General features: G+C 39.1%; 1 protein-coding gene across 2 annotated transcripts; it reads right to left on the reverse strand.

The window, feature by feature from the left end:
* Window positions 1–353: 353 nt before the first annotated feature.
* vav3a (vav guanine nucleotide exchange factor 3a) lies at window positions 354–119,765 on the reverse strand. Of its 2 annotated transcripts, XM_084747056.1 has the most exons (28): window positions 119,318–119,765; window positions 99,971–100,087; window positions 67,488–67,546; window positions 67,244–67,309; window positions 63,670–63,778; window positions 62,002–62,103; window positions 59,891–59,959; window positions 59,535–59,638; window positions 59,320–59,419; window positions 59,023–59,118; window positions 53,315–53,383; window positions 51,303–51,389; window positions 51,124–51,209; window positions 50,324–50,456; window positions 43,396–43,505; window positions 37,852–37,953; window positions 34,015–34,106; window positions 29,977–29,999; window positions 28,507–28,525; window positions 23,090–23,220; window positions 19,186–19,251; window positions 18,474–18,508; window positions 17,313–17,429; window positions 14,565–14,652; window positions 13,722–13,851; window positions 5,744–5,824; window positions 3,130–3,281; window positions 354–884 (listed from the first exon to the last, which is right to left on the reverse strand). In XM_084747056.1, exons 1-28 carry the CDS (start codon window positions 119,522–119,524, stop codon window positions 840–842), a joined length of 2,595 nt encoding a protein of 864 aa, XP_084603182.1. In that variant the 5' UTR covers window positions 119,525–119,765; the 3' UTR covers window positions 354–839. The 2 variants fall into 2 exon arrangements, with proteins under 2 accessions (XP_084603182.1, XP_084603183.1); XM_084747057.1 differs by lacking the exon at window positions 5,744–5,824.
* Between the last annotated feature and the right edge of the window lie 2,981 nt (window positions 119,766–122,746).

Here is a 122,746-nt window from a genome sequence, read left to right on the forward strand (position 1 = left end):
GACGCCATCCCTCTCTTTACATCTCCCTGTAAGAGCGTGTGTGCGATCATAATCTGAAGGGGGAGGAGAGGTGGGTGGTGTGTGTACAAGTGTGTGTGTGCGTGTGTGTGTGTGAATCTGGGTCATCAAGTCATCAATAACAACCTGCATTAGTGGAAGAAACACAGAGGCAAGGTCAAGACTGGTTGAAATCCCTTCAGAGTGAGGAGGGGATGAAAGGGAAGAAAAAAGTTTACAGTGTGGGTCTTTTCCAGCTCAGATGACTCTATTCCCAAAGGAGTTGGGAGGGAGGATGGATACTTGGATGGCTGGTTGGATGGATGGATGGATGGATGAGCGCATGAATGGAAGAGTGGCATTTGAGTATCTACTTTTGACAGATTGGCGACGGCCGACTTGGCAAGCAGAAACAGGTGGGAGTTGGGGGCTGCGGCTGGCTTGGGCAGAGAGAGGAAGGGAGCGAAGGGTGAATTATGGATGGACCAAGTTGGGGAGGAAGGGGGGGGGGGGTGTCTGGCGAGGGCTCGCGCCCCGCTGACAGGCAAGCTGCTAGTTGGTGGAGTCACTTAGCCGCACAGAGTCAACCAGAAATGATGGGGCTGGCCTCGCGTCTGCAATCTACTGTAGCCCTTTTCTCTCCCAAAGGCCTCTGGGATGGTTGCAGGCAACAGGGCTCCCGTCGAGGAGAGCGAAGCCGTCTGCCCTGCTTGGAAAAGTTACACTGGAGCAAGCAGCGCCGCAGAAGCTCACTGTCTTAACTGGTACTGCTGTGTGCTCAGTTTGCTCACTCCACTGCTGCCCTTCTTCAGTTATCTTACTCTTCGTCCCAGGCTGGACCTTCACTCCTCACCCTCCTCTACGTATGTGGATGGGAACCAGCCGACCTGAGGTGGAGAGAAAGGGAAATAAGTAACCACACAGGAGTTGACTGACAGAAATACTTGTTATTTACAGCAATTTATGGTGTATTCACCTTTGACTTGGCTATTTATTAGCTACATTTACCAGAATGTCTTTCAGTAACCCACACAGAAGAGCTGTATAATGTCTGAGAAAAAGTAGAAATGCATATATTATGTGCTATCATGCTACTGTTGGCAATACTAAAGGCATCAGAATGTAATTTTCTTTACACTTAAGTCCATTTATAAATATTTTACATTACTGACATTAAAAATATTATGATATTGTAAATGGCTTTACAAATAAAATGTTCATCAGCAATAGCTACATGTTAAAACATTAAGACTGGGTTATTAATTACATTAATTAGGTTAATTAGATGAGTCCTAATCAGAGTTTAGCAAAACTAACTAGCTAAAAAGAAAACAAAATTTTACGCTGATTGATAGCTAGCTAAAAAGTAATGTTACATTGTTTGCTTGTTAGCTAGCAGAAAAGTTAACAAAAGGGTACATTTTTTCCTAACTAGCTAAAAAGTTAGTTGAAGTTCTAATTAAAAGTTAGTGAAGCTCTAATTTCTCCTCCTTAAAGAGAAAAACTGCTGGCCGAATTAATGGAGCAATATGGCGAACAACAGAAGATTAAAAACAAACAAAAGGAAATAAGAGAGACAGCCTGGCAACAACTGGCAGACTGTTTTAATGGATCAACTGGAATTAAAGAAAGATGAGGCACATCATAAAAATGGGATGAGTCTGTCCATTAACTTTTTCTGAGGAGCTTCATTATTTTGCTCAATTCATCTCAAAAATTCAGTCATTTTAAAAGTTAAAACTCCTCAAGTGTGAGTTAAAACTTAAGACGAAAGTTTTGGTGCAACAATATTAAATTGAAGGTTTAGAGTAAAAACTAAACTGAGGATTAAAAAAAAAAGAAAAAAGTTTCAATTTAATCTTTCTGAATTTCAAGCTAGTTTAAAAGTTTGGTACAGCATAGTTTATAGTTAAACCATGATTTAACTGGATTAAAAAGATTAGACACTGTTGGTGAAACCCAGCCTAAACGTAAGCACAGAGATTCATTTTTGGGAACACGTTCATGTTTTAAAATTGATGTTAACAGTATCAGTTTTTTGAGCATTTCTTTTTCTATATGATTTCCTGAGTTGGAAAAAATGGTATTTAAGCCAAAAACTTAAATAAGAAAAATATAAGGCATACTGGCAGTCATTTTGTACTATTGGAATAAATAGTTTTAAATGATGGATAGCTCAAAAAAAAAAAGAAAACTATTAAAAAATAATGTTAAAAAAAATCCAAAGCATCTATTTTCAACAGCCAAAATCAGCATCAACATGTTACACTGAACTTATATTTAAAGGTTCTTAAGGTGGTATAATCCTAAGTGTTTCTCTCGGTTGCCAGATTGAGGCAGCCAGCAGCACCGCTTGTTGTTACTGGCTGAAGACTCTACAGAGAGTCTAACAGCTCTCTACAGACTCCACACACACAGTGTTTAGTTTTCGGCAGAGCAGCATCAACACACACATCAGGCTTAGTGAAAGAGAAACGCTTCTTCATTTACCACAGCTGTTCACAAAACACACTCACAGCACACATGCACACACACACACTACTGATGGCTGCAGAGCACACACACACACAGGCTCAGTCTAACACTCTCCGGGAAGCTCAAACACAGTGCATGTGAGTGGGAGTCAGTACATATATCTCCCTGCATTTAGAAGCAGGATTCTCTCAGCACTGCATGGCTGATTATAAAGTGCTCCTGGTATTGGATGGGAACATTTATGCATTTAAGACATGAAAGAGCAACAAATGGACTCTTCCAAGTGACGATATGGGGAAAAGGAAATGTTGGAGAGGTGCACACGACGAATAAATGTGAATAGTTCCTTCCAGGTAGACAAGAATATTTGCCAAATCCTTCTTCCTCAAAAAGCTTATTTTAACACTACCTACAACTGGATTGAAAAATTTAACAGCCAGAGTAAAGAAACAAAACTGGTTTCTGAGTAAACACAGTTAATGAAAGTTCTGAAACTTTTCTGCCTTCATTAAATATCAGTGAATGTAAACAAGCAGAATATATCACAGGTTTATCACTGTGTCAAATGAAAACTAATGAAAAAGAAGGGCGCAGCAGAAAGATTATTTTCCCCACTGGGATTAGGTGATGGCAGGCTGTGGTGTGCTGGCGTCTTACCCTGCCGTTGACCTCGCCCCTCCACCAGCCGTTGGCTCCTGACTTTGTGTAGATCTTCACCACGTCGCCCTCCTGCAGCGAGAGCTCCCGGGTGTCGCGGGAGCTGAAGTCGTACCGCGCGATCGCCACGCCGATCACTTTTGGAGTTAACACTGGAAAGAGAGAGACAGAGGGGTGGGTGTTAAAATAAAAAAAATTAACATCTAAGGAGATGTGTTTGAAAAACAGTGTAAACATCAGTGTCACTGTCAACACACACACACACGTGCACACACACATGGAGATGAATGATATTTTTTCATTTTCCCAGAAAATCTGGAGCCTCGCCATCTCTGCCTTTTCTTTCTGTCTTTTCTTATGTAAGAACATCTGCAAAAGTATTATTATTGGTAGTGGTGATAGTAGTACTAATAGTAATAGAAGAATCTAGTGAATAGATTTTTAAAAAGTAGTTAAAGTTACTGCCATTAGCTCTACATTGTCAAATAAATGTAAGTATTCAAATTAATTGAGCCGGTGGCACCAGCTCTGTAAGTTTAAACTAGATTTAACTTAAATGTTCACCATGGAGAAGATTTACACTTTTAAGTTTAAACAGGCAGCAGGACACAAACTAGTTCACGTATAGAGATGCGCTAGTTGTTACTAAATGTTTACATCCAGTAATTTAACTTCTTGGTGTTATTTCTGCGTAGCTAATTGAAATAAATGACAAACCTTAGCTTAGTTAGCTTGCTAACGTATGAAGTATAAAAGTAAAGAGTAAAAGAGATGATACGGAATATGGTCAACACATTTTACTCTGTATTGATGACATTTTAAATTGCATTTCACAAAAATAATGTAGCTAACAAGGTTAGCATCTGGCCCCCTATCACAGACATGTCTGTCTACATATGTCTGCAGAGTTCAGTCCTCTCTACCCTGCTGTGATTGCAGACTTGCGATGATGTAACTACCTGTAGTTTTTTTTTATCGTTGTTTAACTGGTAAAATCATGAAAGTTTCAGTTTCTAATATTAACTGCTCCAGCAGGTGGCAGTTTGTCTTCTAATATGGAGAATAGACAACAGGAACACGCCAAAGAAAAGTTGTATGAGAGATTACACTGAATAACAGACGCTAGTGGAACAGAAGTTAGCCTGGACGTGACCTCATGACTTCAGCTCTCTATTTTGTTTGACTTATTTATAAAACTCTTATTTTTGGAAGTTATGCAGATTGTGATGCATCAAATGCTTGTTTACACACCATTAGTTGACTAATTTTAATTGTATGGCTTTCTCAGAACCCAGTTTACTAATTAATCTTCACTTGCTAGGCCTTTTTGTAAGTTTTAATGGTGTACCCTGATTTAGTGAGACAGTAAAGTTTTAAACCATAGTTACTAAAGGGACAGAGACCAGTTCCCTCTGGTCTATAATGAAATTTATCCATCTAGATAGTTTTTTCTACTAGATTCTATGATAGAAAGAAAACAGTTCCTACATTAAACTCCTCACAACAAGGTTTGTGGATTATCTTGAGTAACCGGGCCATGATTTCTGGAAAGGGACATTTTCAATTTATTTTTTTGGGCGCTTTGAGCCCCGCAAGCCAAGCACTATCTAGTTCTATTATATTTGAGAGAAGACAGACATCCCTACAGCTGATATCACCAGAACTCACACCAAAACTATCCGGATAGATAAACAGCACAACAGATAGAGGGAAATTTGGTCTAACTAACATATACACTGTCCCCTTATGTCACTAACTAAATAAAATAAGTAACAGATTTAAAAATACATGGTGCAACCCAATTTATCTGGTCTCAAATAAAGGGGGCGACAAAAAATGATGCACAGCAATTAATTTTCTGTCTCATAATTTTGAAGGTGATCTGACAACAGTCTATCTAAAAAAGAGAAGTAAGGCCCTACAGGTGCCTATAGTTATATAATGCATTGCTTTACTTGAGAAAGTCCAGCTGGAGTGTTCTGGAGTCTGACAGCTTGTGTGTGTGCGTGTGTGTGTGTGTGTGTGCGACTAGATGTCCTGTCGAGGAGACAGTCGGATGAGAGACAGCTGTGGAGAAGGTTAGCTAGTTACCTCGGCTCCATCCCACCTGCCGACTCTCTACCTTCTCCAGACACTGACTGGTGGGTCGGACTGGGCTAAGCTGACAGGTGGAAATGGAATGTCAGACCTCTACAACCTGGCCGTGGGGATAGAATATCTAATATAGAGGAGCTCTGTGTATTTGGACACCTCCACCTTTACTTTGACGGACAGACACACACAAGCAAACACACACCAAACTCACCAGTTTTTGCCTCATACACTTTTGATTCCATGCAAAAATGCACACACTCAACCTCACATACAGCACATACATGCATCACTAAAACAAACAGTCCACACAGGATGACATGTACGTGCACACAACTATGGAGGAGGTGAAATGGTGCAACGGGAAGCGAGATGGCAGGTGTTGAGCCAGAGATTCAGGCGATGATGAGAATGCATTGAGCTACAGCCAGCATTCTAAGCAGCCTTCAACATGAAAGCAAAGAGAGAGAAAAATAGATGTGTTAGAGAGACGGACAGTCAGAGAGAGAAGCGATACCTGTACCTGACCAGAAGGGAGCAGAGGAAGGAGGTACAAAGCTGTAGCCGGCAGGAGAGACAAAAGAGAGGCCGCAGAGCAATGGGGCTATGGCAGGGCAGGCCAGGCAGGGAGCGCAGAGATGCGAGTGGGGAGAGGGCAGGGATGGGGGTAGGATGGTAGAAGGAGAGAGAAGCAAAGGAGAAAAAAATAAAACATGTTTTTAAAAATCCTCACTCTGAGCTTATTTTTTTTTTCAGAGGTATAAAAAAACAACCCTGTTTTGATAAAAAATAAATGACGGTAGGCACAGGAGGAGCTCTAGCCAGTGGTACTTCATCTACACAGCCACTGGTAGCAGCTCCGTCACTGATGGTTAATTTATTTACACTGTTTGGCCTCATTTCTGTAATTAGAAAACTAAAATTTTAACTCAAGGATGAGGGATCGAACTTTTGGTCTGGTCTGAAATTTACTTACTTATCTGAAATTATTGCTTGTGTCCAAAAAAAAAAAAAAAAAAAAAACAAATTAGGGGAGACTGGGGAGTGTTGTAACATCAGGATAATTCAGGTGACCTGTCAGTTTGACCAATCAGAAAAGTGATGTCATCAATATCGTACACCTGAAGACAGAATACTCAAAAAAGGCTCAGAATGACAAAAATTCTAACAAAATTTGCTCTGCATCTGAGCGTTCTATAGAAAATTTTAATCTTTTTGGAGCTCAAAATAAGTCAAAACAGCAAGCAGAAAATGATTAAATAGAAAAGTACACACAGCATTGATAGATGTTATTGACACACAAGGTTTTTCAATAACGCAACAAACTTTGTCCTTTTCTCAAGTTGTTTGCAAGCTAAAGTCTTGAGTTTTTGAGACAAAATTTAAAAAAAAAAAGTTGGACTGCTATGATTGGTGGAAGCAACGATGATTGGTCAAATTTGCAGTGAAATTTAAATTTTTCATGGATACAATGGTTAATGATGCTTTGCACTCATGCTACCTTTAAGCCCACATGCTAAAACAGTTAGCTACTTTAAACACTTTAAATTGTCCACTTCATTCAAAACTGTTTATTCTTTATTCCTCAATTAAGTTCTTCCATAAATTGAATAGTGTACATCTTAATTCAGCAAATTACATCTGATTGTTACATCTCTCCCCAGGGAATGTTACAACTTGTCCCAGGATTGGGGTTGGTTGTAACAAAGGGACTTCTTGTATTTGTCAGTAACTCACATAATCTGTGATGCCCAACTAAGTTTTATTTGTAGTAGATAAATAAAATATATGGGTACCATGCACCAAAGTTCGATCCTACCTGATTAAACAGTCACTGAGTTACTGACACTCAAAAAATGTTACTGCTATCCCTGGTCTCCCCTACACATTTTGTGCTCCGGTGTCTGAAAATTTAATTGAAAGATCACCCTGACTGCAATAAAGGTCACACACTGAAGGTCCACAACAAAAACACAACATCGCAAACATTTTGTTGAAGTATGAAGCGATGACGGTTCTTGTTCCCAATTTGCTGAAAGGATGTCTGCATCATTAATGGGGGACGACGTCTTCACTTGTTCATTTAATTGGGAGGAACATGCAGTGTACTCACAATTACAGCATAGGGAATAGACTTCTATTTGCATATTTATAAAGACAATCATCCAGCTGTAGCACAGACACAACTGCAGATACACATCTCCGTCTCAAATTTCCTCTGACAGACACGCTTGACTTGATAACTTATCAGACAACGATATGCTTTATTTCATATTCTATTATTATAGTACTTTGTTGTGTATCCTAATTGTTTTTTTATGTTGTTGCTCTGGAGCTCACAATGCCACAGTGCACATTTACTTTTGCAAGACTAACTGTGCCTTTATCTTGCAAACAACTTGAGAAATAACCCACCGGAGGCCCACTGCATTTGTATTTCTATCTGTCTTCCACTATTTCTACTGCCAGAGAGAGACGCTACAGGCATTGATCAGATTCCAACAAGGTCTTAGAGTTGGCAGTGTTAGTGCATTTCTTTGGGGAACAGAACCTCTAACCCAGGAAGTATTAGTACCTTAGACTTTAGGGATAAATTCAAGTCTACTTTTTTTTTTTTTTTTGGAATGTCAACATAGCAAGAATGGCACAAGTACAGTCAGGAGCAAAAGCTGATGCCACAAAGGTTTTGCTCAGGAGAAGTTCAACAGAAACAGACTATAAAGTGTAAATTCAATAAAAGTAGTTGCCTAAATGGACGGCAATGAATGATTTTAGTCCAGAGAAGTTTAACTGGGGTGAACAAAACAGCCCAGTCCTGGCACAGGAATTAACAGCACTATCTGGCAATGTAAAACTCTCAAACTCTCATCTTCAAAATACATTGAAAAAGACGTACGCAAGAAATCAGTGTGTTTAATTCTGGACACACAGCTACATAGGGTTGCTCCTGCATCATTTGTATAAAGTGATTGTTAACAATTGTTGTGGGCAAGTCAATCAAACACCCGCATAAAGATGCAAAGCGGCCAAATATATATGTAAACAACCACAAAGAAACTACAAAACAGCTGCAAAGAGATGTAAAATGATCAAAAAAAGATACAAAAGAACCAAAAGGAGATGTAAAACAACTACGAAGAGATAAAAAACATTGACAAAAAGACACAAAACAACCACAAGGGGAAACAAAATAGCCAAAAGGGAACACAGAACAACCAAAATGTGACCCAAAGGGGCTACAAAGAGAAAAAATGCAACTACAAAGAGACACAAAACAACCACAAAGAGGAGCAAAATAACTACAAAGAGATGCAGAATAACTACAAACAACATAGGCATGTCTTTCAGTCTTGCTCCACTGTGGGAGGGGGTTGTACATGTCTGTGTCCATGTTCCCACTGTCACATTATCTGTCCACAATCTGTCCATGGCTGCAAACTATTTATAACACTGAATAAACCACTTTTTTTTTTTTAAGTGTAGATTTTATTACTGCCAAGAACCAGCGCTTTAAACGCGAGTGATTACAACTTTTACTTATTTTACAAATGTGGAGCACGTTTGTAAAATGAGTAAAAATGTCTTGCCTCCTTTAAAACTGTGCCTCAGTCCAGTCCCATTCAAAAGTTTCTAAACCCGCCTCTGCACATTTGTACAACTGGGAATAGACAATTTAATCCCCACAATGGCAGATAAATGTCCAAACTTTATGACAAATGCGCTGCTCCCAACAATACTGCCGGCAAGTTAACTGGCCTGGGTTATTGATATGCTGTAAGGAGAGCAGAGCTCCGGTGGTTTTTAAAATGAATACTAATCAGTGCACTGAGAGACAGCTCAGCAACCCCTAATGGTGTCTAGGTATGAGCAATATGAAGAGGGATCGCCCTCCACTTCAAACAGCCACCAAAACACCAGCTGCATTTTACATGCTTCATTTTTGCAAAATCTGATTTGTGGACCACACCGGAATACACAATGTGAGCCGGTTGACTAATAGCGGAGGCTAACGGCGCGAGCACACACGTATACACGCACGCATTGTATCATTTCACGAGAGAGTGAAGATGTGTTAAAATCCAATCAGCAGCCCAGAGTCCCACACACGCTGTCAGCTGAGCTTGTTCCAGGGACACAAATTAATTCATATTTTGGGTTAACACGCGTACTGTTGCTATTGTTGTTAGTGTATTGGTGAAAAAAAGGTCAGTTTTGCCTTCTGCAAAGCTGTCCAAAAAACACACAACAAAGCATGAACATTAATTAGCAGTCTTCCAGCAGTGCTCGAGGAAGATGGAAATCAAAACAAGAGTCATTTAAAAAGTGAAAGAGGGAAAATGAAGTCTGCACACCAGGAGGAGCGGGCTGCCTACGAGGCGGAGGACCACACCGGAGCAAAACAAATTTGGACTGAAGCTGCCTCGACTTGTGATTTGAAGCGGCGTTTGAACAACAGGCCTCGTCTAGAACAACCAAACAGCTCTGTACAATCTGTTCACATCTCTCCCACTTGGAACGCGATCGTCAGCAAGCCAGGACTTTTTTTTTTCCTTTCCTCGGATTGTACGCAGTGGCATACAGGGTTCAAATGAAATCTCATTTTCCCACTGAAGTCATACATTTTCCATTTACCAACCGATGGGCAATGGTGCTTTGCCTGGCTCACACACTGTTTAATACCTTTTTTCTTCCGGCATGGCTGGAAACAGTCAGCTTGTGTGGGGTGAACATGGATGTTTTACAGGAAGAACAGCACTCCAGTGTTGGGGGCTGCAGCCAGTTAGCTGAGAGCCTTTAAACCTCGCAGATGTTTTTCAAACTTATTTTCCACCTGATATTATCAGCCAAGCTTTTCATTATAAAATCCCATGTACAAAAAAATAGATTTTGCCAGACAAATGTCTATGTTCACTCTGTGGCCTTTCTGTGCTTAAAAAAACACTTTTCATTACCAAATGACACAACAAAAACTAGTTTTTATCATCATAATGTCTATATTCATTCACTGACATTTTTCCTTTTTCTTTTCATTACCAAATTACACTAGAAAAATGGAATTGTGTGTCTATATTCACTCGGTGGCCTTTCTGCTCTTTAAAATACTGTTCTTTATGGCCTTTCTGTACTTTAAAGACACTTAAATTACACAAATAAACCTTTGTTTTTTTGTCATAGACATTTCTATATTCACCGATTAGTCTTTCTTCTCTTTAAAAATATGTTTCATTACTAAATTACACTAAAAGAGACTATATTTTTGCCACATACATCTCTGTATTCACCCATTAGCCTTTCTACTCTTTAAAACACTTTTTATTTCCAAACTATACTAAAAACACCTACAGGCTTTATCACAGAATTCTCTATAATCACTGCTGAGATGGCAGTTTGACAGTGCTCTGTGCACACCTCACACCTGCTAAATTCACAAGTCAGAAGGGAAGAATATTTCTCTGGAACACCTGAAGGTTGAGAGGGAATCACGTTAGTTGGATAATGACTGACAAAGTCGCACAGTTAAGAAGGAGTGGCAGCTGCATGCATAAGTAATCGTCGGCACGTTGCACTCTAGTGCGATCCTGCTCCTCAGAAAGGGCTGGTGACGACAGCTGCTTTTGTCTTGAGGTGTCGACGGGTTTGTTCATAACAGAACAAACGGCTCATTCTTAAATGGGTAAAAAAAATATCACACAGCTCAAGTCTTCACCCCAACAACTGCCAGACGACACACCTCGACATCCAACAGAACAAAGTCTGACGGCAACTTCTGGCAGCACTGTTTCGTTTGCTGAATTTTTCACCTAGTTAAGGGTATGACTCCTCTTCAAGTGATGAAGTAATATTGCAATATTAAATAACAAATGAATGTAGAAATTGCACAAGTTACAAACTTATATCTTAAATCGTTCTTTCTTTTTCACTTTCCAAAAATCATGACCCAGTTGCTCAAGATAATCCACAGACCCTGTTGTGAGCAGTTTCATGTATGAACTACATGTTTGGAAAGAGACACTGGTTTTTTCAAATGTATTTTTTTGGTGCTTTGAGCTCCACAAGCCGAGTCCCATTTAGTTCCATTGTTTTGGAGGGAGGGCAGACATCTCTATGTCTTATAACTCCAAAACTCTAGACTCACACCAAACAAATCTGGATGGATAAATAGCACTACAGGCCAGGGGGGAAATATGTATTTTTGATTTTGGGGTGGACTGTCCCTTTAAATTCTCTATTTTCCACTGAGACTCTTGTGTTTTTGGATTTGGCATCCATAGCTAGCCTAGAAAGACTCAAGACTCAGGAGAACTGTGGATTTGTAAAACTTAAACGATGATTTGTACACTTTGTTTCTTCACTGATGTACACGCTAATTATGTTTTATGTTGTGACAACACTGAAAGCTGTTTAATCATAATCTCTATAACACCTGGACATGTTTGTTTTTTTTTCAATTCTGACAAAATTTGCAAGTAATAAGCTTTCTGTGTGCGTAGAAGTCTTCAGTTTTTTATTTCAACTCATGAAAAATGGCAGCAAAAACAAAAGTGTTGCATTTATACTTTTGTTGAGTGTATTATGATGTAATAATAATATAAATATGTGCTCTATACTTTCGCATTACCCACACTAAAAACTGTTGTTGTGCAAAAAATAAAAGTAATTGATAATGCATTTGAATTTCCTGCAACATCCATGAAGTAGATAAGCCTATAACTCAGACTATAAGAGCGCCTGTCTTTGGTTAACTCGTTGAAAGTTCGACCAGATTATCTCTCTCCCCTGAAACTCATTGATTTGATCTTCAGCAAACGTCCAGAGTGCGTTATCAAATCTAATAACATGCTTAGTGGATTCTCCAACCACCGTTCGGCAGGGCAGTCAGAAACAATTAACGTCAGTGGAGACCGGACCGTTTTTAACAACAAATAGCTACCTAACTCTTTTAAAGGCTGCGAAGACGCTCCCACGTGAATTAAAGCGGCGTGCGAGAGAGAGCTGAGGAGGGTGAGAGATAAGAAAACAGAACAGGCAGCTGGGAGCAGTGGTGGGAGAAATCAGCAGAGCCGGTAACAGCAGCATGTTGTAGGAAACAAGAACTATTAACAATGAGAGGAGGATGAATGATCAGCAGAGTGTCAGATCACACAGACTGCTTTACTCTGAGTCTGCTGATGTGGAGCAGCTGACAGCGTGTAAGACTGTCTAATGTCTAAGCTTTAGAAAGTCATGGCTGAAGCTGAAACGACTTCACAATCAGCAAAAGCTTAATTAGAAACTGTTTTGATCATTGATTGTAGTTTTTTTTGTTAAGTAAAATGGTCCAGCTACTTAAATGTAATGATTAGCTGCTTTCTCTGTTTTATATGATAGTAAATTAAGTGTCTTTGGGTCTTCAAATGTTGGTCACATAAATGAACGATATGAAGATGTCATTTTGGCGTGCTGCGAGACTTCTGCAGCTGCAACGTGCTGCATTCCCATCTGGTGTAAATACATGCAATCCGCTACCATTCTACTCAACATATTTTGGCTGCTGCACAGCAGACAGCAAAACCTCACACATTGTTTTTCTTCCTCTGTGTCGTTTAAGCAAGGAGGGTGCACTGCTGAGGGTTCAACTGTGTCTACACTTGCCAGTCAAAGTCATTAATTTGTTGGGGTCAGCCATGTTTTTGTCTTCTGGTCAGAAATCGTAAAGTTGAAATTTCAACTGGGAAATTCCAACCTCCTACGTTGCCTGAAAAGCAATATTTTTTTCCCAGGATGGTGAAGGCAAAGCCCACCCTATTCTGCCTCTGACTGGCTTACCCTGATTCTTACCTTAAAACCTACCCATCACACTCATACCCATACCCAAATGATCCAAGTCATTGAAGGCAATTAATACTACTTCATCAGTCAGAGTAGCATCATGACTTCACCCTCCTGGGGAAAAAAATACACCTGGAGCACAGTATTAGCCTTGATACAAGAAACTTAAAGGTACCCTTTGAGTGTAATATTATTATTTATATCTTGTGCATACTCAAACAACATAAGGCGATCCACTCATGAAAATGTTACTCCATAGCACTGGTGGTGGTCAAAAAATCCACCGGGTGCCTTTAATGGCTGCAAGTCTAAATAAGAGAATTAAACTTAATCTGAGAGGTGATAAGAGGAACCAACAGAGAAAACAGAATAAGTTCATTAGCAGCTGCCCTATTTGTAATTTAGCTCCTGCCCAGCTGTGATATTTCTTTCAGTGCTACACGTCATCAGCTCAAACTATTCAAATACAGTATGGAACAGATTCCACTATTATTCAATATCTGCACCACAGTTGTAGCAATATATTTAATATAATTATTTTAGTTTGACATGTCTTTAATGCTTTGTTGTTTAGTCATGCAGTTTTAACCTTGTCAAGTTTAATTCTAAGATGCTAGCATTACTGTATAAAAGTGTTTCGTGCCTTAGAAGTGGTTTGTTTCTATTCTTAGTAACTCTTCAGGTCTACTTACTGTTGCTACCCGACCGGTTGAGGCGGTGCATAGCAGCGTTCTCTGGTTCCCGGTAAGGAAACTGCAGCGTGGTGTCCAGACTCCTGAAACCTTCTCTCAGGGAGTGATGTTTGTAGTACTCAATCAGCTCCTGTAAACACACACACACACACACACACACACATATATACACCTGAATAAGTAAGCAAGCTAATACATATGCAGTCATTTGCATATGTGTTCACTGCATGTCACATTTTTCTTGAAAACCAGTTTGTAAAACCAAATGACACATTTTAATGTTTTTTCCCCTCTCATGACAGGTATATTCATGAAACATCTGTATCATTTACATATCTGTCAAATCATGAAGGGGCCTCTTGAAAACTGAATCTAATTATTACAACAGTACCTATTGCTTTTGACCTGCTGTCGATGTAAAATAGCCACTTATACAATATTATAATAAAGACAGTGGACTGAATTTACCACCACACTGGACAGGACTTTTGATCAGGTTCTCTGACTCAGTAAAAAATGTGTTGAAATTACATGTTATTAAAATAGTGTTTTGGCTCACACTGGTATTCCAATATCATAAACAAACCCGTTTTAGCCAATTTGAGATACATAAAATACAGTCCTGGCATAAATAAAACGGGTGAACCTTTCCAATATGCTCTGCACTATCTATAATGCTGAAGCCCTCGGGCCAGTATAAACACGTCTCTAATCATGGCTATTTTTGTGCACACTGCTAAAATAAAATTCAGGTTCTGACACTTCATTAAGCGAACGCGATGATTTATTTATGAATTGCAGTGGTGGAATTTTAAAAAAATAAAACAGGCTGAAAAGACTCACTAATATGCTCCTGAACTTCTTGTTCTCGGCGATGTGGAAGCAGCCCTCCTTGGTCAGGATCTTTATGTGCTTCACGTCGTTGTTGTACCTGTGGGCCATTGAATAAGTTATGAGTGTAATTTCCCTCTCTGATCACCGCCATCGATCGGTGGCCGGCCCCTGGCCCCTGTGGAGAGCATGGCCGTCGCCGTAATGCATAGGGTCCCAAAGGTTTGTGACACGTGAATGATGGGGTGGTCGGGAGAAAATGTGCCCCCACTACCCACCCACCCACCCACATTATTCAGTTTGCATTAACAGGGTGGCTGATGGGGCTCTGAGGCTGGAGGAGTGAAAGAAAGTCTAGGATGTCTGTCATTCACGGTGTGCCACAGAGTGCCAGCTGCATCACTCTGCTTTGACAATCTTTATAGCACCAACAAAGTTTAATTTAATCTAACATCAGTCAATCTGAGTTTAGCAAACCTAGGTTTAAAATGAGTAAATCCAGTTTTAAAATTAAACAATTAACAATCAATCTCAGTTTAGCAAACCCAAGTCCAAAGTTTTAAAGATTGCTGCAACATAATTTAAACTGTAAGTCATAGTCGTAAAATCAATCCTTGTTGGTGCAACCCAGCCAATGTGTAGTTTTTTTTAAAAAAATGTGATTATTGCATCAAATTATTCTCAAAGGTCTTTTTTTTTTTTTTTTTTTTTTTTTTTTTTTTTTTTTTAGTAAAATGTGATAACCCCGTTGAAGTGTCACAGGTTTGGGGTAGGGTCTTTTTTTTATCGCTATCACTAGGGGGCACCCAAGTTGGAAATGTTTTAATTCTAAATATAGTGGCTTTAAACAATAAACTATAAACTCTGTCATGGTGTCAAATGATTTGAGTACATTTTCTACAGATTTGTCTGTGAAGACCTTGACTGAAACCAACATGGATAAATTACTTTATTTAAAAAAAAAAACAAAAAAAACCCCTGATCCAGAAAGGGATCCAAGAATAATTGGACTCAGTTCCAAACTGCGATCGACCCAAACAAAGACAGAATTAACACAGCATGGCAGCACTATGCACCGCCAATTACCAAGCAGCAACAGCCAAAAAGAGCAGCAAAACACTTCATTTTTTCCCTCCACTTCAAAGTTACCACTTTCCCTCTCGAGGCTCTACCCGACCCAGCTGGAACGGACATAATTTGGACACCTGGCCTGACTCTGGTCCTGGGTCAGGTCTCGGTCACTAAAAACAAAGCTGTACCTGTCAAGACTACTAGTATTCGAAAACTTTTAAAACCTTAATGCTAATGCTAGGAGTTGCTGATTTTAATGTTAAAGGAATAGTTTGATTTTTTTGTTCAGTTAAATGGGAGAATTAATCCCACTTTCATGTCTGTCTGCTTAATATGAAGCTGGACTGGAAATGGGGGAACTAACATTGATCAGTCCAATGCTCAGTATTTAACAAGTTGTATCTTTTTTGTTTAATCAGTTGTATCTTTGAACCATTCACAATTTTACATGTCAATCTATCTAATGACAGTTGTGAATCTCAAATTAGTTTTCAGTGTTAAAAATGAACTTGTAAAGTTGTGAAAGTATTGAGAGTTCCAGAATATTATTTCAAGAAATGTAGAAAAGCTTTTTTAAAAGAGATTTTAAGTGTCAGATACTTTTCAGGAGCCTGCCTTTACTTTTGAGAAACACAAGGCTTAATTTGTACAGAGCTGGGGTCTCTCGGCTATTTGGACACAATCATCTACAATCCTCTGGCAGCTCTACTTTGAGACACAGGGAATGAAGGAGAGGGCATTTTCATTTGCGAGTAATACTTTTTAAATGTCTTCTCACAACGTAGGCGTCTCTTTTCTGCTCTGCTTCTCCCTTTTTCATGGGGAGGTTTTAATAACCTTGAACAGTCTTACAGTCGTTCTCCGCTCTGCTCAGAGCACCGCGTCTGTGTGCACACAAGCAATTAAGCGCAGAAGGAACTTGAAGGCACTGAGAGCGGTCCGTTCTGCGAGAGGGGAAAAACAGGAGGTCTAAAAAAAAAAGTTAAATGAAGTTTAAAGGAATGTTTCCGCTGCTCACAGAGAAGCGTGCCGGCTCCTCGTGGTGGAAAATGTTCCGGCTCAGAGGCTCAACAGCGAGAGACGACAGGTCTCTTTTCACTGCCTGCGTCTACACTGACGTCATTTATCTTCTGCATAGAAAGAAGTTCGCCATTACCACGATTAAAATGGCCATGTGTATTACTCTAATTATGGTATAAACTAATTGTTCTTGTGGGTTTTGAGGTCAAACCATGATGAGCACTGCTACATGTGCCTTGACTAAAGCCCTGCTCGATGATTAGCATCTGGTTTGGTCAGTCTCACACACACCACTGTGGTTAACCACAGTCTGAGCCTCAGAGGAGCAGCACATCACCCTGCAAAGGAACTATAAACTGCTCCGTCAAACTGTGTAGTAGAACTGGGAGTTACGTCTGGTCAATACTGTGGTTTGGCTGAAGGCATCTGTTGAATCTGACAGATGTTTTTTTCTGTCTGTCTGTGGCTACTCTGTCATATTAAAGAAGAACAATAAAATTAGATCATTCTTGAATTCTTCAATTGCTGCCACATTCTGTCAGTAAAATTCCCATAAATCTTACACTACAAACTGGACCTTTAAGTCCAAGAATCTAGTTGTAATCAGAGTTGCTCACACTGGCACTGTCTGATCTTACGTTCTTGACTCGATAGAAATGTCAGACTCACTTTATACTGATGGCGTACTCTGTGAACTCTTTGCTGCGATGGCGGACCAGGTAGGTGCTGTTGACCCTGTTGATGAGTTCTGCCTCCGCCTGCAGTCGCTCCATGGGCCCTGCAAACCTACAACAGCCAGAAAGTCATGAACTTCACCCACCTAAAGTTTACTGTGGAATCATACATTACGTTACTGACTCTCTGCATACTATTGATTGCTGCGTTTTGTCCTTTACAATGACTATGTTTGACTATGCCAATATTATTCAGGTTTTGGGAGCATTCTCTGACCATGCATATAGCACATTCATAATGTGTGTCTAAATTAACCCTTCCTAAGTCCCACCCTGCCCCGTCTGTGCTCCAATAATAGTTGAGCAAGCTTGGTATCTTGGTCAACTTTTTCCTTTCCTGTTTCCTGTACTTGGATATGCTATGTGCTAGACTTGTTTCTGTTGAAAAGAAAACCAAAATTTGAAGATGTTTCTGGTGAACCTGTAAATGCGACACATATTCGCATCTTTTAGTTAGCTAATGCTAGCAAAACTGTAGCTAACTAGCTAGCGAGACTACTATAATTATTAGCTAGCTAGTTAGCTAGTGCAAACATAAGCTAACTCAAGATGCTGACATGTTTGTCACTTTTACAGGAAAAGAAGAAAGCTGACACAGGTGTTTTGCGCAACTGTTATTGGAGCACAGAGCAAAAAGGGGCGGGACTTAGGACAGGTTGGGGTAAATCTTTTTTTCTGCAGTTTGGCTGTTTATGGTCAGCTCTGCTCATTGTTAACAAATCAACAAGACAACAGTTTGCAATGCTCGTGTAGAGATGCATGCTCAAAACAAAAAGGTCAAAAGGACTTTTAAACTTAATAAAAGACTTTTTGGGTGTGCCATAGAATATATGTCATGGCACAACTGCATGTATATGGGGATATTGGTGTAATATTCATTTTCATTAGCCATGTGGACAGCTTAATGGGAATATTATCTTTTTTGGAATAAGGGCAAAACAAGAATATTTTGTGCAGCTGTTTAATGTATTTACACTTTGCTGTGGTTTGTTCTGTCCAATAAAACTCTGATGCTTTTTTTCTTTAGCATGAGTTAAGACTTTGGCCTTCTTTGCTTTAACACATTCAGACTGAAATAGATGTTCGGTGAGCATACCAAGGTTGAGTGGAGTAATCGACAGGCTTCGGGACCTGGAGCAAAGAGCAAAAGCAGACATGTGTTTTTGTTATTTTCATCAAGCCTGCCCTCATCCAGCCTCAATATAACACTACAGTAAAATCTCGTACTTGGCGACAGTTCTGCAGCACTGTTTTCTATAAAGCAGGTGCTTCTACACTGTACAACCCCAATAAAACAGCTTAATGCTCTTCTTATCTTTACAACAGTGTAGACATGGTGATAACAGCTTGTTATCTATGGGGAGGCTCATATTCCTGAAGCAGCTGGACATGGTGTGAATTTCATTTTATCAAATGGAACATGACAATCCAGTGGTGGAGAGATTTAAACACGCGCAGAACAAAAACAAGCAATTGAAATACACAGAGAAGTCAATAAAAACCATTCCTCCTCCCTCTCAGCTTGCCAGTGCAGTTTGCACAATATACAACATTGCTTGTTCCTTATAAGATATCATTTTGTTCTTTGCTTCTTATTGATAAAGTGAATTAGACAGTAAACCACCTTTATCTCATAAGACAAGTTCCTTGTGCCCGGAGCATAAAAACCCATTGGCTGTTTCTTATCTAATGCCAGGTAAAAGAGCTTCTCAGCCATCCTCATATCACTGAACTGCTGGTGAATACATGTAACCAAACGCTACAACAGGCCCTAATGTAGTGAAGTAGTAAAAGGAAATGCTGCTTACACATGGGCAAGGCTTCACAGCATCGCTTGGAAAGAAGCCAACCTCTTTCGTCGACAGGATTTTGCCCTGAAACCACAGAGAGATAATTGCATTATGTACATCTGGCTGGCTCTGTCTCCATAATTCAGGAACAATTAGCTTGCAACACAGAGCGGTGTAAATTTACAGGCCTAGTTAACTATTGTTGAAATAATGGCTGGCAGGAAGAGGGAAGGAGGATGAGTTCCTTATTCCTCCCGTGGTGATGACTCTTTAAGCTAAGCGCCTGGATATATCAACACAGGGGAAACATGGTCCATATGAATAGGGGTTTTCCGGAGGCCGTAGCGTGGTTATCTTCTTCTGACTCACTCATTCGCTGTGGGTTGATGACGCTGTTTTTGTTCTGAGCACTGTCAAAATATATGAGTTATATGGGACATTTATTTAAATGGGAAACTGAGGCTAAAAAATAATTGAGATTAAGAGTTTTGTCCATTTTTACAGCTACATTCATATGAAATTATTGTTGTACCACAACCACACTAATGTATTCACTAATATCTTGAGGGGTAAACAAAAGAATCAGAGTTTCTTAAATGGACACAGTACGACACTGTGTGGAAAATTAATGCTATTATACTGCATTTAAAAGTTCTTAATAGAGTGTTTGTCTTTACATATTTGCTTTTGTTATTTTATTAGGGTCCTATCTTCATTTTACATGGTCTAAATCCATACTTACATTTCCTGTGCAGTATTTAATGTCTGCCATTTTACAGTACTGTATGTCCAAATTCCAATGCAATGCACAGATACCATCTTTAAACAAACATTAAGTACATGTTATGCTTTTTGTTTTGACCTCCTGTCTTGCAAGAGTTCAGTTTTGCAAATAATCAACCTCCTCATCTGAAAAAGCTGTTACCTGTGTTTTTCTCTAAATCAACTCTGGTGTTTTTATTTGTATTTGTATAACTTTTCAAGAGTGAAAAAAAGAGTTATTCTCATTTGCATGACATCATCCTAATCCAAAGTGTATAAGCAGAGTGGGGATGCACCAATGGGGCCAGAAGGAGAAACACTCCTGCAGATGTGCAGTGGGCCACACAACAGGGCAGCAAACACTACTGGAAAACTTTTAATCATAGTAATAACATAGTTTGAACAACACTATTGCTTGGCACCAACAGGGTTTGGCATCGGGGTGAGAATATTGTAAGAATATTAAGAAAAAAGGCTATAATTTAGTCTATAATCCAGACATGTTTTTTCTGAAAAAAATCTTATTCTACATTCATGACACTGTGCAAACAACATTTACTTTATAATGATAACTTCAAGCAAAACAGTCTCACAATCTGACCTAGGCTATTCGACTGTGCTCTGAGCTACAGGGGAGCTCAACGGTCTAAGGAATTATAAATAAGTGATCAAAATAAGTGCACATATATAAAACTGGGTTAGGTAAATAAGATTCATGCAGAGGCAAAAAGTAACCTCGGATTATGTTGACTTGTAGCAGCTGAGGAGAGCCTGCTCTGCCAACAAGTTCGTCTGGAAACACCACATGGCTCCTTCATTAATAAATCATCCAAATCTTCTGACATGACACCAGGATTTAACAGCCACTGACCTTTTTATCACACCGGAGAGCTGCTCCAAAGACTCACAGTTTATACTGAGAGGTCATGAGAAATCGTTTTTTATCAGCTTTGAGATTAAACAATTCTGTTTGTTAGATAAATGAGCACTAACATTTTGCATGTGGACTTGTTTACGTGCAGCCAAATTGTTTTTAAAGTCATAAAAGCACCAATCCACTGTCTGTAAACTGATTTAATTGATTCCTCCCCCCCCTAGGATTGTAAGGGTTAATTAAGGGGTCCAAGACCACCCATGTTTTGCACTCTGGGGTTTGATGGCCGTGTTTTCAGATGCAGCCATAATCTCAGAGGAACAGGTAAGCACACTAGCAGCTAAGCCCATTTGGATGGTTTCATGGCCATCAGCTGCCGGGTCCCTGCCACCTCAGGACATTTTATCAGTCCTTGTAGAGAGCCTTGCTTTCTGCTGCATCCTTGCTACGAGTGTGATAATGATTATAGCTGGTAACATTGACAGAGTAAACAGATGGTTGCTGTTGAATGAAATGAAATTACAGTGATCGATTCTATTTGTCACGCACCCCCTGAACAGAACTGATTATGGTCTGCTGGCTACAAAGGTGATGGATATTGAATGTTTGCTAACTTTGGGGCTGTAGCTGCCTCTGGTTAAGCTCCTGTGAGGTTAATTGAATTTTTTTTTTATCTATTTCATCTGTTTTGTATTAAGTATGGTGAGATTTGTTGGTTTCCTCATTACATGTCTGTTCATACAACCATGTGTCGATACAATGCCCTTTGTGAGGCCTTGGGCAAAATCTCATTATAATTATCATGATGACTTTAATTCAGCCTCAGTGAGCGACTGCTTCACCACAATGCATCAGATTTACAGAAAACTGCTCAGATGTTTTCCTCCTTCCGTGAGGTTTAAATCACGTGTTGTCACATTACTGTAATTGCTTGCATAAAGCAAACAAACATTTCCAGAGTGTGGGAGTTTAATTTCCTTATAAGACGTCCTGTTCTGTGTGTATAAACGTCCGTGGGTGTGTACATGTTACTAAGATTTCTATTTTAACATGCAGCTTGTTCGCAAGAACTTCAGAAATACAACCGGAAGGCTATTTTTATACAGTCAGAGGTGTGAAATCTCCAACTTACAGTACGATGTCTACATCCTGTATATCTTTAACTGGACATAAGCACCACTGACCAAACTTTTGCTTAGTCATCTTGAAAAATGGGCTGGTCTCTCTAATACAGCACTGAGCTGGTTTCAATCATATATTTGTGGAAAGAAAAACCATGTCAGAAGCAGCAAACAATGGTGTGCCCCGAGGCAGTGTCCTAGGACCTTTGCTGCTCTCAATATTTAGGCTGCCACCTGGATCAATAATCTGTCAATTTCAACAGCTATGCTGACAACACACAGATGTATATGTCTGTGAGCCCACATGCAAAAACAAAAATATCTGGATGAGCAAGAGCTTAAAGCTAAACAAAGATAAGACTGAGATCCTCCTAGTTGGCCTCCTAGTTGTTCTCGCTAAACTGGAATATCTGTCCTCGCATACAAGACCACAAGTGAGAGACCTTTGTATGATTTTAGTTTCTGACCGTAATTTTATTGTCTTTTATCATTTGCACAACATTGTAAGATGCTTGTTCACGCTTTTGTTTCTCGCCGTCTTGGAGAGATAATGTAATTTCGTTCTAGGCAACCAACCCTAGGCTCCCTCTATCTTTTAGAACTGAATTTAAAGTCCTTCTTTTAGTTTGTCAGGCAATAAACAGCCTTGCAGCTTGAACCTCAGCATCACCTTATGATCCTCCACAAACCATAAGATCCTCCACTGCTGCTCTTCTACCTATTCCCAAGGTCATCACTAAAACTTTTGGGGATCAAAGAAACTGTTCATTCAATTTTATAAATAGTGATGTAATTTTTCTCCCTTCAATCTTGTGTATGATTTTAAAAACTTGTTTATTTTGGTGTTTTTGTGTTTTTATTTGCTGCTGAACTGTAAAGCTCTTTGAACAGTATCCTGTGCATGAAAGGTGCTACATAGATAAAGTTCATTCATTCATTCAAAATCCACATAATAAAAAGTGGACATTGCTGACTATACCACATCTGACTTATAATGAAAAAGCAGAGCTGTCTAACTGATACGTCATTCTAACCCTGTTACAGAAATGAGGTCAGGATGAGGGTTAGATGGACTGACGGTGGAGGAAATGAGAGATTTAAATACAGTAGGTCCATTTTTTCAGGGTTGTGATATATGTGATTAAGAGATAGTGTGACCTCTGACCTGCCACCAGGGGCTGTGAAGGTCGGCGCAGATTAATTCGATGATGTCACCCGTCTGGATGCTGAGTGCGGGACCAGACGTGGGGCTCGGCGCACCGAAGTAGTTCCTGATTACCAGCATCTTGGGCAGACCTGCAAGAGGGATGCAGTCAGTTCTACATGCTGTTTGCAACAGGACTTCATGGAGTATGAACACAGCTGAAACAGCACTATAGTCAGAGTCAGAATAAAATAAATAGGAGCCTCAAAGCAGGCTGAACTCATTATTCTGCAATAAAACAGTCAACCAAAGCAGATGTGTTTCAATTAAATGAATCTGCCTCATTAATATTCACTGTACAATAAACATTTAAGAAAGCTACACTGCGCCAAAAATAGTATTTTACCTTTTTTATATACTGTTTTGTTCTTTGCTTTTACATATTATGAAATACATTATTATAATATAAATTAGAATTGAATATTGATGCTGACAATTTTCTGTGATATGAATTATGTTTGATTCATATTTGTAATGATCTACTTTATATTTCATGTTTTTTTGTTATGCATTGTGACTAAATTGTGGTGATAAAGTAAATTTAAAAAATACTGACAACCAAAATTACGCCGAAATCTCATGTTCATTATTCCCTGACAAAGACGAGACAAACTAATTGGTTCTGTTCGGGTGGACAGTCAAAGTTAGATCACAACAATCAGCCGTCTCAAATCCTAACTGCAGTCACTACACAAGGGGTAAAACTGAGAGCAAAGCTGAGCTCCTTGGCACAGCAGAGTAGCTAGCTTAAAAAGCACGTGCCTCATCTTCACCTGCAGTCTGTCAAGTAGGAAGAAAAGAGAAGAAAGAGGAGAGACGACCCGTGGACAGTTTTTCTCTTAAAACGAAAGAACGACTGAATTCCTAATGAGGAAGGAGCGCCTTAAGGATTAAAAATCCGCAGGGAAAAAAGACACCTGAAGACACACCATCCCGCTGAGTCTGCCATGGTAAATATCAGTAGGCTGATTGTTTCGATAACATGTATGTTAATTCCCTTTTAGGACTACATTTAATGTTAGTATAGTTCAAAGTAGAGCCCACAGTGCCGTGCCGTTGCTCTACCAACTGAGCTACGAGGCAAACCATTCAGTAAACATTTAACATAATTCTGTATTAGTTTCAGCTCCATGTAAAGTGAACAAATGTGATGTTTCACAGATAATGCCCGTCTGCCTTAACAACGCAGTTTACACATTTTTACTGAGTTTGACTGAGTGAAACATGATGCTGGAGGTATGCTTACTTCTCACTGGAGTTTTTTATAGTCAGGAAAATATCCTTTAGCAAAATCCATTTTAGTATCCTGAAACTGTCTGAGAAAATGAAGATGAAAAAACACTGACTACATCTTGACTAAAACAAAACAAGAAAGAGAAAAAAAATCTTGTCAAATCTCTCAAAATCAACACCGGTATGAGGAGACAACAAATATAAAAAACAGAAGTCTAAATCCGTCTCTTAGACTTTGGCTTGATTCTTCAGTCCCTGCCTCTGTGTGTGCCTGTGTATACATGTACTGTGTGACCTCAGGTCAGAAAGGAGCATGTTTGTCATTCTAAAGGTGTGTCTTTGGTCTACTAAACTATTCATGGCCCCATTACAGGTGGTAATGAGAGGGAGTATACATGTGTACACACACACACAAATACACCCCTTGTCACCAGTGTTCTGCCCCTCCAAATAATTCTGACCTATTATACTTTATCATATCACAGATAAGCAGCAGTGCACTCTGCTGCATGACTGCTTACCTGCCAGGCATAAAGATAAAAGATAAAGTGTGTTTTTAGTGTGGACACTGATTTCTGCTGCAGCATGTATTCTTACCTGCTGGGGGAACTTTATGAAGATTTAATCACATTATATTCTATATAAAACATATATATATTATAAAACCAGAATGAGTTAGTTTTGACTTTAGGAAACCAATTGACTTAAACCATGCAAGTGTATTAACTATAATTTTTACTGCATTTAGGTAAACATTACTGAAATATTTAATGGTAAGGTAATGTAAAGTTAATCATACCAAATGCAGCATTTCGCTTGAACTTATTTACAACAAGAATTTATCTGAATCAAATAACTTAAAATCATCTTGTTTATGCCACTCTCTTGAATTTACTCAGTTTTCTGCCACTAAAGCATTTTTCTTACATTCCAGTTATGACATTTCCAATCTGGCCGCTCAATTTATTTGCGAAAACAGATTGACTTAAACCATTTCCATTGTTCCACAATATAAACACCCACATCTGACACAACCTAATACTATGACTAGGAGATTTTAACTGTTTATCTCTGTTTCAGTTTATTACTGATGGCTGTATGTGAACTATGTAGACCTGCTCTTTCTGTATAATTGCTGTTAATGCGTGCCACTGGGTCGGATTCTCCTTGAAATCTGATGAAACAAGTCTGTGTTTACATTCTCAGGCTAAGTTATGAGTCATGCCATAGCAAGGTAGAAAGAAGCAGGAGGAGATTTTAATTTAGGTAATTTTATTTTTGAGGTTGTATTTTGTCCACAGGGGGCTCCAAAACTATCAACAAAATATGAAAGCACCTGGTCGTGACTGAACAATTTATTTGAGATTTGATGAAAACCAGTCCTAATCACATTTATAATAAAGAACTATAGGAATCATGTTTTTGTTCTTTCAGTTTACTCACAATTTCCCTCCTTTTTCTTAGTTAACTCATAGCATGCATACTTTTTCCACACTTACTACAATCACCAGTGCAATAACCAGTTAAATCACTAATATAACAAATTACATAGTAGTAAGGGTTTGCACTGGTACTAAAAGTACATTTTAATCCAGCTGGATTTGTTTGCTGGAATGACCTCACTCTGTGTTATTTGATTTTACATAATAGCCAGCTTCGATCCCATTACTGACCAAGAAATCAGCTAAATTGAATTATAATACGTCTGTTATAAAGCACCCACCCATGCCAAACAAATCCCAACTTCATATCTTGTATGCCCAACACAATAAAATGAAATGTGCATATCTTTCTCTGCATTGTGTGGCGATAGCGTTGTTCAGGAACACAATGTGAGAGAAAGAAATTCAAGTGTGAGCATGAAGAAAGGGTGAAGCTTAAGGCAAATAATGGAGAAGTCAACAACATTGTATTGAAAGCTAATACATCTATATCTGCCTTGCTCTCTCTTTCAGGGTCTGTTCCAGTCAGCGCTGTAGCGCCGAGGCTGGCAGCCCGGCAGACATGTGCTAGCTCGCCTGAATAGGACTTCTAAAGACACAGGGCCATGGAGAATTGAGTCTTGGGGGCACGAATCGCATTCCTATCCACACAAGGACAAGCCAAGTGTTAGTGCACCTTTGAAAACAGACAAAGAGAGCAGCATCGAAATATTATGAAACGCCAGGGGCTGGGGCAATCAAATGCCTATTGATTTTAATGCGTCTTCAGTCAGAAATGATTTTCTGCAGCATAATGGATGGAGGGTGGAAAAATGAGTGTTGAAGCCAGGTTTATGAGAGATTAAAGGCCCTCGGTGTAGTGTAGGCACACACACACACACGCACACACACACAAGCTGAGGGATGCTCTATCTTATTCATATTCTGTTTGAGGAAGACTGAGAGGCAGGAAGCCGCAGAAGGCAGGGGGCAGAAATGCAACGGCTGCATTTACTGTATTTACTACACAGACATATATAAGGTGATATTTCATGCACTCTGGTTTAGGTTTTATTCAACTTAAACATGAGCCTTTCATAGTCATAGACTGAGTCTCAGCTGTTGCAATAACTACCAGGTGCACTTTCCTCTCTTAGCCAGGTAACCTCGGATACCAGGAAAAAAAAAAACATCACGATGCGTGCCAGCAGCAATTCATGCAAACCTACTGCCAATCCAGACAAACAAGCTGATGGAGGAAGTACAGCATCTGTCTTAGGTGATCTGGTCCATATAATGGGTTTGCGTGTATCGAAAGCACCACAATAACAAGAGAAGGATTTCACAGTAATCCTACTGTAACATATAAAACAGCTGGGCTGTGCCATATATCAATATTATATTGACACTGTGATATGAGACTAGATACCATCTTAGATTTTGGATACTGTTTTATCTTGTCATGGTTTAAGTGTTGCCATTTCCTGGTTTTAAAGGATGTTGTAAAGCTGTTCAAGATGTTGTATTATTTGTCTTTACTCACTTAGTCATTATATCCACATTACTGATGATTATTATTATTATCCTACAATATTATCACAATGACAGTATTATCAATATCCAGGTATCTGGTCAACACTATGGTAATATTTGACTTTGTCCATGTTACCCAGCCTTAAACAAAATATTTGCTAATAAAGTAGACAATTAGCAGAAAACTAAGGGCTAGTAGTGATGTGCAGAGGACTCTGAGCTTATTAAAATGCATGCACACATAAATCATCCATATTATTTTCTTCAATTTAGAGACCAGCAACTGTTCTATTGTCTTTTAAATTATGTTGAACAGTGCAAATTTTTGAAGTGATTTCTTTATTGTGTGTTTTCCTTGTTGTTTTCTTTAATCATTTATAAGAGAGGCTGCTTTCCACATGTGCAGTAACATCCCTGCAGCCAGTATCATTAATATTTTAGGCGCAAAACATATGACAGAGGAAATGGATTTAAATAATCAGTGAAGTTGTGCTGCTGTATCTCGTGTGTGAATGCGCACACAGCATCTCTCTTGCTAGAAGACACACCCGCAATTTCCCACCCGCAACCAATCCGCTATTAATCAGAATTTTTATATCTATAATCTGTCCTCCCGTGATTATAAATGTGGCTAACCATTTTGAGAATTTATTATTTGTGTAGCTCGCTGTCACTATTTCCTGGTTCTCAAAATGAGAGCATTTACTACTTATCTCTGTTTTAAACTGTTATAAATAAAATATCTTTGTTTTTCAGACAGTTTTTTTTTTGTTTTTTGTGTTTTTTTACTTAAAGATGAACTGATCCAGTGAACAATTAATCATTAATGAAAATAAGTCTTACAACGCCAAAACGGTATTTGTTAAGGTTCAAGTATTGTTAAGATCATTGTAATTCTAACAAAGAGCTAATTAGATTGTTTTGTTAAGCGAGAATCCTCTAGAAAAATATAACAAACAATTCTTGGCCAGGCATTTTTTGTTAGGCAATGTTTTTTAAAGCTGATAGTTGCAGCATACTAGTATACAGTATTTGTGCATTTCAGCAGTTGCCTGGATTACCTAAATCTGGTCATTTGTCTTAGGAGCAGCAGCCTCTATGCACATAAACATTTCCAGTGAGGAAAGAAAAACAGACTACAGTGGAGGAAGAGGTAAGAGGGTGTCTGGTGTTGTGTTCTGAATTTCTCACCTGGATCTCGATCTTTGCCCTGGAAAAAAAGACACAGAGAAAGTTACACACTGAAGCAGGCACAGGCAGGTACACAAACAAACACACACACATGTAGACAGGAATTTAGATTTTTTTTTGTTTTACTCATCAATTTCTCCACACACAAATCACTGCTGTGTAACCTTCATCCTTTTCTACTACCTTATAACCTACATAATCAACTATTACTTAAACTTATATATATTTAGACACACAGCCTAATGTCGCCCTCTACTTCTGCATACACAGAATCAATATTGCAGCCTTGTCTGCTATCTCCTATACACAGACCACATGCAGCGGGCCGGGCATGGATGACACTATATAACATATTAAAACCCAGATCGTATGCACTGATGCCACAAGCAAACTACTGTGTCCCACTGCAGCAGAAATATTTCAAAGGTGCAGAAAACAGTTAAATGGAACTGATTCATAAGGGCAAATACAGATATTTTTGCAGATTATGACATTTATTTTGGTTGGGAAGAAAACTGCATGAAGTCCATGGGACATTTTAATGTGTTTCCACCCAAAATAACAGTACCATTATCATTACTCTGGCTTTTACCACTGTGTTCAGCCATTCTTTGCATATTCCGTCAGAGCAGATGGTCAACAAGTTTCTGACGTTTGGATTTTGCATTTGTATTCGAGCACTTCTTGTGCTCAAATATCACTTCTCATTAGTTATTGTACAGTACCCAAGTACAAAATAAACTCAGGGCAATAGACACACTTATATTACACTAATCTGTGCAGCTTTCGCCACAGTTATAAGCATCACTTATTTATTTAAGTAAATTAAGTTTATTAAGTCAAATAAATGCATGCATGCATGAATTCTTTGAGTTAACATCATAACAACTTCAAATTTTGTTGTGGCAATTCATTTGAGAAAACTGACACTTATTAAGTTGTATTAACACAATATTAGCACTCACATGTAACACAACTTGCACAATTTATTTGAGATTTGATGAAACTATTACATTTGCTATTAAGAATTATAGGAAAATCATTGTGTCTTTATAGGGACACATCTGTCAGCCCAGATCTGTGTTTCTGCAGATGGGACGAGATAATTTGTGCAGTTTCAGCCACAGTTATTGGCATTCTACTTAAGTAAAGTTGTTGTAAACTCAGTCTAATTTCCTGCTTGGGGATACTTGTGAGCATTGTAGCAGTAAAGCACACAGCAGTTTGAGAAACAGCACAGACAACTCAGGGTAAATCTGCAAAAAACATCCTCGTTCCCCACGTCAGGTAGGCTGCAGCAGCACGTTAAGTCAATTGGAGTCTCCTTGGCAAATAGCTGCAGGAGAGAGCAGTCTTCAAAGTGCAGCAAAGCTTTTGGAGAGGAGGCGAACAGCAAACACAGACAGACAGTATACACATCAACACGGACGCACACAAACACACGCACGCACAGGCACAGCAGCAGCTCACCTGAGTTCTGACGGAGCCGGGATCTGAAAGAAGTTTGAGAACAGGCATGGTGAATGACGGGTTAGCGGGTGCACGCAAACACTTGCACACAGTTGTCGGTACAAGGCAACACTCCCTCATTAGTGGAGAAGGCGGACGCTCGTGTCTGACCGTGGTTCGCTTTGTTTTGCTGTGCTGCCACTACCTGACAGCCGGGATAGAGGAGGTAACGAGGCTGTGGGGGGGCGGTGGTGGAGAGGTGGGGGGTAGGCAGACCTGAGGTTTTTGCTCCACCAGTTTCTTTCATTGGCTCCCTGAGGGACGGGTTACACCCCCTAGACACACACAAGCGCACACCTTGGCACACACACACACACATACGCTCACACTGTACCTGTACAAACAGAGGAGTTGCATAAACACATGCATACCTCAACACTCACACACACACGCTAGCTGTCAGAAAATATATGTCCTGTACCTACAGTACCTGTACACACACACACACACACACACACACACACACATCTCTCAGCAGGCCTGTTGTTCCTCAAGTGAACTTTGACCTGTTACGCAAACATCTGTCGAGGGAGCTGATAACAGAGACAAATGCAGGTAAACAAAGGCTTATCTCTAACACACACATACTCACTCACACATACACACACAACCCTACACTGTGGTTGTCTGTTTGTGTAGCTCTGCTGCTGTCTTGACAAAATCTGCTCATGCAAGCAGTGTGATGGCTTTCTGAGTGAATAAAGTTTGGTGTTGATGATCAAAAAGTGGTGCAACCAAGAAGGAAGCAACCAGAGTTGGCAAAAGTACACGCAGCACAGATGCTTCTGTAAAAAATAGACTTTGGTAAAAACCAGAAGTATTGATTCAACTTCATCACTCAAGTTAAAGTCAAAACGTAATGGCTCTGAAATGTAGGGGAGACCAGAGGCAACTGTAACGGGGGTAACTGTGACACACTCAATTCATCCATTATAAACAAGCTAGAGTGATGATTTTGCACATGCTCAGTAGGATTCGCTCTCTGTGCAAAAAAGAAGTTTTCAACAACAAAAAAAATATTTTTAGTTCTAAAAGTTACTTTTTGGATGTAAAATGTTTCTCTTTTGCTGTATGAAATTTAGAAGACTTTGAATTTAAGCTGGCATCAATTTTGTATGCAGGGGATTGTTTAAAAATTAACATGAACAACCTGTGCTAATATACGTGTTGCTAGCTAGAATGCATGAGTTTAACATGATAGCAAGATCAGGGTAGTTGTAACACTATATTAACATTAACCCCACGCCACATGGCCCAGTGTAAACACCTTGTTTGTCTGTGCTGAAAAAATAAACATAATTCTCTATCATTAAATGTCATTAAAGTCTTCAACAAAAATATAAATAAACTTTCGCTTTGAATATGGATGATCTCTGACATCTAAAACAATTTGAACCACACAGGGCCTACAAAAAATCTTTTGCTACAGCTGTAATGTGATTACTTTGAGGTGTGCTTTTATTTGAGATGCAGTGGGTTATTATGAATCATTCTTTCATTGTTATAATTGCCCCCAACTCCAATTACACCTGCACTGGCTCTGATTTCCTGTATTAAATTTGATGTTATAGTGCATTAAGTTAGCTGTGAAAATATACCAGTTGTATTATTAATTATTGCATTTCAAAATTAGTAGCCTGTGAGTTATGAATATAAATGTCAAAAATATTAAAATTGCCCCCATTCTCTCATAATCAAAGTATAAAAGGAAAGAGTAGCCTTTTTCTACAGACTGCTTCTGTGCAAAGCTAACTGAACCTCACTTTTTCTCCAGGGTTACCTCTCTCACTGACTGATCATTTTTGTCTTGTTAAATCTGTCGTGCGTGATAGTCACTGATGGATACCTCAAGGAATTTTCTTTTCTATGTGCTATTGTCCCATCAATCATTGGCGGTGCACAATGATGCTAAAAAACAAGAGAGAGATCAATAATTCCCCTCAAATGCAATAAAAGTAAAGTAGGGGAGACCAGGGACAATTGTAACTTTCTTAAAGTCTTCCTTAATTACTCACAGACAAGACTATAATATTAAATTTAATGTAGGAATTCAGAGTGTTACAATTCCCCCCTTGGTGGGGGCAGCTGTAACAGTAGTTGGGGCAATTGTCATTGTATCTCAAATACAGTAGGCCCCATGGTTCAAACTTGTCTCTAATTATTGGGTTCAAAGTAATTTTACATTTAAAGTAGTTAAGTAGGTTCATTTTCTGAAAGAAAAGTCTGTCGGCACCGACAAACAATGTAAAACAGCATTACAATTGCCCCTGATCTTGCTCCCATTATAAAATCTTGTATGCTAGCAGGCAAAACCTACATTAGCATAATTTGTCTATGCAAATTTTTAACTATTGATCCAGGGACAGAACTGATTAAAGATTTATCCCTGGATTATAAAGTTTTAAGTAAAGTCATCGAAACTTTAGACAGAAGACAAATTCAGCACATCCAAAAAGTAACTTCTTAACTCAAAATCAGTTATTTTGTTAAGAAAAAAAAAAAAAAACATCTGCCAAGATAAAAATTTTCCTGCTCCTTTTCCACAGGCAGAGAGAGAGAATCCTACTGAGCACTGAGTTTCCAATTAGAGCAATTGAGTGGGTCACAACTGTCCCCAGTTATGATTGCCCCTGGTCTCCCCTAACAAGCCTATTTTGAAAATTAGTAAAAATGTTTGTGTTAAAATGTAGGGAGTGAAAGTAAAAAGTTGTCAGAAGAAATAACTACTCAAATAAACAGATACCTGAAAACACTACTTGAGTACAGTACAAAGTATTTGTACTTCCCACCTCTGAAAGTAACTAAGCAACACTTTTTTAGGAGTTTTTGAAGTTTAAGATTTCTAAAACCTACTGGTACATGGTACATTTTCCTGTACCAGCAGAGGGTGAACACTGTGCGGAGTAATGAGAGTGGGAATTCAAACCGACATCCCAGTCTTCACCAGCTCTCACGCCGCTGGTGTCGCCCAAATCTACTCAGGTACACAGCGAGCCCAGGTGGGCCTGGCAGTGGCGTTATTGCCTCTGCGACCTGATAGCACCATGACAGATGCCAGGTCCAACAGGAGCTGGCAGCTTGCCACGGGGAATACAAACACACACATACACACACGCGCGATTGCGACACGCAGGGACACGGGTGCAGAGTGTGCTGGTTGTGCTTGCTTGGTTTTTAAAAACACTGCAGAGTTTTTTTTTGTGTGCTGTGAGAACACAAGCCTGCACTTTCAAGACCTAAAAGAACTTCCACAAACAAAAAGTGTGGATCTGGTTTTTTCACCTCTTCCCGCGCTCTTTCTCTCTCACACACACACTCACACTGACACACATGCAGAGGACATGCTAAGCTGGTTTCTGAAGGCCTTCTTTTCATTCCACGTGTCTGAAGTTTTCCCTCCATTTCTTTCAGAGCTGTCAGTGCTCCTGCACAGGGAGCTGAGTGACAGATACACAACAGGGGCGTAATAAAAAAGTCAGTCGGAGTTTCTTAAAACTCTTCAGTAAAACTACTATTAAGCTTTGGGGATCGGTGCAATGATACACACTGACATTGCCTTTAAGGTGCTCAGAAGTGTCAAAACCACCCAGGGAAGCAGGGGAGCGTTTGAACAAATATCTGCAATACTGATCCAATACTTGGATGACCTTGGTTGGGAGAAATAAGGGCATGTGTAAAGTTTTTATTTATTTGGAGCATACCCACCTCCTAATTCCCACAATTCCACTTTTCAGAATGTCACTGTGTAGGCTTTTTTAATCACAGTGCAATAAGTCTCCCTCATACCTATAATTAGCCACACGAGACACTCATATGTCAGGTTGTTCTGTTGTTATGCTCATACTGCTATAAAAGTGCAGTTGTGTTCATACAGTTAGATTTAATGTGTCTCTTGGAAACATTATGTACAGACTGCTGACTTGTTGCAGACTGACTGATATGAGGTTGTGCAATAAAGTGAAAGACTTTGGTCATGCATGTAAAGCAGCGGTGCCTTACCTGTTTTTCCACAGCAGCCAAAGCGGCCCAGGCATTCTTTATGGGCACCTAAACCACACTTGGAGCACAGGTAGCCCTGGTTAAAGATGCCCCTGCACACAGATAGGATAGGATACAAACAGTAGTAAGAGTACATCAATGCAAAGAAAGGCAACACAATATTTTGAAATCAAAAGATTCCCTTTTTTCTGACATGTTAGGACACATGCGTCAAACTCAAGGCCCAAATGGGGCCGAATGTGGCCCGCCACGTCATTTTATGTGGCCCGCGAGAGCTTAAAAGGTCTGATTGTCTTATAATAAATAAGTCAAAAGGGTGCATTGACCATAAACCACATTTCCCATAATGCATGCCGATTATGTTACTCGCGAAGTGACGGCATCCCACCAATAGATTGCAGTGTTTCCACATCGATGCCATTTTCCAAACAAGTGGAACAATGATCCCAAAATGTCTAGGAAGAGAAGAATTGATGCAGATGTAAGGCTGTTTCAAGAAAGATGGGAATGCAAATAACATGTCATAACTTGTTATTTTTCCTTATTCACTTGGATAGTTTGATCGTTGATTGATGGAGTAACGTGGGTTTCATAACCTGACAAATTAAAAGGATTTACGTTATAACAGAGCAACAAGCAAACATATTTGTTTTTTCATCTATGCAAATATATGTAATATTTGTAAGTTGAGTAAGTAAAAAATTCAGAGTTATTTAACATTAAGGAGTAGTTGCATTTATTTTACATTGCATTTAGTTACATTCAGCTACCTTTATACTGTCTTACAGTTACATCTGGCCCTTTGAGGGCAACCATTATGCTGATGTGGCCCTCAGTGAAAATGAGTTTGACACCCCTGTTTTAGGAGAACAGTCTGGAAACAGTACATTTCTCTTCCTTGAAGGTTTGATAATAAGCTATAATAATGTTGCTCTTGAGGAAGAGGCAAAATCGAAGGAAGCATTGTAGATGGCACCCAGTAAATACATCACTAAGTCTCAACTTCTTCATTGTGTCCTGTGGTCATGTGTCGCTCGAGCTACTGGCTACGTTGCTAAACTGCCCCCACAACTACTGGTGGATCTGCTCCTTTTCATTTGTGTCTGTACACTTTCATAAACTGTGCACGGATGCAGACAAAATGAGGGCACAAGGTCTGTCTGTATACAAATCTAACATTGAGCATAAAAGAGCCTTTAGTGTGCTGATGCAGAAACTGCCACCGTGCTTTCTTAGTTTAGGTACTGGTCAGTCCTTGGGGTCTCCAAGGTTGAAGGCTGAATATAAAACCAGACTGTTCCACCTCACAGACTCAGCCGCTCTAGGACACCAGCCAGAATTTCATACTTTACACCAAAGCGAAAAACAGGTGTGGTGGGTGGAGAACCAAAAAAAAACTAAATCAGCTCATATCTAAAAAACTACTGAGAGGAAGACACTGACATTCTGGTGTCAGTGATGTGCACACACACACACAAGCACACATGCAAGCAGAGATGGAAGCAGCAGTGTGTCGCCCTGTTTTCATTTACATAACCATCTCTGAGGCCCTAATTAAAATGACATGAAAGTAAAGACTGCTTTGCTCTGCTCTCCAGCTAATTGTCTGTTTAACCTCTTTGAGAAAACTAGCATGAAGTTAAAGTGCAGGTACACTATTATTTTTTGCTCAGTTCAGAGCCACAGGGTGTGTGTTGTACTAGGGGAAGTGTGTCTGAACATGTGAGCTTAAACCAGTAGGACACCACTCTTATGAAACCTTCACAATTCTTCTGAAATCACATGAAAGGAAATATTTTTAGGTTTAAAACTTAAAAAGAAATCTTCCACGAGACACTTTGCTGAATGTTTGTATGCAATGTCTTTCCTGATTAATGACACAACGCTTCAGCGAGGCCTGTGTTCTTATAAATGCTATCATTATAATTTGATTGTGTTTAATTTTAGTACCAGCACAATACACTAGATATTACATTAGATTAGACACAACAGATCTGGTGTTTTCATAACGTTCTACCAAGTAGTACACTAAGGCTGGGTTGCAACAATATGGATTCATTTTTAAATCCAATTTAATCATGGCTTAACTTAAAATTATGTTACACCAAACTTTAAAACATGCTTAAAATAAATCAATTTAAAACCTCAGTTTAATTTTAACTGTAAGCGAAGAATAAATTTAACACTAGTGTGATCCAGTACTAACTTTAATGGCTGCCTTTCTGGGATGGACTGAGCAAAATTATCAACTTCTTTGAAAAACAAACAAACAAACAAACAAACAAACAAACAAACAAAAAAAAACGCACAGCTGGTTGCTGCCAGTTGCGTTCTTACTGTGTTGTTGTTTGTCATTTAATCATCTATTATTTGACTATATTGCTCCATTAAGCCGTCACGGACAGGTTAACTATGCTGACTAAAGTTTTAGCTGGCTGGAAAACAATGTAACACTTGTATAACTTTTCAGCTAGCTATTAAAGATAATTTTTAGCTAGCTAGTACAGAATGTAAAAATACATTACTGTTACTTTGAACTCAAATTTAACGTCTTGAAAAAAAAATAGAGCTTAAAATAGAGCTTCACTGCCAAGCCATCATTACTGATTTTTAACAAATTATGTACAGTATGCTATTAACTTTTTAGCTAGCTAACAAACTATGTAAGGTTTTGTTAACTTTTTAGCTAGCTAGTACAGAATAATGTACTTATGTGAATAATGTAATGTTTTAACTTTTTTTTTAGCTTACTAGTGAACAATGTAACATTTTGTTGCAAGTTTTTAGCTAGCCAACAAATTATGTATTATTTTATACATTTTTAATTCAGTTCAATAAACTTGGATTTACTAAGCAGAGATTAGTTTTTAATTATGCAACTGCTTAGATTTAAATCTGGATTTACTCATTTTAATTTTCCTGATTTTGCTCAACTCTTACATGTATTTATCTTAATACATTATTAAATGAGTCTGTGTCAGTGCAAGCCAGTCTGGTATTTGCAAATTTATTTTTGGTGTAGGTGTCATAAAATAATGTCATATACATCTCAAAATCACATAATAACCCTTAACTCATTAGCCTGGTGATTCACAAAGTCATTTGATATTCTGTTGTGTCTTTTCAAGTTAATCAAATGCTTTTCTTCAGGTACTGCAAACAAAGAGCTCCAGGACAATGGTCATAATGAAACTGTCTAAAGGACCAATCATTGTATTGTATTTATAGAAAAACTTGAGAAATAATCAAGAAAACAGCAACATCCAAAAGAAAATGAAGAACCACCGCACTTCAGATGCTTCCTGAGACCCTCCCTGTATTATTCTTGTTTTTCTCACACCTTATCCTGAGAAAAATGTTGGTGAATTCAGCGTCTAACTCTGTATATTCACAGTGCAGTAACCTTGTCCCCTTTCCCCATCCATCGCCTTGAAGAAGTGCTGAAGTGTGACAGACATTTTTCTTTGCCGTCCTCGGTAGGTGAAACCACTCAGTCGTTCCCGATGTGAGAAAGACCATGAGGCGCGGTCCTCTGGGTGTCGATACCATTCAGCAAATTCAAAAGAAACTTTGTGTTAGGGAGGCACATGTGCAGAGGAAGAGGGGAGTAAAAGGAAAGTGACGAATAGATTGTTAGGGTACACTGGAGAGGAACAGGAGGAGCGGAGGGCTTTCAAAGAAGTCCTGACAGTTGTTTGAAGGGAGAGGGTCCACGTCTCGTCCTCAGTCTTTATGTCTGACGATAGCCTTGAAGAGATTTTAGTGCTGCTTTCACTCTGTGTTTGTGTGTGTGCGTGCGTGCGTGCGTGTGTGTGTGTGTGTGAATAATAATCTCACCTCAGCAGCATGTGGCAGGAATTGCAGGAGGTGATCCTTTCAAAGGTGTGCATATGGAACTCATGGAAGTTGCTGGTGGCGTTCTCAGGACGAATGTTGGATCTAAACATGAGGCGCGACAAACATGAGATGCAAGAAAAACTTCAGTTTATAGGATGTGAACAGGTGATTCTGCTGTAAGCACTGACATATCTCTGAAATGTTACTAAATATCAGCACCAAAACAACAAGACTGTTGCTTTTGCTTTTTTAAAGCTTATTGATCTTTAAGCTTTATTTCTGTTGAGTCAACTTGTTAAATTATTCTCTTTCTTTATATGCAGTCCATTGATAAGTTCTGTGACCTGCAGATCACCATAGATACTAAATATACATATGAACATCGTCCTCACCTTTTCAAAGTGACCATGAATACAAAATATGTAACATTACAAACATCTTTTCAGAATATTCTTTTACTCACCGACGGGTTAAGATGAACAGTTGTTGTGTATGGTTGTAATATCATATGTTTTGTATTTAAGATCAATTACACTTCTTGTAAACAACATATGTATTCTTTAAGAGTATATCTGTGAGTGTGGTATACTCAGTATGAAAAGAGTAAACTGATGATCCCTGAATAAGTGATATATATGATGGATATTTAAATATTCATTATATAGAGTTGTTTTAGTTGTTTTAACTGTGCCCTTGTCTAATGCAGGATGAGGCTGTTTTCTTCAATGAAAAATAAACAATTTTTTTTTTTCCTTTATGTTTTTTGAAAAGTTTTCTTCAGCCCCTTAAAATCAAGCAGGCCTTGCGAAGCTTTGAGCACACCTACTGGGGGTCGGGACCCTCAGGTTGGCTTGCTCAGTGAGGTGAATAAATCACGGTGTACGGGAGAAGAGGTGTGTGACCTGTTTTAATTTTGATGCACCTCGCTGTGTTAAAAAAGAATCATTACAACCTATACAATCAAACAGGTGAAAAAAGTCTTGAAATCCTAAAAATCCTAACTTGCAGGAAGTTGGAGTTTGGTTGAGTCTATCACACTATAGCATCTGTAAATTAATACCATCACATACTATGAAGCTCAAGCAGAAACATTTAAAAAAAAAAAAAGAAACTCTTGTTTATGCATTAAAGGTGCTCAAAGCTGCCAAAAATTGCATTCATGAATTATTATGGCAGAAAATGGAATTGAGAAGACAAAAAACAAAGAGTTCAAAAAGAATAATGCAAACCTGCTTGTCTCTTTTTCAAAATGCCGAATCAGCTAAATCTGGAGTGTTGGAGAGTCCATGACTACACATCTGAGTTTTCACTATAGTCTCTGCTCATATACTTGCTTTACATGACGATAACATGACTTGTGTTACTAAATAAAAACTCTTACATGATGTTCTCAATGTCAAGGTTCAGGTTAAATATTAAACATCAATATTTAAAGCTTCCTTTATCAGATATAGATAAACACTGCCGATATTGCTTTGTATAGACTTTTGGTGCCCCAGAACACATCTATCAAAAACAATGGAAGAGTTCAGACTCAAAAGAACAAGCAAACTGTGTAATAAACACTGACCACTATTGTAGGTTGTAATAAAAGTTACACATGATCCCAAAATCAGTCAATGAAAATGACTTTGTGCTTGTCGCCTATTTTGTTGCAGTTTTCCTACAGTTAGTCTTTGATAAAAATGTCGATTTCAAAGCGAAATTAACATTTTTCACTTATAATTGCAGCCAACAAAGTCTCTTCCACTGCAACAGTAACATTTCACTGATATCGTTCTTTGAAGTGGGAAGGAGAGAATTGCAAGTAGACAGGCAAGGTCTGCTTGAAGTGAACACAGAAGTGTTCTTGGCCCCTTGGGACATGGATGCATGTGTGTGTGTGTCCGTGTGTGTGTGTGTGTAAGAAAGAAGAATACAGTATTTGCCCAAGTTTGCCTTTAGCAGAAAGGCCTGTTTACTTCAAATTTAAGAGGTCTTCCTTTGTTTTTCACGATGACATTGTTGCATAAGCACTTTGCTTAATATGCGCAGGTGCTACTTTTGACACTCCAGTAATTAGTCAAACTGAAGCACGACATGTTCTCTGGAATATAGGACAAACGGCGCTAAGACGGTAGAACGTGTCAGAGAAGAAACAGAGAACTGGTGGTGTCCTCTCCTCTGTACTGGGGTTATCCAGTATATCCACTTTAACTGAAGAAACTCCACAGCACTGACAAGAAAGACTGTCTTAGCATAAAATAATCACATTGAAAGATAATGAATATGTTGCTATGGCATGTTTATTACAAAAACCTGCATAAACCCTTGAGCTTCCTTTTAATTTTGACTTGACTTTGAGAGCACAACCGATCTTTTCCAGTTCCACTACTTCTCTGTGGACTGAAGCTTTTAAAGCAACTTTGTACAGACCAAACTTGTACAGAGAGGCACCCACTTCAATTTTAATGAGCTTTAAAGGGGAACTATTATGCTTTACCTTATTTTACATCATATATAATGTCACAATGTTGGCCGTTCAAATGAAAGGTGGCTTGAGTGTAAAATAATGATGTAAATGTATGTAAAAGTAATCTCTGTGAGCAAAATGGTCAGGTTTCAGACTGCCCTGAATGCAACATTCTCAGGATTTTTTCCTACTTTTGCACATTGCGGATTTCTTTATATTGTCATCCGCTCCAGGCCCACCCACGGTCTTTATTCAGTGCTCTGCTCAGGATATGTTCATGTTCAGTTTGTTTCACAGGAAGTCCTTTTTCGACTGGAAAAGAAAGTTACACATTTTCTGTTTTTCCCTCTAATGCTCTGCTCTGCTGCTACTCTGGAGTTTCTGATGGAAAAGTATCTTTACTTATTGCTAATATAGCTAACCCTCAGCTATGCATTCCCCCAGTGTTTGAGCTCCCAGTCTGGGCTGCATGGCTAACTAAGCTAATTAGCAGCAGCAAAAGTAAAGTACAGCTTTATCCATCACGAAATTCCGTAAATCACTGATGACAAACATCAGAGTGAAAACCAGAAAATATTTTCTCCATAAAGTCTGAGTCAGTTTCACCAGAATCAGTGGATACAGTTATAAAGGTTACGTGCTTGTGTACAGTAATCAGTTCCCAGAAACTTGACTGCCTCTGTTGTTTTTCCAACCTAATTCTTGCTCATCCGTGGTCTGATGAACTGTATGTTAATCACATTCACTGGTCCATATTGTTATTTTCCATCCTAAGACAGTGCTCAGAAACTCTGGGTGCTGTAGTCTTAGGTTATTAGCCAACTAGTGGTTAAAGTTGGGTGAATAAAGGGGCTTCCTAAAGGGCCAGTATAAGATAAATAAGGATGTTTTTGAACTGTGAATCATGCAAAATGAATGAAAGAGCTGGAAATGATAATAGGTCCCTTTTAAATACAGTCATATTGTGTTTCTGAGTCTTCTCCTGACTTTTGAGGATGGAGCAATCGCTCGCTGCTGTTCAGGCAACAGTTTGTCTTTCGTTTTTCGTCTGGGTGGAACAGTGTGTCTGCTTGCCCCTCACGACTGCTGAATCTTAGTCAAGCAGGAAACAGCGGGTGGTTTGGAAATAAAGGCGGCACGTGAGAAAACAACCGTTCACAGATCAACTATCAAGCGTCGCTGTGGGAGCATGTGATTATCTGGCGACGCCTCTCTATTCTCGTAGCTCGTTAATTCAGCCTCAAATGCCCCTGTTTTCTCACATCACACAGCGCTTCATCTTCCTAATCCTCTTCTTCACTTCCTGTTAAGGAAGGAGCTCGAAAATATTATTTCACAGATTTTTCTTTTCATGATTCTCTTTTTTTTCTCAGTTTTTATTTCTATATTTTCATTGTAATTACACCTGCTTGGGAGTCCCACTGCTCTAAAATAACTGCCACTGCTGTCGCTGGTGGTTAGGTGTCTTAACAATGATGTAATCTGATTACTGTTATCTCAGCTCAAACTCAAGGAGGTACAGAAGGAACGGGGCGAACGCTCTACCAACTGAGTTACCAGCCTGCTTAAAAATGAATTGTCAAAACCAGAGCAGCAGAAGCCGAGATATCCTGATGTTTAGAATAAAATACCTGGTCCTACATTTCCCATAATGCAAGTCGACAGTATCTTTTGTTAGATGCTTTCTGCATGGTAAATGCACACATCTTTCAAAGTAACAAAGGCCGTCTGTTAAAAACACAGTCCCTAGGACCCCACTGTTACCCTGACAACATCGCCATTACATCATCAGGGTTCCTTTTTTTTACATTACAAATGTCCATAGCCACAGAGGACACTGCACAGCTGTCTCCTACTGTACCTGCTGGACTATTTCTAAGTATGTACTATTCTGTTTTACTGTGCAATCTGCTGATATGTTTCTGGTGCCAATTTCATAACAAATTCCTGCACACTTTGTGATGAATAATGTGATTCTAATTTCATTGAATTTCATGGTTTGGAATGAGGGCATTGAGTCCTGGCCCCCTGCTGTGGATCACACATCAGCTTCACACAACAATTTAGCTAACGAGGCACATCTTCACAAATCTTCATGTGGTATGAGATACGACTTTCCTGTTTTTTAAACTAATGAAAAACCATATAAAGTTTACACACCTGTGTTCAGTGTTGCATGAACTGTGCTTTGGACTGCAGTTGCCAGAGGTGGGACGCCATTGTTTTGCAAGTAACAAGTCTCAAGTCTTTGCACTCAAGTCCAGAGTCAAGTCCAAAGTAAAGACTGACGAGTCTCAAGTCCTAAACTCTGAGTTTCAAATCCTAAACAAGTCATAATTGGCTCTTCACTAAATATAATGGCATTTTAACAACAGAGCCTCGACTTCAGTGCAGCTTCAAAAGTTGAACAAAGTTGAAAGTAGTTGCGTCTCCATCTGTAATTTTCAACCTCAAATAGTTGGTGATTAAGTCAGTAAGTCATGTGACTGAAGTCCACACCTCTGGCAGTAAAGTTTTTAATCTACTGTACGACTACAGTTATTGTCTACTCAATAAACGATGTCTGGCCTGGAAGACAGACAGACACTTAGTCAGTCATTCATCTTTCTTGGCTCTATGAGTGAAATACTATAGTTCCATCTTGGCACCAGTTTGTCAGTCAGTTTAGATGCATTTGGATCTAGTTCAGGATGAGGACTGGTTGATGCAGTTTAACCACATACACCTGATACTGGCTTTAAATTTAACCGTTTTGTCTGAGTAAAAAGTGCAAAATGCTTATAAAACATTTACAATACTGGATTCAAAATGTTGACTATTTTGACAGTGCGTTTGGGACCATGATGCCATTTTTAGTGCATTTTCAGTCAGGTTCTGGTTTTAAAAGTTAAGTGTGCGTTTTATAATCTGCTCATCTTTTTTGTCACAGTCGTGTCTCCCTCATAAATCATCGAGTGGCCTAACCTGAATAACAGGACAGGAAATGTGTGCGCTTTGATGCTGTGACAAAATGCGGCTGAGGCAAAGAGACACACTCTTATCACGTCGTCACGCATGAACTCACACACACTCGCAGACAAAACCACACTCACATGGCCATGCCAAACTGCTCCAGCCACTTCTTTTTCAGCTCTTTGGTCTTGAAGAAGAATTCAAAGCCACTCTGGCCCTGGTTGTGAGTGAGGTAGAATCCGTAGGACCACTGCAACGGGAAGAAAAAAAAAAAGAAAAGATGCACACATTTGAGACAGGAAATAAAAACAACGGTGAATAAATAAATTGAGGGTTTGGAGCGAGACACAAATGGAGCAGGAGGGGGCAGGAGCTGAAGGAGACAGGATGCAGGGAGACAGATGGAGACAAAGAGATGCAAAATGAAAGAGGGATGCCTCGGGGAGAGCAAACACAAAGGCTGAAGGGTTGGAGGGCGGCAGAGCTGACAGACAGAGACAAAACAGAGAGGAAGAGCATGAAGGAGAAGAGGAAACGAGTGCGAGCTGGCTGTGCCATATAACTGCTGGGCATCCGACAGCATGCATAGACCCAAGTAGTGAGTGGGCCTGTAATCATCCACCATTATCCACTTCAAAGGCTAAATATTTGTCTATTAGCCTCTGTGTCAACACATGCCTCTGTTTTTTTCACATAGCTTCACTAAACAGATGCTTGCGAGATGCACTTTTTATGGCTCCTAGTTGAGGTTTTGAACTCCTAGCACTCAGCTCTGAAGGCTAAAAACATGCCAAGCTCACAGTGCTGTCAGGCGAGCTCATCTTTTCTACTGAAAGAAAAGAGGAGAGGAAGGCAGCACTCTACAGAGGCATTCCCAATGGACACCGAGACTTACGCTCAGCAAAGAGATCTCTAGCTACCAATTTGTAAAGAGAAGGAGGAGGTGTTTGTCTATCTGTCTGTCAGTTTAGCTCTTTTTGTCTTGGTTTGTCCTCAGCATTACAAAGAATCAAATGTTCAGGCTGATGACGTAAAGTATTTCTTCTTTTTGTCTTCCTAAAATATACGTAATTAGGCTAAAGCTTGTTTTTGTCGTACAGTGATGGTGGCAGCATGACGGCGGTTTTAAAAGGAGGGAACAAAGAGAAAAGATTCTCAAGCGACGAGACAGATCTCCTGGTTTGAGAAGTGAAAGCGCAACGACGCACGATATATGGAGACGGCAGGACATCTCCAAAGCAGCTCCATGTTTATTTTACATATCATCAACATTATGGAGAGTGGGAGAGAGAGACAATGTGGTCGAGGGAAGGGAACCGACCCAGTCTGGACCACTGGAGCTAGACTGAGGTGCAGCTTTGTGGTCACCCAGTCATCATCTCCCCTTTCTGGTTCTTGATCATAATTGTTTAATCCTTGTTTTTCTGGATCCCAATGAACACACAGACACAAACACTACAGCTGCTCCAGCTGTCACCCTGACTGATCTGTTGAAGATGATCTGACAGCTGTCATCCCGTCCTGTGCGTACTTCACAGGTCTATTGAGATTATTTAATAATCTAATAAATTTATAATTATAATGATAATTGTTATTAGTTAGATAATTTTAATTAACTTCAATATTTACACTTTATTTCTGATGGAAAATATGTTACAAGGACACTTTACTAATCAACACTCCTGTGTGGGGAGAAGATTTATCATAAATGAAGGTGTTTTGTGATTGTGGAGTGTGTGTGTGTGTCTGTGTGTGTGTGTGCGCTTCGGCCAAACGTGCTCAGTGCTATCTTGTGCTTACAGACCAATTGCGCCACAGACTTTACACTTTGACCAGGTTTTAGCTGGTCTAAGGTGCAAGTGGCCACACCTTTGTTCTGCCTTCATTTTTAGACCCCCAGGTCATGGCAACACAGACCAGGTGCAAATTCATTTGCTATGTTGCAGACATGGCAAAAATGGCAAATCTCATACACCACCGACGCAGTGGCTTTGCACTGGGTGTAAGATAGGGCCCTTTAAGTTGAGACAGCAGACAGTAAACAGCATTAGCATTCAATTGACAGATGCAAACTCTCCCTTTAGGGGAAATATATGTCTCTTTTCGCAGCTAAAAGCCTTGTTTTTACTAGCTAGTTGCTAACTTTGTCTGTGTGCAAGCTGGAAAACTAAAATAATTAAAAGCTCCAGATGATACCACCAGCACAAGATGGCAGCGCTCACATTCGGGATATTTTGGCTCAACAAAAAGGCTTGCCCACTTGCCCAAACCAAGCGCAATGCCATGTCAGGCAAGTAAATCTGGTAACTCACTTGCTCAACTGGACAAGTTGTAATAAAGAACTAAACTGTTAAAATATTTTGATAATTGATTAATTGTTAAAGCAATTAACTTCATGCAAAATGGTAGAAAATGTCTTTCTTCATTTATTAGCATGTATAACAAAACACATTTGGAATTTAGACTGACAAAATTACACATTTAATGACGTCTGAAAAACTGGGATTGACATTTTTCTCAATTATCTGACATTTTATAGATTAAATATGACAATTAATTTTAGTCTTTGTTGTTATTTGATAACCGCTAATAAATGAAACTATTTGCACGGGAACAAGTACAAATTTACTTTAGCCATGTAGATTTCTGACCCACTTGCCTGACCGGGTGAAAAAAAAACATTAACATGGGACCCTGAGTGGGAGAAAGCCCACATCTTTATATACAGTCAATGATTATCATTATTTAAGTTGACATGATAAACAGCTGGCTTTTTACACATCCAGCAAACGCCATCATCATTAGCATTACTTAGAGTTGGGTTTCTGCAATCTGACAACTGTACCTCTAATAATAAAACAATAACTTACTCTCCTTTTAGCCCAGTTTTGGTCTTAACCAACTTCTAAGGAAAAAAAGGGCCTTTTTGCTGCTAAATGCTTTGCATGTTTAATAGCTGTTAACTTTGTCTGTCTGCTGTTTGCGGATAGTCAGTGGGTTTTTAGAGCATTTTTTTCTGCAAACAGCTGCTGCTTAAACTAAAGCGAAAGTTGCGGACCGGAAAACCAAAACAATACACTGAAAGACCCCAAAAGTCACAACTCAGCTGAGGGGAACTACAGAGTTGGATGAAGTTTGTTGTTTCATCACTACGAGTGACACATTACATATGGTGATCTGATCTTTTGTGATTATACAAATATTCATAATAGAATCTTTAAAAGCTGAATTAAAAGCTTTCCTTTGATCACTTCCGGCTGCCGTAAAGCCTCAAAGCATCAGCTTTAGTATGAGGAATGGCTTCACTCCAATGGCTGCACAAAAGTTTCCTGCTGCTGCGTGCATCACTTCGGAAACGATTAGACTTTAAGGTGATTTGGTTTTACCTCCATCTGACTTGCATGTAAATGTGATGATGAAGGTTCTTATCGCTGCTTCCCTCAGACAGTCACTGTCATCTTCGGCATTTCCATAATAAATATGTAATCAAACAAACTGCATCATATCCATCATGTCAGAGGTGAACGACACTGAGGTAGCTGAAAGTTTCATAATAAAAATAACTATAGAAGCCCATATGGGTCTAAGCCTACTAATGTCTGCTATTTACAACACCATTACTGCCCAAATCATTGTTTCCTGGCACGCCGTAGATATCATTCCTCATTATGATTGGCAATATTTTTCACCATTTGGCACTTAGTATTCTATGTGTGAACGTGTATGTGTGTGTGTGTGTGTTTGTGTGTGTGTGTGTGTGTGTGTGTGTGTGTGTGTGTGTGTGTGTGTGTGTGTGTGTTGTCAGGCCCAAAGCAAGGTTTAATGATAGCACCATCTGGGAGGAGGCAGACTGTTCTAGTCTGACACTGTTTCAGTATTATGCTGGTAAATGAACAAGACAATGTAAAACATGTGCTGCAACAAGCATGTACCAAATTATTTAAGACTCTTTTCTGCTGATTATATTGTTGTCTGTGTTATGAGCTGTAAAGATTTTCCCGCGTGGCTCATTTTAGCAGCACATTAGGGGGATCAGGGGGACACAGAGCGCAGGAGGCGGCGGTGGGATGTAAAGGTCGGTACAGGTGCTTATAAAATACTGTCAAGGAGCGAGTTAACTCGATTTTTACTCGATTTTATGAACCTGCGTTTATCTGACAAATTGTTATGGCTGCTCATTATGCTGAAGTAGTGCTGTTAATTGGTTTGTCAGGAGTCCAACATGGTTTCTGAGCTTTGCTGACTCAGTCATAAAGAGGCAATAATGGACTCAACAGTGCAAGACTTCCCTCCATTATAGCTGATTGGTTGTTATATGAGATGCTTGTTTTGTTCTTTTTTTTTATTTTACATTCTGCTATTATTTTCTAACTGAATATTACAGCAAGAGGGAAACAGTGAAGGTAGAAAGCAGAATCTGCTTGCTACATTGTTCTGGTATTAAGATGGACATAGCATGCAGCCCTGGCTGAAATTAAATATCATCAAAAGCTGTTTTACAGTAGCTGTTATAAAATCATTGTAAATCACAGACAAAAGTGGGTTATTGCTTCTTGAAAATGGTGATAACACACCATAAAATTAAAATCTAAATGCTTAACATATATTTTCTCTTTCAGTCAGTGAATTAAATTAGCGCAGATTCGAAATGATGCCACCAATCCGACCTGTGAACGTTAGGCTTCCTGACTAAGGTACAAACAATAAAATTAGACGTGTTATTCACACTTCCCTCTCAGATGTGAAGTGTTGACTGTAGAAATAAACTATTTGCCTGTCACAATAACACCAACACACTCATTCAATTAAAATTCAGAGCACAGATTGTCATCGTTGAATGGACTCATTTTTTATGAGCAGCATAATAACGACCTATTAATGAATGCTGACGCGGGCATGTGCTCAATTTTTCAATTCTTGCGCTGCTGGATTTAACTGTCACTTTCGACACAATTGATCATGGCATTCGATTAAATAGGCTGAAGCAATGGTGGTGCATTAAACTGGTTCTCATCATATTTGTCAAATAAGAAGTTCTGTGTCTCTACTTCATGTTGTCTCTGTCCCATAATAAGTATGGTGTGCCTCAAGGGTCAATTCTTGGCCCTAATTTGTTGTCCCTATAACATGCTTCACAGACGTGGTATTTCTTTCCATTCTTATGTGGATGATACGCAGTTGTACCTCCCTGTCAACCCCACTGACCTCAGTATGCTGAGTTCCCTACAGGGCTGCCTGACGACATAAGAAATTGGATGTCAAATCATTTTCTTCAACCAAACAGAAATCCTTGTTATTCAGCCCCAGAATATCACTAAAAATGACTGTCACAACATGTCAAACCTGTTGCAAGAAATCTTGTGGTCCTGTCTGACAGAAATTTATGTCTTTTTTGTCTTGATCACAAAGCTTGTCCAATCATGTTTTTATTGCCTCAGTAATATTGCTAAAATAAGATCCAGCTTTTGCTATCATGACCCAGAGGCTCTGGAATGACCTGCCCATGGAAATAAGGCTGTCTGAGTCTCAGACTCTCTAAAAATGTACCTTTATCAGAAAGCATTTCCTGTTTTTAACTAAGCTGTTTATTTTATTGTTTTTTAATTTCTTGCTTATTATTTTAATTTGTTTCATGGATTTTATCTCCCTCTTGTTCTTTTATTTTATCTTCTCTTTGTGAAGCACTTTGTAACTCTATAAATAGTTTATAAAAAGTTGATCATTATTGTTATGATAAGACATAGGAAAATGATTTTCAAATTTTTGCGCAAATATGAGCAATAACTGTGGTCTGTGAGCCTGGCAGAAAAAAAGCTACATGTTTTGTTTCTTTATGACTTCAGCCTGATATAATTGTGGCTAATTTTTCTGTCCGTCTGAGGTAAAACATCATCACTGTCGCCTCGCCAAAAGTAGAATTGAGTTACTCTCTTGGAACAGGAAGCGAAATGTTCACAAAGATGTGTTGCTGCTGCCAAAAAAAAAAAAAAATCAGATAAGGAAAAAAAAAAACAAAAAAAAACAGAAAACCTGAAATGACTGAAAGATGTGAATGTGCATGTGCCAGTATCTTTTCCAAGGTGACGGCCAGATCTGAAACTTGAAAAACATGTACATGCCAAGGAGGAAGAGCTCAACTTGGAGACACATGCACATGCAATACATTTTCTTTAACAAAATAGTAAAATAAAAACAGTGCACAAAACAAACAGTATGTTTTTTTCCTTTGCATACTGTTGTGTAAGTTATATCTGTGATACCAAAAACCTGTAAAATTCAACGACACAGATATAAAAGTATCCCCTGCCATTCTTAGACTTTTCCTGTCTGGAATATGCCTCTCTATACACCATAATATGCTGACACTAGAACACTGCATTACAAACACTAGGCCTTTCTTACAGTGGACATTTTGGACATAATGACTGCAGTCAATGGCTAAAAAAATGCAAAATATAATATAATATAAAGATAACATAAATATGGACATGCCACTCTGCTTCACTTCATGCCATTGTCCTTTTTCCAGCTTTGCCACCACTAAAAACTTTTACTTTTATGTTTGCTGCCAACTATTTCCTTTGTCTGTGTCACCTCAGTCCTAAATGTGTCGAAAAATAGGAGCGACTAGTTCTCGAGGTCAGAAATATCCTGGCCTATGTACAGGCTATGGGCGGCACTTGACGTGCGCGATATGACGTGACGCGTCGCTGAGGCGGCTGTGTGTTTTCCACTTTGCAGACACAGCTGAATGTAATAAAGCCATGTCTATGAAAATCCTTGGTCACCCAGGAGACAGAGCCATCACTAATGTTGTCAATTGCACCTGTGATTTAAAGTGAAAATGTCTGGAGTGTAAACAAGAAAGTCTATCGACAGCCTCTCGGTGATTGATGTCGCCATTTAAATCATTTTCCTCCCGATATGTAGTCTTTTCAAGGTGGAATAAAATTAAAATGATGCACCACACCCTGTCACTGCGTTTCAGCGGGGAGAGAAAGAGTCAGGAAAGCCACAGTAAAACAATTAAGCAGGGCTGAACAGATGACCGTGTCTGTGTGTGCAGACCTTTCGGTTCTCCTTGTCCGACGTGGGGTTGTTGGTGATCTTGAAGAGGTGCAGGTCGATCACTTCTTTCATCTCATAGTTATCCCCTCGACGCTTGCATACGATCACCGCCGAATCGAACAGGAAGATGTGCCTGCGGATCAAAGAGCATCAAGCGGTCATTATTTCTGATTCTTTTGTTTTTTTTAATTCATTATACATATTTATCACCCTGTTTGTCTGTACAATCATCCCTTTACAGCCTTAATACCTGAAAATTGAATTTTAACAAGGTTTTTGACAAACTGTGTGTCGGAAAAGTCTGCCTCTCCAATTCCTGTGACGGATTTACAGATATCGACTGCCTCAAGCTCAAACTCAAGCTACCTGTTGTTTTAAGATACAGTAGAAAAGTTCATCAAGGTAGGAACATGGTCCTAACCCTTTAGAAGAAGGACAGGACTAAAAATGTCAAAGCTGCATATTGTTGTTTCAAAAGAGGTAACATTGCACCTGACACACAACAGAGTTTACAGATATAGTTTAATTTAGTGGTAAGATTAAAAAAAATACAGACAGAACTTATTATCTTGAGGACAGAATGCCAAAAAAATGCGACACGCAGCAGGTATTTATTGATCGTTCTGTAATTCACCAGCAATTGCTTCACTTTTGGTCTTCAGTTACACAACACACAGGTGTAGTTTTTTTGGCTTAGAGTAATATATACCCTGGCAGTTTTCCGACCGCTGCACCTGACTCCAGTTAAACTGCAATCAGTCAGTGTTTCAGCCAACCACCGTGTCAGCCTGACATCTCACCTGTCCTGTTTAGCTCGTTTGTCCACCGAGGCCACCCGTACCTCCCCGTCACCTTTGGGTCTCCCGTAGTTACTCAGAGGCTGATTCTACAGAAAAAAAGAGAGGTGGGTTGTGATCTGACAGGAGCCAAGCATTTCCACAGCGTTTTGAGGCCGAGATCAAATTCTCTGGCAGCTTACCAGGTTTTCGATGGATTTCTGATACTGATCTATTTCTCGCAACGTCTCATTGTCCCTCTTGACTTCGTTAACGTACTGAGCCAAGTCCTGTAATCAAATCAGAAAAAAATACAGCATCTCTCTTGAACTCAGTCTCATTTAGACAAACATTTAAAAATAATAATAAATACAGACAAATAATACACTTAACACACACAACAATATGAAGATATTGTGATATTCAACCTTAAAAACGAGATTTAGAACAATAATAAAAGAGAAGACGAAGAAAAGAAAAGAAAAACAAAACTGAGAACATCCGTTCAGCAATTCAAATAATTAGATTTACAGTACACATTTCGAAACTGAAATATATGAACAGTAGAGCATTTAGAGTTTTATATAGTCCCACTTTGTAGCAATTATTTTTTTCAAAAATAATTTGGACACTTAGGTTCAGATTAGTTCTTAATTTAAATTTAAATACATTACAAAATTTTACTAAACTGAACTTCAGCTACTTCAAATTTCTTTTTGTGTGCTAAAATTGTCTTTTTTTAATGCTGTTTTTTTTTCTTCCTCAAAATTAATCATTGAAGATGTAGGCCTGTAAACTCCCAAGGGAATTAGGGCTGCAATTAATGATGATTTCCATTAACAATTGATCTGAAGATTGTTTCTGCAATGAATTGTGAAAATGATCTTCAGAATTTCCTGCTGCCTAAAATGATGCCTTCAGATGGCTTCTCTGCTCCAACCAATGGTCCAAAACAAAATGACAAAGAATCTTCACATTCAAGAAGCTGAAAACACCAAATGTTTGAATTCTTGCTTGAAAAATGACTGAATTCATCAATTCATTGCAGGTCTAAGACAGTGTATTTAATATTGACCTACCCAAATAAACTTAACTTAAAAACTTAAAGACAGAACTCTCAGCTTTCAATTAAAATGCCAATTAAATAGGAGGTTACAAAATGAGCAAGACTTATAAATTCTGCATTTGGTGGAAGACTCATTTATTTATTATGTGCAGTCAAAAGTTGAAGACATGCACTGACTTGCAATGAAGTAAAACATCTTGTAGTCTCTTTCCAGACATGATGATACAAACAAGCTTTCAGTGTCACTTGGTGGAGGAAAACTAGACAAATCCACACCCACACAGTCTCAATGAAGCCAGTGTTAAGTCTTAATAAATAATAGTGAAGGTTTTTTGTTGTTTTTTTTTACTTTAACTTTGATTGTTGTTAATTTAGTGATAAAATACTTGGAACATGAAACCCTGTGTTCATGACCTTTAAGGGAAAACAAATGTAATTGTGCAAGAACAAGGATTCATTTTGAAACCCAGTTAAAGCTGGTTTAAATTTATATTATGCTGCTTATATTTATGTTGTTAGTAAATTTAATCAATATTAAATTCAAATCTCTCTTTATTAGTATTTTTGCTCTAAACCTATATTAAATTTAATTCTTTCTTTATTATTTAGATAAAATTTAATTCTACTACATCAGACTCAACCAAATTGAGCTTTATAATGCATCTCACTCATAAATAATCAGCCAACTTGTTTTTCTCAGACGAGGAGAAATTGGCTTAATAAGCTTCTCTGCCAAATCATAAAGGCTTCACTACAGTAGGCTAATGTTTTTGGCTTGTTAGCAGAGCAAACCATTTTTAGCTCACTAGCTAGTTAGCAAACAATATACTGTCTTTTACATTTTTTAGATATCTTGTAAATAATGCAATGTTTTATAAAGGAATATAAATCAACCAAAGGTTTTTTTTGGTTATCCTCCCTTTTTCCTGACAGCACTCAAATTTAGACCTTCAAAAAAATATTTAGATATGCGAACATCTCCATATTGATTAAATTACATTTAATGTAGGTTTACTCCACTAAATTTGAAATTACTAAACAGAGGTTAGTTTTTCATTGTGCTAAATTTTAAATCTGGATGCTCTCATGTGAATATGTTTGGTGCATGCTGGGATACCAGTGTCTAAGTAAAATAAACTAATGCTGTACCTTCATGGCATCCAGTGCCATCCGCAGGTTACTCTTGTCTGTGGCATCATGAGTGTGTTTCACCAGCTCCTGTTGGACAGAAACAAAGCACAAACACAATATATAATGTAACTAAAAATGTCTCCACTGATAACAGCTTTTTCAGAACGTCTGTCAATCATAAACCAAAAGAAAAAAAAAAAACATGTTATATGTTGTATTCATGAACACTGTTATCCTGCTGCTAACGGCCACATCCCACACATGAGAAAGTAATGCTTCGGCTCTTGATATGAAATGAAAAAGGTTACTGCGAAAAGAATTCTGTCCTGAAATAAATCAGATACTGTGTGTGTGTGTGTGTGTGTGTGTGTGTGTGTGTGCGTGCGTGTGTGCATTCATCTGTTGCAGGCATGTGTGTGCAAGTGTGTATCTGAAATTGCTTGCCAGCGCCTGGCTGCAGCGTAAACAAGACATCTAGACCTCAGCAGCGAAGGATAAGGAAGGATGCCATGCATGTCCTTCATACGGGCCCATACAAACCGCATCCACACACACATAGATACACACACACACCCACACTGAGCCGCTAAGGGAGATATATATGTCTGCATGGCACTGCTCAAATCCCCGGTGTCAGTCAAGCTCAACCTGGGCATTATTATCAGTAGCAAGACGGCAGAGTCCCATTTATCAAGGCCTGCTCCCACCTCCACACCTCCATAGAGATACAGAGGAAGGGAGTGGTCGTGTCGATAGCCGGGACCATACATGATGGACTCATTGAGGGAATCGTGTCGCGACTGTGTTCGGGGGGGGGAAGAGAAATGATGAGCGCAGGCAGTGAGGAAGAAAGAGAGAAAGATTGATGACAAAAAAAGAGAGAAAGAAAGAAACGGCGAGAGAGAGAGGAACTCAGCGAGAGAGAAGAAGTGACAAGACATTAGTTGTACAGAATGTGGCTGTCACCATGTGGGAGAGTAACCCAGCGGACGCTTTATTCGCTGCAGCTGGCTATTACACGGCTGTTCCACGGGGATCTCAGCCCATGTTGACACAACGCAATCACTTTGTTCCTACAGGTTTTTTTTTTTTTTGTCCCCGTTTGGTGGGACATTGGTGTTGCATGAAAACATGACCGGGTGAGATCATAAGGTTTCAGAAAGCCTACGCCAGGGCTTCTTATTGAAAACCCTGCTGGAATCAGCTGGAATTTCTGACTGAACACAGCAAGCGAGAGCTCAGAACCCATGAATGAATATCTTAATGTGAAAGAATACAACACGCGTGGTCTCTGCTTAAAGGTGCAGTAAGCGATTCTGGTAAAAGACAGCTGGTTGTTGATTCCCATTCCTGTTGAATACTTGCGTTTTGGGGATCAGACTCGACAATAAACTGTCTTACCAACCTGTGACTGACCAAAGTCTCCCATCAAGGCCTAGATTTTCTAAAACCTGAAGATTATTATGGAACTTTTGCTCACTGACGGTAAAAATAAACTGCCTGTCACAGATGAATGCATCTGAAAACCTCTATGATTCACAAATAAAATATACAAGACATATTGGTATGCAAACCAAAGAGGTATATAGTTATAAAAGCAAAGATGGGCATAATAATTACATTTTTTAGGGGCATAAGCCATATGAATTGTACTATTGTCTTATTTATTTTGAATTCCTGAAATTTAACTACCACTGAATACTCATCATTGTTATTTAGACATAATTTTATCAAGAGAATTAAAATTAACTTTGAATTCCACCTGCATATTTCCAGAGAGTGAACTCTTTTTTTTTCATTTTTACTAATTTGGATTGAAAAGCCAAGTGTGGAGGGTTTCCGGGCTCTGGTTTGAAGGTTTGATTGCTCGTCCTTTGCGGCTCAAATGTCCGAGCTAGAATCTGAATCTTGACCAGGCATGAGGAGGAAAACGTGAGGAGGAAGTTGCATTTTGAAAATGAAGTTGAATAAAGTTGAACTTTCAGTACTAGTGCGAGACATGAGAAGAAAATAAATCACAGGAGAAAGCTTGTATTTCTTTTCTATTTTTTTTGTATTGTGAGAATAAAGTAAAAAATATTGGTAATAAAAATGGTACTTAAATTTTACTCTCAGTATTTCAACTTGATTCTCAAACTGTATAATGCAAAAAAGAAAGGAATAAAAATTGTCTTCTGATATTATACTTGGCATGATGATCAACTTTAGTCTCAAAATGCTTGTCTGGCCCTAATCCTCTTCTGTACTGTTAATATTTATATCCCTCTCTTTTTTTTTGCCTTTTTTGCTTCCATATAGATCCTCCTAAATCAAAGCACGGTGCACTCATTGCTCCTCAGAGGTTTAACATTAGCATACAATTAACAAAAAAAATCAATGAAATAAAACACAATGAGGCCATAAGACGTCCCCATGGATGACCAGTCCAGTGGAGCGAGGAGGAAGAGGTTGGTGCTCCTGTCACCTCCTGTACTGCACATTATACAGAGAACACCTTCAACCTCTTTGACTTATCCTGTGTGTATTTTGTGTATTAGACTGAAATATTTCAAAATTTTAATCATGAAACTTCATAGAAATTATAGAAAAAAGTCCTCTGAGGCTTCTAAGATGATTAAAATGTGTAAATGTTTCAATTTTCAGTGACATGTTAGTAACTTCTCGCTGACTTTGTCCTGAGTTTTTACAGCATCACTTCAGCTTCACATTCACATCCTCACACTTCAAAAATACTTCACCTCTCTGTCTGTCTGTCTGCAAGTTGTTTGTCTTGCTCTGCCTGCTGCTCTCTCTTTCAGTCCTTTATCTATTTTCTCTCTCCTCACTCTTCATTGTCGCGATCAGATGACAATTATGTGCGGGTCATTTCAGAGTGAGCGTCATAAAGAAGCTACAGAAATAGACGAGAGGAGTCTCACAGCCTGAAGGACGAACGGCAGGGAGAGGAGAGGGGTGGGAAAAAAAAACAAAAAACAAACATGATCAACAGCACCACCTAGCGACGGCGAGCACTCCTGCTAATGCAGTCTGATTGGCAATGATGGAGGCTTTGATGAATAAAAACTCCCCGATGGGGCTCTGTCACTTACTGACAGTCATCTATAAAGTCAGAGAGACTTTCAACTCAAAGTTTCTGTCCTGCTTTGATCAATTACAATGACATTATATACAGCTGGGAGGAATGTGGATGGAAATACGTGGTGATAGAAAAGTATAGACAGCTTTTTCAGACGCTCGTGCACAGAGGTCCTGAGCTCCTTTACTTATGTGACAGGAAAAATACTGCATTTCAAATAAAAGTCCTGCTTTCAGTAGGACAGAATCCTTATCAGCAAAATAAACTCATAGCATCAAAAGTTAAAGTTTTCGTTATGCTGATTTAAAGTATTATATTAATATCTTTGCAGCTGGTCAAAGTGCAGCTAATTTGAACTAATAATACTGTAAGCTATGACAACCAGACACAAAAACAGTTTCTACACACAGGCTTTAATCATGATGGACAGTTAAATTAGTCACACTGTGCCAATAACTCTACCACTTACTACTGACTTCCACTAAAGACCATATTTTTACAGTTTAAAAGTTTTAACATGTAATATAATCACCATGCTCTGTCATTTTCACTATACATTCTGCACGCTGTACATAATGTATAAAGACATGTATACATGCATATACTGCACATAGTCAGCCACTCCATGTATGTATACTCGTTCAATATTTATTTCTCTGCAGTATTTGTATTGTTGACAATTCACTTCCGAAACACTCGACTTTTATTATGCTGTCCATTATTTATTCTTTACCATAATTTTCCTTTATTTGTTCAGTTTTGTTGTTTTTGTTTTTGGCTCCATGTCTATGACTGTAAGTACTTTGAGAGCAAGTCAAATCTTGTACTTGTACTAGGGTTGCAAATTGTAAGTACTTATAAATCACTGATAACAAATAACGATCAATTAACCAATTAATCATTATTTTAAAAAAAAAAAATGGTACCAGACAATACCAAATATGTTTTTTTCTACCTTCAGTCAAAGTTTTATTTCCATAGCAACAGATGGCCTTTGAAACATACGTAATACTTAAATATCAGATAACATGCAATAATGCAAAAAAATTTAACATGCATAAAAATAATCTGCTATATTTCAGAATGTTTTTGATAGATCAACTAAATTTTACTTAACCGACTAAACTCTTAACGATCAATTAATCAATCATCAGTTAATTCTTGTCATCCTTGACTTGTACACATACTAATATATATTCTGTAAAACTATTAAATGCATCATATTTTTTTCTGTTGATCAAATGTTTTGTACATAAAAACTGCAAAGTAACTCCTCACTATAGCTGTCAGATAAATGTATGGAACAGAAAAGTACAATATTTCTCTATGTAGTGGAGTAAAAGTGAAGCTCAGGTTATGCCTGTCTTGCAGCAATGCTTGATTTAATACTAATTCTGTATATAAGTGTCTCTTTGACAAAGTTAAGGGGGAACAGAAGTCATTTTTCTATTTTCAGACTTTACTGAGAAGGTTATAGGACATAGTAGCAGTGACACTGTCACATGCTCATACAGACAAAACCAGGAAATGATGACATCAGCACATCTGTATTAATCTGGAGTTTAGATTAATTTAGGTTAATTTTCACAGACTTTCTATTCATTTATTTTTGTGCACGCTTATGACATTTTAAAGATCCACTCAATACATGTATTCAGAAATATACAAATAGTCTGCTTTGAACAATAATGTGTGTTGTGTTTTTTTTTTCTGCAAAAAATGCTGAATTTCCACATTAGAATCCTTAATAAATAACCCTCTCCTACTCTATTAAAAATGTCAGAATCTATGAATATTCAAATTTTGTTCATTTGTAAAGTTTTCTTTCTCTGTGAATTTGCACTTGTGGCCTCAAGTTTCAACAGCATACTTATATTAGTTGCAGTTTGGACAAGAATTGATTTTCAAACTAGTTGTGATGTCACAAATCATGCTCACAGACCCACCCCTTAAAAACACTTCAAATGGCAGAGAGAAATGTTCCACTTTCAGCAGATGAATATGAAAACATCCTTCTCATGTCAAACTTTGCAAGTGCTTCATTCTGCACAGTGAAAATCAAACATCCAACTGAATGGAAAAAAAAAGAAATACATATTTTTGAGTGGAAGGGAACTTTAAAGTGTTATTATTCCATATGTATGGATTTTTTCTGCACAAATTAACATGCAGCTGCAAGTCTGACCTACCGCTTTATCAAGTTAATAACTATAATTAAGAATAAGGATGAGAAATACAATAAAATGGCACAAGTGCCTATACACATCTTAAGTAGAAATCCCTCAAACTATTACTATAGATCAGTTCAAGGTTGAAAAATATATAGTTTCACTTCAAATACAACAGAAAAATGTTAAAGTCGTGTCTACAGATATAATGAAATATGTGAAAGCCTCACATAAGCAGTTGATTTTGTCAATTTGTCTCTAATTGATACACACATGAAGTTAGAATAGATAAAACAAGATCAGTGTGTTCAAAGATAAAAAGACAGACTCGAGAGGGATTTAAATAAAAGCATACTTCTCTGAGTTACCTGGTTTTCCCACATTCACAGCGCTAATTTGAAGGCTATGGCTTTACACCACGATGACATGTCATCTTTACGACTACGGCAGAACAGAAATAATAAAGTTAGGTTGTACTGTACCTGCAGGAGGAGGTGATACTTCAAGACTCGCTGCATAGGAACCACGAGTAGATCTCTCAGTGTGAACTTGCCGTAGTTTGCTCTTTTTGAACATTCCTGACAAGACAGAAAATCACATAATCTTAGAAAGTGCATATATACAGCAGCTTTAATAACAGAAAACCTAACAATAATCTATGTTGAGAGCTGAGGTGTCATCACCTGCAGTGCCTCAGGTACACACTTGAGGGCATTCTTTGACCATTCTGAGACGTTGAGAAATGAAAACACATAAAACAATCACTGTTAACGCTTCACCTCTAGCTTCATGCGTACGTCCTCTCTGTCTTTGCAGATGTAATCCAGAGTGGCGATGGCTGTTTCCACATGGCTGCAGTATTTCCCATAGATCAACAACCTGAGACATTAAGACACAGAGGATTGGAGAGGAGGTTATATAGTTTTTGATGTCTTGTACATGCAGAGCTTATTATTTTAAGAGAAGAATGAAGGGTTAAAAGTTCACAGCATACCTCTCTTTGAAAGTGATGAAGATCTGGTAAAGGTTCTGGGAACTTCTATGGAGGACTGAGTCCTGGATTTCCAGCAGTAAACATTTGTGAACTTTAACCAGGTCCTGAAACACAACAGCAAAGATCAGTGTGTTTAATTCACATTTAAGAACAGCTGTGTTTCATATAAAGATATACATAATGAGAGAATTTAATTAATTTGTGGAATTCAATAATGATTAATCTGGTTATTTATCTCTATCGTGACATGTCAAACTGTCGTCAGAGGAAAAAGTCCTTTAATAAAGTGTGACCCTTTGTTGACCACCCTGCTGGGTTATTACAGTGTGAGACTTAAAGTAAGGACAGTGACTCACCGGGATATTCACAAACATCTTTTCCATCTCGGCCGTGGTTAAAAACATGGTGAGGGGCGTCATAAAGTGCTGCAGAGAGAGAGAGAATACAAGAGAATGAGGCTCGTCCCCTCTAGAGTAAGAGTGGGAAAGTCATTTTGCGAGGAGCTATTATATTAAGGGGCCAAGTTGCAAAGAGCTGCAGTCAGCAAAAACAAGGAGGACTGTCTGGGTCACGACAATAATCTCATTTTCAGAGTTTGCAATTTAATGATTTCCTCTCAGAAAACTCCCGCCGCATAGTCACCTCTACATCTCAAAGGAGCGGGCGAGCACAAACTAAACTCCAGCATCCACTTCATATCGAAAGTCATCTACTGAGATACTCCGCTGGGAAATCTGGCAAGGTCTTTTTCCAGACGTGAACGTACACGAGAGGGAGAAGACAAGTAGCTGCGGCTGCGGGGGTGAGAGACGGCGGGGCCTCCCACGGTCCAGCAAAAGTGCAGGGTAAGGTGGAAAACATCCACGACAAAAAGGCTTTTCTCAGAGTTTTCCACTTTTGCTGCGGTTTATTGTAAACAGTATTGGGATTACTCATTACCCACCACTAATTTCAAAAATAAAAATATATTCTTTCACTCATTTCTCTCCGGCAGCATGCATTTGTTTCAAAACTCATTATTTTTTCCATTATACCCCGAACAGGCCATTACAGTCAGTCAGTTTCTCTTATTGCAAGTGATAACGAGGCCAAATTGATTTCTAGTGCTCTTGTCATCCTTTTACTGCACAAAATCAATGGAGTGGAACTATTTCCACCCCAAGAAAGTTAACTTTACTTTCACTTTTGACCCGCTGTGATTCAGCGTGGACTCTTAACAACTCGAGGCATGAAGAACAAATCAGTTTTTGTCAGATGTCACACAGGTCACACGTGTACTCGTGGTTGTGATAAGTAACATCAATGATTGTCATTCAAACCTTCTCTGTCCTCAGTTTGGATATAATCATGTCACATAATTTACATTATTTTTTTATGTCTTTGTTTTCTCTACTTATTTGCCTTTTTTCATGTGATATACTGAACATTTTTTCCTCTTGATGCATCTAACAGTTATTAAAATTTAACAGTTTTAACAGGATTCTTTAGCTGAACTTGCGTCACAGTTTTATTTTTTATGAGACCCACACCCAAAAACTTTGGGAACCACCGATCTTAGTAACATCATTTGTACAACCCTGATTTCAAAAAAGTTGGGACACTGCACAAAACATAACTAAAGACAGAATGCAATGAGTTGCAAGGCCTTTCCAACCTACAGTCATGTAATGTAATGTAGTTCTGCCTGAGAGATCAAAGATCACAGGCATCTGTTGTTGGTTTTTCAGTGTTGTGCCTTATATGTAGAGCTTTCTCCAGATTCTCTGAATCTTTTATGAAACTGTGGGTTATAGATGGTGAAATCCCTGAAATTGTGTGTTGACAAATCTATTAAACTTAAACTGTTGGATGACTCATTTTTGCATGAGGAGGTGAAACTGTCCCCATCTTTTCTTGTGAATGGCCCATCCCTTCAAGGACGTCTCTTTAACACCCATTCATGATACTATCACCTGTTATCAGTTAACCTGTTTATCTGTGACTTGTTCCAAACAGGTGTTTTTTGAGCATTCTGCAACTTTCAGTCTTTTGTTGCCCCTGTCCTAAACTTTTTGAAAGGTGTTGCAGGTATAAACAAGATTTTGAACATTAAATGTACTGCGTTTATACTGTATTGAATTGAATATAGGTTGAAAATAATTTGCAACTCAGTGCACTTTGTTTTTATTTACATTTTACAGTGTCCAAACCTTTCTCGAATCAGAGTTATAAGATTTAACAACAATTCTTTTATGTTACATTTAAGAATGTAAATTTTTATCATGTTTCCATGTAACATCAGTAGATAACGTGGGTTTGCATTCTCTACATTTTTTGTGTATAATATAGAAGAATAAATCATTTGTATCATTCACAGCAAAAATGTCCAACACAAAACATCATACTTTGAGCCACAGTTTCATTAAAAAGTGATGCAATGATGTTCTTGACAAAAACAAGTCCTGTTAGTCAATCAGTCAGTCAGTACCTTCTCTATAGACTCCAGGGTCTCAGTGTATTTCTCCTCTGTCTGCTTGATCTCTGTTAAACAGCAGCTCCTGATGTCAGTCTCTGCCTGCTTCTGGAACGCCTACACACACACACACACACACACACACACACACACACACACACACACACACGCACAAACAGGACTGTTACTATGTGTCAGCGCTGTGGGCTGACAAACTGTTGAGTCTTCGACCAGATGTAGTCTGTACAACCCTTTGAGCGAGGTCAGATATTCATACATGCAGGCTAGATTGGATTATGATAGAGCATGAGATAGGGATGAACGATATTGGATTTTTGCTGATATCTGACACGTCAATATTTTCCAACTCATTATTGTTGTTGCTGATATAAGCACACATGTTTTCCACTTCATTGCAGTGAACATCAAGCATTTCCTGTAGTGGAATTAGCATATATTATTATGCTGACTGTTATCATGACGGATCCCTGGCAGATTCATATGGCAATGCTTTTCAAAATGTACACAATCACTGGGTGAAAGATGAAAACGAACTTTTCTGCTGGTGCCTGTTTCTCTTCTCTGTTCTTCACAGATTAATTAAAATGATCAGGACGATGGCTCTCAAGATCAATTAAATTTATATTGTTGAAGAAATGCAATGTAGCTCCTCTTCACACGACACTGAACAATTACTGCAAATAGCAACTTTGTTATCTGTTTCAGACACTTAAAAAAACTCCACACAGCAGATATACTTGCATTACATGCTTAGAATTAAAGCCTCATCTTATCGGCCTGTCATATCGGCAGATATGTTCATTCTGGGACAATAGCCTTTAACGGCCAATACTGATGACATGCTGATATTATCTTATGTCCCTAATAGGAAGTACTATCAGTTTTTATTGAACAATGCATTTATAAGGTGTGTAAAAATATACTAACTTCATAAATAAAAAAAAAATAATAATAAAGTTATAAAATTCATATTTCAATAGTACACTGACTGGAGAACAAAATATCATTTTGGATGAAAAACTGCACATCAGAAACTCTCAAATGTGGAACTACATAGTGAATAATATAAATAAAATAAAAAATAAAACTGAAATGAACAAGTTTAAGCTCTAATCTTAAGTTAAAGGCTTGATTAGCATTTTTAGGCATACAGAAAAGTAGAAACGTAATATAACATAGCAAATGTAATTTCATTCAGGTCCACAACGCAATTTCACACATTAGCAGCCCAATGAGGCAAAAGGAGATCATTCTGGGAACTTCAATTTCCAGACTGAGGGTACAGGAAGTCACTGTGCCCGGTCAACAAATAGTCTATAAAATACAAAACTGAGGCGTGAAAGTTCAGTTTCTTTTCTTCAGTTTTGATGACAAATAAATAAATGAGACATACTTTTCTGTATTTAGTGAACTTTAGAGCTGCTGATAGGCAGATTTGATGCTAATCAGCTGCTGACTATAGCTTCATAATTAACATACAGATTTGAGAGTGGTATCAATCTTTATATCTACCTTACTGCAAGAAAGCAAATACATTTATTTCACAAAATTTTAAAGTATTCCTTAAATAAAGATGGTAACTCTGGCTGGCATGTGCCAGACTGAGTCGATCTGTATCAATGAGGCGGAGTAAAGATGTGAAATTAAGACGGCAGGACTGACCGGAGGAGGGACGGCTTCTGTCTTCATCAGGTCCTCGTAGATCTCTCCTCCATCTTCATCGTCATACACACAGTCATACAGGTCCTCCTCATCCTCCACTCCCTTCTCACTGCAGCACACATGACAGAATATGGTACTGACATTACATTACATCACGTCGCTGTTTGATCCGGACGTCTGCTGCGAGGGGCTAATGGTTTTTACCCCTCATGACAACCACATGAAAGGTTCACACAAAAACATGCACAGTTCTGGTTTTACAGAAGTGGATTTAAATACTATACTACAAATCTTGTTAGTCAGGGACAACACTTAATCCATGGCTGTGAAAGTGGCTCAGAAACACACACACACACACACACTCACGCACACAGACACACACAAAGACTTTTATGTGAGGCGCCACAGGCCTGTTCTGACTGCTCACATCTGAGCCAATTACTGTACCTTAGCAACTGGGCTAACATGACACGTCTCAGTGCGTGTGTGTGAGTTCTTGTCCTTTTTATATATGTACCTTAGAACCAAATGTCCTCAAGAGGAAAGAAACATGAGGGGAGAACTGTCAGAGACAGACGTCTACACAGAGCATGTAAAGGACTAAGACTTGGAAGTGTGGAGGTTTATTAGGGTGAAGAACAACGGGTGAGGTGAGGGGTGAAGATTAAGCATTGACTGAAAAAATTGCTTTTCTAGATGCCGGCACACAAGCTGACAGAATGCCACCGCATCATGTCCAGTAACATTAAAGGGACAGTTCACCCCAGCATCAAAAAGACATATTTTCCTCTGGCCTGCAGTGCTATTCATCCCTCTGAAAATAATTGATGATAACAATAACAATAATAATAATGATAAAATGTGATCCTGTTTGAATTGTGTCGTGAATTACAGTCAAGAAAGTCAATGTCTTTCGTAAAGCTGTTGAAGACTATGAAGATTCGTAAACACCCAATCGTCGTGTAAGTTACATCGTGACTTTGTCCCTCCATAACGTGAGCCGCTGAGGCTGCGATGCCTGTGTGTTTTCATACTGAAATGTACTCAGACAAGCAACAGGTCTGCTTGTTCTGTCTCTTCCCATCTGATAAAAGTACCAGGAGTTGCTGGACGCAACACATCAGTTCACTGAGCGGTTTCACACAAAACTAAACTAAAATGCGACAAACACGCCACAGAGAGCAACTTTCATGACCTGTAACATTATCTTTTAAATTGACAAACACCACGGGCCCATGTGTGACTGGTGGCACAATTCAAATAAGAAAAAGGGAGACTACAGGTCACGTTTTTTCCAAAGTAAGTTCCCATGAGGCACAATGGAAGGGGCATGACTTCGCCCTTTGCATTAGCATGTTGCGTGGCTAATGTTGGTGGGGCAATGTTGTAATATTGAGGGACAGTTGAGAGAAACTGTGTGAATATTAAGCTTCATTTGAAGTCAACTAAATAACAACAGTAGTAGGTTTTGATGTTACTACTAGCACACAACTGCTAGCTTACTTGGACCATAAAGCTGTGAGATAAAATTACAGTTAGCATTACTAATGTACTAACTGCCAATTAGTTTTGATGAAATTTGCATTAATATCTGGTGCAAAAAGAGAGGGACTATTTTTATTTACATAGAAGAAACACGTAGAGAGTAATAACTGCACTCATTGTACAAGTGGAGAAAAAACCCTGAAATAAATCCAAAAACAAACTTGGCTACAACACCGACACTGAGCCAGAGATATTTCAGTTGTTACTGTCCCTGTGTTGATTGCTCAGTCATATCTTGTTATATGCCATATATAATTACAGTATTTTTATACATTTAATAATTCAGTCAAATGAGATTTAGTACAGCGTGTCATCATATGAAACTGCACTTGATCCTTGGTTCATGGGTTTAAAATAGCTAGAATTTGTTCCCAAAAGAGCACGGCTGTTGTCTAATTTATTAATTTCTCTCTCATCTTCCACTGAGGGAGGTGAGGCCAACACTTCTCATACTGTGGTTCACAGGACAGGAAATAAAGACGCTCTACGGGGTCCTACTGAACACGCTGCATGCTAAGTTTATGTCAAAATTAGAACGGCTGTGGTTATTTCACATGACATGCTTCTGCTTTTCTCGCTGCTCATCTCACGGGTCTGAAGTGGGCGGGGATTCGGTCGGAAAAAGGTGACACCACGGACTGACGTGCTCCACCAGAATGTGATGAAAGTTGGTGGGTTTTTTGGTCTGTCATATTTCTCCAAATCGCTTGCTTGATTACACGCACTAATGTTTCTAATTTCTGAATTTCAATGGGGGACTTACATGCTTTTGTGATTTTTAATTTTTGTTCTGTAAATCTTTTAATCTGGAAAGCACTTTGTGCTTAATCTTAGTACGGCACATAACCACACAACACAAAACACGATTAACTAGGCTCAGTTTCCCACTGGTATGTAAATGCAAAGGGAGCAAATGATGAAAAGTGATAAATGAAACTGTGAAGTGGTGGTGCAGCTTTCCTATTAGTACGTGGGTGTGTATGTGTGTCTCTGTGTGTGTGTGTACACTGAGCAGATGGGAGCTGAGAGCAGAACGCGGCTCTGTTCAGTGTGATCCAGGCTGCCACTTTCACCTCCCATCCACTGCTGGCTGCTGTCAGACTGCTGTTTTCCTCTGTCACTACTGACTAGTGGGCTGCTTCCAACTAGCTGTCAGCGCTAAACATAGACCAGAGCAGCATGTCAGCAGACGACTTCCTAACAGAGACAATTATCTGTCTGTCGCCAACTTACATTACCACAGAAGTTACAGTATCTCTGCCCTTAAAATGCAAATCAAAACCAATCTCATATTTGTTAATGGTTTACGCTCTGATCCAGGAAGCTACATTTGACTCTACAATCGACATGTTGTCTTGTTAATGAAAAGGAAACCGCACTGGGTGTCTACAGGAACCGATTCACTTAAATTTGAATGCAATGTTTTGATAAGCACATGCCGTGAATAAGAAAAATCCTGAAAGGGAAAAATATGTGCATAAATTGGCAACTGACGGCTTCACTCCAAAAATATTCCAAACTACATTGCCTTCAATAATCCATATTAAGCCAGTCACAGTCAAGTCTCTTCACATCTTTCAGATTTGTATTGCTGCATTGCATTTAGATAAAGGGCTCTGTAAGGCATCGTGCCAGAAGTCCTGTTTGCAGTGTAGGTGGGTTATGTAATGTTATGATTTCGTCCCTTGTTCGCTCTCAAAAGTGAAAAATGCATTATTTTGTTGTTACTTTACGAAAAACATCAATCACAAGAAGGGTATCAGCCGTCATATGTTGAGTGCAAGGCATGAAAAAAAAAAAACGATCAAGCCACAAGCCCACACGACTTCTACAAAAAGAGCCTGGCGAGCTCATGCTGAAAGCCTTCCAGTCAACACCCAGGGAACAAATGTTGTGCCCGCCCACAACAGCCAGTTATTTTTAAGTGATGGGGAAACTAGAGACTTATTTACTGAATTACTTTTAAAATTAAGGACTGAAAATGTTTAAGTGTATGTGTACATGTGTTTCTATAGGAGCATAAACATACTCTATAAGATCCTCCAGGTGGTTGTAGATATCTTCATCTTCAACACTGTCCTCTGATGGAAAGGGCCTTCAAAGAGAAAACAGAAAGAATTCTGTTAGGCAGAATATCTCATCGTTATATACCCTGACATAGATTACATATTGGATTTTATCATACCATACTATATCCTATTATATCTTTTTTTTTCAACAATAACACAAAACATTTGCATTGCACAGAATTGTGTCATTTAATGTCAACATACCTGATTCCAGTTTGTTGTGTGATTGGTGTGTGGGAAAGTTTAGATAGTGTGTCCATAACCTGCAATAGAAACAAAGATTTGTTATTTCATCAATATTATTTGCATTATACAGGAAAGTCATACAGGACTTTTGGTGGAATCAACCAATCTTTTCTCAAAACTTAATGTAAATATAAAAGTGTTATTTATTCAAGTTGATTCAATTTAAAGTGCTTAGTATTTATTGCTGTTACACCTGGGAATTTATATTTATGAGTTCTTCTAAGATGAAGTCTTTTAACTTGAAATGATGAGTTGAATGAAAGTGCTGCACAGAGTTCAAACAACTCATTAACTTTAAGTTTCTAAAGAACGCTCCTGAGACAGAACTTTACAAACTTTATTGATCCCTGGAGAGAGAACTGAGTTACATTACAGTTGCTCCAATCAAGAATAGAAATATAATATCATAGAGAAATTTAAGAAAAAAAGAGGTACAAAAGAGGTATATAAAAATATGTACATTATACTACAACTAACAATATACAGTCCATATGAGAAAACAGAATAAGTAAAAAAAACAAAAAAAAACAACTGAAAATAGAAAAAAGCTAAAAGCCAAAAATTAGTCTAAATTAGTGTTGAAATGCAGGAATATCATAAATAAGAGTATTGATTGAATCATACAGTATAAATGCAGTATTGATGCAGTACTAAAGCTGTTGTTGGTGTTGCTGCATTTCTACGAGGAGACACATGAGGGCAGCATTCTCAAACACTCCAACACCGCCGCTGACACATTACTGAGCTGATTAAGTCACACAAGCCAACTTGTATTCTGAAAAACAAGTGATTAGACTAATTATAAGACGTTCGTTTGGTGTGTTTAAACATCCCCACGTGGCAAATTTGTGTTGAGTTACTCCTTAAATCATAATCTCATCCACATATATTTAGAAATAATGAGAGAAGAACAAGGAGCACTGGGAGAGGAAGAATGGTGTTACAGCCCAGAACATATGACTCATTGGGCACACAGTCATCAGTACAGTCGCAGCAGAGCAGAGTCACATGAACTGATCACTAATTGATCGTGCTGTGAAGTTAACCGTGTGTTCTCGTGGGCTGACATGATTGCTATTAGTATGACATGTAATTTCACGCTGCTGTGCTCGGTCCAGCCACTGCCCTTGACCCTCCGTGTGTGTGACCTGCTTGACTAATAATCACTGCTCAGCTCACCTGCTGAATGAACAACACAGCTTTATTATCCGAGTCAACACTCAGCGGGGACCTCCGCTCATTCACGCTCTGCGACCTGGCGAACGGCCCGCAAACCTCTTTTTTGTGGGTCATCTGTCCACTGACGCTAACACGCCTTCACACACGCTCTTCACAGATGTAACGTAGATGCATTCGGCCTGGAGCACAAACTCTCAGAGATCAATACTGATCACACCACTGGCCGTTCCCTTCCCCCACCAGTAAACACAGAAAACAGCGGAACACAAAGGACAGAGACAGGAACATGTGTCTACTGGCATCACTAGAAACTGTACTGTACTTAACCGTAACCCTAACTACATGGGGTTCTTCCACTTCTCCCCATAGGAGAACCCTTTTTGCTTCCTGGTAGAACCTTTAACAAGCATTCCACCTGGAAGCTTTTAAGAGGGTTCTACCTAGAACCACCTGTGAGGGGTTCTACCCAGAACACCTATGAGAGATTCTGCTGAGAACCCTTCTCTGGTTGAATGGTTCCACCCAGAACTAACTCTGGGGGTTCTATAACCGTTTCCACCTTCTAAGGGTGGTCCAGGGAGTTCTACCAAGAACCCATTTATATTCCAAAGGTTTCATCTACAACCAAGCCAGGGGGCTCTACAAGAACCTTTTTATACTATGCTAAAAAGAACTCTTGACAAACCCTTGACGAAAGTTCTTGAAATCTTTGAAGAAAACATATTTTTTCTTCCGATGAGTTCCTAAGGGTTCTTTAGAAGAAAGGGGCTTGAGGTTCTTAAAGTAACTTACAAAAAAAACCTTTGGCAGCCATTCAAGGAGAACCCGTTTGGAACCTCTTTTTCTAAGAGTGTGGGACTAATTATGAGATGTGTTGTGTGTCACTGATGTGAAGTTAATATAGGATGCTGAAGATCGATGGTCTGTTATATCTATCAGTATTAATTGGTTTTAACTGTAGGACCCTCAAATTTAAGATCTCTAATAAATAAGCAGACACATGATGATCAGTTGCACAATATCTAATCAATCAACCTGCTTCCCATCTATCAAACAGAAAGTCAATTCTATATTGCATAAATCTGCCACAGTCTGACTTTGACAAAGGGTTTTTTTTTTCATCACAGAGACATCAGAGGCAGCAGAGGAAGCCGTGCGTTAATAAAACCATGAAACACAAATTCAAGCTGAGTTCATTAATTGTAGCTCTGATCAAAGGGAAACATTAGTGGTGAGCAGCTGAACAGTGGGAGGGTGCAGGGCTTCGCTGGTGACAGAACATGGAGCTGGTTGATAACACATCTTGAAAAGAGCAAGCAGAGGTGCACTTGTGTCTCACACCTGCATTTATATACATTTTAGCAAGTGTATCAAATAATGTTAATATTCTTGCCATGTTAATTTACTAAGCCTACTTAAGATCTTTTTGGAGGATTCCTGACTGTAATGTTGCTTTCACATGCTCCTCAGATGCTCATGTTTCCCAGGTTATCTTCAATATGTGGATGCAGTAGACAAGATACAGTGTTTTCCTATGCGTCCTCGAAAGTACGAGAGGCTGCGACAGTCAGCCTGACTCGGATCACCTGGGCCAAACGCTGCAAGGAAACAAAAGCCAAGCCCAGCTCCGTCTCAGTAACACTTGACTCATCCAGTGTGTGCATGTTTTGCCTTTGTTTGGTTTTTGTTTTTGCCTTACAACACCTTATACTTACAGACTAACACACTCCAAATTTGCAGTTATTTCTTCAGTTCTTTACTTAATTGCAATAAATGTGTGAATTTACCGTCATCTACTGTGTCTGTTTCCATATTTGTTAAGACACATTTTGCAAGTTTTTCTTGTACTGTTCTTTTGATCAAATAATCTTCCAAATCCCAAGCAAAACTAACACACATACAGCCTATTTAAACCTATTAAATAAGCATAGATTGAAGTCCTAAAGCAGCAACCCAGAGGTTTGACAACCTCTGCTATCAATTTGCCCCTAAGGAAGCAAAGAAGAATGAGAATAACAGAATTAGGCTACACTTTTAGTATAACTGTAAATATTTTGGGACTATCATGTCTTTGTATGACAATAATCCAGCATTTAGACAATGAGCAACATGTCAGCACTGCATTATTAATTAACTCAACTCAACATACAGTATGTGCTCACAAACACATTGTGTTAAAAGTGTAATTGCATGTCAGTGTCAATCCAAGCACAGCCAAGAATGAATGCAAACACACATCTGAGTCTAAAATTCAGACAGAATCTTCCTCCTCATGCCCACACAGCTATCAGACAGAGTTGACAGAGTTCTCGCTCCAATAATGAGTGAAGGGCATGACATACGGAGGCCAGTTGGCAGGTACAACATGTCCAAAAAGCTGAAGATCCACTGCATGCTGCTGAACAGAGCTTTGGAGGCTTTCCAGTTGTAGCTGGCAAGCGGTTTTTCGGGGACGAGTCTTGTATAGTTGTGCTTTTTTGGCTCCACTGAATAGATGAGTCACACGCGTTTGCAACAAGACTGACCATCTGCACACAGCCAAGGAGAGTTTCTGAACACTCTCAAGTATTACAACCATCAGCAGTTGAACCACTAATAATAGAAATGACAAGAAAATGTCTAAAAAGGAAATGAGAGGTTTGAATTCCAAGAGGCAACATGTTTCATTTCAGCTAAATTCTTAAGTCAGCAAAACAAAAATACAGATGATTATTACTGTTCTTATGCAAGACAAAAAACTACGTCATGATTAAGTTGTCACAAGGGCTGTGTGCATGACTTGCACAGTAAATGTTCTTTAAAGCTGTATTCAGCTTATTGGCTATATGGTGGCTATTTTCCTCTGATGTCACACTCAGGGTGGAAAACTCAAATGTACAGCTGTGACGAAGGAATTCTCACAAATCAACAACATTTCACTGCTTTCTAACTGATTAGCAACTGAAGAAACAATGGATAGTAAAATATGGAGGGACAGTGGGTGGGTTCTAGATGAAATCTTTGGAATATAAAGGGGTCTCTACATTTACATGAGTTGCAACCTGGAACACAGCAGTGCGACAGCTGAGCTTCCCACCCAGTGATGTCACGGGGAGGAAAATGGCCACCGCGTGAATACGATGAGTTGAGCTACAATGAATTCAAGCTTAAAAGGCTCAAAGGTCGTGAATTAGATCTGGTGTCCAGTGTGTGCACATAAAGCAGAGGTTACATGTAGCAGACGAGTGTTGATGCCGGGGGGGGGGGGCTGTCCCTTTGATGGAGGACATTAAACCTGTCCCGTCTGACCACGGATGCACCGCTGGATCTAATGATTCACACCACAGCAATTAAAGCAGGATGAGGGATGTGTCTGACCAGATGAAAGGGAGAAGACTACACAGTGACGGTGTGTGTGTGTGTGGGTGGGAGGGTGGATGGATGCATGTGTGTGTGTGTGTGTGTTTGCTTGGATGCAGGTGCATGTCAGCAGCAATCTGTCTGCTTTCAGTGATTTTCATTCACACTGTATTCATGTCTACATTGACAGACAGTGTACATCAAGGCAAAAATTACAGCAATTATGTGTTATATCATCATAATTATGTACTTTGGCAAGTGGAAACAGCTTTCACTCAGTAATTATAGTATAGAAGACATAAACTCCCCACTGAAATCCCAGATAATACAAGTATATAAAATGTTCATTCACACTTCTAATTTTGCGATCAATATGCTCAGTATTCTCACATCACAAAGCCACTGATCGGATTTTAAATGGGGCGACATCAAACATGGATGACAGGTTTACTTGTTTTCCCAGAAAGATCAATACTGGCCCCATATATCAGTCGACACAGAGCAGTTGGACAATTTTATCCCCAGGAAGCAAACAAAGACAGTTTCTAATATCTGCTATTGACATGCAAAGCCACTGATAACTTCCTCTTTATTTATTCTGAGACGCCCTTCGTCGTCTCTCATGGTAGAGGACTCTTCAAGGAAATGGAGGATGCCTTTTAGATGTATAATGTGCCAACAGCTTTATTGGTTTCACACACGAGCCAGCATGCTGTCCCAGTTTTCTGCACTCTGCTTTTACACCTCCTTTCTCTCTTTTCTTTCTTTTTGTCTCTAAATTACAGATTAGTGGCTAAAAATAGAAATCAGTTAGGTAATCCGGTGAAACAACTACAGCTGGTAACATACATGATTTGGTTTTTTTCAAGACTTTGTCTTACAAACCAAGAAAAAAACACTTTATTCCTGTTTATAGTAATTGAGGTCATCTACCCACTTACAGATTCTGATTCATAACTGAAAATGGTGCTTAACTGCAGCGTTTCACAGAAACAAACAAACAGCAGTGTCAAAATGACACTATAAGTTCTGCCACTAGGGGTCTCTCACATTAAAACAATAATAAAAGACATAATTTGATGACACTGTGAAGTGACTCGAGATCATGGGAGTTGTTACCAGTGTTATGTTTAGTAACGTTCACCCACTTCCTTCCTCACTCATAGGACATATCCTGTGTTTTCACAGAAGGAACAGCAACTAGCTAGCAATGGCTAGCTAGTTGGAAACACATCGTTACCTTATAAACTACGGATTTCTCTGGGTTTGAATATTGCTGGAAACATTTGGAATAATGTAGGTACACAACTCAATGAAATACATGGCACGTCTCATGTTTTATAGATAATGCAACATATTATAGCTTTAATATCTTGTAAGGTTGTGAATCCTAGAATACAAGAAACACTGTCATTTAGAACTACACTTGTCGCTAGTTTGTCAAAAAAAATTACTCTAAATTTTGAGTAAAGGTCCAGTGTGTAAGATTTAAGGGGATTTATTGGCAGATTATGGCAGAAATGGAATATAATAATTATAAGTATGTTTTCATTTGTGCATAATCACCTCAAAATATGAGCTGTTGTTGTGACCTTCCATTGCGGCCGCCATGTTGTGCCGCCATCTTTCTACAGTAGCCCCGAAAGGACAAACCAAACACTGCCTCTAGATACAGCCTTCAAAGGTTCTCCTATACACTTGGAAGGGGAGAGTGAGGTGAGGTGATGCCACTAAATCCTCCACACTGGTCCTTTAAAACTGCAGGCAATAGAGCGCTGTAGGGACGATGTACCTTTTATATGCCAATCTGGAAGTAAGAATTGCTCTGGTTCCGACCACAAAAAGTCATTTTTCCATTGGATTTTGGATTTGTGCAGAATCTAAGTTTTGCAGCAAAGGAAAGTTTATGACAGTTACATGTTTTGTTCAGCGAGATAATCTTCACAAATATTTTGAAGCACATAGGCAACTGCCAGAATTAAAAACCTGACGTTAGGCTATAAACAAACTACAACACGGTCGGATGCAACATCAGTGACTGGTGTTAGCATGATGACGTTTAATGTCCTTGACAACCTCTGTAGTCTTATTTAGCCACTTGTTAGCAACTGCCTTTTTTATGACATGTAAAAGTAAAATCACAAGTGAGGTATTTACTGACGTGTTTTAAATCGTAGAACAAAACCTGAAAATGTCTTCTAACCAAATGACTTTGTGGTGAGGGAAGCAGAGGTGCTAACATGTTAACTCACTCATTCCTTCATTCTGTACAGACCTTTTTCATAGAGGCTATATTGATATGAAATGGTAGTGTTAGCACAGGTGGTACCAGTGATACTAAATAAGGTCATGTTCCATTTAGAGTAACAGGATCTTGCACCCTGACTCTGTTTGACATGAATGGATATGACATGAATATTGAGGTCACTGCAGGTCAGTATTACACTACCTGTGTCTCTGTGCAATTTTATAGGTAATGCATGATTATTAGTCTGATCACTGCCGCTCTCCTCATCCATTTTGAAAACAAACCTTCCAAGATTAGCATGAAAGCGGCCTGTCTAACTGAGACTGACCAGAGACCAGCTGTTTGCTTCAGGGATTTCTCACCACCACATATGAGATCAACCAATAGGGCAACACTCGGGGGGGACTGATCCGACCACACCAAACAAGCAGGTGTGAAAGCACCTTCAGATAGTGTTACCATCACCTGCAGCCTCCACTAGCCACTATTTCAGGGGGTTTTCCCACTGCTTTAGAGGAGCTGGTTGAAAGATTGCAGTTGTTCTTGTCTCGAAGCATCCTCACACTCAGCACACTGCTTTAGCTTTCCACACAAAGACCTAAGACTGTCTAAGACTTTGAGGGTGTATAAGTCGGGGATGTTCTGTTTTGTTTAACCTGAAAGAAAGTCCTTGCTGCACCAGCAAAGGAACTAAATACTCCAACTTGGCTTTTGCTAATACCGAAGTATGAAAAGACCTTTAAAAAAGGAAAAGGTTTGCTAGGGTTGTAATCACAGTTGTAAATGTCTTTTATTTAGAGATGGGGCCGGTCTTGAGTCACCGATCCACATTATGATCTAAATTCCATGAGGCCACATGTTTTCTTTTCTATTTCTAATTACTACGTTATGCTGTGCAAATTGAGAGTTCAATAGAACGTTTCACACGTACTCTCTTAATAGAAGGGAAACATGTTCCAACATGGACCTTAGCTAGAGTGAAAAAATGTGTAAGTGACCTCAACTCACTCATGATGTAGGAGCAAAACTACTGCCCTAAAACACCAAACATGACAAACACTAATGACAAACACATTTGCATTTTCGAACTTCAAATAGCAAGCTTGAACTCTCATCCCATGCGTCATGGGAAATTATGCATTTGAGGACTTCTCTCAGCACAATCTGCAGTACATGTGACTGTCACAATCCACAATCCTACAGCGGCCCACAACGGCTGAAGGATGCCATTACACAAGTTACATTACACAAACTAAACAAGCTTTCCAGGTGGCGAAAACTCTGACTGGCTGTACATCGACTGACACAAAGAACTTTACACTGTTAAACAGAAGTTCAGCTTCAGAATCATGTAATCTAACTAATATCAATAAACATCACCATCATCATCATCATCTTCTCTACTTTTTTAAATGGCAAATGAACATGAAACAATGTGATTTTGTTTTCAGAATGTTCAATAACCTTTTTATACCAGTCTTGATGAATCATTTATGAAAAGCAGGAAAGAAAGTCAGTAAAATGTTTGTATTTCAGGAAGAAAACCTTTCCTGTTGAAATAGTTTGGAAATAAAGAACACGTGAATATTTAACAGCCTCCACTCTTTCTCCGTTATTGTGCCTGGCGACAAACAATAGATGTTAAATTCAGTGAGAAATTAAAAAACACAACATTTACATAAAAATACACAATGGAGAGTAAATATAATGCATGCTGGTATTAAATGTGCGTGGGTGTTACTTAAGATTGTTTCCTGGGTTTGGTGCGTGTCTACTGCTGCACATGAGATTGATTATTATTTTTGCATACATACATTTAATGTGTGCGTATGCTTGTGTGTGTTGGCGAGCACGTCTGTTTGACAGATGCAGCTGGTGTATAAAATTCAATCCACAGTGAGAGGAGCCAATAAAAGCTTGATTGGCTCGGAGAGAGAGACTAGCTAATGTTTGGCAATCAGTGCCATGGCTCATTAACGGCCATAATACATAATTAGTGTGTTTGGATATAAAGACGTGTAGCTGATTGGAATGCAATGCACGTTTGCCATTTCTTCAGTGCCTGCATCATTTAGTCCACCGCTCTCCTCATCAAACACTGTTTTACGTGCAGTAATTCTACTGTCATGCATATTGTAAAGACAGCAGAACGTCCTAGAAGACAGTCTACCTCCGTGTTTATCCCTCCATCTGCAAACAGAGCTTTCAAAAAACTCACTCCAGAGTGAAAACCAGCTGGTCTCATGATCGCTCTGGCTGCCAAAGCAATACATATTCTGTCATTCATTTGTATTCTTGTGAATACTGTCATTTGACTTTGACTAAGATTTCTCTGGATTTGAACATTGTTGGAAACATGTAGGATAATGTAATAATACACAACTCAACAAAATATATAATATATGTCCAGTCATTTTAATAAGTCAGCTGGAAACATAAAAAATTCAGCTGCAGATGTAGAGTTTTAGTGTAAATTAGCTGATGAAATCTGCGAGCAACAGGCATTATGCGAGCCAATGAATTTGAGATCATCATCTGGAAATGAGAGGCCAGATTTTTGTTTGTTTCCAAAATTATTACAAATCTTGAGCGGCAAATGTGCCACCATTATCTTTGTTACCTGCATATGTGCAAGAATGGTCAATTTGACAGGCCTTACAAGAGTAACTAAGGGAGGCGGGGCTTAGCAAAGGGCCAGTTGGAATTTATTGGACAATAACCCATGGTACTGATGTTAAACTATCAGTTGCACAGCTGCACAGTGACTGATTGGATGACATTAGGCAGGTTATTTTTTATTTCACTGGGCAAAAGTTCTATAATAACATTTAAGTATAATGTAATTCAAGTGGTCTGAGAGGAAACTAGACTTTTGCTCCTTCTCTTGCCTCTGTTCCCACACTTTAGAAAGTCTCGGTCCCAAAGCAACCTGGGAATGAGACTTCAATCAATTATTTCTATTTTCCAGAATACCTTACCACATCTTTAAGACCCTCAGCTTATATTCACGCACTAAAATGAATCATTTTCGTCTGAAGTCATTTTGTGAGTTTCTTGTTTGTGGATGACACAGTATTCACTGCATATTTACGAAACACAAAGTCAAAATGTGTCACAAAGTCCCTGCTACGTGATAACTGGACTGTTCTGCTCCACAGCAGAATATTACAAGTATATAACTATAACTGCAAGCCACTAGTGAGTCAACACTCCCAGTTGCAGAGGTTAATAATCAAAAACTCATGTTCCAGCACAATTATTGGAACAAAATCTGTCCCAAAAGAAGCTGGAGACACTCCCAGTCCTCCTCTAACTGTGTCAAAATCTCACTCCATCTCTTGAACTTCAGTTCAGCTGTTATGTGCTCCACTGAAATAAAAAGTATAAGCTTTATGATCCTCCATCTCTCTGTTTCCTAATAACGCCAACTCAACAGCGTAAGGTCAAGCACAAGGTCATCATTGCTGTCCAGGTAAATCATGTCAACCTCCGCACCGACTACAGGCCCTCAGGACACACACACACAAAGACTCAGTAACACACACACATTCGCAGCTCCTCAGTACTCAGAGCAGATCCTGGAAGCTCTTCACTCCAGCGCTGCCTGAATGTTTTATGTTCACATTAATAAGGGAGCATATCAGCCAAGTGATCACACATTTGCACGGTCTTCACACACAGACAAACACACAAACACTCAACGAGCATACTGATGCTCCCACGCAGCTCGAGGCCTTGAAGCGGGAACACATCGGATCTGCCAAATCCTCACTCTGCTGACAGGTGAGGTAACTCCAGCTGAATTTCACACAGTGTGAATCAGCAGGCTGCTCTCAGCTGACCACCAGTCATACTGTACCAACAAACACACACTCTGCTGTACAAATAAGAATAAAATACATATATATAAAGAAAGAATTAACCACTGTTGGTATCTTTCTTTGCTGCCAATATGAGCAATTGCAATATCCAAATTCCACGAGCTACAATTCCTTGAAAAAGGTAAAGTGTGTCACATTATACCACTGTAAATGAAGCATCATGGTGCTACAGATACACTCTGACCTACAAATCAAAAGGTAGCACGCTTGAGTGGACACCAGCAGATGCATATGTGTAAAATCTCTCTGAGAAGATCGATTAAAGACGGCTTTCAAACATATTTTTGGTCTTCAAAAAGATTTCTTCTTCAGTGCAGCTTACAGAAAAGAGAATCTTCAAACTTCAAGGACAGCTAATGATATGCTCTCAGAAGACTACAATAAAGTGATGAGAAAAAACTGCTAGAAAATGCAAAAGAGCTGCTGATTACATCACAGATCAGTCTCACCAAGTAATTATGCCAAATGGTTAACTTGTGATGGTGCTGATGGCACTTTGACAATGTAATTTTCATCCATTTTTGGATTACTGACTTTCTTCCTCTATTCTTCATCTAGTGTATTAAACAATATTGTTCACACATTGAAATGCAGCTGTTAGCAACTTAACACAGCTCTGGAAAACATCTGTGCATGTGGCTTGTCAGAACCTCAGCATCTTATAATCATCAGAGATTGATGTGGAAGATTGTGAGTCTATTCATCCTGCTGATAGCTGAGGAGAATCCTCCGCTCAGAGATAGCGTGAGGCACCCCAGAGCTTCTTGCTTTTGTCTTCGCTGCTGTTATTACCATCGAATCCACTGTGGCAGCCGAGCTAAAGACATAACCTCATCTCTCCGCCCACTCCCAAACCAATCTACAACACAATCTCCATTGTTTCATCACGTTGACATGACTATCTCATTCCCTCGCCGCTGAAACACTATCCTGCAGTTAACTGAGGATGAAATGAAGCAAATGGGGAAAAGTACTCTCCCTGAGGGCTATTTCAGGCGAAAATATAAACTCTGTTTTTAAGAGTCCTTCAAACAAGCGCTGAAGTGAAGTTATCGGGATACTGATTTCAGCTCCTTGTAGACTCATTTGGGGAGCCAGGACTTGAAAGAGTTGCCAAAACCGTAACCAAGTGTAAGAGCAAGTTTGAGTGGGCTGTCTGCATTGTAAACGATGTCCTGAGGCGGTCAGTGAAAATCCATATGGACATTCCTCAGGATTTTTTTTTTTTTTTTCCCTCCCGGAGCCTTTGATCCTGCTGTGTCAGTCATGGACCCCCACGTTTCACTTTTAGTGGGCCCTGTCTCACCCTGTGGGACCTGAGGATTCACAAGAGGGGACGACCAAATGTTGAAATCAGTTCTGGGGATTTACTACTCTACAGCAAGGCATCGGTGAGAGGAAATATAGAAGCTACCGGCAAAACTTGTCCTTTTTTGTAATTCTAGGCAGGCTTGTTTTCACACAGGACAGATGATAAAACTAAGTACACTCAAAATTGTTACTATATATATATATAGTAAGTCTAGTTGAATGGAGTAGCTGCTCACAGCTGCAAACATTCTTTATGAAACTGAGGGGTGGTGACAAAAATCTACTCAAACACATTCCAGTTTTGGAATTCACATGTCACAGATTGATGTTTGCCAGTGCATTTTCTGTTTGCCTCCACAGATTACACAGGTTTAGTGCAAAATTTAAGTAACTACTTTTATAAGGATCCTTAAATTTGTTTTGAAACCAACTGCATATTAGTCTATTTGAATTATTCTCACTAAATGAGAGAAGAACTCTCCACAGCCTTACATTTGAGAGGCAAAATCATGTAAATTTCAGAGAAGGCACCTCTAATTGGACAAACTATTTGTATATTTAAAGGGTGAGTTACTTGAAGCGTTTCTTCTCTCCAGCAAGTGGATGAGTTTAAATGCAGGACTGTGCTGGTTTTCACTGCAGCCATCTAATCAGGAGCTGATTTACACCTGGGACAGCAGGTGAATGTGATTAACTTGGAGGAAGAATAGAAAAGCCAGGAGGTCTGTGCTGCTCGAGAGAGCCAACACTGAGAAGTGCTCAGAGGGGGAGATGCGTCTTGTTGAGTGAAGGAATACTGCACTGTTTTTCCACATAAAATATATGAAAAAGAAAGTCTCTATCACTTAGATAAGACTTGGATAAAATCTTTGCAGACAGCAAAGCACCTCATGAACTTCAGCAGCTCAAACAGTAGTTTTCTGGCCAACAGAGGACACATACATATCTTTGGATCTGCTGCACACAGCCTACAGCCAGTAAGATGTGATTTACAGCTATACTGGCTATAAGTAAACAAAGGCTGAAGCGGGATTATCCATCTTGTTGTACCTCGCACCGCGATTCATCATGGTAGTTTACATGTCAACCATTTTATTACTTTCCCCTGCCAGTGCTGGATTATGGTGTTGACCAGAGCCATAATACTGAGTGAGACAGTGCCATAAATCCAAATCTCCACAGAAGAAGGTAAACATAATGTCATCTGTGTTATTGGCTCAAGACATTAAAAGCCTTAAAAATAAATTAAAAATTCCCATATCCCAATCCTCTAAGTCCTGGCTGTCTGTCTAGTACACTGTAAAAAGTTTTATTTATTCTAGTTAATTAAAATTTTCTTGTATTTATTTACTTCAAAACCTATAACCATGAGTTCTAACTACAAGTCATTTGATTTGGGAATGATGAGTTGAATGAATGTACTGTTCAGAGTTCAATCAGCTCATTAAATTAAGTTTCTAAAGAAACAAAGAAACACTTCTTTTGTAATGTTCATCAGAGTGACTGTGGAGTTCAACTTAATATCTTCAGCCTATTTGCCTAGAAAAGGTGGCAACCCTTCATAACAACCATCATTAATAAATGGTAAATTGATTTAAATTGAGTTGTATCTTTAGTTTGTGTAATATAAAATTAATTAAAACACTTAATAATTAATTTGTCAACATCTATGAACATTCTTTGGGCAGCTATTATAAAGTTGCAACTAATGATTATAATATCTTATGAACGTAACTCATGTACATTACTTTACGTACATGATCTTAGAGAAGTACTGAAGTTATTTTAACCCAAAGAATAATCTTTTCATAAAGTTTAGTAGTTTTCGTGCCTGTATTTGAAAGTCGACTCGACCACTGCATATTTATTATTGCTAACTTGACCACGAAGCCCCTTACACGTTGAAATGGGATGCAAGAGGGCTATGCCAGTTTTTTTTTCCCGGGGTAGCAAAGTTATGACCCACTCTACTCTGATTGGCGAATACTCGTCAATTTGATGGGTGGGTCATGTCTTCACCACGGGAAAAAAATTACAAGAGGTACCAACAGTGTCATAGTTTGAAGTGTAGGGCCACTGACCAAGCATCTTCTCTTTTTATTATCTGGTTGAGTGTATTAAAGATGCAAAAGGCATGATTAATATGTAAAAACCTCCTCATCTCATCATCAAAAAGTAGAGCTGCAACAGAGACGAGCGTCCACTCATTGATGTTCATCCCATTTGCCTGAGTTAAAATTCTGATGTAAGTTATAGTAAGCATGAGAAATCTTCTTGATGCACATAAAAATGACACATCAAAACCAAGTGATGAAACCTCAAACTGGCTCCAAAAAAAAAAAAAAAAAACAGCGGCAAACATGCTCAGCCAAACACGCTTCAGTCCCACTGTAATGCGACAAATGTGTTTGCCACTTCTGTATCTGTGCTGCTGAATCTCTGGCCACAAATAGCCGGGCTGTCACATCTATATGGCATAAGTGGGTTAGCATCACTTAGCATACCCCGAGGAGTTCCCATTATAATCATGAACAATTAAATACGCACTGTTTCAATCTCACTCTGCAGATTCTGCACATTAGTCATGCAGCTGTGTGCAATCTCGTTATATTTCTCTGTGACTTTTCGCTCGGATAATTTAATATCAGAGTAAAATATGCCACTTTAGGGACGTAATGTATCCATTTACAAAAGTAACACAAGACAAAGGCATGTAAAAGCTGCTGATTGTGTGTCACCACACAGGAAAAAATGTCCTAACTCTTTAACTTGTGGGTGAATTAATTTGTCTTTTCTATCATATTGGAAACCGACATGCAAGGAAGCACTGCTCTCAGTGTTTTAATTCTAAAACCTCATTTCTTTACTCTTTTTGGGCCCAATGTCCATGCATTTTTAACTTTAATCAGGCAGCCTTGTATCCTTAGTAAAAGACCTTTTGCTAATAGCAGAGTAAACGCAGGTGTTACCAATGATCGAATCAGAGCCTTTCAATTGAGGTGACAAACACAAAAGCAGCAGCCTGACTCTGTTTGACCTGAATGGAAAGGAAGCTTAATTAGTATCATTGGTAACACCTGTGTTTACTCTACTATTTCATATGAATATCAATGCACACCTCACTATTCACTTCCTGTTCCAATGCCAGTGCAGGAAGTAGTGTGATACTATTCTTTGATTCTTTTTAGCAACTCTAACTGCGCAATTTCAATTTGGTAAAGACATTCAGAATCAGGATGAAGCCTGTTATCTTTGGTTATCCACTGAGTTATTCTAGTGCCACCACGAGGTTACATTTTTATGTTTTAGTAAACTGTTGGATGAACAGCCATGCAATTTGGTTGAGACATTTGTGTAGCTTTCATCTTTGACTTCACCCAGCCCGACCATCAGGTTAATTTTTCCAAAGATGAATTCAAACTTCATACCATTTCTAAACCTGCATTTGTTCAGGGCGATGCTCTATTTTGCTGGAACACCCTGATCACACTCTCACAGTTACACACATTCACACCTGGAAGCTGGCTGGTCCGACTGCAGTCTGATCTGACAGAATGAGCAGCTCCACTAGAGCCGGTCGGGGTTAAGGGCCGTGCTCAATGGCACTCCAGTGACGGTGATGAACCGATGAACTTGAAGTCACAAGGTCTTCTAATCTTTTGGCCACCACTGTGCTAATTAGTAAATATTAGCATTCTGAAAGGTTAAACCAACATGGTAAACAGTATATCTGCTAAACATCACTGTCGTGTGTTAGCATGCCAGTGTTAGCACTTTGCTGCAGAAATGTATGGAGATGTATCGTATTACAATAATGTCAAAGATACAACTCATCACAAAAATCTTACATGGGGCAGCTTTACATTTCAGAATTGAGTCATTAAACATTTCATCAAATTTATATCTATTGCTCAAAATCTTTCACAGCAGTTATCTACTTTTGTTATGAAACTTTTGGTATGTAACTGTACCTGTTACACTTAGCTTTAAAGGGCCAGTGCATAGGATTTAGTGGCATCTAGCAATGAGCTTGCAGATTTTCAAGTCTGAAGGAGGCTGTATCTATAACCAGTGTTTGTCCATTCTGGGCTACTGTAGAAACATGGCAGACTCTATGAAAGAAGCTCATTCTACAGTAACAAAAACACAATGTTTCTTATTTTTAAGTGATTATACACTAAAGAAAATATACTTTTAGATATTATATTCATATTCTGTCAATAAATCACTGTAAATCGTCATCACTGAACCTTTAAAGGATGGGACGAACATGACACGGACACAAACGTACCTGTGCGGCAGCACAGAACAATACTGCCAGATAAACCTAGTGTTCAGCATCACACTCCAGACTAGATGAAGAGATTAGTATTGATTTTAACACTTCCCTGAAGCTGTGAGCTGTAATGGATAACGCCCATTATCTGCCATTAAAGACTGAATCTTAAGAGAGACATTAGAAGTCATTTCATGAGGCTTATTATGACATCCTGTGTCTGTCAGTGAAACAAATTACAAACTGTGCACTCTGGTCTGGTATCAGTGGTTTACTATTGAAACTGTCATGTCCATGAATAACCTTATCATTATTATTATTATTACTATTATTATTTGTTGGTTACACAATGTACTTATTTTGGCCCTAGAAAAATACACATCTACTGGAAAAATTCGTGTGTGGGTTTGATTTAAAACATAAGGAATTGGCTGTATTGGAGTACACCTCCACAGTCTGTGTTTCCAAATGCTGTTAAAATGAAGCGTAAATCCAAATGTCTCAATATGCCTGAAATCCATGTCTATATGCTGTTTTCTCTTGTTAAAATATATATGTGTATGTGTGGATTATTTCTCATTAACTCAAACAGACAATGATAAATACCACAGTGCAGTAATCCACATCAGTGTGTTTCTCATATTCTTCCAGAGAACCAAAAATCAAACCACAGCTCTTCATGTAAGATGAACCACAAGCTTCCTCCACCATGTATTATTTCAAACTTTTTTTCCCTACACTGATTTCCCATGTGATTTCATCAAAACTGCCTCTTTTTGGATGTTATATAACATATGACAGTTGGTATATTGTGAGGCGGGATCAGATTTTCTCAGCAGAGTGCGGAGGATGGAGATTAGCTCTTTAGAAACGCCCCCACTTTGAATGACAGCGCATCCACCCACTCCACCTCCACCTGTGGGAAGCAACACAGAGAAGAAAAGACCCCAACCCCCTTATAGCCGAAGCCTTAAGCATCTGGAAAAAGCATCGTTGACATACATACAGTCATCTGTGTGGCTTCTGCAGGATCTTTACACTACAGAAAAACATCTCGGCGAGATCAGAAGAACATAAACGTCCCTGTGAAATCTCATTCGCTGCTGTTAACTCAGACACTTTGGCGAGATGACAGATGCTGCCTCCGGCACCTCATGAAAGATTTAGGAGAAAGTTTTTAAAGATGTGTCAGAGACAGGGATTGCACTTGTTGAAAACGAAAATCTCCCTCGCTCTTCTTCTCGTAGATGGAGCCAGCAGGTGCTCGGGGGAGAGACTTGCCTCTAAGCGGGGAGAGAGTGGACCGAGGAGAGTGTGAAATAAACATGCAGAATCTAAACATTGCTCCATCTCAGATCATGGTCGTCCATCAAAAACAGAACGCTGAGCGCGGGGAAATTCACGTTCTGAATGTAAACGCACCTCGTACAGTCGTCTGTAAGCAGGATCAAAGTTTTTATACCTCCACTCTGTATGAATGAGCTACACAGCGTCCAAGTCCAACAAACTTTTATTTAAGGCTGCCAAAAGCTGCTACAAAGATATCTGATTTATTATTGTCAGTGGGCTGAAAAACTGCTCAGTTAGTTGAACTTAACTGACATTTTGGAGCTGCTACTTTTGGACTGAAGTACCCCTGATCCAAGACTGTATATTACGTAACACCGCTTCTGCATTTCACTCACAAATCTGCTGAATGTTGAATAAACAAACTCGTTGCATGGTGGGAAAACTTCTTTCTAACTTATAATTGGGGGAAAAAATGATATCACACAACAGTGAGGCAGCTGTACATTGACTCAAGTACTGTGTTTAGGGGCACTTTTGAGGTACTTGAGTATTTCCATTTTGGGTATTTCATGTTTCTTTATAGAACTAATCATAATGTTTGTTTACAATAAACAGCCCTGCATTCTGTACAATACAATGTAGGGCTGCAACTAATGATTATTTTCATGGTCGATTAATCCGTCAATTATTTTCTTGATAGTTGTTCATTTTAAAATGTCAGAAAATCGTAAAAAAATGACAGTTTCCCAAAGACCAAGGTGACGTCCTCAAATGTCTTGTGTTACTCACAACCCAAAGATATTCAGTTTAGTGTCATAGAGGAGTAAAGAAGCCAAAATGATGATGTCCATAGTGAAACATCCCAATGGACAATATTATTGTTGATATATTTTTTCAATATTTATTTATTTGTACTTTTTCTTTGCATGTGTGTTGGATATTAATTAGAAATTGGGTAGTACTTTGCTAATTTTCCTTCAATAAATCAGGCACAAAGTGCTATTATAATAAAACCATCCTTCATTTTTTCACTCTATGGCATTAAAACACGTATTCATCAGTTGTAAGACACTTTTAAATCAAGATGTTCGGATGGTAGAGGGCTCAGTGGCTGATGACTGTCAGGCAGGTGGACGATGGTATTGTTCATCCACCCAACTCTACTCCCAGAAGTCCCTGCGTCTAGCCAAGAAATATTCAAGCACATAAGCCGCATAACACCTAAAGATGTTATTTATGAACTTTGGTCATGTCTGATTTTACACAGTTTGCAGCGGCTTTTGTGTAAGAGGCCTTTCTCAGATAAATCCTGCTATTTCCCAGCTCATATGTAAAAAACATTTCCCACCATACAGTAAGTTTGTATGTTTAATATTCTTCCTGTAACAGATTTTATGAGTGGATGTGCAACTGTAATGTCAGGGTTTTGAGAGATCTCCATGTACGTATATGGTTCTGGATCAGGGCTGTCTGGAAACAAACATTTAGTTTATATTCCAAGGCCTTTTCAAGCCCCCATGTTTTCCTCTTCTGACAGCGGAAACGTAATATCTGGACCATAGAACACAATAAACTTCTGCTATAATAATAACAGTGACAGTAAACCTATACTGTGTGGATGGATATCTCGAGGGAATCTAATTTGTTGTGCCATTTGAAAGAGTTCAGTTTTAGGGCATCCCATAGACACATACGGTCTGTCAGATAAGAGGTGATGAATGCTACATTATTTGATGAAGAAATAGGTGTGTTTTCTTTTATATAAATCAATCAGGCCAGTATCAGCCTTGGAAACAATCCATCAGTGTAACCCTATTCTGTGTGATTTAGTCACAGTGAGATGTAGGTCTGTAGTTCCAGGTAGCAAAGCGCTAGGTATTGAAGCTGGGGGAAAAAAAAAAAGCTGTCAGAAAGTAGGACAGCGAGGGGAGGAGGGCTGGTTTGTAGACCTGCACTTCAGTCTTTGCAGTCTTTGATCCTGACCACGGTGGCTTAGCTTCACATGCTCTCCGGCTGGCCCAGACTCAGCAGTGGCCTATAAATACCTGGCATGTCTGCACGGCCAGGTAACCTCAATACCACCAACGCCCTGTGATGCAAAGCCTTCACACTAAAGGTTCCTGCGAGCAGAATCACTCTTAACCTCACACTGTTCTCTGAATACTGTCAATCAATAATGCTGCAGGACACCAGGGTAAACTCTTTGCATTGCCTTACACACTGTTATACACTGCAAAATATTTTCACAACACTTAAGAACTTATAAATGTGAGTTCTTCTACCATGGAGTCTTTTGAAATAATCAGTTTAAAGAATGTTCAGTCAACTCATTAAATTAAGTTCCTAGAGAAACATGATCGACATATTAGCAGACTTCCCAGCATGCAGTGCAAACTCTCCTGAGATCCTTCTTTTTAATAGTTTGAATAAAACATATATGATGAAAAAATGCTGGTTAATACACTTTCAGATAAGTTTTGGTTGCTTGTTCGCACAATAATGAAAACACTGTTAAGAGTTTGTTGGTTCAACCTAATATTATAAGCTTATTGATGTGTTTTCTCAAGGACAACTGAATTAATATCAAGTTTATTTGATCTGAAAAGTTGATTTGTTTTGAATCATTACAAAATTACCTGAACTTGTCTGTTCAAATCCAGTCAACTTAAAATTTTAAGGCAACCCACTAACTTTTCAAGTTATTTTACAGTGTAAAAATACAGAATCCATTATAAATGTGTCTTTTTAACCATTGAGAATTATAATGCAGTCAAAAAGGCTCAAAAATCCACTCAAGTTTTTAAAATGAGAAACATTTTCCATGTGAGTCTTTTCACTGTAGGACTACCTGCAGTGTTTATGTATTACACACTCAGTGGGAGGCTCTCTTTGAACTGGTATGGAGCAGGGATGTACAACACACTCTTTCACACACACGTGCCAAAAAGAGTGGTAAGCACATAAATTTCCCCCATACAGTTTTCCATGGAGCAACATTTTTTCCTCTCTATTTCTTTCTCTAACACACACATTTCCACTTCCAGAGGCCAGGGCCCGGTCACAGGACGAGTGGGTCCTTGATACAGCCTCTGACAGGACAAGCTCAGGAAATTAGGGGAAGTCCAATTGTCTTCACACACACACACACTTGCACACACACACACATACAAAATGTAGGTCTTGACAGGATTGTTGTCCCCATGAGGTTTTGGTGAGAAATACAACGCACCAGGGGGGAGTAGTTTTGATTTTGGCAGCATGAGGAGGAGGGGAGCACATCTGCCAGTGTGTGGTAACTACAAACACCCACACACACACAAATAGCGATTACACTGATGCTAACGCACCATTACACCTGAAGGTAAAATTTGAATATATCCACACACTCATACTGAGAGGAACGACTCCAGAGGGGCCCTGTGGTGACCGTTTCCTCTTCCTGTTTCCTGCTGCTTACTGAGACTTGAGATGAGTCAGTCCTCAGGGGAGTCACTGCTCACTCACATACACACACATGCAAACACACATGGCAGCACTAGCATGTATGTACTCCCTCATTCACATTTAAAAAGTCCATGTGGTATTTTAAATGTCAGAATACCAGTCACAATCGCTATACCTTTGTATGACTACTATAAATAGATGCTCACAATGAAGCATCTACACAAATTAATTCATTTGTCAGTCGTGGTTCATAACATTTTTTTAATATGACATAAGATTAAAACATCAATGTGTTCACAAGTGGGCTACAGTAGGATAGGAGGCTACATTGTACAATACAACTATAAAGTGTTTGCCTTTCTGACCTCTGCCTTAAAAAGATAAATAACTAAAATTAGGTTTGATCTAATTTGGTCAACTGCAACAAGCCTTTAGAGTTTGCCAAATTAAAATGTACCCCCCACATACACACATGAAGAGAGTGAAAGAGAAGTACACACAATCCCATGCTATCAACAAGCCAAACAAATAATGATGATGTAATTCTGCATGTGGTTTCTCTTATAATGTAAGTACAGATTTGAAAGATGCACATCTTCTCTCAGCAGAATGAATAAAAACTGTATCATGTCAAAGTTGTGCATAACTAAGCAATGCAATTTATGAATGTATTTTTAATATAATGCCATTTTTAATGTATTTAAAATGTAAAATGAAAAAAGTAAAATGTATTGGGTGGATATCTGCCCAATCTGGCAACACTGCTTGTTCAGTTTTTTCCTTATAAAAGAATAACAAGGAAAGTTTACTTTTTGATGACTGACAAGTTAAAAAAAGAAAACTCAGACAGAACCTCAACAACAACCCGTTCTGCATTATTTATATTAACAAGCTGACCACTGGGGATCATAAAACTCAGACTCAAACAAACAAAGCAACTATAGAAATGGAATAAAACCTAAAAGCTGAACTAAAGTTACTAAGATTTGACTCATGGTGAACACTGTAAAATATGATGCAAGGGCCTGTCAAATCCACAAACACATTCATAACAACTTACTCTGTCTGCATATGTCACTAGGAATTAGCTGTTACATTCATAACCAAACCCACATGGTCCCCATGACAAGCCTAGCCTACTTTCTGCCTTGAGTGTGTATTTACGTTCGCACACAGCACAGGCAGGCCTTTGGTTTCCAGATGAAACATCCTTACAACTGTGGCGACCTAGGTGGTGGCTGCCACAGCTAAGGCATCCAGCGCGCTCACATGGGATCAAACAGATGTCCGCAATCATCAAAGAAGTCTCCCTCCGACACCCCGAAACAATCAAAGAGACAATCCATCGCCGCAGCTGGCGAGCAGGGAGGCACAGAGCGCCCTGGCCGAGCAATCTTCACTGAGCAGGGGTTGAGTGTGTGTGTGTTTTTTCACATACATGTGCGTGCGTTCACGCTCGAGGAAAGCCAGTTGATATGAAACGTGTGATTCCAGTGGAGGCTGCTGTCATGCAGTCAGTCACTGGGAGTCCATGAATTATCCACAGCAGCTTTCAGCACACAGCAGCCTTGAAGCAGGTTCCATCGAATTGTTTGGGAGGAAATTCTGACTCCAAATGCATTGTAAGTGAGAGCAAGTGAAGCATGGCGGCTTTTTCATACCCAGCATGAACATTTTGACTCCAGGCGAAGGGGCAGTGTGATTTTAGAGCAAATATTTCTACAGTCACCAGACAAAGGAAACTCCTCTACAGTGCTTACTGCAACTTAGGTGATCATTTAGGTTATGTTCAGTCACAGAATAAACCTTTGACGCCCCTTTACCTCTTTAACCTCAGTTTCCTCTCACAGTCCAAAAATATGTCTCAGGGTGGATTGCAGACTCTCAAAACACCCAGAGGTAGGCCTGAGTGATAAAACAATAGTGATATTTATCGGCAGTAGACACTTTGTCGGTAGAAAAAAGGAAAATTGTTCAATAAAATGCTCAGTAGTTTTACCGTAATGCATAAATGCAAACTGCCATGAAAGCACATAACAACTATGCCCTGCCTCATACACAGCCAATCATATCCCTTAATAATAAAGCATGATACGAGTGACACACAAACAGCCAATCATGTCACAGGTGTGTTGTTCAGATGCACCAATGTGGAGTGAAAAAATGGTTGCAGATGGTTAAGAAACTGTTACTTAGAAAGGACACATGAAATGGAAACCTGAGTGTTATTTTCTTCCGCATATTTATGGGTTTCCTGTAAAAAAACAAAACAAAAAAAGAACAAAACAAAACCCCAACAATGTAACGCTCAATCAAACTGTTGCTAGCTAGGTAACTACTGAATCTTAGCCTTAGCTCGTGTCATATTATTTTTATTTCTTTGTTATATATTATTAATAGGTGCAAAATGCATTTTTCAGTTCATCTTGACTTACCTCTCTGCCTTGACAAATACTGTAGTTAAATTCACCTTTTCTTCTCCTAGTCTTTATTAAAAGTAGACCATTAAACATTAACAATGATTATCTATATTGACTGAAATAAAACATTTTATTGTGATAAAAAAATTCAGCTATATCACCTACCCATAAAAGTGTGAATGTGAGAGTTGTTCGCCCCACAAAAACTAAACTTCTCACTCAAGCTACATATGTTTGCAGATGACAGCTATGTATTACAGACTGCTTACTACACATATCTTCACCATGGTAGACAAGCAGAACTGATTACATTACCAACATTTCCTTTCACCTTTGGTACGACAGCATGCACCGCACAGCTGGAATGCATCAGTGCCCACACCTGCATTTGGCAAGTCAAAATGTCTACCAGAGAGAGGTCTGTGGTACAGCCAGTAAAATCAAACTGACTGTTTTTGCATCTGTTCAGCCAGACCTGTTGTGTTTTGAGATTTTGAAGGCCACACTTGCGCCCAAACTTACGTAATCTCAGTGCCTGCTGTGTGTTTGACTGTTTGTTGTGTTCTCCCAGCTCAGAATACCAGCTGAAGCAGCATTTTTAGATCATGATTCGAAAGAGAGGCTCTGCACTACAAGCCAGGCTAATCAATGTGTTCTAGGAGGGCTCACAGCTCCTTACGGCTGACAGTTTAATTGCAGGTTTAATAGACTGACACCTACGAAGCTGTAAAGAAAGACCTCCTACAGCACACCAGAAAGACTTGTGTGCTAATCCCCTTGAGAATTGCGCTGGTCTGTGAGGCACCTCCATCATATTCACAGGAGGGGGACACTGACAGACCAATATGTGATTTTTAATGACAGACCAAAATCCCCCCAATATATCGACCACCCACTACACTGATCTAGTCCTAATGACAGCTCTTAAAACCTGCCTCCAAAGCAGTCGTGGACCACTGTTGCTGCAGCCTAGCCCTGCAGTAGAAAGATACACCCCAAGTATCCATTAGCACGTAGCAGACATATGATATCTGACCGCACAGATCTGCTGCTGAGAGCGCAGCTGAAGGACAAAGGAAAGAGACGTCTCGGCAGCGATGATGAGGGGGGCTGGTCAGGAGATGCATCAGCCTTTAGTGGGTTTCCACGGTTAAATTTATCACAGTCAACTGAGGAGGAAGACACTAATCAATAACCCCTCTCTGTCCGTCTGTCTCCGTCTTCCTTTCCACATCTCTGCTTTCCCCTTCCCCCCGTCTGTCATTTTGCACCCGCAAGGAAAAAAACAAAAAATATTCAGCATATTCATCCACCTAAAAATGCAAGAGAGAGCCACCGGTTGGGGGATAGGAATACAGACGAGTTGACATTGTCTTTTGTTTGCAGAGGTCTGTTTTAATAGGCCTAATAAGAATGACGTGGTGAACTTTATTTATTTCTGCTTTATTTTATTAACATATTTTTTTCCAACAAGGAACAAGACAGGCTTCCCATGGGACTGAATGATGTGAGGAACATTCACACCTCTCTGTGTCTGATTAATCAAACAGCCACACAGTATCTAAAGTAAACACGAGGTGATTTTATCGTAAATCAATGAGGAGAATGCAGCTATTCCCCGATTTTTTTTACAATATGGCGAAACACATGCAGGTGTGGAATCTCTTGGCCCATTTAAAGGAAGCTGTGGTGCAGCAGCATTTGCATATTCTACAGAATGGGACGTATCAGATGATCTGAGGTTACTTTACCATCAGCCCACATGAAGGCCACAGTGGTCATCAATCATCCACCATTAGTTTCCACGTGGAAGTCAGTATTTAACATTCAAAAATTAAATATGGCCAACAATACAATTACAAAAAGTGGTACCGATACCGATGAGTGCTTCATTTGATAGCTACCCATCATTTGAATAGAAGCAGTACTGAAATAATAATTTTGCGTTTTATGCATTTGTTTTTATCAGAGTCCACAGGTGTGTCGTATACACATGCTTTCAAACGTTTTGGTGGCATTTCAGCACATTGAACTGCCAGCTCAGTCGAATACACCGCGCATGACTTCACCACACCACAAACTCTATGGATTTTAGGGTCACAAACAAAAAGGACTGAATGCTGGTATTGTTTTGACTGGAGATGTTTCGATACTACTTGGTCCTGGTTTATTTTGGCCACTACCAAAAGTAAAGGCATTGACTGTCAACGCTAGTGGTCAGTTAGCTTAGCACAGCATAAAGACTGGAAACTGGAAGCTATGCCGGCTCTGTCCAAGGTAATATACTCCAACTACCAATGCCTCTAAAGCTCACTAATTAACAAATCATATCTTATTTGTCTGATTTGTGAAAAAATGTCAACTTGTTGTTTTACAGGGAGTTACGCACGAGCGTTTCCTGGACAAGCGCAATGACTTCTTAAAGTCAATGTGAGGTTGCCAAGCAACTAGTGGAAACTGCAAGAAGTTACATTAAGCATCTGAGGTGTTGGTGGGCAGATTTTGTTATGTCTGGACTCACTGATTTCCCCTTTTTTCCAATTTTATGCCAAGCTAAGCTAACAGAATCCTCACGACACCATACAGATATAATGAAATGAGCATGCAGTCAGTTTTAAAATCTGAAGACAGATGATGATATAATGAATGAATGCACCTATTGCTGTTTTACTTGTATGCTTAAAAATAGTAAAAAGCAATAGAAAGAAACCAAAACAAAACAAAATGCATGAATTTAATTGAAATGAACCTGAATTTGTTCTATTGTATTAGAGCCTTTATTAGGTACTATAGCCCAGTCGTTCCCACTGTCTGAGTAGAGAATATGTGACATGATGAATGACACTCGACTGTCACTTCAACAAATATAGCTGTTCTGTGGTCAGTGAGAGCATCTTAATGAAAAGCCAGCAGCACAGACGATGCTGCTGGTTTCTGTATGCAATTAATATATGCAGCATTATCTAGGTTAATAGGTCAGTCCATTACACTAATTTTTTCCATGTCCTGAGCAACTGTCCATCATGTGACAGTGAGTGTGGAAAGCTCCTGTCAGCACTTTGATTCTATTTTGAAACAAGCTGATACAAGAAGACTCGAATTAGCAGTAAAATAGAAGTGAGACAATTAGTCATGATGATGGCAGCATGTATTTTCAATAATGTCACAACCTGGGATCTATCAGCTGTGCTATACTTCACTATAGATGGACGTTGTGTAGGGGACAATAAAACTTAGCTTATGGTGAAATCCACAGTTTTAGGTTTGATCCTCTTCATTAAAAAGTCACCAAATGCTATCACAGATTAAAAAACAGATGTGAAAAAGTGAGAGGATATTCTATCTCTTAATATCTGCTCTAAATACTTCAGCTCTGGTGCTTTCTAATCCTCCCTCTCTGCCAGGTGTGTATCAGTGTGTGTGCATGCTCTGCACAGCCAAGTTTCTCTTCTCCCTGCAGACCCCACAACCCTCCATGTGTCTACAAGACAGATGTGCAAACCAGATGTTCCTGCTGCACTGAGGGGAGAGGGCTACAGACAGACCTGCTGTATTTGTCTGTTTTCTTAGTATCGCAGTGTTGCGCGACCACGGTTTGAATCGCCAACAAGTCAAAAGCTGTTTGTTGGAAATATCACCGTTATCACATATTCAGACATGACTCTCATCAGGCGCTCTTCCTTTGCTGCAGGATTTCTTCACGGCTTTTAAAATAAAGGAGAGACAAAGAATTGTGCACTGTCAAAATTAAACTTGAGAAATCTCAGACTTTCATGGCAACTTCAATGGATTTTTGAGTTTTGAACTCAACTGAAACGCTTAAGTTATGAAAAAGCTTTGTTTTGTTGAGGCAATTTACATTTCTTTGCTAGATAAAATTGAATCTTTGAGTTTTAAAAACCCCAAATAATTAGTTTTTCCAAAGCTGTTGAGTGCACAGGAAAAAAAAATACAGTGAACAACTAAGTGAAACTGAATTTAATTTTTGACATTTAAATTTATGCTAAGAAGAAAAGTAAATCATCAACAGCCTTTAGCCTTTCACACTGGCACCTTTTAGCCCTGGGTTTAGTCTATTTCCAGAAATTAACCCAACAAACTCAGGGGTAGCTCTGCTTCAGACCAGGGCCAGAGAGGCCTCGGCTAAAGTCAGTGATAACCCCCATTGGAATGTGCCGGTGTGAAAGCTTCCTTAGCCCCTGGCTAACAGCCCCCGTAGCCTGGGGCTATGATGAAAAGCAGTGTGAAAAGCTCATTAGTTCATTTCAGTTTTTTAAAAATCTAGTGAGGGCAGCTGCCTTGAAATTCTGAGTTTTCTCAACTTTTTTACAGTGTGGTCGTCTCATGTGAGTTCAGCTCAAAACAGGCAGAAAAATACCTGAAGGTTACAAAGCACAACTGAATGAGAGAGATCCAGCACGTTTTCTCTCACAGACTCTATCAGTACCTCTACACAAACTTTAAAATAAACAGACACAGGTTCATGTTTTATTCAGTAGCGGTCCGGCAGCTATTTTTAAAACAAACTGAGAAAAAAAACGTTGGAACTGCAGGTGAGTGGCAGCTTCGCCCGTTCCCTTCCTCTCCTCACTCCATTAGCCTCAGCACAGCCAGCCAAGCGGGGATTAAGGGGCCGGCACGCTGTCTAATTTCAGAGATGTTAAATTCACTCTGGGCAATGTGGGATTCGCTCAAGAGAGTCATCAAAGGGTTGTGCTTGAGCAAACTGAAATCACTGAGGGGAATGAGGATGAAATCGGACATGGTAAAAACTGAGAAGGAGTCTGTGCTTGAAAAGAGTTTATCATCTCATCTCAGGGAGAAACCGAATCCCAGCTGGACAGATTCTTCATACACTTATTAAGTATTGATATTAAGCCATTGAGTTATGACAAGCGAAATTAGAGAAAAGAGTTCTTGAGTGAAATAATCCCAAAATTTCTTTCAGAACTCTAACTGCATACAAACTGAAGAAGATGTCAAATATTAAGCCAATACTTCAACGTGTAAAAAAACTTTGCTTTCCATGCTGAGAGTTAGAAAAATACCACTCATCTGTCAGTTAAATATGAAGCTACAACACGGAGATGCAGTCAATTATATTCATATAATGTCTATCTATCTTAAAGGACCAGTGTGTAGGATTTAGGAGCATCTAGCTGTGAGCCTGGAGATCAGAAACAGAGCAAACATAGGTGTAGGAGAACCAGCAGTGACTGTGAAACTGACAAAAAACACAAAAAGCTGTATCTAGAATTCTGCCCTACTGTATAAACATGCTGGAGCAACATGGCGACTTCCGTGGAAGACAACCCTCTATAGGTATAGAAACCTCATTTTGAGGTAGCATAAGGTGAAATTCTGAAAATAAACCTGGGGACATTTCTAGTTTGCTGATTACATTTGTGACATATTCAGCCAATAAATCTCATCCTGCACCTTTAAACAATGAACATGTCTGTCCTGCCCCTTAGCTGGTAATATTGCGATGCTTTGCCCTCCTTTAGCGCACTGTAGACAGCAGACAGTGACAGGCTGCGCTGCGTTTGACCCACGCGTTCACAGTTTGATTGACACCAAACACTGGCCTGTGATGACGGCCTCCCCTGCTTTCTTCACAGCCACTGAATAAAAGCCAGATTTGAGAAAAGCGTCTGTCCTCCAGTGGTTTGACTTTTTTGATAAATTGCGACAAAAACCGCCCAGTCAACATAAAGTCACGCAGAAAACCCACGTAAAACCACAAAATGCTGTTTTTAAAGATAGCTAAGCGGAAGTTAAGCGGCTTCCTGTCGTAGCTTCATATTTAGTGCACAGACATGAGAATTGTATCAACCACCTTCTCAGTTTAAAGGTGACTAGACATATTTCTCTAAATGTTTAACCTGAACTCATCAGAACAATTTATGTTGCTGTTATTTCAGTTTTTAATGGTTCGTTAGACTAATCACATACAGTCTGTTACATGGGCTTTTCTAGTAGCTGCTTCAGCCTAAAAAAGTGTTTATTTAAAATTCATACAGGGGCTGACATTTGAATAGGAAAGCACATGAATGCAAAATCACAAGCACGAGCAAATCTGCAAAGCCCATAACAGTAATATTTCAGAGCAGGCATAAAGATTTGTATTTGCATATCCTAATTCACTGAGCCATTGTTGGTTCTTCTGTAGATTTTCTGTGAAAATATTTCCCTGTGAGGGTGAAGAAAGGAACTTGCCAGCGGTCCAAATGTGTTTTAATTATAGTCAGCTTAATGAGTACATGACTTAATTTTCTCAGCTACTTAAATTGTGCTCAGCATGACAGCAAAAATGAGCGTTCAAGTAGGGATAAAAAGGTGCTGTTGACCAAAATCTAGAGCCTTCCTCATTTGTTGTTGTCTATTCTTAGATATTTTTCATAACATCTGTGATGCATTGCACTGTTAGTGGCTCTTTTTCAGACATATTACATCAACAGTTCATCTGAGAGACCGTATTAGCACATATTTTGCATTAAGTGCATATTTTCCAGTGGATATTGGCCAATTAGTCATCTTAGATTTTTAGTTATGAGAACACAAACAACTAAATTATCAAGAGTCAACCTACTGGGAACATGCAGATAATTTTGCCAATTATGTTCTAATCAATGAACAGATGAGTTGAAACAAAGGTTTGAAAGGCATGTTGACACTAAGGATTCATTTTTAAACCCAATTAAATCATAGTCTAAAAGGACAGTTCACTGCAAACATCAAAATCTGTGGTGCTATTTATCACCAAGAAATACAAAAAAAAAAGAAAATTTTACAGAAATCATGACCCAGTTTCTCAAGATTGTCCTCAGCACTTGTTGTGAGCAGTTTCATGTAGGAACTACTTTCTTTCTGCAGCAGAATCTACCGGAACTACAGAAAGAAAGCAGTTCCTATGTGAAACTGCTCACAACAGTCTTTGGATTAGCTTCAGTAACCGGGTCTTGATTTTTAGAGACACTGGTTCTGAATTTTTCAAAAAACATTTTTGGTGCTTTGAGCAGCACAAGCCGAGTGCCATTTAGTCTCATCATATTGGAGAGAAATCAGACATCTCTATGGCCAATATCTCCAAAACTCTGCAACTCACATCAAAACTATCTAGATGGATAAAAAGCACTACAGGGTCAAGGGAAAATGTGTATTTATGATTTTGGGGTGAACTGTCTCTTTAACTTTGCACCAAACTTTTAAAGTAGCTTATAATGAAGAAACATTAAACCTCTCTTTAAACCTGAGTTTAGTGTTTACACTCAACAGTTTACAGTTTCTCAATCAATGTAGGCTAATATTTTGTTAACTTTCTAGATCTGGCAAACAATTTAATGTTTTATCGACTTTTCAGCAAACTACCAAACAATGTAACTTTTTGTTAGGTAGCAAACAAACATTTTCTTACCTTTTTAGGAAGCTATTAAACAATTTAATGTTTTGTTAACCTTTTATCTCTCTGGCAAACTATGCAATGTTTTGTTACCTTTTTAGTTACCTTCTAGTAAACTGTGAACAATCAATTAACTTTTTAGCTAGCCAGCAAAAAATGAGGTTTTGTTGAGAAATACAGAGCAGCCAAACGCCCAAGGAGAAATGGTTTATACTGTTATTTATTCATGTATTTATTTCAATTTGGTTCGGCCAGCATCTCCATACTGATTAAACTATTTATTTTTGGCTAACATTGATAAACTCTGATTTACTAAACACAGATTAGTTTTTAATTGCACAAAAGAGCTCCTCTTAATTTTAAATCTGGATTTTCTCATTTTGAACCCAGTTTCACCAGACTCTGATTAGAACTGGATTAAATTCATCATTGTTGGTGCGAGTCAGTCTAAGTGTCACAGGCCTTCATTTCACAAGCTGTCAACTTTCATAAACTTTGTTCTGGTAGTGTTGCTACCTGATGTGTGTTTTCTGTGAAGAGGGAAGTTTAGAGGTATTTTCCATTCATCATAAAAGTTAATTATTGTTGTCATATTGTAGAAGTGGTTTTTCTCTCTCAAAACAGCCACATGAAAAATTCTAATTAATGCACACCAAAACAGAAACCAAAATAAATGTTCTGTTCCTTTTTATTATAAATCAGCTATGTCTAGGTCTGTGTTTCACTTCTGATATGATACTCATCATTTGCTGTATTGTTGAGTTGATTAAATGCGTATTGTGTGCAACAATATCATGGGTTTTTAGTTTTGAAATGAGGATTTTTTTGCTTCCCACAATGTTCTTAATGCCACTTCTTCACTTTTATGATGATTAAAAAGAAGACAACCCGTCAATCGCTGTCTTTGTGTCTTCCTATGCTTCTCCTGCTGACACACATACACACATTTTAAGCTTGGATGCACGACCCTGTCATCTCATAAACGCCTGACATCATGTGCACCGGGGTCCAGCAGCAGCAGCACCGTCTCTCTGCTCAAGGCTGCGATTTCTAATTAAACCTCCTGGGGACTTCACGAGGGCTGTCAAAGAGCCACAGACAGTTTCACTACAAGCAGTGACTGAGAGTATCAAAGTAATGAACCCGAGGCCAGACTTTTAACCCCTCATAAAAGCCCTCACGCTGCGGCATTTTCACTCTAATGAGGGGAAGTGATTAAACTGCTGGGTCATGTTGCTGACTTCAGCTTTCTCTTAGAGTTTAGGAGTGTAAGGAAACCTGCAACATGACCCACGACTGCATTTATTAGCACCTGTAATGCCAGAAAGAACATTTACTAATTGATCTACTAATTCACATCAAAATTACAGGATGAACTCGATGATTATCCAAAATTTTGCTTGTCTAAGTATTTGCAAAACTGAGCACAGACACTGCATGCATATTCCAAGATCTTCATTAGAATTTAAAATCCAAGATAAAGGAGCTCTTACACTTATAAATAATTTTAACTAAGCTCCATAACTTCCACACAAAGACAAGAGTGGGAGGAAGAGCACATTTGACTCATTCGGTTCAGTCTTTGGGGACAAACAGTGATGGCTGGCGCAGGCTCTGTCTCATTCTGTGTCACTGAGCAGCGCTGTCTTACCTTTCCAAAGTCCCTGACGTCAAAAAGGTCAAAGGCCTCGAACAGCTCGCTTTTCTTCATGCCGAATATCTCGCTGCACGCTGCCAGGAAAGTCCGGATATTCTTCAGGCACAGGAACTGTGTTGGCAAGACAGAAAGGGTTCATCTGTGAGCTTTTTTAATGTCACTGAATGGCTTCAGATTCTGCTGCTTTTCTGTTTTCACTTTCTGTCTAATGAGGACGTGCAACTGAGGACCTGCTAGACACGCTGGAAGACCACAGCTGTAAAAGATAGATGAATCAGTGTTTATGGGCACCATGAGAGCATCTTGTTTCATTAATATGATGTATTTCCTGTTGAAATGGGACAGTGGAGTGGTGCATAATTAGACAGAGATAATTCAATAGTGCAGGGAGAGAAAAGCAGGGATCTTATTTACTCCTGCTAGTACAGTATGATGCAACCATAAATATACTGTAGAACCAAACAATGAATAAATGACTGCTTTCCATCTTTTGTTATTTTGTCTACATTTTTGGTTCCGAGAGCTAGAGATGTCACAAGAATGATGTACTCGTTTTTCCACAGTACCGCAGGTACTGGGGATGCAATTCTTCCAGCATATACACTTACAAGTGGACAAGTGAATACTAGTGGTCTCATCTGCCTTTAAATGCCAAGGAAGCAAGAACGCCTACTGTTATGGAAGAAATGCAGCAGCGCATTTAAGATAGTGCACCTGCAGTGACGGCTCCACCTCAACTCACCAAAAAAGAAATTAATAAAATAAAAGTAATTTGCCTTTGAGGCGAATCGTCAAGGATTAATAATATATTTGCAGAAATCAGTATGCAAACTGTTCAGGTGAAATGAGGAAACACTTCCAACTTAGTGAAACATCACAAAGACCAACATCCAGATGGTGCACGAGTTTCACTTCCTGTTAAAGTTACATTAACAACATAAGCCTTATCCTTCTTATCCTTAAACTGAAATACATATAATCATTATTTTTAGACAGCTGGCTTTCCTTTGTAGCCAACTATGCTCCACAACATTTGCAACAACTGAACGCTGCCATTTTTAGGCTAACACAATGTTACCATCAGTCTTGGTTCTAGGCAGTCGTCAAAATATAATGTCTCCTCTGTCACCATGTCAGTCAACATAAACTACTGCCTGTGCAATTTACGTTCAAAGTTCAGCAGCAGAAATCACTTGTGCACTCCATGACTTTTCAGATGTGGGTAAAATGCAGCACTGAGTGATTTGCATCAGTCCTAGTAAATATACAACTCAGTCTTTTGTCCTTGAAACTCAGAGGAGTTTTTATTTCAGGTGTGAAAGAAAACTAACAATGGTGGAATTTTATTTTTTAACTTTTTTTAAAATTTAACTGGTTATCAAGAGTAGTGGAAATTCACTGGTACTGGTATGGACTACTAAATTTCTGGCATCCTGACACACCGACCAAGAGCTAAATGAAACGTGCTGCACTTTCAATCAATCAGTCAGTCTGTGATATTTTTGGATTTTCTGTTGATTAAGTTTTAAACTTACATTTGAATGTAGCATGTTAGCCTTATGGAGCAGCTAGCATGCTGGGGGTCTCTCTCACATTAAAATAATAACAAAAGACAGTTTGATGATGTCCTGAAGTAGCTTGGGATCATAGGAAATGTTTTATTCACTTTTAAGCAACCACCATAACTGACAAAATCATGTTCCTGGAAATATTTAAGTTTTATTCACGTTACATTTTGACGAGTGTGTCCGACGTATCCCCTGTTTTTCCGGAAGTTTTACCTACTAGCAACCAGCTAGCAGGAAATGCACCACTACTGTGAATTAGTTATGGGTTTCTCTGCATCTGAACATTGTTGCATATATTTGGGATCACTAAAGTACACAACTAAAAAAAAATGTTGGCGTTTTAAACATTTTAAAAAATGTTACATATTATAGCTTTAATTATTGTCTTACATATATACAGATATCTGTGATAAGCAAGTCTAAGTTTGTTTTTCCTTTGTTTAGTTTTTTCTTCAAAACAAGCAGAATATATTTAACTGCTGATGTACTGTAACAGAGCATATTTTGTTCAAATGAAAGACCCATCCTACTAAATTAAACAAATGTAAAAGCTTTCATAATGAATAAAGAGGATTCTGTTGTCTGCTGAGATGATTTATGTGTCTAAATTCAATCTTCTGTTAGGACAGTTTAATTTGAGTAATGGACTCATGGGTAACAACACTGTTGCCAACAATAAAGTAACACAATGAAAGTAGTCTGAGGTAGAGGAAAACAAAAAGTCAGGAAACTCTCCCTCTGCTAATTTTTATACACTGTGAGCTTAATTACAGCTGAGTGTGCACCTTGACCCAAGAAAATTGCATCAAATAATCAATAAGTAACTCCTCTAATAAACAAGGTCATTTACCGAGGATGTAAGTGTTTTCTGCCTCGTCTGCAACCTAAATCTTTCACTAATGATGGTAATTGGGCTTCATCCAGAAACGATTTATCCAAATTATGCAGCAGTTACTATTGACTGCCCAAGAACACCAATGAAACTGAGAAAACTGAGGGGAAACGACACAGTATTAGGTATTAAGGTTGTCTGACGGTGGTTCACTCTCTGTATGAAGAGTGCAGTGACTGAAGGGGAAAGTGTCAACACACTTGTCATTGGCCAACGTGCCGTATCCGTGACTTACGCCCATTTACCTTCCTGTAGTTGACACAGGGTGGAACAAAAAAGGATGCAGGTGAAAGAGATGCTTCATTAGGTTTAACAGATGACCTCATCTGAAAACCTGAAATTTGCTTTTTGGAGTTCTTGTTTTCATGCTAAAATTTTCAAAAGTTAATGTTCATCCATCACAAGCGGATCATTACACATAGGAAATGTGGCTTTAGGTGATGCTTGCATGATGCAACTGGTACAGAGTACACGGGGCACAAAGACAAAAAATATCACAGCTGGTGCAAAATCAACTGTGAGGTTGTGGCTTTTCCGCTGAGGCTGCACCAGCATCAAAAATGAGCAAAGACAACTGAAAGTGCTGGACTGTCGTACATACAGAGATGAGTTAAATAACTGAAATAGTGAAAAGAAAGGAAAGCGGCTTGAAGAATCAAAGTGAAGTTTACTAAATTGGCAGCTAAATGGGGAAGTTACCCTAATTTGAATGTTTATCGCATTAAGTGTCAGCTTTGGAAAATGTCACAATATGATGTGACTCATAAGAAAATGTCAGTTTTGGCTTCATGGCAACAAGGAAGGAGAATACAACTGTTCTGAACAGCCCCTCTTTTGTTAAAGGGATGGTTCCCCAAAATCAAAAATACATATTTTTCCTTTTACTTGTAGTGCTATTTATTCATCTACATTGTGGTCATGTGAGCTGCAGAGTTTTGGAGATTATTTAAACATTTTTTGAAATGCATATTCACTTTTTTTCAAGAGCTACATGAGCAGATTGATATCACTGTCATGTCTCTGCAGTAAATATGAAGATTTTTTTCAGACAGGACGGCAGAAGGCAGACATCTCTGCAGCCGTTATCTTCAAAACTCAGCAATTCACATCACAACTATCTAGGTGGATAAACAGCACAAGACCAGAGGAAAAATAATTTATGTATTCTTGATTTTTGAGGTGAACTCTCCCTTTAATTTCTTTTATTATTTTCGTAAACTTGCCCACTCACTACAACTCAAAATAGCATTAAGTATAATAACTACATCAGAGATAGGTTTCCATGTAAGAAAGCCTCTTCATCGTCATAGTCTTCTTCTTCTTTTTCATCTTAGGTAACACTCTTGCAGGAAGTGAATTTCATTAGTCCGTTCCTGTTTCTTAAAAAGAGCACAACCCTGTACCACTCTGTCAGTGTGTGGACTGTAATCGTGTTTGACAACCTTTGCAACAATAATGAGTCAGTGTCATTTTGAAAAACAAAGAGTTCAGGAGAAGAAGCAAAGCAGTCGGACTTCTTCTGTTATTCACCACACACCTCCACCCTTGTGGTACAAAGTGATATCAGATTTGTCTGTAAGGCGCATGTCCATGCATCAAATATGAAATGCCTCTCCACTCCAATTGAATTAGGCTTTACAGATGGCTTCACAAGAGAGAGAAAAGCCCCCAGCCAGTGAGCTCCAGATAAGAGGCAGCGCAAAGCAGCGAGTGAATAATATTGAATGTTTACACTTGTACACATCACTTTCTTTTATCAGACAAGCACATCTTGTCTGCCTGGAGTCTCTGGAGAGTCCCAAAGGACCTCGGTATATTATCTGAGGGAAGCAGATCCACAGAGCGCGTATGAAAGACAGAGTCTCTGCTGCACGGGGCTGAAGACAGTCGAGGGGGAATTGTATTAACAAGAGTGTAGCAGCATGAGGCAACTAGTAACTGTTCCACTGGCAGCCTTTCCTCTGTATTAGTGACTCTCTGGGGCTCAGGGAGTGAATGGCCTGAGGTGTGTGTGAGCATGTGTGTGACCGTAATATGCACATCTGCATCTGCATGCATGTGTTGTTTCCTGTGTAGATTGGTAAGCTAATGCCACTGTAGTAAATTAAAATTAATGCAAAGATGTAAACTTGCAAGTTCCAGAGTTAGAGCAGATTGATACCACTCATGTCTGTATGGTAAATAAGAATCTATCATCAGAAGCCAGTTAGCTTAGCTTAGCTTAGTTTAGCTCAACGACTGGAAACTACAACAATCCACCTACCAGCTCCTCTAAAGCTTACTAATTACTACCTTCTATCATTATTCTGTTTTTCTCCACTATTACCTATATTTCTTGTCTATATGAGAAAATAAACAAAAAGATCACTTATTTTGCGTATTGTGACAACTGAGAGCTAACATGAACAGATTGGCCAACATTAGCTAATCGCAGATATACTAGGCTAGAGAGGTGCTGGCAAATATGTCAATGGGTAATCGGAACCCATCACCCAATTTAACCTCTGGCACAGTGCCTATTGGCAATGACCAATATTTCAAGGCTACTGGTCTTGACCCGGATATCCGGATAGCTGGATATCCAGGTCAAGACTTCCTCTTCCTGCACCAGTCATTGTTTACAGTCTGATTAGCAACTTCAGATGCAAGATGGCTAAAATTGGCTCAACAGGATTGGTCAGTAACACTCTGACTATAAATAAAAACTAGTACACTTCCGATGGCAAAATATTCTCCCTTGCATTACCAGATTCTTCGCTCATATGCAAATATCTGTTTATAAAGACTGATAAACAAGAATCTGCAGTACAGAAATGCCAAAGATTCTTCAGACCTTCCCATATCAGTATCAGCTTCAAAAATAAAATTGGTTGAGCTCTAATTATAACCCTGTTGTTCATAGATGCATCAAGTAAAAACTGCACCAAATCCAAGGTAAATATAACCAACAGTGTTAGTGCACCTATTTCTGCATTTCAATGGAACCTGCAAATAACCTGATTGTGTAGCGTAAGAAATTAAAGACAGATTATGCTGCAACATCTCAGCAGGAAGCTCCAAGCACACGGTGACTCGGTTTGGATGAAAACGCATAGCTTATAGAAGCTCAGAGTATGGAGGGCTTAAAATCCCACCAGTGCATTTCATCTCTCAGACCAACCATCTGGAATATAAGGGGGGAAAAATATTCCTGTAAGACAAGCCATCTCGCCACTGTGCTTTTGATATGAGCCAGGCCGTGCTCTGTATCCACAATAAGCATCCAGTTTCTGCTTATGTATTCCTTGGTACAAGTCAAAGCTCCATAGCAACAAGCTGGAGCCTTTTATGGCCCCCGTGCGAATTGTGGAGCTTAATGAAATCCTGTTCTTGTTCTCTCGTAGATCCACGCAATGAAAGACTGCCAGAGTTTGTCCATCACAGTGCTTAAATCTTGTTGAGCATCAATTAATGGCAATCAAATGGATGAGACTCCTGCAGAGGGAATCAAGACCTGTGCAAGGAATCTAATTTGGTAGTTAAAAGCTCCCTGTAAAGTAAAGAGGGAACCAAGCTTAAGCAATGTAAAGGAGGAAAAGTATGTCTGTCGGTTTCAAACCCCTGCTGGATTGCGTAGCTGAGATATTGTGTCCGGAGTGAATGACATAATGTGCACCGGCCCAATCTGTGGAGCTCTTTTGTCAAGACTCATAACCAGTTGGTGACATGTCACAATCTGAGCAATCAGGTCACATTCATGTCATGTTGGAGCTTTTGTCAGCTGTGTAACCAGGAAATGGGAGGTGGAACGTAGGCGAAGGTCTGCTGCTGCTGAGGTTGGGGTCATCACAGCAGACAGCCTGGCCAGACACCCGCCAGCTTACTTATCTTAATGGAATACTGTCAACATAAAGCTGCAGTCAGCAGCTTTTCATTCCAGCAATATAGTGTGGTGAGGGATTTCATAGGTCTTCCTCTCTGGTTTAAGGTGTACTAAACTGTGAAATGAGCTGCTTGTTTGGGTGGATTGAAAGCCACAGCCTTCCAGTTTACAACATGGCTCAGAAGCACTGACGTAGCATGCAGACAGTCTTTTCCAGTCACTTTTTCCAGTCACTTTCGTGACTCTGAATATCCCCTGCTAGCTGGTGACAGCCTCTTTATCACCTCTTTACCGTATCACATTTCCAGTAAAGGACTATTCTGTTTTTTCAGGAGCTTGGCTCACTGGTCACCTCCCCTTTACGTGAGGGGAGGACTGGCATGAAGGTCATCAGTGTTTCCAGGAGACAGCTGCTCCTGCTAATCCTTTTACATGTACATGAATTATCAAAAATTGTGAAAGAAAATGAGAACTTGCATAAAAGTTAAAGCATATCATGAACTTTTCCCACTGGAAATCAAAACACAACTTAAAGAAGAGAGAATACTGGACCTATTTTTTGGCATTCGTGTGGAGCCATGTCTCTGATCACCCAACAGTGTGTCTGCTGGACATGTTAATAGGCAATGTTGGTTAACCAGTTCATCATATCATCTTTATGGGGTGGTAATTTGTTAAAGGTGCCCTGTGGAATTCTCTTGTAAACAAACAAAAACTGTTTAAATTCAACATTACTCTTAAAAACACATTTAGTTTATCTTTGAGCTCTCAAACATCCACAACACTGATTTTTAAAAGTATTTTAAATTATTGTCCATGTTTACTTTGGAGGTACGTCTGTTGCTGAGAACACACACACTTAAAATGTCACACCCAAGTTAACTTGGTGTGTTATCGGCACTTGTTGATCAGTACATCGGTGCGACCCCACTGACAAGAGTGGGGTCCCATGCACATGCATCCTCATGCTACGTACAAGCCAAACAACTCCGTAACACAACTCCATAGTGCTACCAGATGTTAAAACCCCAAAGAGAACCTTTTATGTTGTGTTTACAACCAGTTATCCTGCCCCCAAGTGGCAAAAATACCATGAAGATAGTATGGAAATGGACTTCAGAAATGGAAAACAACTCCACAACAAAAAAACAAGAGTCATTTTAGATTTTGACGAAATAAAACAAATGGGATATCATATGTCAATTCATAAGCTTCAGAGGTTGGTCAAATTTTGATACTGTTGGACCCAGTCAGGTTAGCTTTTCCTCATTTCCAGAGTTTGTGCTAAGCTAAGCTAACTGGCTCCTGGCTGTAGACTTACATTTATGTAAGACAAGAGAGTGGTATCATCTGAATCTGCACCAGAAAACAAATTGAAACCATTCCTTTGAATTCCATACAACAGACCATCATTATGTCCAATGGTCATTTTCAAAAAGATCTTTTTTTGTTTGCAGCAAACTGCGCAGATGCTCCAAACCTCATGACTGTATTCTCTTATAAAGGCTAGCATCTTTGAACATTTCATGATCATGACAATCTTCTCCACAAGTTTATCGTGTTGCTCAAGCCCAGTTTTCCAGTAAAAACATCACTGTACACACTGAAACACCACTTAACCTCTTCCTCGTCTTTTGCTTTGGCAAACTGTAAACTCTCTTTGGTCTCAGCAGGTGAAAAATCCTGCTCTTCCTCATTACTGATACTACGTTTAAATAAAACCAAACACACAATGCAGGTGCTGTCATTGACATATTGTAATAATAACTGTGCTGCTGCACTGGGGTGTCAATCAATTCATTCTTTTATGCTCTCAAAGTCGTCTGACAACATTAACATAAATAAAGGTTAATAGCACCCCGACTGCGTGATCAGCTATACTGACATTTTACATGAACGATCACAGAAAGAATTGAACTTGACAGAAAACCGGCCTCCTGACATTTCTGCTACACAGCCCTCGACCGTGTAGGGGCAGGTTTTGGAAAAGCTTTGATTTCCCAGTTCACACCCAGACTCATTCATGTAAGGACAATGAGGCAATACGGCAAAACCCGACTCCCTCCAACCCCCCAGTCCCAGCCTTCCACCTCTGTGCCTCCCCCACAACACCAATAAGTGTCTCAGAAGCCATTTTCCATTAAATCCTGGTTTTAACCTCTGTGACCCCCACATATACACATAGCTTACTCCATCCCCCCACTTGATAAGGGAATTGAATTACAGCATTAGATATGAACCCTGTTGCCTAGTTTTAGCTCAACTCTGTGTGATTGACTCTAAAGAGGGTTTATAAAGGGTAAATGAAGGTGGAGGTGTCATATACACTGTGAGACACACTAAATAAAAAAATGTACACACTGAATGCACAAACACTGGAGCATGAATGGTGAGCAGACAGCGTCCCTCCTCCTCCTCCTCCTTCTACTCCCCCTGATTTAGTACCTCTTGGAAGACTGTGTGAAAAAAATGTGAATAACACTCTGCTGTGCTTGTTTGACAGAGTCTGGTCAACTGCTGTCTGTGTGTCTGTCTGTCTGTGTGTCTGTCTGTCTGTCTGTGCGTGTGTATGTGCCCATTCAGGTGTGGTGGTTCAACCGCTATGGGTTTGCAGAGGCTGATACAGTATCAGTGCTAATATTTTCTGGATTTAACCTGCAAAAATTAAAACATTTGAGCTGAAAAAGTGCAGGTTTGTCCATTTTCTTGCCAAAAAGTTTTCAATGTTTTCAGATTTTTATTCTCTATTTGCACAATGTAGCGTGACGTATATCCGTTTTACGAGTTGTGCCTCTGTTTACTTCCTGCTAACGCTATAGTAACGTTACCGTCACCTACAAAGTCCGCCTTCACCTTTCATCCTTAAGTGAGTTAGGTTACTTTTCACGGTTAGCTTGACGTGTATGGTTAATAGTATTTACTGTGTGTTTGGCGTTTTGCAACATTTTTATAATCACCTCATTGTCTTAGATAACCGTTAGCAGCGTTAGGTTGCTAGCTAGCATCATCTTCATTCAGCCTCAACTACTGCAATCTGAATCACTTGCATGGACCTGTTCTGCACGTATTTGGTGAGATTTATTTTGTTTCTGTTGAGTTTGAGAGAGGATAAAGACTGCAGCTGGCTAAACAGGCTGTAATGTAACCTTAAGTTAATTCTTATGGGCACCATCACCGTACATCCACCAAAAGTGATTGTTTTACCACTGATGGGCTCAGATTGTTTTTCCAAGAGTCTGATAGCATAATGGAAAGGATCTCTTCACAGATAGACTTTTTTGTTAAAGAGTAAGATTCTTTGTGTTTAACTAGAAACAGCTACTTTATCATCTTAAAAGACTTCATGTTATCGTTATAGTAACGGTACCTTCACCTGCAAACTTTGTAATTTTGCATCTTTAAGTTAGTTACTTCACTTTTCAGTTACCTCAGTACATAACAGTTTTTACCTATTTACCATCCCCATATTGTTTTCGAGCAATTTGTCAATCACCTCATTGTCTTAGACAACTGTTAGTGATGTTAGCTAGCTAGCTACCTAGCATCATCATTTTCATTGAAACGAATTCCTTTATTTATCATGTTAGATATGAAAATATGGGAGAGGAGCAAGAGTGGAAAGAAGGGACGAAACTGAGTATCATAAAATTCTATATACTGCACTGGTAATAACAAGAATATATAGATTCACACATGGCCCTGTCCCTTTTTTTTCCCTTGGTGTGTGCTGTATCTCACATATATGGAGTCAACGCTATTCCTTCTCTATTGTACTCTTTCCCTCTCTGTCTCCATTACACAAATAAGGACGTTCCCATTTCCAACAGACAACAGTCGTCCATCACTTCCACCTGGAGTCGCTCAGAGCAGGATGCCTTATACATAACTGTCCCCACTGAAGAACACATGGGGTCAATAATGTGCAGCAGGCGTTATCCGTACCCATACTGGCTTGACACACTTGCACAAAGACGAAATGCATATATGTTATGCACACAAAATGTATGCACAGGTCTATTCATGTGTGTCTAGGCAGCATATAGAGAGGTTTTGAAGTCTTAAATCTGGATACTTGCTTGGCTCCAGGTTTCCACTACAGTGAACCTGACAATAAAAGGTTGGAGACACACTGCTGCTGGCTATGACCATGTTGGTATCATCTGGATCTACAATTCCTGACTGCTCACTGGCTTCCAGCTCGCATCCTGACATTTCCATCAAGCTAAAAAAAAGGGCAAAACTGCTATTATCATTTGTTAATGTTAATATTCAAGCTTTCCTAATGATACTGTGCACTGAGAGGTCTCCTCTGATGTGAGTAAGCCCCTGACTACACTTAAAATGTCACTTATGATGATGATTGTTTGCCTGTAAAGACAATAGGCGGTATTGACTTTCTCAAGAGCTTTCAGAGCACTCAACGGTGATTAACTGAACCGGCCGAGTTGGAATTGAGTAACAGAATAAACATTGATTGCAGGTACATTCTCCACCACTGAATATCTCTTAATAAAATCAACATATACATTATCCATACTTTCATGTACACTGGGGCACAGCCTTTACCGGTTGGCTGCAGTGCAGGCTTGTTACCTTGGTGATGGAATGAAAGGTCAGTGCGCTCCGTGCACGTGCACGAGCGAGGTGCAACATAATCTTGTCTTTGCAAATATGCACGCCCATGCCAGTGTGCATGAAGCAGCACATGAATATGCATGTCATCGTGATGACACAGCGGAACAAACCAGTGCGGCTGAATTACGCCGCGCTGGAATTGTAAATGGGAGGCTGCGGTGCCTCGGCCCGACGCGCCATGCATGGCTGCAGTAATGTGGTGTTTACACACTGACAGGTGCAATCCTTTCTTCAAAATGAATCAACGAGGGCAGCCAAGCCACAGTAACTCAGTGGTAGTCATCAAGGGATTCACAAGCTGTGTCCGAAGGCTCGTGTACTGCATACTAATGGCACGCAATTTGCAGTATGCAAATTTAGTAGCATAAAGGTATGAGTATGCATACAATATAGATGAGCATGTTAAGTATTAACATAAGTAAGTAGCCTCACTGTTCCCATAGAAACAATCCAAAAGGGGATATATTCTACACAAGATGATGGACAACAGCAGCAAATTCTAACTCCAATGTAAATTTGTCATAATTTTATGACATAATAAATATTTCTGAGATGCAAAATAGCCATGTATGAAACTTATCCTGTTGTTAAAGGGACAGTTCACCCTACACTGAAAACCACTTTTCACCATTTTTCCTCTTACTTGTAGTGCTTTGTATCCATCTTGATTGCTTTGTTGTGAGTTGCTGACTTTTGGAGATATCTGCCACAGAGATATCTGCCTTCTCTCCAATATAATGGAACTAAATGGCATTAGGCCCGTGGTGCTCAAAATGCCAAAAGCACATTTGAAAAACTCAACAGCAATGTCTCTGTCTAAATATCATGACCTGGTTACTCAAGATAATCCACAGACCTTGTTGGAAGCAGTTTAAGGTAGGGACTATTTCCTTTTTTACCAAACTACACCCACCAACTGTATCGCCACATTGGCCTTTGGAACGTACACTGCTGTCACCGCTATTTTTCTTAGGTCAAAACTGAGCTGCAAACAGACATGTGTAAACGGGAGCTGCTTTTTTTTTCTGGATAAAATGCAATATAACATTTCTTTCTCTACCGATCTCAATAAGTGCGGTTATATTTAACGGTTTGTGATCTTCATGGAGTAAGGGGGAAAAAAGGACTTAGAGACTTAGAGAGACAGAGAAGAGAGTCTACAGTGTGTGTGTGTGATGTGAGGCACACACAGCGAAGCATTAAGTATTAATAACCTCATTTAACACTTCACCACATCACTTTATGTGGTTACACCTCACTTGACTATGACCTTATCGCGGTTTATTACTACCTTACAGTGTGTGTACCTTACACTGTAGGTACTGAGACAGTCCCACTACAGGCTTTATCCCTGTAATTACACTTAAATACCAAATCTGAATCCTAAAATTTACACAGTAAACATCTGTCCTCGCTTGCTTACATTCAAAACATCTTATTTAACGTTTTTGCACCAAATCACAATCTGTTCTATGGCTGTAAGTTTCAGCTCCTGTTTCGTGAGCCCTTATGACTTGCAGAGGTCTTATTCCACAGGAAGCAAGGGAAAATGAAGACATTCTCTCTCTGTCTTTCTCATTCTCCCACGCTATCTCTTTCAAACTTTTTGTCTTTGCAAGTGAAGAGTGAGCCTCGTAGCCTTTGAAGCTCGCTGTTTGGAGTGTGCACTGTGTGAAATTGGCTTTTCTCTTCATTGTTTCACATCACAGAAGTTCGATCTCAGCTTGATAAAATATACATACTATGTACCATGTATAATGTATAATAGTATTCTCTAAGTGTGCTGTTTGTACAAATGTAATATGGCTGCAAAGGTCTCCAGGAGTCATACTGAGATCAGTTTACAGATTGAAACAACACAACTCCTACATATTCATCTTTTAATGTGACAACGGTTTTTCATATGTGTGCCTAAAAACATCCTGTTACATAATAAACTAATCATATGCAGTAGTTTTCTGTATGTATGATCTAAGCTACACCCGCTAATTAGTAGCAATAGGCCTATGTAGCTTAAGGGGATAGTTAAGATTATTTTAAGTGGGGTCGTATGAGGTACTTGTCGATACTCAGTGTGTACCCACAGTAGATGCCGGCTGGCGCACCCCCAATTGAACAGAAGCTAAGCAATGTACTGCTGTGCATGGGGTCAGCAAAAATTAGTTTAAGTGTGCGCTATATTTAGAATAGACAGCCTTTTTTCTGGTGAGCAACCATCATTATATAAGCCAAATAACACTCCAACCAAACTTCATAGGCAAAATAAGTAATTTTACCTCAGTCTATTAGTTTGTTTGTGTTATTTTGTGATTTCTTTATTTTTAAAGGAGAGTTCAGATTGACTGAATAATACAATAACACAAACAAACTGACAAACAGATTTATGCAGTGGTAGCAACCCAGCGTCCTGCAGGTAAAATTAGTGATTTCTCCAATGGAGTTTGGTTGGTTTGAAGAAAGCGAAATTTGGCTTATATAACTGCATATTTTCATCAAAAAAGTCTGCCTAACAGCAAAGTAAAGCATGGACAATATTCTGAATATAGAGTACACTTAAACCAAATTGATTTTTTTAGGTGGACCTTTTTTAAGTGACTAACAACTTTTATTGCTGGTTCTCCTCTCTGCTTCCCTAAAACTTGAGGGCTATCTACTCAAGGTAATTCACTGACTGTTGATCATACCTCATACAACCCTATATGAAATTGATCACATAACATTACTATATTCTCCATCACATCCAAATAAACTGATGATGGATTAATAAATGCGTTAATAAAGTTTTCATGGCGTCTCTATGTTGGTCTTGAACTTGTGTAAAATATATGAGGTGTTTTCTCTTGTTTTTCTGTACTTTGTTGCTCTATGAACCACTTTCTGCTGTGCGATGCTTGTTAAAATTAGACCTGACTCTTAACTCATTCTCTTTTCTTTCTCTCACTTTCACTTTCCAAAAGAGAAAAATGGGCCTTGAGGTCTTTGAAGGCAGCTCTATGAAGAGCTGTGTGAAGAGAGAGGCGGCTTTTCTCCTCATTGTGTCTGACATCTCGGTGCTTTGGTGTGAGCTTGATCGAGGGCATGCTTAGTTTCACTTCCTTCCTCTATTCCATTTCCTGATTTCCTGTGCATGTTGAGGCTCACGGCTGGTTTGTGTGAAAGGCTTTTAGCCCGCTGGTTTGTTCACAACAATTTTTCTCACTCTGAGTCCGCAGTTTATAATCCTGTGACACGGAAAACAAGGCAACAGTGGGTTTAACAAGTTAGGAGTGTCAGGATGATTTCAAATGATTTGACTACATACACTTGAACCCCAACACAACCTCAGTTTTATGTATTTAAGCACTTGTTTTCAACCAGTGTTGGAATGTAACTAAGTACATTTACTCAAGTACGGTACTTAAGTACAAACTGGAGGTACTTGTACTTTACTTGAGTATTCTAATCTCTTGCCACTTTCTTGCCACTTGCCATCTTTCAGGTTCCACCTTCTCAAATGTGAGATTTTCCTACTTTTCCTTGCAATTATCATAATAATAATTATCAGAATAATTCAACCTGTAATATGTTGTGGTGTAGACTGCTGGTTGGATAAAGTAAGTTCAGCTGCAAAGATGAACTGACTATTAATTGACTATTAAATTCATCTCAGATTACTTTGATAATTGCTTATTGTTTGTTTTTTTTTAAGAATATATATACAAATTTTCTGATTTCAGTTCTCAAATGTGAATATTTTCTGGTTCATGTGGTCCTCAATGACTGAAATATGTTTGGGTTGTGGACAAAACAAGACATTTGAGGATGTTATCTCGGGCTTTGAGAAACAGTGATCCATATTGTTCACCATTTTTACAGGCCTGACAATCAGTCGAATAATCAAGAAGATAATCATCAGATTAATCCATAATGAAAATAATCATTAGTTGCAGTCCAGTGCAAAATAGTTCAAATTTATGAATAACAATAATCTAATGATATATTATATAATACCATAACAGCCACATGGTACATTTTTCTGCATTGAGTACTTTTACACTTTAAATACATTTTCCTGATTGTAGGCTTGTAGAGAATGAAGCAGCGTTAAAGCTAACAATACAGACACAACTGTTAGTTTTCTAACGGAAACTAGTTAGCATGCCCAAGAACGTTAAGCTCACAAAAGCTGCAAATAAAATACGTGTAGACTTTGAAAAGGCTGATGTTAGTGGTAAATGTAATGTTACCAAAACTGTAACATCAATGTAAAAAAGAATTTACCTGAACTTAATCACATCTGTAATGGTTTAATGACTTTGTTCACTCTTTCTGTATACATGCTTTTACTTAGTAACATCAATGCAGGACTTGTATTTGTAATTTTGGACTTGTAATGGAGTGTTTGTTACAGTGTGGTATTTGTATTTTTACTGAATCTGAATACTTCCTCAACCACTGATTTGAACTGAATGCACCGATGGCTGCCTCACTCTCTGCCACATTCTGCTAGCTGGTTTGTTTTTAGCACACTCTTTTGCTAGCAGCATTATGACAGGGAAAAAAAAACATACAAGAAGGTTAATGTCCTCGCTACCAATGTATGCAAGCTCGGAATATATTTGGAGTCCTCTCAGTAAAAACTGACATTCAGCAGAACAAAATGTTTCAAGAACCAGAAGGATGGAAAAACTGCATGCTGCGCGTTTGACCACATGGCTGCTTTGTTGCGCCATGACAAGCAATCCATAGTTCCTCTTTAACACTAAACTGCTGATTTTCACTGTGCAAGACAAAAAACAACTACTGATTATGTGGTGTTTTCTCTGGTAGAAAAGCAAAATGCTGCAGTTGCTGTGGTCGAGCTGTGTCTAGACTACGTAATTGGTTCATTACATTCCCGTAAAACAACGATCAAAGACGGTGGAAATGTTGCTTTACACTGACCTCCAAATGCAAATGCAATTTTGAGCTCTTCATTTATGGCAAACCCTATAAAAGCACAATTTCATGCACATATGCACAGAGTACACAAACACGGCCCATGCAACGTTCTTCATCTTTGTTCATAAGAGAGACTAAAGCGCAGATCAACTAATTTTGAGCAGTAAATAGACTGATCCCATTGATTCCACTTCTATCTCCTGTTTTCAGGTAGTTTGCTGGCTCTTTGTTGTTTTGTGCAGAACACGGCAGACACACTATAAAAGCTCATACAAATCTCTGAAAACATAATTAGTGTTGCAGAATGAGAAGCAGCCCGTCCTGATGCTAACATCACGCATGAGTCCTCCAGAGCCTCTCATACATTGTGCCTTAATAACGCAGCTAACACCACAGCGGGCTAGCCCTTCAGGGCCCTTTATGTCCTCTGAGATGCTTCTATTGGGGCCAGACAGGCTCTTTGTAGCCCTGTCCCCTCACTGCCTTTGTCTTTGCATCGCATGGGTCCCATGGGTGAGGCCACAGTGGCGTCCCATGTGTTACTACTAGCCAATGATAAAGTAGCTGCCACGTCCCTCATGAATTATGCAGACAGAAAGGGAAGCAACTCCACCCTCAGTTATGTAAATTTAACTTTGAGGAGACAGAGGGAGGAAAGTTGCTGGGGGGGGTATTGACACCCGTTTTTGGTTGAACAGTGATGTGCTCATAGAGGGTGTTGGTATACAGCATCACGAGGTGTGAATGTGTGTGAAAGGGGAAGCCATGAGTCATGATCCACTGACATACATACAGAGAAGTCAAGTCCCAGAACAAATATTTAATATTCAAAGGAATCATTTGCAAAATTTTAAAATGTACATTTTTCTACTATTTGCCACAATACACTGTAAAAAAAATAAATAATAATAAGCTATGCAATATGCAATTAACCTTCTTAAATAACTCTATGCTTATCAGCCAAAGACTAAATGAATAATAAGATTCTTTTCTAAGAACCTGGTGACACTTTTTGCTGCAGATACACACACTTTATTTTGTTGCACTGAGATGATTTATGGGTGTATCATGTGAGTAATGAACTGCTTTTGTAGATGGAAAAAGTCATCTCAAGATAACGTTATATGTGGCAAATAAGTCTTCTGTTGGTTAAGGTCCCTATTGTAATAAATTAATTTCATTTTATGTCTTTGTTCTCCATCAGTTAAAAACTGTTGCAACTTCTATGTTTCAGATTACTTACTACCTTGATAGTGTCAAAGCATATTTTAGTTAAATTAAACTTGATATTAATTCAGTTGTACTTGAGAATACCTGTTTAATAAGCTGAAGATATAAAGTTGCACCCACAACTCTTCAGTCATACTGAACTCTACTGCTTGAAGTTCAGTTCACTAAAACACCTCAAAACTTTCCTAGACACACTAGGTAATTGGCAGATGACATCTGGGAAACGCAGTTCAAAATCACTGTGGTAGTACTAAAGCACAATACATGCTCACACACACGTGAACTTGCACATGCGCTTTGGATTGTGCCTAATCCTACAACTAACACTAATTCACCTCGGAATGTAGCTTCATCATCACTGCCTCGGTGTGAGTAAGCCAACCAGCCATGCATAAAACAAACTCTGCCTAAAAATAACACAATCTGGGCCAGGCCAGGCCAGGCAAGGCCAGGCACTGAGCATAAGTATAGTTCGCCACCCCTGTACACATGGCAGCTCCATTATATATCATTATGTCATGAATGACAGCAAACACGGACCTACTGATGTCTCTGTATCACTAATTGTATTGATGCTAGCATGACTTCTAACAGTAAAAGGACCAATCAGCTTCTCCTCTTACACTCCCAATCTAGTTTTCTCTGAAATCTTCGAGTAAACAGATCCTTAGGAGGCTGATTTCCATTCCTATTGATGACATTACAGTCCTCTATGCTTTTTTAAATTGTCCACTTCACCTGTGTGCTCACCCAATTAGATCGTGAAGGAACCATAACTGCATATAATATTGACCGTCCCACTGTGACATTGAGTTTGGAGGGCTTTTTTTTTTCCAGGAAACAAGCCTAATCCCCCTCTCCATCAGTTGTGCAGTGCATCCATAGGACTGATACTCAAACCTAATCACCTGTTTTGCATCAGATGAGAGCATTAGGGCATCCATTAGAGGCTAATACACTCTAGTCTTTGTGCGTTTGTGTGTGTTCAGTGTGTGCAGTCTAATTTTTCTACAGCAGGTCTGCAGGCTCAGTAGGTGAGTGTCTGCCTCACTGTGTGTTGTCACCGAGCCAGATGCACAGATTCACTGTTATGAAGGCGAATATTAATCTGGTCGTGGCTCCGGCTGTCTTGTTATTGAAGCAGATGGTATCCATCCGATAAACAGGAGCCACGTGGGCACAGCTCTCTGTCTGTCTATCTATAGTAAAGACTGAGTTGATTGTGGTACAGTAATAGTTATATTAGTTATTAATTGTACTCATATTGCCACATATAAGACATAAAAGGCAAACAAAGAAACCAAAACAACCAGTCAGGTGATTTAGATTGCCTTTGTTCCTTCACATTACCATGTAAGCTAAAGAGCTTATTTGCTTGTTTTCTCCATAAAAAAGTATGGTATCATAATAAAATACCAGATTATTCATTCATACTGTTAATCCCATGAGATAAACCCACTTCTCTGATGAGGATAGCCCACAACAAAGCCTCGCACCACTTCACCTTTATCCCCTGTGTGTCTACATCACCTATAGAGGGCAGATTGTGGAGCTGTTTGTACATAACGGTTCAGTGTTGACCAACATTGTCTGTTAGTAACAGTCACTATAAGTATTTTATACTATAAACTGAAGTAAAATAATAAAATAAAGTAATGATTTTGCCATTTTCGCTCACAGCACGGCTTTTAAACAGCAGTAAGTTGGCCAAGATAGATGGATGCGAAATTTCGTCCACTTCTTTTGCAATTTAGTGTTTGCTTACTCACTGTGAAGCATGGCCGGGTCATACATCAACAATTAAATGCTTCCTACAATGGCAAGGATCGTCGTTTTACTTCGGCATGCATTCCATACACAAGTATGGACTAATGTGAGTATAATTCCAACTAAAATAAATTGTTGGCTTCTTATTTGTAACGTATGTCGCCACCAAAATTCTCGGTGGGGGCGGTGGCGAGCGGCGTAACCAAGATTTCAAAAAGTTTAAATTTTCTTAAAACAAAGTAATAATTTGTGGTTTGTGTTCAGCCGAACTTTATGTATACCTATTTTCTTTTAGAATAAACTCAAGTCATGTTCTCGCATGTTGCCTGTTTTAGCTGAGAAGCTAGAAAACTTAAAACTGGCACAATTCTTAGGAAGTCTGGTTACGCTCTCTCCAACGGGGCTAAGTTGTAGTTTGGCGACGCAGCGAGGAGCAGACATTCGGGACGCGTACAGTCATTTCTTACCTGTGACATTTGCGGTCGGAGGTTGATTTCTTTCAGGTTGATGGTCTGGGGTCTGAGGTTGTTGAGGAGATGACAGAGGAGGACCCCATCCCGGAGGGTCTGGGCCAAGTCAAATACCTGCGCTGACTCCCATGTAACCCGGTGGTTAGCTGGAAGCACCTTGCAGTTAATTAACCACAACGCGCATTGCCTCCAATACTCCATCATTATTCTGACTTCAGCCGGATGAGTTCTGAGAGAATCTGTTGGTTTTTTTCTAGCAGGTGAAAGTGCTGACGGCTCGGTGGTGCGTCTTAAATCGTATCCATGCTGCGCCCGCCAAGTGTGAAAGCCGATGAAAACAGCGGAGAGCTGGTGGGGGATGCAGGGAGCCGCTCCAGAGATGACAGTCCGGTGTACTGAGGCTGTGGATGGAGCGCACCCTGCGCTCTTCCTCCCTCTCAGTCACTCACACACATACACACACACGCTCTCTCTCTTTCTCTCTCTCTCCCTCTCGCTCAGTCTCTCTCAATATGTCTCTCTTCCCTCCCCCTCACCCAGTTCTTCACCTCTTCCGCTTGCCACTCATAGGCTCGTTGTGTACTGTATGAAATTACAGTAAAAGATATAAAAAGACAGGCTGAGTTCTTATTAAAGAGCACAACATAGACTCTACTGAAAGAAACACGCTTTTGTTGAATTATATTAGTTAATATGTTCATTTTTTACAGCCAATAAATTATCATACATCATGCTGAAGTTCCTCTATGCATGCAAATATCCAGCTGCACAGGGAGTATAACCACATTAATGATTAAACAAACCAAATAAGTTAATGTCTCTGAGATAAAGACCCAATTTAACTGATCAAAGCGCTATTATAGTATGCCTTCTAAAATATATGATATTTATATTAACTGTGGTTTAAGTTTATGACTCATAAACCCACCGAAACCTTTACTGTAGCTGACATTATTCAAAATGAAATGAGTTCACAGACAAGTTTTAACCCTAATTTTAATAACAGTCTTTTAATTGCATTACTTGTTCAGTGATGCAGCTTTTACCAGAACTCTGCACCTTTCATTTGCATGAGTAAATCAGTAGGTTTGGGGAGGAAATGTTGCAAAACCAGATGTGCCTTATCTTATGATTTTGAACATGTTGAAGATTCACTGGATACTCAATAATTTAATGGTTCTGTGGCTGATGAGTTATGCTTAAAACATTGTACAACTGTAATTCTGTTCCTGACAGAGATTCACAATAACAGGATTTGTGTCTTTGTTTAGTCATCATCTTGATTTGTCGTATTCAACCTCAGTGAAATTGAATTTTGAGCACATTAGCTATATGTTCATATTTTGAATATTTTGAAATTGTAAGTTTTTACAGTGTTTGACCCACCTATCTAAAACTGTATGTGTACATTGAGTATAGTAAAATATTAGTCGACAGAAACAGAAACCTTTGGCTGCTACTTATTCCTTCCCATTCTCCATTAGCCTACTAGTAATCTCACAAAAAATAAAAACTCATCACCTTCTAAAAAGGCACACTAATCACTTCTCTTTCCTCTATCTAATAAAACCACTGACAGTTTCAAATAATTCCTGCCTACCATTGTTGCCTCTGTTTTTGGAACACAACTACTTCTCTTTTTATTGTACTACTGTTTAACTTCCATGCAATTTATAAAGGTTATACATCAACATATGTTTTTACTGCCATAATCCAGTAATATGCTGTAATAATAATACAGATATGTCTGCTTGTATGGTTTGAGAGCAAAGAATTTATGTTAATGACAGTATTTGAACATAGTACAGTAGAAATGCCCCAGGAAAGAGGCAAATATGTGTTAAAATGTACTGTTTCTAAAAAGGCAAAGCATTTACATTATCGCCTCACTAAGAGCATGATTGGCATGACTGAGCCAATATATGGTTCAACTGGAGCTGGATTTATCTTTTACTGCTTCTGTGTGAATATAATGAGGAAACACTCCTAGGTTTCTGCTGTATAGTACGCTGACTGCTCTGAATTATAAGCATCAAATTAAATGTTTTAAATTGCTCAGTAACGGGAATGGAAAAGATGATGGTTCTTCAAGTATGCGCAAACTGCCATTGCTTCATCTTTACTATGTGCCACTGTATCATGTAGCCTTATAGTCTGACATATGAAACCTTTGTCCTCTGTCACTGTCAAGTTGCTCTTGAGCAATAAAAGTTGAATCATCAGTGTGTGGGATTAAGTGGTGTTCAAAATTCCATACTGATACGCTATTTAGTATGCTAAAACAGCAAGTGAGGGTTTTTTTTAGTATGTCGGAAAGCTTAGCATGAAAAAAATAGTATATATAGTATGTATATGTATATAGTATTTCCGGGAAATATTAGCATATGCAGTCACTGGACACTATGCTGACATAAACATCCCACAATGCACTGCACAACTGACAATAACAACAAAGGTTTCATTTTGCTTGGTGTATAGTTAGCATGGGTTGCCATGGTCATGCATCTCCACTAGGGATGTTCCTGAAGACTGATTTCCCTCTTGATTAAACAAAATGTTTTCATTTAGACTAGTTGACTCAACTAACAGTAAGAAAACACTGAGACAACATTCAAATTGAGCCATTTGAAGCTGTTAATCACTTTCTACAATAGCCAAACTGCATTGTTAATGCAGCTGAAATGAGTGGCACTTTGTGCTGTGCAATATAAACATTACATATTAACCTACAACACATGACAACAACTCACTAAACGCTTCAACTTTTCAGACCAAACAGGATCACAGAGTCCTCGGGTAAATGACATTGTTTATGCAGTGCTGATGTTAGCAGTGCAGCACCAGCAGCCTGTTCTGCTTGCAGACTACTGTTCTTACTGTGTTCTGCTGCTTATATGGCCATTTATTCTGCCTACATGCAACTTTAGTTTCATTTTGCACATCACAATACTGACAGTTTTTTGAGATCCCACTTTACTGATAATAACATCTGGATTAAACAGGCATTAGTGAGGTTCACATGCATCCGAAAAGATACATACTACTGTTTATTTATATAAATGTACATATTCTGGATATGCAGTGTATACTTTGTGATTTGGATGCAGCGCTACTCTCATTGTCCCCTTCCAAGTGTGTAGGAGAAAAAGGCCATATCTAGAGCCAGGATCTGTTCTGGGCTACTGTGGAAACTCATTGAAAGGTAATGAAAACACAACAATTCTTATTTTCAGGTCATACACTAATGGAAACATACTTATGAATTGTAACTCTTAATCTTACATACTGGACCTTTAAGTCCCGACTGATTCAGCTGCCAAGTAAGAGTAGAAGGCTGCAGTGAATAGCCTCGGGGCATGAATGTGAAGTGAGAGCGTGCACCTGCAATACGAATCAGATTGATACAAGTTTTTTATTGATCCCTGC

Source organism: Lutjanus erythropterus, chromosome 21, assembly GCF_056507025.1.
Source record: "Lutjanus erythropterus isolate fLutEry1 chromosome 21, fLutEry1.hap2, whole genome shotgun sequence".
Classification (NCBI taxonomy): Eukaryota; Metazoa; Chordata; class Actinopteri; order Lutjaniformes; family Lutjanidae; genus Lutjanus; species Lutjanus erythropterus.

Excerpts from the sequence above, each read along its gene's own strand:
- vav3a (XM_084747056.1), bottom strand. The coding sequence starts at position 119,524 with ATGATGGAGTATTGGAGGCAATGCGCGTTGTGGTTAATTAACTGCAAG. Across the intron at positions 59,420-59,534 it reads TTCATCACTTTCAAAGAGAG|GTTGTTGATCTATGGGAAAT; the intron begins GTATGCTGTGAA and ends TTAATGTCTCAG. Across the intron at positions 13,852-14,564 it reads AGAAGTTCAGGAGCATATTA|GAGCTGATTGAGTACTACAA; the intron begins GTGAGTCTTTTC and ends GTGTGTTTACAG.